This window comes from Anarhichas minor, unplaced genomic scaffold, assembly GCF_050575085.1.
Source record: "Anarhichas minor isolate MPS153535 unplaced genomic scaffold, ASM5057508v1 ptg000025l, whole genome shotgun sequence".
NCBI classification, from domain to species: Eukaryota; Metazoa; Chordata; class Actinopteri; order Perciformes; family Anarhichadidae; genus Anarhichas; species Anarhichas minor.
Window position 1 is genome coordinate 10,368,744 of NW_027466471.1, and position 144,179 is coordinate 10,512,922.

The 144,179-nt window shown below is 41.3% G+C and overlaps 7 protein-coding genes across 11 annotated transcripts; 3 read left to right on the forward strand and 4 right to left on the reverse strand.

Annotated features, from left to right (window-relative positions):
- The first annotated feature begins 28,317 nt into the window (after positions 1-28,317).
- On the forward strand, positions 28,318-33,966 carry bri3bp (bri3 binding protein). Its single transcript, XM_076099395.1, has 3 exons — positions 28,318-28,639; positions 29,860-29,962; positions 30,057-33,966. The coding sequence occupies exons 1-3, from the start codon at positions 28,463-28,465 to the stop codon at positions 30,473-30,475; spliced, it is 699 nt and encodes a 232-aa protein (XP_075955510.1). The 5' UTR covers positions 28,318-28,462; the 3' UTR covers positions 30,476-33,966.
- wdr31 (WD repeat domain 31) lies at positions 33,661-41,717 on the reverse strand. The gene is made up of 10 exons (XM_076099394.1): positions 41,455-41,717; positions 40,590-40,649; positions 39,825-39,957; positions 39,446-39,520; positions 39,205-39,349; positions 38,706-38,806; positions 38,442-38,509; positions 37,797-37,938; positions 36,344-36,506; positions 33,661-36,176 (listed from the first exon to the last, which is right to left on the reverse strand). Exons 2-10 carry the CDS (start codon positions 40,634-40,636, stop codon positions 35,992-35,994), a joined length of 1,059 nt encoding a protein of 352 aa, XP_075955509.1. The 5' UTR covers positions 40,637-40,649; positions 41,455-41,717; the 3' UTR covers positions 33,661-35,991.
- Positions 41,718-44,658: 2,941 nt separating this feature from the next.
- LOC142957287 (guanine nucleotide-binding protein G(q) subunit alpha) lies at positions 44,659-60,429 on the forward strand. The gene is made up of 7 exons (XM_076098987.1): positions 44,659-45,768; positions 53,416-53,600; positions 55,828-55,982; positions 56,109-56,237; positions 56,563-56,692; positions 57,483-57,636; positions 57,860-60,429. The coding sequence occupies exons 1-7, from the start codon at positions 45,633-45,635 to the stop codon at positions 58,048-58,050; spliced, it is 1,080 nt and encodes a 359-aa protein (XP_075955102.1). The 5' UTR covers positions 44,659-45,632; the 3' UTR covers positions 58,051-60,429.
- A 3,281-nt stretch (positions 60,430-63,710) lies between these two features.
- On the forward strand, positions 63,711-72,231 carry LOC142957533 (guanine nucleotide-binding protein subunit alpha-14-like). The gene is made up of 7 exons (XM_076099430.1): positions 63,711-64,195; positions 68,900-69,084; positions 69,253-69,407; positions 70,430-70,558; positions 70,667-70,796; positions 70,886-71,039; positions 71,386-72,231. Exons 1-7 carry the CDS (start codon positions 64,075-64,077, stop codon positions 71,574-71,576), a joined length of 1,065 nt encoding a protein of 354 aa, XP_075955545.1. The 5' UTR covers positions 63,711-64,074; the 3' UTR covers positions 71,577-72,231.
- Positions 72,232-72,293: 62 nt separating this feature from the next.
- Positions 72,294-107,080, reverse strand: vps13a (vacuolar protein sorting 13 homolog A). 5 transcript variants are annotated; one of them, XM_076099424.1, is made up of 76 exons: positions 106,902-107,078; positions 106,253-106,296; positions 106,101-106,143; positions 105,917-106,012; positions 105,334-105,435; positions 104,535-104,644; positions 104,295-104,354; positions 104,075-104,134; positions 103,768-103,848; positions 103,403-103,460; positions 102,567-102,694; positions 102,242-102,348; positions 101,940-102,111; positions 100,937-100,999; positions 100,211-100,343; positions 99,976-100,070; positions 99,138-99,280; positions 98,759-98,960; positions 98,550-98,664; positions 97,925-98,061; positions 97,637-97,769; positions 97,302-97,419; positions 97,010-97,154; positions 96,617-96,728; positions 96,304-96,461; positions 96,002-96,158; positions 95,763-95,842; positions 95,593-95,652; positions 95,113-95,311; positions 94,877-94,993; positions 94,622-94,725; positions 94,178-94,345; positions 93,014-93,321; positions 92,729-92,876; positions 92,307-92,478; positions 91,962-92,086; positions 91,685-91,854; positions 90,947-91,203; positions 90,490-90,674; positions 90,232-90,375; positions 89,157-89,366; positions 88,889-89,032; positions 88,465-88,566; positions 88,224-88,376; positions 87,881-88,139; positions 87,264-87,424; positions 86,952-87,055; positions 86,480-86,792; positions 86,169-86,305; positions 85,662-85,956; positions 85,130-85,234; positions 84,845-84,991; positions 84,491-84,622; positions 84,171-84,304; positions 83,253-83,321; positions 82,021-82,156; positions 81,702-81,759; positions 81,283-81,454; positions 80,528-80,681; positions 80,244-80,390; positions 79,993-80,074; positions 79,815-79,884; positions 79,413-79,527; positions 79,160-79,273; positions 78,754-78,899; positions 78,561-78,642; positions 78,363-78,476; positions 77,980-78,055; positions 77,336-77,499; positions 77,053-77,098; positions 76,723-76,846; positions 76,229-76,343; positions 74,141-74,226; positions 73,822-73,945; positions 73,617-73,691; positions 72,294-73,419 (listed from the first exon to the last, which is right to left on the reverse strand). In XM_076099424.1, the coding sequence occupies exons 1-76, from the start codon at positions 106,999-107,001 to the stop codon at positions 73,369-73,371; spliced, it is 9,825 nt and encodes a 3,274-aa protein (XP_075955539.1). In that variant the 5' UTR covers positions 107,002-107,078; the 3' UTR covers positions 72,294-73,368. The 5 variants fall into 5 exon arrangements, with proteins under 5 accessions (XP_075955539.1, XP_075955541.1, XP_075955540.1 ...); XM_076099426.1 differs by having other exon boundaries at positions 107,023-107,062; XM_076099425.1 differs by lacking the exon at positions 83,253-83,321.
- A 661-nt stretch (positions 107,081-107,741) lies between these two features.
- On the reverse strand, positions 107,742-108,998 carry LOC142957735 (C2 calcium-dependent domain-containing protein 4C). The gene has a single exon (XM_076099702.1). The coding sequence runs from the start codon at positions 108,996-108,998 to the stop codon at positions 107,742-107,744; it is 1,257 nt and encodes a 418-aa protein (XP_075955817.1).
- A 10,529-nt stretch (positions 108,999-119,527) lies between these two features.
- Positions 119,528-120,487, reverse strand: foxb2 (forkhead box B2). The gene has a single exon (XM_076099593.1). The coding sequence runs from the start codon at positions 120,485-120,487 to the stop codon at positions 119,528-119,530; it is 960 nt and encodes a 319-aa protein (XP_075955708.1).
- Positions 120,488-144,179: the final 23,692 nt, after the last annotated feature.

Consider the following 144,179-nt stretch of genomic DNA (forward strand, 5'->3'; position numbering starts at 1 on the left):
CCTAACTTTACTTTTAATGTTATAAAATAAAAAGAAATGCTCTCAACTCGTCCCAAAATGGTCCTTAATCGACACTAGAGTACTTGGGTCAACTCTTTTCTTTCACACCACTACTCTGCTCCTCCACTCTGCTCTTCAAATCTTTCTGTCCATCACATTCAAGACTGTTCAGGAAAATATTAAGCAGAGCACGATGGCAGTGCTGTTATCAGAAGCCTCGGGGTGGAGGTGTCAAAAAGCTCTTCTTCTCATTCGGTCACTTAATTGTGCATGTGGAACTATAATAAATGAGTATGCATTCATAAGCGCATGCATATATGTATACTGTATTTACACTCTGGGTGCAGTTGCATAAACATATGTGCATCTACAAGTGTTTGAGTGAGTCTCTTTCCCAGCACGTGCCCTATGTATGTGGCCGCGCTCTAATTCTCACAGGGACTCATATCATCATCATTACCCTGACAGCTGACAGTAAAATCCATATCAAATCCAAAACTCCATTTTCCTGTTTTTGTTCCTTTCTTTCATCACCCGACTCCCTTGTCTCCAATAAATGGAGGCTGCACCGTGACATGCCATTAGCTGTCCATGGATATATCATAAAAATGCAATGAAACACAGAGACAAAAAGTCAATAAGTGACAAACTCAGGGCCGCTGTGTATTTTCCGATTCCAGATACTTCAGGAATATCTTGCCCATGGCATTACCTTCCGTGCAACTGTCACAGTCTTTGTCTGACTCATGCGGCTTTTATTTATTCATGCCACAGACAACAATGCCTCATTTCTTCTCATCGTTTCCATCTTTCTTCTTCTACAGGGTCAACCTTTCTTTACCCCAATCTGTCCCTCTTTCTCACTCATTCCTTCATCCCTCTAACCTCACCCCTCCTTTCATTCTCAGTATAATGTCACCTCCTGGCTTTATGTCATTTGGTTCATTCTGCAGAGCAGGAGGGGGTGATGCTGTGCTTCAGTTTGATAAATGTATGTTTAGCAAACACTCTAATTATCTCAACCAGAGCAAATAGGATAGATAATTACACATCATACACAGAGGCTCTCTCTCTCTCATCCTCTTTGTCTTTCCTTCATTACCTCCCACTGCTTCTTCCATTCAGTTTCATCTCTCCTCTTCTTTCTCCGTCTTTCTCCAGCCCATTGTGTGTGGTATCTTTTTCTGAGAGCAACGTGATGTTTTTCCACTTGTAATTGACATTAATGAGGTTTCCCTTGACTGCGTCAGGCCTAGTGAATGATGTGTGTCTACGTCGCTGGACCAGAAACACAATGGAGTAGCTACTGAATATGATTTAATGTTGTATATGGCTTGTAGTAAACTAGCATAATAAAAAAGTGGGAGGGAAACACAGCAGTCCAGTCTCCACATATAGCTCACATAAAGTAGCTCCTACCGAAGTTGTATTTTTGAGGAGAGGCACATGTACCACATGGAGCTATAGTCCCTATAGAGCTACCTCGCATACACCTGCCACAGACACATAATGTAGCAATCACAGCTATTTTTACACTAAAGTACTTGTACTCTGTATAGTAAAAGCATATGTACAATGAGTAGCTATAAAAAATAAATAAAAAATCACATTTGTTGCCATGGCATTGGAAGTCAGTGTATTATCTCCAACAGCGACAGTGAGAGTTGCCAAGTGAAGGATGTGTGAAGTGCCTCCTTACTCTATTTGTTTTTCGTTATTATTTTCACACCCCTGGCGTATTATGAATCCTGCCGACAGTCACTGTCAGTGATACATGTAATGAAAGCCATGAATTAATATTGTGTGTCTGATTCCATCAAGGCGGTGACACGCTGAGGAAGGAGAGTTATGGAGTGTTGTTCATTGTCAGCATAACAGATATTAGTACAGATAAACTGAAATTTGTTTGACTGGCAGAGACATTATTGCTTGGTTACATCAATTTAAAATAACTTGCATGGAACCAACAGATTTGCTGGAACAAGAACTTAATATTGTCAGATATTTGGCTTTTGAATGAAACTGAAAAGCGATGATTATTTACTGATGTTACTGAGAGTTATATGAGGTATTTAAAAAGATTAGACTAATATAAAACCTTGCAAAAGCTGAGAGGGTTTGAAGACACTTTTAGTTGAGCAATTCACATAAACTAGGAAGTAAAACCTGTGTCACTCTATTATTTCACCTTTTGATACTAAAAGTATTGAGGCTATTGTTGTAGAAACCTGTGTCTTTGCTTCTATGGATTTATAAAACATGGTGACTCTGAGACATCGGTTGAATCTTTAAATATCCTGTAACATTCTGTTGTACAATTTATTTTCATGTTCAACTGGAGGATCTTGTGTGCAAATTAAACCCGCTGCCCACAATTAACTAATAGTGCACTTATAAGTGAAAGTGCACTTCTCATTAAAGCTATTGCCAACACCTCGTTATTGAACCAACCCCCTTATTGACAATCCCTCACTCTCACCGAGTATAACAATAACAGTCCATCAAGACTATTAATCTCAACATCAAAATGTTGACATGCATTAGTAAGAATTGACTGACAGACGGACAAAACGCCACGTCAAACCTCCCCCTATCACTTGAAGGGACAAGGCAATATTTCATTGATCCATAGGAGAGGAATTCCACTGCCTTGGGGTAAAACATGGCTCCAAATTAAATTCCACACTTATTCTCTCCCAGCGCTGCCTGAGGGTATCCCACGACCTCAGCAACGTGAAGGTCATTATCAGGAAGGGTTGGCCGGGAGGAAGGACATGAAGACAGGAGATGGAGAGGAGGGAATGTGGAAAGTGCGGTAAAAGGAATGAAAGAGGGATGAAAGGAAAAGAAGAGGGAGGAGAGAACAGAACGAGAACGAGAAAGAGAAAGACGGGGATCCGCAGATATAAAACTGGGAAGGAGTCCTGGATTAGACGTGAGAGAAAAGGAAACTCTCATTTGAGATACGCTCTACTCATAATCATCTCTTCTTGCAGATCTGTCATTTCTCAACAACATGTCTGGTTCTTTCTTCTCCACAGACAGGTAATCAACTCCTATCAGATCCAGACCTGCAGCTAAAGTACAGATCCAACATAGCTTCAAATATTTGAACTAGTCGAAGGTGTGTTTGATTTAGACTGTCAGAAATGTAAGCATCCTTTGAACGAGGACATACCACAAGATAAGAAAAATCGACTTAAATAAATCATGCTGTGCCTGTTATTCAAAATATATTTACCCATTGTTTGGCCATCTAATCCTTATAGGGTGAATTTGGGAATAGACAGATTTGTGCATGTAATAAATGATCATAAACTGCAACTACATAAACTGGACCTTGCCTCAAAACAAAACAAGCACCGAGAAACAAAAGATCTGGATAATAAAAAGCAGAGCAGCTAACAGCAAAGAGGAAAGACTGTGATAAATATCGGAAGTCAGATAACAGGTCTCCCTGCCGTGTGCAATGCACCCCACAAGACGGCTTCTATCATTTCCACAGACATGGTGCGTCTTTTATAATTCTGATTTCAAAAACCATGCAGTGTGAATAATTTCTCCAACAAGACGTCAACCTCTACCGCTAGATGAAGCTTTTAAGTCAAAGCACTGAAGACATAAACCTCCAAACATAAAACAGGTAATGAAGATGTACTTTTTGCCTGTATTCTTTGTTGTTCATCTTTCTTTCTCGTTTTAATCCCTTCTCATGATGGTGATCGTTTCCCTAATTAGACACTTTTAATATATGTCCCAGTGGGGGGGCCGTTTCCAGGGACACAGCCTAGGCTGCGGCGCGGCATGTGGCTAACTCTTACAGCTAAGACATCCCCAGGTGATTTTTCATTAACTGGTCATAAAGGAGGCTCAGTGTGGAGCCATTACAAGTGGCCTTAGATCTTCTCCACAGAGCACTCAGAGGTACTACCCAGAAAGAAAAGGAGAGCAAGACAAGGAGGGAAATGTGGAAGTAATATTCTGTATCTAAAGAACATTTAAATGTTTAAATTTTTATTTGCATTTTCTCTCCCAGGATAAAGAGTCCAAACCCTGTCCACTGCAGTGCTTGTCACAGCTAACCCTGCTGTTTGCCGAAGGAGTGCTGCAGACAGACATGTGCTACCTCTGTGTCACATGGTGCCGTCAGCCGTTTCTTTTCACCTTGAACTCGCCAGTTCCCCACCTGCGATTGCAGCCAATTATGTTTGTGTGAACACAAAACCAAGCTGGAGGTGCTGCCGCTGGGATTTGAAGCAAGTTACAGCCATTGTTAAACATTTAATCACTCTGTGTGTCCGCCATTAAAACGAAAGTACCACTGATCATTTGAACTTGCCGACCTTCGCCTCTCCAGATCCATACCGTAGCTACACCGTATTAGTACATGACAACGTGAAACACAGACATTATGTGGACCGAGTTTGGCACGGCTGTCAAGTTCTCTCGCACACCAAGGATTCTGAGGGAGCCAGGTCATCCATCAGCTCAATATACTGCAGCATGACAGGAAACTACACAGAGCCATTGTCGTGAAAAATGGCAAACGGCGCTATACGACAGATATATGAGGTAGAGACAATAACAGAGGTGAGCAGCGCCACAATCAGTGATGGATCTTTCTCAAGTTTTTAATGAGTCGCATCGCACTTCATTTGTGATATGCACAAAATGTGCGATCTGCATTATCGGAATGCATAAACAATGTAACACCAACAATAATATAAATGTATAAAGTTTTTCCAAAGTGCCGTACAAACTACTAGAGTGTAAAAGCAATAACTGTAACAAATGCTATGCTCTGCCAAAAGGTTTATTAGTTGCAGAGTTATATTACAACTCATTAGGACAGAAACAATGACATCCCTTACTATCCAGAAGGTTTTATGGCATTATCTTTCTACTATGCTGGCCGCAGCAGGGCGTCCCAGACGAAGCTAACCCTGACCTTTGACCTCACTACATAGGAACGCAAGGGAATCGCTGATGTAAAACATTTGCATGCTCACTTACTAATGCAGGTGTATGTGGTGATATTTCCACATGTGACACCTGTGTATTGCTTAGGCTCCGCTCCTCTTCTAATGGGGCAGAAGTTCTCAATCCTGCGCCTCTGTACCTGGAGTCCTGCTGGTTTTATGTCTTACCGGGTGCTTAATTGCATTCGCGGGGTGTCCGAGGTATAAATCACTACCCGATTAGACAGCAGGTATGAAAACCAGCAGGGCTCTGTGTCCTGACGGTGAGGACTGATGACTACTGGACCGAGGTGAGACCTAAGCACGGCTGTTTTCTACCTCATAACATAATTGCCTTACTTCTTTCCATCCTTTTTTTTATTAGTTAGACTTTAAAAATTGCCATCTGTGAAAAGAAAACAGCATTGCTCATAGATGTAAATGTTTAAAGGTCATTCAATACTGGTTAACATTTCCCTTTGTGTTTAAACAAGAAACAATGATTGTGGAAGGCGAGAAGAGAAATGTGATTAGTATGTAGCCAGGTTTCTGATAGACTGTTGTGCCAACCTTCCTAGTTTCTTGACTGCATAAACGTACTGCTGAAACGTTACTGTGACGTTACTGTAAGAAATGTATTAGCGGCATGTAACTGATTGAAAGATATGAAGATGACCAACTGAAACTGGTGATGTGGAGCATTACACCGACACTGTTCTGCCCTCTCTGATAAGTGCCGAATTACCCTTTAAACTCTGTCTTTCTAGAGAGCGGGACAGTTTACAATGTTAAGATCAGATCTGGAGACCTTTGCCTCAAGATTTAGATAACACTTCTAACCTTTGGAGTTAATCAGAGTAAACACCAGCTGGTACCCAGAAGGGTACTTGAAAATACAAATTGTGTATCTGGAATATTAAAATGCTGTAGAATACGCAGAAGCGGATCATTTACATAATTTTCTCCTAGAACATTTTGTCAATACCAGAGTCAGTAACTGCTCACCCTCACGTCCAGCTGCTTCTCTGTGTTTCTTCATTAACATGTGATTTATATGCAAGTAAACACCATCTTGTGTCACACTGGGAAAAGAAATCCAGCTTTCTCAATACAAACATTGTCTCTTTTTCAAATGTAGCACCATTGTTTATTATGTATTTAATGATATAAACTTCAAATGCGGAATACATAATGCTAGATTAGTGTTGTAATGTGAAAGTGTGAAGACAATGGTTTGAGAAATATTTCCAATTTGTTCACATTTCTATCTAATTTTGGACGAAATTATGAAACACACAGCCCTAGAATATTACAACGTCCTCCTTCGTTTCTATTCTCTCAATCAGTTCCATAAAGATATTCTATTTTACAACCTTTATAAAAGTTGATATTCAGGTCACTCATGGAAAGTTACCTTGAAGGAGTCAGTAGACTTTTAAATGACAATTTATTGAAACCTGCTTGTATCTGAGGTTTAGATAAGTGAGATGAGTCTCTATTGGGCATGCTTGTGCATCATTGTCTTAAGATTGACGCCCGGTGGTTATAGAAATACTCTGATTTTCACTATAACACTAAAGCGTTCAACATTAAATGTACGCATAATCATGAACATAGAAGAAAAAGTATGATCTCCTTTTGTTTTAGTTTGAGGAAATACTCATAAAAGTTTGATCATGAATAAAGAAAAGAGAAGAATTCTTTTGAGAAACAACTAAATTAAGTTTAGAGAAAAGAGTCACATCTGTTAATATACTGTATTATATTAGGACTATATTAGCATCAGTTCGAGGGGAAAAAAGTGGGCGAGAGAGGAACAGTAAAGATTGCGGCAAAAGGAAAAGGAACAAGGCAGAAGAATAAGAAAGTAATTATCACAAATTGTGACCTGTTTTCCCCAGCATCAATGAGCATTAGGAGGAAGAGGAATGGAAGAAAGGAAGCAGTCAAAGACAATTAACTGCTGGAAAACAGTACCCTCGGCATAGTGGGTCAGACGCTGCCGCTGCGATGGCCCATTTATGAAAGTAAAAACTTGGCTTGTAATGCTGTTTTGCTTCATCTTAGACTCCTCTGTTAAGTAGGTTTTAACGGCTTTGCAACAGAAACTTGGGGCGAGGATAAGAAAGAGTGAGACAAAGACAACTGCAGGGGATGCTGGGAGACAGAGGGAAACAGACTCACTTTAGCCAGCAGGGCCAGACGTTCTGTGGCTGATTTGAAAAACCGCCGTTTGCTGTTTTTTGTAGTGCTCCACTGTCTTCTTTTCTGTCTGAATGCAAACACACAACGTTCACACACATGTACACACACACATTGCAGTGAAGAAATGAGTAACAGAGCTTGATATTTCAGCCTAATTACTATCACAGAAATGAATAAATGACTATATTGATTGCTCTTTCTACCTCATATTGTCCTGGACTCGGGGTCTCTGTCGATTCTTTGTTGTGGAAGAGGGAATTGCGTTGAACAGTGGAGCCAACGCCTCCCTTCCTGGTTCTTTCTAAAACTGCCTTTTTAAACCATGCTCGGACATATTATAGGACCCGGAACCTGCACAGAGTACAGAAAGGTGAGATTATTGTGTTTATTTATATATAGTCCTTCTCCTCACTGTCCTGAGATGAATTGGTCAAAGACAACATCCAGGAGTGCTTACTTTCCCTCAAACCTGTTAGCTCTGTCCAAACCTCTACGACGATGCAAAAGGAATTTACGTAAACTTACAGTGAAGACATAGACTTTAGACACATGTAGCGTAGGTGTGACTTTGGCTTAGCGTCTTTAGTTCTGCCAGCATGTAAGTAGTGTTGGCTTCCACTGAAAATGACCCCTGCGCAGCATCAAATTTCATATGGAGACACTCATGTGTTGCTGCTATTAATAGCTGTATCCTCAACAATACACAAGAATGTCTGCATGTGTGAATGCCTGCTTTGGTAGCAACTCAAAAACACAGAAGAACGATGATTGTTTTGAAAAACAAATTTTAAATACCATGGCTGAGAAATCCCTGCAACTTAAGAAAACACTCACAAGCAATAATATATAACCACAAGCAAATGAAGAAAACATTTTCATAAATTTGACGACAATGATACAGTGTGCAGATTTATAAACATGATACAAATACAGAAAGCACAAGTAAACACAGAAATACAACAATCTGCAGGGCAACGCAAATGAGAAACACTGCAAATGAGAGGCTGTATTGTATATATAATGTGCAATACAGCCTCAGCAATAAAACAAATACACATCAAATGTTTGTCTTTATATTACTGAGTAATATTCTGAGCTGAAACAGACCAACATATCCCAGACTTGCAATCTGTAATTTCAAAGGCTAAATGGAGTGTTGGAAATGATTCATATCTCAAACATAATGGTTCAGTTTTGGGACACTACGTGCACACACACACACACACACACACACACACACACACACACACACACACACACAGCATAATAACTACATCAGTATAGTTAAGTCAATTTCAGTAGTACTTATTCTTAATTATGACTTGCTAGATTGAATATGATAGCCATGCTAAGTTACATTTTATTAAGAACATGAGTTATTTCAAATGGAATAGAATAGGATTCAGACTTTAAAACTGTAAAAGAAAAAGTCTGACTTGTCATGGATATTAAGAGACAAGCCTCTTGACTTTAGGAGCTCGACCCGTGTTAATAATTCTATTTAGTGTGTAAGAAATTTGCACACACACAACCACACGAAAACTGTACTGACCTGGTGTAGCGCATGTTTTGTGGTTCCGAGTGAAGCGCGCTGCAGTGATGCTAAATGGACTTTTCTTCACTCCTGAGGCCTTCTTCAGCAGCTCCAGGGCACCGCGTGGGTCATTATATGCACCAACAGGGGGCGCCACGTCTTTCACAGGGCTGAACCTAATGGAAGGAGATAAATAGGGAATGAGAACTGAAATAAAGAACATTGTACAATTTAACAATGAATTGCACTTTCTATTGATGAAACTGAGATCTCACACTGTTTTAAATAATCCATTTATTTTCTCTAACTAAATTATACCCATCTGGAACATCAAAACAAATCCAGCTGTGAATTGTTGCTACATCCACAGGAACAGAACATGACATCTCACATTCAGAGATACCAATCAGAGACAGAAACCGACCAAATGCAGCTTACCTGAAAAACTAACCTTGTGGTGCTTTATTGCTCATTACACAACAGAAAGCAAAATTGGGGGATGGATGAAGGGGCCATGTTTTTATCAAGTGTTTATCCTTAAGAGCCGTTGTAAGACATCTCAGTTTCAGCTAATCGTTGTCAGACTTAGCTAAACTTTGAGGCACATACGATTTTTTTTTTTTTAATTAAGCCTGAATTCAAGAGGGCAAACCCTTTCTTAATTCTTTCATATTTCAGTCAGGCCCAAAGTGGTGGACCAGCAGGCAGACAGACAGATAGACATTGCCATCTGGAGAGCAGTAGCGCTAGTCTGCTGCTTTGAACATCTCATTTGCATGCAGAAATTCGAAAAGCTGTCTCAGAAAATCTAAACACACTAAAGTGAACTGAGAGAAAACAGAAAAGACAAAAAAGAAAGAACAAGAAAAAAAGAAATGAATGAGAGAAAAGAAAAAAAGAGTAAAATGTCTACAGACAGAACAAAGTGGTGAGATGAGGAGAGGGGAAATGAGATAGGGTAAACAGCACCTCCAACGCAAATATAATGATGCACACGATCAGGTATGTAATGCTCTTTGACTATTTTGCTGATATCAGAGCTGATTCAGCGCTGCAACTTGCCAGCTTCACTTCCAGGGTACAAATGTGTTCATCTGATTACCTATTATAACAACACAGGCAATCAGTGGACCAAAGCAGGTAAGTTGCCTTTTCAGTCAGAATTACTGAAGGTAAACTGTGTTTCAATGTAACTCCAAATTTCTCTTCAGCCTCTTTCAACTGAGCCATTCAGCTGGTTGTTATGTAACTTGATAACTTCAGATATCAGCATGTCCACATTAACAATGTCCTGCCTACACACACACACACACACACACACACACACACACACACACACACACACGCGCACACACACACAAACACTCTGAGTCAGTTCAGAGGACATTCAAACTACAGGAATGATCTTAAATTTAACCTTTTTTTTTATGTAAACATGCCAATCATTGATTTGCACTTTCTACTTAAACAAAATGCAGCCTATGGAAAATTAGTTGTGGGGTAATGAAACTGGTGTTAGCAATGCACAGATGAATTATTGAGCTTTCAGTCGAAAAGGAGAAATGAGAAAAGAAGAACGAGCAGCGCAGCTGGGGGAGGAAACGGAGAGAAAAGAAGTAAATGACTGAGAGGACGAGTGTTTGGGTTAGAAATGGAGCGAGTGTTTGAAGAGAAGAATGAAAGAGGAGTAGGAGTTACAAGACATGCTGTTTCAAGGCCAAAGAAAACTGTGTTCATTCAAAGTCAAAGCTGGGGTTTGTGGCCATCTGTCAATCCAACGCTGCCCAAATGGCTTTGATGATGTCTTATTCATGGGCACACTTTTTTTCTCTCGAACTTAGAAACTGAGCTTTGTTTGCATTTCACATACAGTATGACAGGAAATGCCAAAGGTAGACTTTTGATCACAATGCCAAGAACCGACATGTAGTCCATGCAAGATGCCTCTGTGGGTACCTCCCTGATAGAACGTCTTGACATCTGTTAATGTGGATTAATGCTGCCACAGAGTGACGGAACAATAGAAGTAGTGTAAGTGCCCACATGTCCCTCTGGCACCAAACGAAACCCCATTTAAAACTGTTGAGATGAGTTCAGACTGGGGAGTCACATGAATTGGTAAAGAAAAGACAACACTTCGACAATCCAAGGAAATGTTGCAGCAAATTTTAAGGACCCCAATATTCCCGGGGTCAAGGCTGGGGCCTTACACACAAACATATTTTTGCTTTTTCTTACAGACTGAGGTGAATCCGTACCTGCCCTGCTCAAAACCAACAAATCCTTTTTCAATTTGAACTTAATATCGGGTGAATTGGCCAAAGTCTTTAACTACTTTATTATTTATTATTGTTTATTTGCTATAATTTATCTTTTAGTATTGTTTAATCCTCGCCTATTATATTTTATCTATTGATCTATTTTTATTCTTGTCATTATTTTTCTTTCCTCTGCATGGAGTTGTTTAAGGATTGTGTTGTTGAGATTTTATATAAAAGGTTGTGAATCACCAAGAGATAAGATGGCCTGGCAGGGACACAAGGGACTCAAGGATAAAACAACATAGGAGAGAAAAGGAAACAGTAGTAGAGGGGTGGAAATAGAAACAAAAGAGTCTTGTAACCTTAAAAATATCAAGAATAAAACAAGTAATAGAGTGAGAGATAACGGACAAATGGAAAGGAGCGAAACAGGGTGGGGGAGAAAGAGCAAGGAGAATAGAGGAAAAGGCATGTTTTCACAAAGTGTCGGATTGATGCTTTGATCTAACTAAAATGAAGGGAGTTTCTTTTTGTATGTCTGCCCTTCGGTTTTCTCGACAGCCGTTCATCCAATCAACCTCACACTTGGAGGGTGTATTGCTGAGGACCAAGAAAGTGCAGTGTTAAGTGCAAGCGCTTGAGAAATACGGGACACATCTATTAGTAGTGCGTTACGTACACACGGTGTAGTGTATTGAGAGGGGACCCCTATTAACTGTTACCCCGCTGAACGGCATGCTGGGTACAGCTAGCTCTCCGTCAATGTTTGTGTGAGCTCTTGCACCCAAAAGCAACTATTTCCCGGCGATTTATTGCTCGGGACTCAAAGAAACGTAGCGTCGAATGTGAAGTTGTTTGGATGAGCGGTTCTCAAGAAAGCTGCAAGCAGCATTACTAGAGGCCAAGCAATGAGCCCATTCCGAGCAGGAGTGTTTTCAACAGGCCCTGCACTAGTATTAGGAAATTGGGAAGTCAAAGGAGAAGAGAGAGAGAGAGACGAGAGCGGGGCTATCCAGCTGTTCCTCTTATCTTCCCCTCCCTCCTTCCTCCACTCCCTCCTTCCCTCGTTTCCTTTCCATCCATCTGCAGGGTAACGTGTCAGATGGAGCCGGACTCACGGGGAGACGAAGATCTAAGAAAACTGTCGCTCTAAGTTCTGCATGGGAGATGACTTGTGACACGTGCGCACACACTCGCAGAGTTTCTCGGTGGGTGTCAGTGACGGCATCACAGGGTCGACGCACTAACACAGCATGTGGCCAGGGAAATTAGGTCAGAGCAAACTGACACACACACACACACACGCACACACGCACAGAGATCAAATAAACCTAAGAATCTTGCATTAGTTGTTTACACCAGGAAACTACCAAGATGTTTTATGTTTCAAACATCATTAACGTAATTCCAGTGTGTGTGTGTATATAGATGAAAATGTGGATGTGTTCATTTGCATGCATGACAGCAGTACTTAAGAACCTGTCTGTCATGTCTATATGTGTCTGCAGGTGGAATTCTCGCACTCGTATGTCTGGATTTTTGGGCATACGCTGTCACATTGTGCATGTGTGGCAGGGTGATAATTAAAACATCAGTCAGAGAGATTCACAGGAGCGAAGTTGTGGGGCAGTGCCACGGGGGAGTTCAGCTATTCCTGAGACGTAAAACTACACATTTTCACATCCTTCATCTCTGCTCCTCTGAGCCTCTTAATAAACTCATCTTCACCCTCACATGAAGAAACCCTCCACTCCCAGCACATCAATTAAACAAGCAAAGCCTGGCTCAGTGTCGTGGATCTGTAACTTAATCTTAAATTTTCCATATTAAAATCCAGTCTCCTTCGAGAAATTGTAAATTGAATATATTTGCCTCCCATACATTATGTCTGAGGAGTCTTTTCAATATGATGTGATTGTTTTCTCTGTGCATAGTGCATTACGGAGAGTAACACCACAAAATCTATGGATCTAATTGAGTTTTTTCTTCGTCAGTTAAATCAATATTTGTGCATGATGATCTCCATCCCTGAATCAAGCCTGATCTGTATCACCACAGCACATGTGCTAAAGATGAATTACTTTTATGCGTAGCTATCCGTAAGCTTCACGAGGTTACAAAGCTACTTGTTACAGACAATACACGTTACTGCTGTCTCTTAAAGCTGCACTTATCTACATTCTTATTAACAATGAATCAAATTACCATGTGCAATGTGAGAGGTGAATTATTACCCGACAACAAAGCTTTCCTCATTGTTTTGTTTTATGGCCCACAACGTTACTGTTTGGTTCAGTGTCAGCGTTCTCATCGAACTTATAATTAAAACATCAGCGGCGAGCTGTTTGGAATATTGGATTTTCATTTATCAGTTAACCAGAAACATGTCGTCAAATGAATCCTGATGTGTTGTAAAATAGGCAACACTTTGCTAACAAGTTCGCCGTATGAACTTTATATGGACGTATGTCAGTGTTGTGTTTACAGCTTGTTGCTCTCTCAGGAAGTGACCAAATCATTCATGAATGCAGGTTTAAAAAAAGAAAAAAGCTTTGCCATATAAGCTACAGCATAAGAGGTTCCCTTTTCAGTTCAATGAACAGTCCGTGCTTAGAGCAGGTGACCACACAACTGAATACTAATTTTCGACAAATGCTAATATTTACAAGGGTAAATGTTATCATTGTTTATAGGTGATCTCAGTTGTACTTACTTAAAGTAGCAGGTCTACTTCCTGGAAATAGATCACTGTTGTCCTGAGTCCTTTACTGCTGATTGCATGCAGACATTAATTAAGGGCCCTACTTAAACGATCTACAGCGCATGATCTAAAGTGCATGGTGCAAGTGCATATAGGGCGTGTCCTGCTCCTTGTTAAATCTGACATAATCTGGGCACAAAGTAAGGTGGAAGGCGCAAAGGGTTTGTATTTAGTCTCTTAATTAATCATAGGTTTGTTTCAACGTAACATGGATTGTTGAATGGTAAATGGATTTGTACTTGGATATTGCTTTTTTTAGTCTTCCGACCACTCAAAGCACTTTAACACAACATGTCATTCACCCATTCACACCCATTCATACCCATTCATACATGGCAGTGGCTACTTTGGGGTTAAGTGTCTTGCCCAAAAAACACATCGACATGGACTAAACCAAGTGTTAAACCGAGTGTCATCTCCCATCCCCTTTAAAGCCAGGGGGTTTCTGTAGTGAAAATTATGTTTTTGAACAGCTAAAAACCAACAAATATGAATTGGAGTACAATATTTCATTAGATAAAAACAGGTTGTGAATTTCGGAAATTCTGCACCTATTTTCTTTTTCAATATTTAAAATTTTTTGGACAACGCTCTGGAGTTATATGCCAGTGGACGCTCTGCCTCTGCAGTCTCCGAATCCTCTGTCCCATCAACAACTCCATATACAGTATGAGCAAATGTACCGATAACCTACTTAACCGGTGTTGGCGCCACGGGGGGCATTTGGGTGCAAATAAGCTTTTGTGCCCCCACAAAACATAGAATATTATACAAAACATTAAATATGGTGAACACGTCCTCTGGAGACTGCATTACACACAGACTTGCAGCCGGGCACTTCCATTGAGGCGCTGCATAATGTTCTGAGACATCAGCCAAAACGCCGCCGTTCAAAACATCATTTGTGGACTTATCATGACACATTTTGTTAGAAGAATATGTGTGGAGGAAGCCTCTGAGTGTGTGACAGAGGAAAGGTGATGCAATTAGTCTGTTGCTGCCGGTTAGCGCTAAGCGTTGAGCAATAGAGCATGTCTGAGATTCTGATTTCCATCATATTTTGAATTGTCACCTGCTGACACTGTATTTAACTAAGGAGGAGTTCAGCTGCACGTGCTGTGTGTGTAACAATCAGTTAACAGTGTGTGAGTGTACGCTCGTTTTGAACACTCCTACGTCAGCACATTTTACTATCTCAATAATGCTTACCACTGTTCTACTTTGTTGTCCTTGTTTTTATTTTTTTTTGTTTATTTTTATATTCTGTGTATGTACGTTGACAGCAACGTAAAAACCGGAGTCAAACTCCTTGTATGCGTAGGCATACATGGCCAATAAAGCTGATTCTGATCCTGATGTGCCCAAATGCTGCCTCAAGATAGAAATGCGCAAACAATACGCCTGACCAAACCTCATTTTAAGACCAACACACCCATGGGAACACAGATGGGCGCAAGTATATTTGCTACTTGCGCCCATCCTTAAATCAAAACAATAGGAAGGTGAAAGCAAAAAACACCCAAGATGAAATGGACCCTGGTGGACAAACACAATGCTAAAGTTGCTTGAGAAAAAACCTGCTCCATAAGGTACAACACGATTCACCTGAAAATATATGCACAGGCTCACACACAAAGCACTAAAAGGCTTTACTGTGAACTATGTCCAGTTCTGCTTGCTTTGTACCTCAGTCTGAGAGAGGAAGGGGCACTTGACCTTTGGCAGGTTACCACTGGACTTGGCAGGCTTCTCAAACTGACTTCTGATGTAGTAATGGCCCGGACCAGGAACTCCCTGATGGGAAGCATAAATCAAGAAATGTTCAGTAAGTACAAGGTCATATTTGTAGTCAAATGCTTCGGTAATATCACTTTTCATGTAGCCGTATCACTTAGAAGACAAGGAGAGGGCATGAGGAAGTGAAAGAGACACTGAGAGGAGAAAAAGGACAGAGAGTTGCTTTGACTTCTCTCTGTTTGTGAGGTAAGTGAAGGGCACACAGAGGAGGTAAAGACTATTATGAAGATTCATTAACTAAATGAAAGACGCAGCAGAGAAAAATGAGGCAATGCCAGATGAGTGAGCAACTTGTAAAAACACAGACAAAGTACAGTAAGAAAAAAAATGTTTTCGCTGCAATTAAGTCATTTATGTTTAAAAAACAGACAGAGACTGGAAGAGAAACTAAACGCGTGTGGATGTGTGCTCTTTTTCCGCAGTAAAACAGCATGGATGTCTGTGGAGATTGTTAGCAGTTAGACCCACATCTTGAGGGGGAACAGTGGTGATTATCAGCACAATATGTCTTCTCCGTGCCTTACGACAGCTCAATCTTTACTCATGAACATTGACTACAATGTCTTCCTGCCAGAGACAAGTTCCTTGTCCTCAGAATTTGAAAAGTCACATACAGACACACAGTCTGCTTTCTTTAGGTCTTTTCAGACCAAACGCAAATAATTTATGCAAATAAATTGCACGCTAATTAAAAAAATTCAAACCCATCTGTCGTTATGAGCCGATGCACACAGAATCCGAAACGTTGGTTTTCTGCAGTGCAGGTTTTTTTTCCTCCGCTGTTTTGTTTTCTGCAGATTTCAGATGCCGGTTAAAAAAATTATTTAAAAAAACAAGCCAACCAATCAATAAAATAATTACTTTTGCTCATGCGATCAATATATTTTCAAGGATGCTAATGTAATGATTCTGTTCATAACGCCACACAACAAGGGAGATATTTATTGATTGATCCATTCGGTCACGCTAACTAGTGTCTCTAACGAACTAAGGAATGATCGCAAAGACAACGAACATATAAAGACAACCTCTGTGGAAGTATAGCAGTTGAACTTGCTTGTGATGGTGAGTAGCCTACAAAAGAGGGGCAAACATACTTTATTGTCAAGGTGACGTATGGAGAGAGAACCATTCATTACCAAGTGCATTAGTTAATGTTTTGCTGTGGCCATTATGTAATGGAAGCATATTAGTTCACTTCTTAACAAACCCACAGAGCTCCGGAGGTAGTGTGAGCTGACCGTTATCAACTGACCAATAAGCCTTGTAGTAAAGGCCATGTATCACACATAATAAACATACATACGTATAATACACATATACATATAATTCAGTCCAGTCATTTATGATGAAAACCATCGCAATGAAGCTCAGCATTTAAAGTCAACACAATAACATGCTTCTTTGGCCCCACCTAAAGGAAATGTGACCACATTTGATATTTTCTAAACAGTATTGTACTGTACTGGCAATAACGAGTGTGCAAATGTACTTGTTGGCCTGGTGGGAAAGGTTTGAATGTCCAAGGTTTGAATCGTCAATCAATATTCAGTATTTTCGTTCTTCGGTGTGACAAAGGTCTTAATGATGAAAAGTATAGCATCTGGAATAAAGACGCAGAGAACAAGGATACTTTTTTTCCAGCTGTGCCAGACCTGCTCGGAGTCAAAGACATTCAAGTTGTTGTGTTTTTTTCTGAAGCGTGAAGTTCTTTCTGTGTGACAAGTTGAACCTTCACACCTTGCCTCTGCCATTTATAAAATATTGTGTTACAGTTTCACTCTGGGGCCCTTGACTAGAAAAAAAAAAACCTCTCTCCTTTCATCAGCCATGAGAATTCATAAGGAAGCTCCATGCTTGGCTGATTGCACTCATTTAGAAAAATTATGAATACATAATGACCGTTATTTACAAAAAATACAGTGTTATGTATTATAACTGGAAGCAAAGAATCTGTCTCAGTTGTTTGCTCAGTTGTAATACCAGTTATTTATTTTCTTCTTTTCTGGAGGAGAAATACTGCTTCCCAGTTGCTAAACATAACAACTGCTGCAAACATTGCATCATCCATGATAATGTTAACATGGAATTCACTGAATGTTTAAGATGAACTGACAGTGAACTTCCTATTTACACGGTAATATCAGGCATTGCAGTGGTACGGCTTCATCTGTGTTGCTTTTGATTGCAGAGATACATGCGATAATGGTTCGTTAAAGTCGTTTGCTCAGTCGTTGCCTTTGCCGTGTCAGAATACGTGTTTAATGGGGGAAACCTACACACAGACTCTTAAACTCTATGGGACACCAGCAGCCCCGAGCCATTAGAGGCAGACTGTCTGCTGATCTCTAGGAACTAAAGGTATTTGTCCTGAGTGTCCCCACTGTGGGTAATGACCCATCTGGTCATTGTATGTGTGTGTGGGAGTACATGTGAGTTGAGGTGTCAGGTACTAATGATGACGTATGTAGGTGCAGCCATCACGGTAGGGGGCCCAAATACAGCATGGTGCACACATACAGGCACACACAGAAGGCCAAGTTGTTGATTCAAAATCACAGGATCATTTATAGTATGTCAGATCATGTTTTTTAGCAATTTTCATAGCCATTTATTATTTAACTAGGGGTAGAACGCAATGCAATAAAATGTCATGTATAATGAACTACGCATGATAACATAGACTGAAACTAAACTAAAAGAGACGAGAGGCCGCAGAGCAAAATGTTCAAGGAAAGAGAGGACGAGAAGAGAGAGAGAGAGGCGAAGGTGCCGGTCCTTGACAGAAGGGACACGTTCACCTCTCTCTCCACAAATCCAGTCCCACATTTTTAAGACTCTGCCTCACTCACTCTACCCCGCCAACCTGGAGAAATACGGCATCACAAAAAAGCATCGCTGGGCCAGTACACTCAAGTTCATATGCAGGTGAGTAACTCCCCTCCACTCAACGTGCTCCAGTCTATCATTGAGTATTTGTATGTGAGTGGCTGCCAGTCTGTGACTAAATCTTATGTTCTACTGCCCTCTACGGGTGAACAGATGATGGATTGTACTTAGAGACGGAGGAGGGGTTGAATCATTTCCTTCTCTTTAATCGACTGTACTTATATAAATCACGAATGAATCCAAAGTACTTACCTTGATCAGTTCTCAGTGTAAATCACTCTCTATCTCCAGCTATCGTGATTCATTCTCAATCTGCAGTTTTCAAATCCTATTGTGTTAAGAATTTATCTTAATCAAAGTGCAGTGAAGAGAGAGGACAAGCTGTTTAGCTGCCAAATGGAAATGATGTCTTCTTAAGCCATAAAATACTCCTGAAACGTGTCAAAGCCTTCAAATTGAAGAATGGGGGTTTTAGCGTGATTACAACAAATTTATACAATATGCTAAAATAGACAGGATTTGTAAACACCTGAGGGTTAAAGGTAACTGTGGGGTCATGCACACAAGCTACAGCGCTATGCAACACTGTGTTACACTGAGCTGTACTGAAAGTGAATATTGGACTGACATTGATCAGGTGGCCAGGAACCTGACTCCAAGTGAATGATACCGTTGCTGTTTAAGAAAGCAAATGTCCAAGAGGCACCATACAGTGCAATAGAGTACATCACCACCCTCCCCTGGATTTGCTAAAATGTTCTCTCTAACAGAGGGTCAGTGAAGAGACCACACCCTCACCCGGACTCCCAGAATTAGTATATGTATGTTGGATACCCTCAGAAAGACATGGCAAGATAAACAGGAGAAAGAAAACAATGCTTGGGGTGAAGTAAATGAGTATTATTAAGTTTGCAAACCGTGCAGACACTTCACAAGCAACACGTGGTAGGGGACACTCCCCAGGTGAGTCTACCCCTAATCCCCAAGAAGTCACTGTATACAGCCACTCAGTAATGGCAGATGTATGGAGCTTTATACCAATCTTTATTCAAGAGCGTGTTCTTTCAATTTGAGAACATGACGTATTGATTTCACTTCTGATTTTGTAAAGCTCTCCCTCAAAACACTCAAATAGCCGCCACTTGCGCTTGGATTTCTGCTCAGACTGTATGCTTGAACTCAGATATGTTGTTGCTCGCACAGATTTCATGAGCTCCAGCATCAGCCCTTCTCCTCACACTGCTTCCGTGTGCTTGTGAAACATCGGCTCTCAGATTTCTCCTCTGCTCAAGGGGTGTTTTTCTCTGCCCACTGTTTGGGCAGATCACATATCAACGAGGTTTCATTGAGTTACATTATGATGCGTTCAGGCTCTGTTCAGTAAAGATTTGTATTTAGCAAAAATAAATTATAACGTTATCATGATGTGTTCGATGTTTGATGAGGAGATGTTTTCATAGCAATATAAAATAGATATTAAAGAGGGAATTATGACCTGTTCAACTTCCTAAGACTAAGCAGTTTAGAATACATAATTAAAAGTTATATTTACTCCATTTATTTCTGCTGATGTAATCCATGACTCAAACCCGTGATACGATCTGAACCTGGAGTTGTGTGATCTGTTACACTCCTGCGAAATACAGAAGGCAAGGCTGGGTTCTTCCATATAGGAGAAAGAGGGTTATTTCAGTTCACAAATGTATGAGCACAGTCCCATAATCTCACAGATTGAAGTATAATTGAGTTGCATGAAGTATAATTGGGTTGCTTAGCACCATATCAACTTTAAGAAGGTGAGAATATGTCAATGTTGTGCTTACAGCTTGTTGCACTGCCCCCAAGTGCACAAAAAACAAACAATAATACAGGTTTAATTGCCACTTTTGGTCCCAGTGGCCCCTGTTCAGCAAGTTACATATAGGCTCACTTTAAAGGACTATGTCCCCCACAGGGGCAGAGCTTGATATTGATCTCAGTCCACTGAAGCTTTTATCTTTTACATTTCTCATTGGTGTAAGCTTAGCATGTAGAGCACCACATGGACACAAACACCCGGCAACACAAACACATACTCGCCTTCTTTTCTTCTTGCTTGGGCACCAGTTCGTGGCAGCGACGGATGTAAAGCTCAGCTCTGCTGCCTTTCTGCTCCTTTTGAAGGTTCACATTCTCACAGTGCATTTCTAGTTTTCTGAAACAGACAGAGACAAACAAATAGAAGAGATACAAACAAAGGGAGAGAGAGAGAAATGTTGTTAAAAAACATACAAAATAGAAAAGAATAGCGTAGGAGAAATGGGGAAATGCAATACACTGAATGAGGGGAGAAAAGGGAGGTGGAGGTGTGATGGAAAAGTAAATAGGAAGAGATAAACAAAGCAAAGGCAGATGGGAGATTAAATGAATGACTGGAGACAGAGGAGTGAGGAGGAGAAAAGAAAAAAGACTGAAACAACTGCTCTGTCAGCATTTTTTAATTATTCCAATAATAAGACGTCTGCCTACACCTCGGTGTAAACAGTATGAATGCTCACATGTCAACTTTTCCCCTCTATCACGTAGTCGATTCCTTTATGCATATCTGAGCTGGGTGTGTGCCCAGCAATGCAGAAGTGCTTAGTAGGTCACATCTTCTGTGGTCATCAATAGAGATGCTGTGTGAAAAACGTCAAACATATATAAGGTCCTGGCTGTAGGACCAAAGCAACATTTCACTTTGGTGGAACAGCTTCTCTGTAGGAGCTCAAGAGCAATGAGTTCATGTGATTAGATGCCTTGAAACATCCAATCAAACCAACCTTAATCCATGATTCAAAATGTGAAGTAATGAAGATGTTATATTTCTAGTACATGCATTAATCCATCAAGGTCAATTCTCAATATCTCAGAATCACAGCTGATGCTGCATGCTTGTTTAGTTAGCGCAGTTCCTAAGGTAATGCTAACTGCTGAAGTTCCTATAGAGAACTTAAATGTCCACCAACTATTGCTTTAACATGTTGCCACTGTTGTTCATATGCAACTAATGCTAAATACTCATTTAATACTGTACCATGATATGTAATACTTACATCTCAGGGTAATATTGTCCGGGACCCGGTCCCTCCTTCACCGTCATGTTGCCGAAGTGGACTCCTTTATACTTCTGTGCAGAACTCTTTTCTGACTACAGAAAGAGAAGGAATAAGTCAGAGGAGAGGCAGACACCAAGAGGGATGACGTGAGGAGTGGATGAAAGAAAGGATTGGCCAGGGAGAAAGAAAGAGAAAAAGATGATAGGAGGAGGAGAGAGAGTAAGAAGGAGATAACAAGAGGATAAATGGATGAACAAAAAAGGAGAAAACAGAATTGAAACATTCACACTTATCTGCTTACTCTTCCAGCCAGAGCTCATGAAGTTGGGGTTGAATGAAATATAAAGTTCAGCCAAATGCCAGAGTATGTCAGAGATATAGGGGAGACCCTCCGTCCCTTCTTATCTCTTCACAGTTTTACAGCTTGCTGCCTCTGCCTCCGGCCTTTCAGATAGGACCAGTCCACTCGGCAGCTCGACTACTGAGAGAGGCTGTGTCTGAAAATGAGTTGGCCAGGTGTCAGCAAACACATTTTGTAGATAATGTGTGAGATTTTCTCAAAAAATATAATGCAAGGGTGCTGCAAAAATAAGATTGCTGGGTTTTGAATCCCAATCCATCGTAGTTTAGTGTGCTCGCATGCTATTACTAGCTAAATAGCGCTGAATACAAAGTAGCTCCCATTCGTTTTCCAGGTATTTGGTCATTACCAAAATTGTTGGACAAATCGCAGGGAGAGGTCAAAATGATTCAATGTGATTCATAAAGAAAGCCTGGCACTGGAGTTTTTAACTGTGGGAGGTTTGACATTTTTAAAGACCAGACCTAACTATGAGATAACCGAATCCTTATTCTCACAATTTACTTAAATTCAAGTCTACAGTTTGTACTAAAATGAAACAGACACGTAAGAAAGAAAAGCTTCCCTCACTGCATAAAAAAAAATCAAAGCATTGAAAATGTTTCCCTTTCTTTTCTAACTATTCCTTGACCCAGCTGTCTGTGTCTATTCTGTGAGGCAGGTTATGCGAGGATTGGCAGGGAGTCTCAAAAAGTTTTTAACTCCATGTGGTGCCTGTCTCCTTATCTCAACTTCAACAGTGACTGGAGGACGAGATCTGACGCTCTGTCCCCCTGTGATCTTCCAGTCCAGTTTTGAGGAAGGGAGATAGGAAACAAGGATGTTCAAATGCTTAAAGTTAAAAAGAAAGACATAACTGTTCTGCATCGCACGCACACAGATACAAAGCACCGCGATGGTATCGCAGCTGGCATTGACTTCAGAGGCACAAATTGCATATTTCTGTCAAGGAGAGCTTCTAAAAGCAAAACAAAAACACAGCAAGTGGGTATAAACATATTCATTCAACTTTAATAAAATGGAATGGCAGGCTATTTATTATTTAAATGAGACTACATTTTCTGTCGGTATGGTCGTGTGTGGGCTGGACCCCGCAGGCTGAAATTGCTGGAGTGCTCTCTACAAACATGCACAACACAGCATGGGTTAGAATCTCATTCAGGATATGGAGAGGACGATCTTGCCCATGTTTCCATCTCACATCTTCGCCTCTGTGTAGAGACATGACCAATACTTGATTTCTGGGGCAGGGTATTTACAGACAAATAATGAAAGTATATTCATTTTATAGACTCTTCAAAAAAAACACTCAACGAGCGAATTTGGCAGAATTGTGTTCATCCGTCCAGTAGAGACGAAGAGAATAAATGGAAAGCAGTATACAGCTCCCCTCTCCAGTCTATCTGTTCCCTCTATTGAATAAAGGCAAAACAAACTGGTGGCAACCAAAGCATAACTCTTACAACCGACTTCGGTGTGGGAACCACTGATTGATTGGCCAGTTAGAAAGTGCTGCAATGCATATCTTTCAAAATGTCTCTTTCTAAACTGATTTGTGTGCTCTGTCTACATGCAAACACAGTTGCATTATGATCATCTGAGAAATATATAACTACACAGCCGGAACTAACAAAATATCACATGATGATGCTGGTTCTAAATTAGCCAAAGAGCATTATACTGCATTATGCACAGGTTATTGTCAGCAACAATATGGTGCCTTTACCAATGTATCGGCTAATAACTACTCCCTATTCCAGCATTTTAGTCTGTCTCTGATTCTGAGCACTAAGTAGTATCAGTCGATGCAGTAAAGTAACACAGACGTGAACCACAAGTTCAGGGTCAGTGGATGAAACAGATTAAGATGTTTTTGTTTTTCTCAATAACATTCAGACGGAAAAAACAAAGTTACGCTCTTTTGATTTCTGCCCAATGTCTTATGATTCAAAGGTTGCCCCGGCTACTTTGAAGTTACGTCCTCAGACAACCACTTGATTCTGTCTCCCCACACTTTTGAACTCAGTCGGAGCGCGGAGGCCAGGGGAAGTGTTTGAGTTTAAAGAAAAGAGTGTGTCAGATGGAAAGACCGAGGGAGGAAGACAGACAGAGATGGAGGTCGAACTTTCAAAGGGAGGGCAACAGAAGTTGAGACAGAAAAAAAAGGATGGAGGATGGATGCAATGCTGATAGCCCTAAATCACAGTGCGCCGCTGTGCCTGCGCCGGTGGGTTGACACAAGCTCGGCCAACACTCAAGGACGCTGTTGACTTCCTCTGGTCATTAACAGATGAAAAATAACTTAATTGAGAGCCAGACCAGCAGGCTTGTGCATTATTTTAAGTGAATATTGTAATATAGCTTGAAGAATAATTACTAATGGCTCTCTTTGTTGGCATGTAAAATGGATGAGTATCGGTGCGCTGTGGCTTTTATTTTTTTTAAGTGGAGCTGCATTCATTAGCTATGGAAATGGATTTTGAGCCAAGTGAATGGGGTTCAGCGGTGCATTAGATCTGCCTAGCACTAATGGACCTCGCCTCGCGGGCAAAGTAAGTACACTCAGACACACACTCGTACAGACTAATGAAAGCACACATGCGTGCAAATGAACACTTCACATTCTCTGATGGATGTTCATTCAAACTTCGATGTGTGTGTGTGTGTGTGCATGTATCTGTCCTTACAGCAGTGGATCGTATAGGCTGGCCCCAGGGTTGTGTCTCTGGGGGGGGGGGGGGGGGGGGCTGCTTGAGGAGCACACCCAGGGCGTCCTCCGTGTAGCCACAGGCCTGGCCCGAGGTAAGAATGGATGGGATATCTGACTGACGAACAAGCCGGAGACTTTTAGCCTGCAGCCACTGCGCGGAGAGTAAAAGCAAGAAATAGACAGGGAGAGAGGGGAGAGAAGTCGGGGTTTGTGATGGAAAGGATGCCCTGGCTTTCAAAGAAGCTGAGCACTGCCTGGGGCCAATAAAGTGTGAGTCTGAAGGAGGGACAAAAAGAGAAGGAGCAAGAGTAGGCAGAGGATACGAAAGAAAAAAAGAGGAAGGGAAAGGGTGGAAGAGAGAAGGAAAGACAGAAGAAGAGGTGCAGGAGTAGGAACAATACCTGCTGAGGGAACAGTCCTATAGTCAAAATGCATCAAAGCTATTCAACTAACTTTCTGGAAGTCTGGAAGTAAGGTGTGTGTGTGTGTGTGTGTGTGTGTGTGTGTGTGTGTGTGTGTGTGTGTGTGTGCGTGCGTGCGTGTGTGCGTGCGTGCTATTCAGATAATTACAGCTAGAATAGAAGCAGGAGAATGTGAGCATATTCTCTGTGGGGACTCTTTCATGATTGGTCAGGTCTGATGGTGAAAGTAACACACTAGATGAGATAAAAGCACCGAGCTCAGTGTTAACTCAAAGCAAGGGTGTACTTAGCATGTTTCACTGGTGCAGCTGGAGGCTACTGGACAGGCCACATTATCTAAAAATCATGCAAGGTATCTGGTGAGCTAAATGATCACATTGTTTGCTTGCTTTGTAAGTGCTTTGTCTTATACTCTCCAAGCACCTGAGACATTTGATGCTTTTGTTGTGCCAAATGTGGATTTACAAAGCTTCAAGGCGCTACTATTTGTTGAATTTGATGAATAGCAATGATGCCAGGAGTGCTTGAGAAAACCTCCTTGTGACTGGACACCAAACACAAAAGGGTAAGCAAAGTTCCAGGGGCTGATAATGAACAGAGGTAAAATGGAGACACTGTTGTCTTTAGGCTTTAGTCTGACTGTCAAGACTCTCTCTGTCTGGTGTCTTTTTGGTCCTCAATATCTCCATCATGATCGTGAACTTGTTGTGGACAAACGATCTACCTTTCCATTGCTTTGCCTCTTATATCCAAAGAATGTCCTTACTGAATGTGATACGTTTTCAGATGTTATAGCAAATACACCAGGTGGTGTTCTTTTTATAAGAACAATAGAAAAGTGACTGTTTGGACAACTGTCTAGGGCAGGGGTCTTCAACGTTTTTCAGGCCAAGGACCCCCAAACTGATAGAAAGATGGAGCAGGGACCCCCGACTATATATATATATATATTGTATAAAATTGTGTTTTATATTAAACTGGGCCTAGTGCCATGGATAAACATACCTCTTTATTGTGCATTCAATACTAAGCTATTCAAATAATACACAGGTTCATATATTCATGTTTTTATTTTAAACATGTGCAAGGTACAGTGAGTAGGGTGGCCGTGCCACTGCCATTTATAAACATACCTTGTCAGCTGATACCAATGCCAATATCAACATTGTCTGTCAATTGCATGATAATCATGCACACAAGCTATTCATGTGGAAACGAAAATGAGTGATGGCCTATTAGTGCCACTGCCATGCATAAACATACCTGTTATCTTGCATACAATACTGAACTAATAATAATGGACAGATTCATATTTGGGGAAAAAAAAAAAGAGGTCGCGGACCCCATGTTGAAGACCTCTGGTCTAGAGAAACTGTTTCCTTCAAAGTTTTTAAAATAGCAGCATCAAATTCCCGTTGATTGGTGTTGCGCGATCTGCAGATGGTGGATCTGCCAAAGATAGGGGCTGAGGTGCTGGCAAGGTGCTGTCTGCAGGTGTTGGCAGTCACAACGTTTGGAGGAGGCACTGTTATTCTTATATTTTGCTTCGCACAGATACAGCACACAGTGCTGAGGAGAGTTTTACATTTTACGGTATCTTTAATTTTTGTATGTGTTAAAATAAAATGTGTTAACTGTGTGTGCCGGTGTGTGTGTGTGTGTAGTGCTAATGGTACATGAGACACCTGGATAGCTGGGGGGTAGAGGGAAAAGGTGACTTCTCACCAGCACACGGCTCAATATAAGGCTGATAATACATGGGATAAAGCCTTTGATTGTTAAGAGTAGAGATATGCAAACCAACAGTACAAAAGTAAAGCGCCTGCACACCTAAGCTCAATGCCTTTCTTTTTTCTCTGCGGGTATTAGATGACTTTTTTATCCATGGTGGATCTTGCCCAGGTCAAAGTAAGAGAGACGTTTTCCTCATATACTGCATACAAGTCAACATATTGTGATGAAAAGCATAATAAGCTGGAGGGAGAAAATCTGTAGTAAGTTTACTTTGCCCAAATAACTCCGCCCACATGCCTACTATTTTCCTGCTATAAATAAATTATGTTACTAGTATTGGTTTTGCCCCCATATTTGGGAAATCCATCTAAAATTGATTTTCACCGACATCAAAATGTTTAACAATTAGAGTAGCGTATTTTTATATTAATCCCATCTATATATTTGAATGGTTAGTGTTGTCAAGGTGCAACAATAGCACACAGAAAAACGTATTTATCAAACTTTTAGCAGCACAGCTTGCTTGTTTCTCGAGTAAAAAACAACTGTAACTGCATTTGGCCACTCTCGTCACCACTCCTGTTGTCATTATTTACAGTCTTGACCTACTTTCCCCTGCACTATTACCCTGTCTCACAATGCAGTTAAGATACGGATAATGAGAACTCAGGGGTAAACCATCCAAGGAGCAAGTATACCTCTCTGGAGCGTCTTCATTTTAAACTTCCTGCCGTGTCTCATGAGCATGGCGTTTTGTCTGCCTAATGGTATTTGATTTGACAGATGTTTTTAATCCCCAAGAGGAGAACTTAGTCAGACAACAGGGCACCGAATAACTTAGCAGGAGCAATAACAACCATACACACAGTGGAGACAAATATAGCTTTTTATTAATGACAAGATATCTGTACCAGTAGTGGGCAACTTCTTACTGATGTGCTAAATTAGAGTAACATCTATACATCAGAACATGTCATAAAGATATTGATAATATTATAGTTCAAAACGTATGTGAAATATTATGTTTATCTATTTTGGTTAGCAGTTTAATTGCGTAGCTGTAGACACCGATAAAGGGAGACTGAATGCTGAGTAACATGTTTTTGTCCAAACATTATAGAGTTGATATGACTTTTTGTATTTATTCATTTTGTACTTGGTGTGCAAGAAACCAGAACACATCTTGGAGCTTTCATTAAGGCTAAATGCTGTATTGAGTAAAGAGAGTCAGGGAGACCAGTGAGACTACTTCACCACTGGGGGGCAGCAGCGAGCTTCAGATGAGACTATCCTGCCTCAAATTCGCATGAAGACAAACGATGCTTTTAAAGACAAACGGAAATTTGTAAACAGAGAGGTATGACACCTAGATACAAGTGTTTCAAAAGGCAAACAGATGGATAATGCATGTCATAAATATTAATTAATTTATTTGGTACTCTAAATACCAATTAGGATACTGATATCATGTTAATAATGCCACTGCAGCAACGAGTAGCTCAAACTGTCGTTTTTTTACTGATACAATAAAGCAGCAGTACTTCAACCGACTGCTCATCTCACATGAAATGCTAATTTCGGATACGGAAGGAGTAGTCCGTGAAGGCACCACGGGTTATCACCATTATCACAGCGGAGCGTCTCATCGCCTTCAAGGTGTCTCTCTGGGCAGCTAACTCGCAGTCTCACCTCGCGTTTGATTGAACCCTTTTTGATACACATTTCTGCTTAACATCTCGGGACTTTCGGCGCCATGAAGGGAATCAGGGTTTTCGTGGTTTTCTTGGTGCTTTCCGCGTCTCTGCTGAACACAGCCGAAGCGGCCAGGAGCAAGACGAGCAACCAGAACAGCTTCCGACGGGCAGCTAACGGCATCTACCAGACTCTGAGTGGTGTCTTCGGAGAGGACAACATCAGAGGGCTGTACAAGGTGAGTGTGGGACATGCGGATGTGAAGGTAACACAGCTCGTTTTGTTTCAGCGGCTCGTAGAAGCTAGCAGACGAGGCGGTTGTGTGGTCTGACTTTGGCGCCGTCCGGGGCCTGGCCAACAATTTCACGGATGCCATTTTGAAAAATTAGCCATTATCTCATATTTTATCCATCTGTAGAAGATGTCAGTTAATATAGCGTCAACGTGCACAGCGAAAGAAAATGCGTTTTTATTCAGCCACGCTTAAATTCCTTAATTTGTTGTGTATCCAATTTTTTCATTCATTGTTCCGAGTTCACCGGCAAGTGCATCAGACATCAGGAAGCCCCGTCGGCCCAGGACATTTGCACTTCCTCTTCACATTAGTAGAAAGCTGCTCTTGCTGGGTAAACTCATTACCCTGTACTCTGGCATTGGTTCAGATGCACTTCCTGTATTTTGAATCCTTATTTTATTTCCTGTATGGGGGCCGCCAGAGCAGACCACAGTGACCTATGTGAGGCTACGCACGTGACTAGTAACCGTCTCATTGCACAGAGCAGATGTTGGCTTTTATCGAAATTAATAAATAACCATTGACATATACCCGTGCGGATTTTAAAACGTATAATGAAAGCCTCGTGTCTCAGTTTGTCTGCTTTACTGATAACAACATGCAAACTGAGTGGCTGATAAGTTATGGAGGCGATCAGTTGCATACAATGCATCAAACTCCTCTTCTTGTGACTGGTCTACAAAGCCGAGGCTGACATAATCCTCACAGATGTAGTTTATCTTATTCTGTAGTTTGTCTGCGTTTGAACTGATGCCTTCCAAGTGACATTGAATAGACCAAATACAGGTGGAGCCTATATCTACGATGAGCTGTTAAAAAGGGCTATTTATGTTTTATTTATAGCCAACTAGGCCATAAACGGAGTCAGCGAGATACGCATGTAATGCTGTACATGTACATTGTTCAAAAGACTTTTAATCACAAGATTGAAAGCTGTTCTGTCGCTTCCCCAAATTTGTAATGTCAAGTTTTAATTCAGTCCATTCCATCTTGTAGGATTCAAAAGAAACACCACAACATAGGTAGCAGCTCGAGTAGATGATTGTTGTGCAACTCTACTGACTAAAGCTTCTACCACAGATCTTTTCATGCTTTGGTTTACTAAAAGTCTCGTCAATTACACAGTCTTACCCGTCTCTCTGCATTTCTGTTTGGTTCTGTAGTTTTTCTCCAAAACGACGGAGCGGTTTGTCCATGGAGTGGACTCGTTTCTCGACACCATCTGGAAGATCTGGTCAGATTTGCTGGATGTGATGGGCATCGAGTGTAAGTTTTTAAATGTGTCATGGCATTTCTAACAAAAGAGAGAAAGAGAGTGACTTATTGTAAGACTGCCTCCTCTTCTGTCTCCCCTCTGTAGCCTCAAACCTCAGCCACTACTTCAGCACCACGTCTCTCACCAACTCTCCGGCACGCGGCCTGCTCCTGGTGGCCGCTGTGCTTGTGGCCTACTGGTTCCTCTCCATGTTCCTGGGGGGGTTCTTCTACCTGCTGCACGCCGTGTTCGGGCGCTTCTTCTGGCTGGCCCGCGTCACGCTCCTCGTCCTGTCCTGCCTCTATATCCTGCAGAAGTTCGAGGGCGACCCCGAGCGCGTGGCGCTGCCGCTCTGCTTCATCATGGCGGTGTACTTCATGACGGGGCCCGTCGGAGCGTACTGGCGTCGGGGCAGTGGGTCCGGTTCACTGGAAGAGAAAATCGACCACCTGGACACTCAGATCAGGCTGCTGAACATCCGGCTGAGCCGCGTCATAGATGGCCTGGAGCGCACCGAGGACTAGTAGGTAGCGAGGGGGAGGAGTTATTGTTTCCTGTGCACATCTGCAGCAACACAACTACTGGGTATTTACAACGCTATTGTCAGATGGGGGACAAAACTAGTTTTGTAAAACAGTATTTTAACTGCTTGAGTTGATTTTAGTTACAGAATACCTAAAAAAACAAAAACAAAGGGAGTCCTCAGAGGTGTGGACCGTTGACAACCAAACATTTGATTTCCTTTGTCATGTTTGTCTCGAGGCTTTGATTGAAAGGCTTTTGCTACATTTGTGAGGAAGTTATCAGAGAGACGTCCGTGGTTTTCTAAATGCCGGCCTAGTTCTACACCTCAACTACGTTTTTGGGAAAAACTCCCAATTTGGGGTTTGAAGTTTTGGTGTTAGGATTAAGCATCGTCAATGCTTTTGCTAAATGAATAGTCATATTTTATGTTTTTTTTTTTTTTCTATCCTTGTGAATACCATGGGGGGTTACAGTTCTTACAAAGGTTTGTCCACAAACGGTTGTTCCCCTTTTTGAAACTATTGAAATGGGAAAGGGGCGGGGTGTGTGACGCAGGGGGGGGGGCCGATACAAACATTGTATTTCAATTATGTAAAAAAAAAAATCCTCAAGATGTTGTTCATAGTACGATTTATTTATTCCATTTTCCATCCGAGATGTTAGTCGTGTGGATCTAGTTTGTTTCACTAGGTCACCGTCCCGCAGTGGCAATAGTTCATCGGGACCTCTTTTTCATTCTGTGTGTTTGAGCAAATGCATCTGGGTGACTTACTCGAATGTGTGTGCAAATGCATTATTTTGTGTGTGTGTGAAATGAAAAGCACTGATTAAGAGAAAATGCAGACAGGCAGCAATATCTCAGGGACTCAACTAACCATATAGAATTGGAAAAGAGAAATCGAGTATATTAAAATCATGTCTTGGTCTCTTTGAGTCACTTAAGTTTTTTTCAGATATGGTTTGAGATCTGTCTCGGTAACTCGGTGCAGTTTGTGTTCTTGTATCATGTTGAAATTGCACAGTGGTCTATAAAGGCTTAAAGTGTGTCTTAATACATCTTCTGATGAGGACTTGAGTGTAAACGCGATCAATATCTCAACTCGATTACAGATTGAATTTGGTCGAGTGCCTTTTGAATCTGTGGCAAACATACAAGCGCACACTGTTCAACCCCGTCGCACCCTGCTCTGGACATTTGAAGCTGTACATTATTTTAGTTTTATGTTGGTATGTGGTCAGTGATACTTCCCAGTAACTGAATGAGATGTTTATGATTCATACAGTTTATCATGAAAGCTGTGCTCGGTGTGCATCACTGTAGCCTGTTACTTTTTTTCTTATTATTTCGGACAATTTTTGTTTTCTCTTCACATGCTGCATAAAAGACCATTTTTCGCCGCCATGCTTCTCTATGTTTAACACATCTTTTTTTTTTTTTTTTTAACTCTTCATATTCCCCTTGGCACAGCTTTTTGTCATTTAAATTGATAGAATCTGGACACTGTCAACAAATGTTTTTATACAAATGACCCTAATGCTGTGCACATTTGGGAGGGGGAACGTTACCTTTAGTGTCACAGTGAGAAAGATGGACTATGAAGTCAGTAATGTTGCAGAGTGGTTGAAATCATCAGAGGCTACTTATCTAGTTCATGACATTACTGAGGCCAAAGAACCAACCAGTATTTATACACTTAGACACTCACGTTAACAAAATCCTCAGCAGTATGTGTGAGATGCATTCATGCCCCAGAAGGTGTTGCGTCAACAAACAAACTAGTTCAATATTTGAATGCAGCTCGACTTAATGTGTATCAATTGATTGAAATGATATTTCCCCAAACAGCCAGTTCATCGCTGCAGCGACTCCCCCCCCCCCCCCCCACACACACACACACACACACACACACACACACATAGCTAGAGTAATCTGAACCTTCCTGCTTGACGTTCTTACTTTACATTACGTACGTGTTGTTAACTGCCTTGGTAGAGAACCCTTCTGAAATGTGCCGTGTGACAAGTTAGTCAGAAGTTAATTATATTAGTGAATTGTTATATAATGAGTCTTATTTTTCTGTATTACGGTCAACATTGTCACTGATGACTTTAGACCGAATCCTCACACATGCTCTGTTTCACATTACAAGACCGAACTGGACTCAAATCCCCCTGAATTCATCTCTGACATGTTTGGGGGAATCTTAGACTGGAAATGATTTAAAGCAGACTTGAAAGAGGAGCATGACGCCAGTGACCTGTGTATGTTTCACTAATGACAGAATATGTGCTTTATGAAGGTGTTGATTGAATAGTAGTCGTGTATGTTATTGAAGGACGGTTTCTACCCAGTTTCCAATTGGATCACGGCATTAACGTTGGAGTTAGAATTCAAAAAAGATTCAGGATTTTGAGGGAAACTGTGTCTTAAACTTGCACACACACGTTCTCTCACACAAACGTTTGTGAGGCAAAAACCAGCTTAAGAACACAAACTGTATACTTAAAGTTGCCACCAGCTAGGCATGTATGTACCACTTGTCATCACCACTCGGATGATGAAAGATGCCGGTGGATCTTTTTCTCAGCACCGGATTGAATGCTACATTCAGATTGTTGAAGGTGCTTGTTGATTGGCTAATAACTCCATAAATGTACTGTATCCTACTTGTTCCTATTATTCCATGTCGCCTGCTTTTTTATAACATGCTGTGCCGATAATGTATATGTTTTTGTCTAATTTAAGGCTATTATGTGCATCTTTTTTTAATTTCATCGATATATTTAGACCTTTTTTTTTGTATCTGAATATTTCTGTACTTCAGTGATGTGGCAAGCTGCTGGTGTCTGTGTGTGAATGTGTCTTTATCAAAACCTGGTGATGGATAAATGGCTCTTTTTTTTTTTTTTTTTTTTTTTTTTTTTGTCAGTGAAAATGAGGTCCCAATTTGAATAAATTAAGCACCACAGTATGACAAAGTCTTCTGCTTTCTGATTCAATAATGATATTGAGATGTGATATCCCTGCAATGTGTGAATGTGTTCCTTTGTTATGTTGTGATGATGAGAATTACTTCAGGATAAAACTCAGCAGTCAAATGTGTCACCAGTCTGTTTACAGCTACACCAGCATCACAGGAATCAGTTTGAACTAATACAAGTGTGGTTTGAGACGAAATATCCATTAGATTTAAATATTTCCTTTTTATTTGATGAATCACAATATTACATTTTATTTTGTAGAACTTGGTAAAAACTTTACGAGGACATTTCTGGCACTAGATGGCGCTGATACATCTTTGGTGTTCCTAAAAGCCCGTTCTGGAATAGATCCTCATTTCTAACAGTTTACTTGACAAAAACTAAATCTAACAAAATGTTTATCTTGAAGAGCCATAAAAGGAATGAAATGAGTCTCGGCTGTGCCATGAGTTTTGCTGTGTACACATTAATAAAAATAAAAAAAATACCTTAAATGCTTTTACATAAATGCACACTCTTGATATTAGCTGGTCCTCTTAACTTGAATTACAGATGACAAACAGTTGTGAAAATCTTGGGCAGGGGAAGTCCATTCTGTTAACAGATTGTCATGGTGCCCTTGAGCAAAACAATTAACCCCAAGGAGCTCCAGCAGCTAGAATAGAAAAGGTAAGTTGTACACAGCAGCTTTCAGGCGTGAACGTGTTTCTGCTAGATCTTTACATACTAATGATTTGTACTGGGACACACCTCTCTCGGAGTAAGTTATTTGGTTCATCTGTAGTACTCTACTGAATGAGATGAAGCAAGCATTCAAGTATGTAACAGGCATATTAGATTCAAGTCTGTGACCAAACAGCTCAGCTGACGAAAGGAGACGCAACCCAGATTTACTCCTCAGACATTATAAAATGATTTATTTATTGCTGAATTATATTGTATCTAACAGATAAAATCAACTGGATGTTTCCAGCGACAAATACCCAAACAGTAAATTCTCATGAAATGAAATGTCTGATGACCTTTGGTTCCCTACTGATGGTAGTGTTCCCTAAATTTTAGAAATAGAACGACAAAGCCACACATCACGGTTAACTGAGGTTCCACTCAAACCTACAATCTTTTGTTGCTGCGTCTCGTCTGCCTAGAAGTCAACAAACCAATTTAAACCTTCAGATTAATATCCACAAGTGCATCTGGAATCACCTGCGATTACATTAACGTGGAAACTGACTTTGATCCACATCCTAACCTGTCCGTTTTGTTCTATTTGAAGATAATTCTCTAAATGGAATTGGACGATACAGCAGCAACTGTCTTTGGTAGAGACGGTGAAATGATTACGATGCTAAAACTGAGAAAGTAATCAGTATTAAATGTACACGTATATAGATAATAGAGTAAGAGTGGTTTAACTCATCTTTGGACAATAATCCGTAAAGGTAGGAATGTGATGTGTGACTTCAGGCTGCCAATAGTAACATGAGCAGTTGCTGGCTAAACTACAGCTAATCCTAACAAAGAAGTTCAGCATCTGTGAGAAGCGCAGTAGCGACAGTATATTGAAAAAGTCGAACGCCTCAATCGATCTTAACTGGTGGCAGGTTTTATGTTTACGGGTCAAAGAGCAGCTTTCTTTTTGTATTTGCAATATATTCTAATCCCATTTGTTTATTCAAACAATACTTTATTAAAAGGGAATTACTCAGGTTTTTTTTTTTGCATAGTCATTTTCAAATTGAATGTAGTGAATATCGGCACCAACATCACCCTAGGCAGCTTCAGTTCAAAAATATCAGAATCCGTATCTTTAAAAACCATTATGAGATGAATTCTACCTAAAGAACAAAGCCAGTGTTAATACAGTGTTGTGTCGTAGATTCTCATTTGGTCTAACACAAAGGTTAAAGGTACAGAACAAACTAATCAACGGTTACGTTATCAACATACACGTATACTCCATTACTCTGGGTATAAAAATAACTTTACACAAACAAGACTGCAAGTCTGACTGCATCTACGACATTTTATCCAGGAAGAAAATACACACCTGACTAAATAGCTGACTTTCCTGCTCGAAGAGTGCTTCCACATTTTCAACACGGACTCCAGACGCATCAGCATGTCCTCCAAACATGTATTCAGCCCCACCACTAACAGTAATACAACATGTGCATGAAGCGTCTCGTCAGATCCACTGAGCCGAAGCAGCGTATTAAACAGAGCGATCCCCGGTTATTCTGGTTTGGTCCATGAAGGCAGCAATCAAAGCAGGATCATTTTGTTTAAAGTCGTTTAAGGGGCAATATGACTTCCAGACCAGTCTCCCAGAAGAGCAGCTGTGACGGGCTTCCAGGTGGCTTTGCTGGACAAAAGGTGCATCCTCCAAACATACAGTCTAGTAAAGCAAAAATGTCAATAGAAATGTGTAAAATAGTAAAAAAAAGAAAACAAAAGGACAGACATGACGTCCTAATCCAGTGATCCGCTCACTGAGTCAGCGTTACGAGTCACACCAGGCTCCTCCGGGCGGTCAGAAGCGTGCCACAACTTTTACGTCCATGCCACCGACTCCACCGGACTCTGCCCCGGATCCGTGGCCCAGCTGGATGTGATGGAGGCCGTTGTTGAAGCTGGCACACAGCAGATTGGTGGAGTCAGTGGGGGCCAGACCAAGCAGTGGACCAGCACCATCCAGAAACAACGTCCCTAAACAGACTGAACAGAGGATGGCGGAGGGAGGGTTGGATAAGAGTTCGCGTAAAAAAGACTACACACCCAAAACAATGACGGTAAATGTGCCTGTGTGTGTGTGTGTGTGTGTGTGTGTGTGTGTGTATTCGTCTTTCTGTAAATCAATGTTTCCATCCATTAGTGGGTGTTACCTGCTGTGTTCTGATCCCAGATCTTGACGGAGCTGTCATGGGAGGATGTAGCTACCTGAGCTGCGCCACCAGGAGGCGTAGGCAGAAACATACAGCAGGCGGCGGTCTGCATATGACCTCTGTACTCCACTACTTTACAGCCGGGCTGACGCAGGTCCCAGAGCTGATAACACAGACACAACTCCACTGAGAACAAATGGCAATGTCAGAAGCTTCATGACTATCAACATAAGACAGTGGATGAATCGGAGATTGCGCCATAACAAGTATCACCTTAGAATTTGTTGAAATCAACAATAATTATATTGTATTACAGTTATAATATTACTAAATTAACACAACTATTAAATACACATACGAATATACACTCAAAATGTTACAATCCTCAAAACAAAGAGGGAAAGATGACATCCACCCACCTTAAAATTCACAAGGATGTCTCGACATAAAATAAGATATTAATCAAATGCAAGATGATAAAACATTTCAAAGGCTCTGAATCTGAACAGTCACAATTAAAGGTAATCTTAAATTATCTGGCAGTAGTGTAATAAAACGTATCAATGCCTGACCAGCTATTCTCAAACAGCGGCCTCAGAGCGCCACCTAGTGGGCCGCGGTACCACCAACTGATCAGATTAAATTAAAAAAATGTTTTTGTTAATATACAATTTTATTATTTTTTTATTTTTAACTATCTTAAGCTTGTTATCTCAATGTACTCAATAAATCACATAAATAAAGGACGTCAAATGATAACTCATCACCACGCGTCATCAGGTAGAGACACACATGGGAGCTCGCTAACGTCTCCTCTGGGCAGAGACACTAAATGGATCGGTTGTTCAAACTAAAAAAGCAATGTGGAAGACAACCCTGTGCCAGTAAAAGCTCTAAAGCCTGTGGTGAGGAAATATGACCCTGAATACATTAAATTTAGATTCATAATGGCAGGCAGTGATGGGTAAGAGGCTCAATTATTATATTATATATTATTATTATCAAGCTGACAGTGGCATAACACATAATGACAGCCCACAGCCGTTGCTCTGAAGCATTTGATGTGCTTTACTGTTTACCAGACTGGACTGGACAACAGAACCACTGGTAATTACTCAAATAGGATTAACTTCATATTTGACTCGTCTCTTGCTACTTTTAGAAGACACAGATTAGACAGGAAACTGTTCTAGCTGGAGGCTCAAGCTGCAAGCTGGGGGGGGAGTCAAACTCACAAGGGAAACATTCAGAGACCATCTGCACAGGGGCAATGTGCAAGTGTGGTTTTGTTTGAGAGGAAATGGAAAAGAACTGGCATTAAGTGATTAGCCACCGCTCTCCCTGCTTTTTGAGCGCATGATGTATACGATAATAAAAATATTGTTTATTCCAGATGATGTTTGTCTTTACATCGACATCTCTACAACCACACAAACCCCTCCAGTGGTCTCACCGTGGCTTCGCAGCCCTGGCCTCCAGAGCCATTGCTACTGGACATCAAGTAGTTTCCGTTTGGAGAAACATCACAGTGGGTCTGGATGTATTGCTTGGCTGGAAAAGTATTGGTCACCTGCCACGCCCGGCTGTCCCACACCCTGTGCACATTCACAAAAACATCACTATAGAAATACACTAGTGCAAGCTTCTTTTTTTTTATCCGAAACGTAAATAGAAAGACAGCGGGTTTTTTTGGTATTGTTTTCTAACAAATACTGATTCAATTGAACGTGTGCCTATTATCTCATCATCTGATGATGATGACCGCATATACAGAAGAAGTTTTATGCTCCGTGTCTTGTTACAAACGTAGAGGTGGAATAAACGGTGTTCTAATTGGCTGCTGAAGGTGAAACTCATTTGAACCTTGTTGGGGTAGCAGAAGTCAATCCCTCAGCAGTAAGCATCTGTCTGTAAACAGTTGCATACGTTAATGTGTTTTTACACTCTATAACACCTATTTTGCTGTACGATTCCTATGAAGTACAGACCGGTCAGGATATTTCACGTTACCGACTGCAAACAAAGTGGATATCTAATGATTGCACATGGCACATGTGCATCTACAGTAAGAGAGTTGCAGTCGCAAATCTTTCTGTACCTTATGGTCTTATCCTCGGAGGTCTGGACTACAGAGGAGCTGCCTGGCACCCAGCACACATGAGTCACCTGGACAGAGAAGAAAGGACAGTGGAAAAGTGTAAAGCCTGAAGGGCATGAACTCAGACGTAACAGGCTGAATGGCTTATTGATTTGATTCTTTTTGTTATACGCTCAGGTGCACACCTAAGGCAATCTAGCGTGCTTGAAACAATTCTTGGTACAAGGTTGTGTGCACACAAAAGCACATACTGTTATTTCTCACCAGGTTTCTAGAAATGTTGTGTCTCTGTTCACATTTTGCAGATTCTATATCCCACAGGCACATCCAGTTGTCACGAGAACCGGTGCACAGCTTTCTCCCCTCTACAAATCACAATAAAAGCAGTTCCATATGATCAGTGCAGATCAGTAATCCTAAATCAATGACAATGTGCAGGCAAACGCCTCTAAAACACCAGGACTAGTTTAATATTTCACTTGAAAGTTAACATGAACTTGCATTGTTCTCGTTGCTAAACTGAGATAATAAACTTATAGTCCAGTCAAGTGAAAATATGCATCACCGCTTGCATTCAGGACATGTGGCAGATGGATATTTTACTTGCCGCTTGTAGGAGCATCTTGACTGACCGAGACATGAGATCAGTTCAAAGATATTCTCCTCTGCCTTCAACTCTTTCACATCTCAAATCCCATCTATACCCTGTGTGTGTGTGTGTGTGTGTGTGTGTGTGTGTGTGCGTGTGTGTGTGTGTGTGTACCAGGGCTGATGGCTAGTCCATTGACCACCAATTCATGCCCGCAAAACTCCTGAATAGGTTCGTCCCCCTGGTTTAGGTCCCACATCAGAACAGTCTTGTCCCGTGAGGCACTAAAGATCCATGTACTGCCTGGATAGCACAGCACCTGGCAGAATGAAGAGGACACATTGTGTGAGACGTGTGACAGCGCTGAGCAGCATCACACCTTCATCAGTTTGCACACGCACAGTATGAATGTTACCTTGGTAACCTCTCGGTTGTGACCCTGGAAGGACTGACACATCCGGCCTTGTTTCCAGTCATACACCACCACAGCCTACAGATGTGGACACACACACACACACACACATACATACACAAACAGTAATGTTTATTATTTATCTAATGTGGACAGGAAGGTGTGGGGATCTAAACACCAATGCTGTGATCCATGACACTCTTTGTACCATCTAATTGAAAATGTGAAGTATCTTTTTCTTGCGTTAGGCATTCTTATGATCTTTAAACTAGCAACCTGGTTAACTTATCAACTGAACCTGTCTAAAACCCATCAGCAAATTAATAATGTCATTAAAATGCTATTATTTTGGAGTAATCTGCTACTGCATAGAATAATTTACCTGGTCACTCCCACCAGAAACACACAAATCTGGGCTAAGATTGGTGACAGTGTTGATGGAGCCTTGATGGGCAGGTTCATACTGCATCACCTGACTGTCGAAGGTATTATCGGCCTTCTCCCCCTGAGACGCCCTGCACAGAAAACACCAACAGAAAAAAAATCACAAATGTAACATTTGCCAATTGTAGCCTGTAGTATATCTATCTCTGTATTATTCTCATATTATGTTCCTTTACAGGCTGCACTGTTAAAGCTCCTCTGCTTCAGATTAATGATTAAAATGAAACTATCCTCAATAAATGAATGTCACCGTATTTGTTGATGACACCTCCCATGTGGACGTACAACAAAGTAAACATACTAACGCTACATTGTATGTACTTAGTACTGGTATCTGCCACTTCCTACAAATGGGAGTAAACTCCACAGAGAAAAAAAATATTGTACCAAATATTTATTAAATTGTCCATTTTACATTCCATTTTTATGTCCCAGGGGCCGTCTCACTACTGTCCACAACCTATGTAGTCATTGCCTGACTTTAAAAAAAAATTGCATCTGAGAGTAGCTGCTGTGCACTGTATTGTGGAAAGTGATCAAAACCGAACCCAAAAGACCTTACCAGCATATACTGACATGTTTGATAGTACTTTGTTCTTATTTTTCTCTAGTGTGAACGGAGTACATTCTGAAATCCTGGCTCTAATTAGTACGTAGTACATACAAGGACACAGACACTGTGTCAGTAGCGTGCATGTCTCACCTGTAGAGGTCCGACCTCTTGCGAAACTTGCTTTGTAGTTTGCCCATGTCTGCCAGGAACCTGCAGCCACACCGACACACAGAGAGAAATATACTAACAAACCAGAACAGAGATCATTGTTGCATCCATAAATGTCTATCCTTGCCTTTAGTGAGCGGTGGGGACGATAACGGGGCAACAGATCAAGGCACTTTCCAAGCCTACAAATTCAAATTTCTTTTATCAGAGTTCAGTTCAAAAGCTGGGAAATTGTATCTCATAACAGCAAAATTACACACAAAGAAAGCAGCAGCACACTGACTGTTTCAAAGTGTATAAATGCGATTATATACACTGAGGTCATTGGCTGGAATCCTTACTATGTCAGATTGAAACCTCAATGCTTTGATTTAAGAAACTAAAGGGCTTCGCTTGCGGCAAATGTATCACTGTATATTTTGCTCTCCCTGACAATTGTTATTTAATACTATTTAAGCCTCACCTACATACATCATCCACACTTAAGTAGACAGCCTCTTACAGCGAAATATATTGCATAAGGGTTAGACAAGGTACAAAGTGAGATTAAAGCACACGTTCCCACGTAAACACTGCCTTCTCACACACGCGCACAGCTAAGCTCCTCCTTCGTTACCCTGGTGTACTCAAACAATCGACAGGAAGGAGAGGGCTCAAATCCTATTAGAGCCGCATCATTACTGTCACAAGGCATTAATCGCTCGAAAACACCTGCTATGGACTGCGCCGGCAATCATTATGTAGCAGCACCAATGATTTTAACCGAAACGTTAGTTACTTTATGGTGAAAACCAATGCATGACTCGTGGTACGCCTTTTCTGGGATAAGTGGATCAAGATATCTTACCTGTCACCGGCAGGTGTGGTCGCTGTGTGATGCTGAGGCTGTGGCTAGCTCGCTAGCATGCTAACTAATCTTTATCTGTCATGCCAAGATAATGTACTAGTAGCCCCAAAACGTGGTTATACACACGTTAAAATGTGGTAAAGTCGTTGTCGCAACGACGGAAAAGCATTTCCCCCAGACTGCCATAGTAGTGAGCTGTTCTAACTGCGTGGGAAACAACAGAGAAGTGGCTTTAAACTACCACAGACCCATCCCTCTCTCCGTAGCGACCATGGAGCGACGCTTTCTCGTATCTAGGCGAGGGCGAGGTCATGTGACACGGGGAGGGACGTAATCGAAAGCGTCATTTTACAAAATAAAAGTCAGATTTAACATTCGCGATATTTTGTTGCATTTCCGGAGACGTACCGTCCCCCATCTAGAATTCACTTGCATTCAATACATGTGCACACCTTTTCTGGAGACGTTTCCGAGGTGAATTGTAATTCATGTGCACACCACGCCATTGATTGTTTTTTTCTCCCTCCAATGGCTAATCTAATCTATGGCTGGATTAATCCTGCTGGGGGGCATCAGGCAAAAATGAGCTGCTGAGCTTTCCTGATATTGACCCCCTCTCACGGTGCATTAAAGCATTGGTGATTCAACACAAATATATTCACAAATATGCACTATATGTGAGCACAATACCGCCGGAAATAAAAAAAAATGATGCACAAAGAAAGCAACACCACACTGAATGTTTCAAAGTGTATAATTGCTATTAAATACACTAAGGTCATTGAAGTTAGGAAAATGTGGATAGATGGACCTATTACAAAACAGGGCCTCGACCAGGTAATAAAGTAGGACCTATTTTAAGGTTCTTGTCATCATCAGTTGATATTGTGCTTTAGTAAAGTATGTGCCATACCTTAAAGGGGAGTCTTGACTTTCAGTACGATTATGCACATGACAGGTTGAAATGTTACTGACCTGTGGCTGGGTGTCCCTCTACAGAGCTGGTTGGTTGACCGTCATTACGGGCACAGGTTGAATAACTCCCCAAGCTTGAAATCTGGGACGAATCAGCAGGTCCCTGGACAGCTAAAATTAATTCAACTATTTTACAGTTGTTCTTTTCATGTGCTTCATTGTAGCTCTGATTTTTATTAGATAAAGTCAGGAAAGATAAGACAGGCTTTGTTTTAATGAGCTGGATTTAAATAAATACATTACGAGCAATTAGGCACTGGGTCACTGGGATGTCACATTGAAAAGGTCTAAATAGGCCACTTAGTTAGGTTACAATCAGCTCTGTTACCTGTGAGATGTGAGATGACCTGAATTCTAACTTCTTGTTCGCAGCAAATGGTTTATGTGAGTATGACTACAGTGAAACTGTTGAATTAGTTTATGGCAAAATAATGTTGATTCTAACTGACGGTATTACAAAATACCGTCATAGTTAGAATCTTTTATGAAGCCGTTAAAAAGTCCTGAACTTAGCTCTGCAAATATCCATCTGCTAATTAAACAAAGACTTATGAATCCATTTGAATGTTTTAGATAATGTACGTACATGGAGTGTGGCTGTTTCCCAAAATAAGAAGCAAAACAGTATCCAGAAATGATTTGTATTGAGTCAGTATTACAGGTGGAACACAGCATGTTGCCCACCACGAAACAAACGTGGCAACACAAAAAAAATCTATCTGGTCGGACATAAATGTAGCATAATAAATCAATATCTACAATAAAAAAAGTGTGTATATTTACATGCAAGAGATTTGTATTTATGTAATCCCAGCCAATCTTTTCAGGTACACCCACACAATAAACAATGATCTTATTGTGTATATGTTACAAATATTGTGCGAAACCATGAGTAACACCAAGACTGTCCTGGCTCTTTCAGGCTCTAACAAACACCTGAGACAGCTGTCCTAGTAATAAAAACCTCATAACATAGAAACTACAATGGAGTGTATCATTTAAAAAAAAAATTCTCCAACACCTTTAGAAATCTGGCTAAAATAATAGTGAAATACTAGTTTTGCTTGGGTTAGGGTTACACAATAATATTAAGTCAACTTTACTTGCAAATGTGTCTTTTTTTCATGCAAAAGAAGAGTTGTTTTTACAAATACTTGTCTTGCTTGATCTATATAATAATATGGTGCAGAAAGCTGTCATAGTTCTTTAAGTAGATCAAGCAGGATATTTTTTATCAGTGAAGTTTTCAGGCAATCTTTGAACACAAGCCTTTCAACCAAAACCGACCTATAAAGCAGCTCAGCACTCATGCAGCCATAGCTCTAGACCTTAATCTGAATGGGATCCAAATGAGAAATTCAGTACGTTGCTTGGGACCCAGGCTCATTACTGCTCCCATTAGATCTGAGAAGTCCACTGTAGGCTCAAGACCCAGAGCCCCCAGACCCAAAACAAAACAGCTCACACAATAAAGTGTCGACTTATAACATGACTCGACTCACACCTTTCAATACTGACTATGATAGCCAAATGTTTGGTTGTGGAAAAGGCAGACGTAAAAAGCACACTGATTCACCGATAACACTAATGGCTCAGGCGAGAACAGAGGGGATGATCATAATGGAACAACTGTGGATACATGATATGGCCTCCAACATCCATCTATCCATCCATCCACTTATCATTTCATCAGTCTGTAAGTGTGTGGGCCTATTGTTAGAATAATGTGACTAACAAACTGCTGTGTAACTCTCCGGTTTGTTTAAAGGCGTATGGCACAGATGATCTAACAACTACACAGGGTGGATACAATGCAAAGGACACCTGTACGACACAATGGAATCCAACCGCTATACAAATGTATGGAACGTATAACATTAGGATCTATATCTTGAGGTCAATATCAATCCAAAACAATACCACCACAAAACAATGTCAATATATTCACATTTGCTGGACTGCATAGGCCTACAGGTGCTACTGTTTCCACTGCTTTGGTCATCATGCCATCATCACATCATCACATGTAGCCCAGACTATTGGGACTGTGACGACTCTTCCCAAGTCAGCACTAAACCTGACGTTAAGTGTCTATTACGCCCACGCCCACAGAGGTCTGTGTTCAGCTCCTCCATTCATGCACATGTTCTATTCCACAGGTTGGAGTATAAATACGTCTGTGGCGTTTGTTTGACGTGACACCCCCCCCTCCCCTCCTTGTCGATGGAAGACCGACGTCACCCCTGCCAGCGGAGGAGTGGATGGCCTCTGTAATACAAATACATGAAGAGAATTGAGGAAAAGGAGAAGATTGGCCGAGGGGAGAAGCAACAACGCGGCGCCTGTTCCTTTTCTTCTCACTCCCGCAGACGAGCCGTGGACGCGAACGCCTTTTAAGACGAACGGGAATATATATTCGGCTGCGACATCGACAGCTCCGGCTGAAATGCCATGTTATGTGTGGCTTTCTTGGCTTTTCTGAGCAGACAGAGAGAGAGATAACTGTACTGTATCCCAGCCTAGCGGATTGGAGTGAAAGTCCGCCATATTCCGCTTTACCACGCCCGGGAGTCGAGCCATTGGGAAATAAACGGACAGCTTTATTCATGGCTTTACCACGTTGCCATCACCCGCGGACGATAACGTGAACACAGGTGGGGGGGGTAGGGAGGGGGGGGGATTTGTTGCTTGACAAATAACAACACTGAAGGACTTTGAAGGGAGTGTGGCCGGACACGAATGGCAATGCTTGACGAGATCACACAGAGCAGTGCGGAAGATGCGTCTTAAAAGGATCTGTTGATTATATTGAGAAGGAAAAGCAGATTACACCAATTAGGATCGCACGGATATTCAACCCAAACCGCTTTGGACACTATTTTGAAGCTGTCAGGAAGGAAAGCGGACCGAAACTGGGGAGAGGAGGAAGGGGCGGGGGTGGGGGGGGGGGGGGGGGGGGTGGTCAATCATTTCTCCAAATATCTTCATTTTCCTTTCCACCACAACCCGTGCGCTGTTCGGGCTCATTATTAAAAGGCGTCCACGCGTTAATTCACTATAAGTGAGGCCTGTATGAAGACGTTATTTGGCATTCTCTGCTTTTTATTTTCTTCTTCTCACCCCGACGAATCTGAAATCTGAATGAATCAGTAAGAGAGAAGAGAGAAGTGTGCGTTTAAAAAAAAAAAAAAAAAGGAGCGAGAATGACCCTGGAATCCATAATGGCGTGTTGCCTCAGCGAGGAGGCGAAAGAAGCCAGACGGATCAACGACGAGATCGAGAGGCAGCTCCGCCGGGATAAGAGGGACGCCCGCCGGGAACTGAAACTGTTGCTTCTCGGTAAGCTCGCCGGGGAGGGAGAGGGACTGGGGCTGAGAGATGCACAGCCCAAATTCCTCACACCATAAATACCTTTGTATTTGCGGGGTTGGGGGTTGGGGGGGGGGGGGGGAGTAATAATGGGGCTTCCCACCTGAGTGAAGTTGGGGAGTGGATGGTTGAAATACCTCGCTGTTGTGAGTCGAGTGCACAGATTGGCAGGTTTAGCGGAGGGAGGAGATGCTGCCCCAGCCAGGCCTGTAGGGCTCCCAGTGTTACAACCGCCTGATTTGAATAACTGCGACCGGTTAGTGTCGAGGAAACTAAACGCTCACCAGTCACCATGGGGCCTCACCTCTTACCTCTCCAACGCATCCACCGACTGGCCTGACAGCAACCTGTGCAGGCAGACCCGGAGGGCCCATCCAGGTGGTGAGCTCGTGAGTGTGTCATACATCGGCTGGGCCAAAGTCTAGCGTTTTATTGGGAGCAATCAAAGCAGTATTGCAGCGCAACACCGAACCCTGGCAGTGATTTTATCACAGGTGTCAGTCTGTGGAGGTTGGAAGCATGTCGTCCTATCACGTATAGAGGCTGGTGTGGTGGTATGCTTATACATCCACCTTTTTATATACATTTGAATCATCAGTGACTTGAAATAGACTCCTAATCACAACATAACCAGTCACCTGGGCATTGTTACAGTGTGGGGCTGCGATACGGGGCGGTTGGTAATCCTGTCGAGAAGTATTTGTCATACTGGAAAATTTGAGGAAAACAAGTCATCTACTCACCATCACTCGTTAGATTGGCAAAAGTAAAGCCCATTAGTTGTGATGAGCGTGGTCGTGGAGAGCAGTGCCAGAACCCGTTCTTCCTGATCCAGCTCCCTCCTCTCTCAGTGCCTTAGACAATGCATAGAGGAGAAGTGTGGGAGCAGGCCGGGACTTAGGATCACGTCATCCAGACTATACTTTCTGAAGAAGGTTTTCGTCTGTTTGGGGATGTTTTAAGAGAGGTTGAAGGAGAAAGGTGTCTCCTTTGCCACCCTGTTAGTACAAAATGATGAAATTAATCTCCCTTAACAGGATTTGAAGGGGCTGACTGCCCCCCCCCCCCCCCTTATTAACGGGACAAATAATTGTGTTGTTGTTGTTTTCCTCTAATCTCTTTTAATACCCAACAATTCGCCTATTATGCAAACGCAGAAACAGCCGCTGACCCAAACCAAAGAGTGATGATGTGTAAGTCTGAGGACCTAACTGTACTCCTCATGAGTGTGATGTGAGGTATTTATTCAATGGTTAGTCACTAGTCTTGTGATTTGATGGCCTAAACCAAATGAACGATTGTGATTGATATTCAATATGTATTTTTTTTGTGTAGTAGCTGCTTGTCAGTGAGGTCCCAATCGATACAGTGTTATATTTCAGTGGTTTAGTAGCGTGCCTCTAATGACAGGAAGCTTACAATTAACGTCTCTGGGCATTGAGCTGCAGGGAATATACGATCCATTAAGTAGCAGCGTAAAAAGGTTCCAGTAATGGTGAACCATTTGTGTGACCTCACCAACGCGCTCGTGGCTGAGCTCACGAAACAATTATGGCTCAATCGACCTCATTAAATACGAGCTTATGCAGTGCTCTGAATTCACATTTGTGTTTTCACACACACACACACTCCGCCGCTCCTTCTACTAGTTAACCAGAGGAAGTTGTGCATGCTCCATATGGCTCCATATGGCTCCATTAGCTATCCGTGTTTTGTGGGTTTTCAAGCTCACTAATTGCTCAACGTCCTGTGGGATCTAGCGCAAAACTCGCCGTCAAGTTTAGAACTTTCTCAATTCTTCAAAATGTCCAACGCTTGTTTTTTTTTGTTTTTTACAAATCATCGTGGCTTTTTTCACTTATAGTCTTTCAAACACACAGATTGCTTTAAATCCACAGAGACCGGCTACATTGAAGCCCACACACCACAACAAATGAGCAAGTTAAAGAACATTGCAAGCGTTTTTAATCCATCCTCCTTGTGCATCTAATAGCCATTAAGGCGTTGTAAAATAATAATGGAGATGTTCTGAAATTGTCGCTCATTTAACCTGGGCAGATGACCAAGAATTCAAAACTAGGAACAGAGTGGAAGCAGCAGATAGTGTAATGCTTAGGAGCTGTCTGGCACACGTACACGTACGCACACACACACACACACACACACACACAAAGCCAGCTAATGAGTCAGAGACACTAAAGGATTCACTGAGATAGGTGACTCAGGAAAATTCCAGCTAAAATCGATGTCCGAATAAGGCGGGGCATCTCAGCAAGAACCAGCTGCTGAAATTGATCTCTTCCAGCATGAACATAAACGCATTCATTGTAAATTAAATCACTGTTATAATCCATTAGAACTGCTCGGACCTCTCAGTGTTTACAAGGAAAGAAAACACAGCTCAGTCTTTTTTATTCCCACCTGTTTGTGCTCAAAACGTCATGTTAAGGCACAAGGCATACAGCTTTTCCACACGATGTACTGTGCCAACGAATAACATTGATAATGTATCATTACTGTTGTTATTATTTGTGCCACCTGTGCTTTACTTAAAACGTTTAAATCATTTGGGAACAATAAGGCTAAAAGTTAACAAGAATTATTCCCAAAGCAGAAGAAACATGCTAGCTAAGATATAGTTGATTAAGTTAAGTGTACCTCAACAGCAGCCAGATCAGATCATAGCTGGTCCCAACACACAAAGTTACATTTTGTCAGAGTAAAGTGGAGCATAATAATAACATCAAGATCTGGACAACATCTTTGATTTTGACACATTTCTGTCCGAGTAATGAGACTGCTGCGGCGACAGACAATTAATCTGAGACCCTCCCGCGCGACACGACACGCCAGCAGGAGTCGAGTAGGTGTCGTCTGCATGTTTAGAATCGTCTTTAGGGCGGAAGTCGGCACAAGTGAACTCTCTTGTTGTCCAATCAAGGCTCATCGAGTGAGCCGCTCCTCTTCTGGAGGAGGAGTGGGCAATGCTTAGAGGGCACTTGACTAGTTGTTGAGATAAAGAAGAGCACTTCTCCTTCACTTGCCAAACCTTGTATACATGTGCAGGCGGGGGGGGGCATTTCGTTTAAAACAATGTTTATTTGGTCGGCAAGACATTATGAGGGGAACGATGGTCAGTTAGACATACCAGTAGAATGAGATTGTTTTCTGTTTCTCTTTGGTTTTTTTTGCTGAGAGTGAACTTGTCCTCTTTAGGCATGACATTAGGTCTGGAGACATGAAGGTGGAAGAAGGCTCCGTTGCATTAGCTGAGATTCCAAACATGTGCAGTCATGGGAAGTTCAAGATGAATGGAGAGGAGAGGACAGCAGCAGCTTAGCCTAGGAATGGCGACATAGCGGCTGGAGACCAGAATGAAATAGAGAATTCGTTTTTTGTTGTTTTATTGTTGCACATTAGCTACAAATTGCGTATATTTAGCTGCTGACCATCCTCCAGATGTATGATTTAAGAGGGGTTTTCTATCTTCCATGCTGCCAACCTTTCAGTTGGTTTTGTATAAAAGGACTTTCTGTAGATATAATGAATCATATCAAATATTGTGTCATCTTTATCGAGTTAAGTTCAGCTCATCTTATCGTTGTTACAAGAGACGTTATTGGAGCTCGTTTTGGTGAGCAATAGGAGATAAAGGCTGCTCTGACATCTAAAACTAGCTGTGATAACTATGATCAACCACTAAAGTCCCTTGATCCTGAAAGAGCACATGCACAGCGCAGGGTCTCCTAGGATGGAGGCTTATTATTATTTATTCAAAGGTATATTCTCAAAGTGAACTGAGATATTGTTTTATGCCCACGGAGGCCAAACCTGTTTAAATACCTTTGAACCTGTTTAACTACCTCTACTGTCACCTGTACTGAAGTAAGAAGGATTTTAGTCAATTAGTCCATCGATAGAAAATCAACCTTTTTTGGTTATCGTTGCCTTGGTCTCTCGTAAAGTTTAATGTAAGTTTCTCACCATTTTCTGACATGTTATAGTCAAAATGATTAATCAAGTAAATAACCTGCTTAGATTAATATAAATGGAAACGTATCTATAGTTCGTGCCCTTAATTTGTATTAGTCTGACACAACATGTTTACAGTCCGAAGGGTTAACATGGATAATTATCAGGCTCGTCTCCGTCTGCTAAATTGATTAAAAACTGCTCAATTACAAAAGTGGCACAGCCCAGCTCCGATCCTCAAGAGACCGTTGGACCTAGTTTCTGATGCCTGGCCCCCTTTACACACTCACACACGCTCACAGAACATAAAGTGAACAAAGTAGCTTTGTTGCCGAAACCTAGTAAAGTCGTTTTGTACGGTTTTTGCTATGTTTTGTTCGTTAACAGTTTAAAACTGCGACCATTTCGTCCGGAAGAAAATGGTTTTCCATCAAAACATAGTTGAGGGTGCACTTTAGCTGTATGGGGAAATCATTTTACAGGACACAGGGGGCACAGTTGGATAACTTTAAATCATTTCAGCACTACAACACATTTAAACTGCACGTTTTGACTCTCAAATCTTTTGCAAATCGTCTCTCAAAAAACGTTTGCAAAAGTGTCGATCTACTCAATCACCGTCAGCTGCTTTTATCGGACAAATGAAAGCTGTTGGTTCCTTTTCAAGGCTACGACTCAACAAAGTCCACCGCAACGTTTAACGAGCTTTTAATAAACACATGGTTGTAATTGTGAGAGGAAGCACTAAAGACGTCATATGATTCTTGTATGAATGCAGCCAAGTTAACAGTGCAGCTATACAAAGTGCAGAATTAAGGAGGAAAACTTACAATAGGATACACTTCCACTATAGCGGGTCAAAGTACATAGTAACGCAGTTAAATTCTGAACCTAGTATCTGTATTTTCAACAGTATAATCTGGGTCTTGCATGGCATTGACATGATATAAACGGCATCTTTTTCACACTTATGATTGTGTGTGTTTTTTTTAATCAAATTCATGTTTTGTCTTGAGATTTTCTCTCACGGGAGTGAGTTTCTTTGAGAAATTGAAAACCAAAACATGCTCCTCAGAGTCGAGAACAGAGTCGTCAACTTTCAATTTATGAAAGTGCAAAAACTCAAAATCATGTTCATGTCATTAAGATGGAGAGGAGCAAAATGAGTTGTTGGTAGCGTAATGTTCCGGCTTAATATCTACTATTCATCTAATTCATAATCAGGACCAAGCCGTGTGTGACCCCTTAAATGTTAGAAGAGGAAGCAGGTCCATGTATGTTGACAAAGGGTAAATCTGAGTAATACTGTGTTTTCTAGATCTGGATACTACCGACTGTAGTTAAAGACTAAAACATATGTGAAAGTGAACGTGGTACTATGGCCTCCCTCTGCTCTGTGTTCTCTCCTTGAGGCGATGCTTCGCTCTCAGTGGTGAATTCATTTCCTCTTCTTCACTCACGCATTTTTATTGTGATGATCAAGCATCGTATCGGCTGTTCTTGCATCCTTTGGTTTAATAAGTCAGCTGCAGGCGTCTCTGTGCAGAGCCAACAATGGTGCCGTGGTGTCTTGAGGCCAACGGAAAACATCCTTTCTGATTGGAGGAAGCTTCAATATGTGCTATGTTTGTTCTACCATCTGAAGTTTGGACAGCGTAGGTTGTGAATAGTTGGCCTCTCACAGTCAAGTTTGAAATGTCCAGAGTGTTACACGAGTGATTGAATGCACCGCACACAGACACAGAGCAGCCTGCCGTCTTTTTTTGTCCCTCCTTTGCTGCTACTGAGTTGGACTATGTTGACGAGTCCTGGGGCCAATCAGACACACTCACCTCAGACGTAATGTCGAGCCATTCATGCCGACCTCAGACACGGGGTTGATCCTGGGTCACTGCATTGGTTTGAAAGGTGACTCAGCAGCCTCCAATGGCCAGCCCACACTCATCCTCATACACTCATACGTCTCTTCTTCTTTCTCAATGTCTCGTTGGTGCTATAGAGAAGATTCATCCATCTATGGATGAATCCATGAGCCACTCGCATTCCTCTTCTTGTGTGAGGGCATCAGGTTTGAAGAGCCACGAGGAGATCGGAACTGTGCCACAGAAGAGCAACCCAGATCCTTTGTGCCATTCAAACCCAGAACCCACTGGCATTTAATTTAATTATTTTTTTTTGATTACTCACTGTTCCACTTTGTCTGTTTGAAGAATAGAATGTGTCTATTTTTAAGGTGGATGCCGTGAGGCATTAACTCTGGTGCAACACTATTTGTGGCAACAACTACTACTTGTCATTGAGGTTAATGTAATAGTTAATTATAGGTGAACAGAGTGTGTGGTTATAGAGCAGCTGGTGACAAGTCTCACCCACCCTTTGGTGCTACAAGGTGAGTATTTTAAAGTGCACCAAAGGATAACGCAACGGTTACATTGTGATCAATGTCGTATATTTAGCAACAGCTTTTGTGTACATGGTAGCATTTCCTCTCTGCTTCATGCACCGTACAACATTCATTTGTATTTTTTAGGATTAAGTGCTTGGCTCTAGAGCACTTCAAGTGTAACTCTGCTAACTCCTGTGTTGTTATTCCTGCCTTTTCCTGCTCATTCCAGGCCTCTAAATTGGCAACCCTACAACAGTACTCTGGAGGTTATAGTATGTCAGTGTTTAGTCTTTAGCGTGGTTCTTGTTAAGTGCTTGGCCCGTGTTGTGGGCGTACAGTAGAGAGGCTTATTTGGCTAAAATAGAGTTTATATTATACAATATAAAGGAGTTCAACGCTTCCAGACTTTTGTAACAGAAACTTTAGGTCACACTGAAATGCAAAACACACATACGCTCCTTCCTGCCAAAGTTATTCAAGAGTTGGTGGTGAGGTAAAGTTAGACCTTTCAGGTGGTCTGCCAAGACTCTCAATGAACCAAAGAGAAATTACACCCCCCAGCTCCTCACACCCAAATAGTCCCTGTCACCACGGAGAGCAGAGAGATGTTGTTCTTGGTCTGCCACCAGACCAAGCAAACAGGCTGAGAGGGAAGCAGCCAGCACATAGCATTAGATGTGTGGCTGACTGAGGGAGGGAGTACATACTGTACGACTATGTGCATGTGCTGTACATCTGTGTGTATTAATGTGTGTGCAAATGTTTCTCACCAGACAGGATGTTGTGTTACGAAAAGCCAAGATTCAGCTATGTTCCCCCTCAGGAAACGTCCTCGCATTTACATTTTTAAATGTTTTAGAATTACTTTCTTTCCAAAATTAAGCCAAATCTACATTTTGACTTAACTTTAAAGCTCTTTAATTCACATTTCTATATTAACAATGGCTCAAATGACTGTGTAATGTAAAAAGGGTTGTTCAACGTGATGAACCCAGAGAGAATTATCACTCAACTCTAATTAACTAACTAAATACTATTTTTGTGATAATCCAACTTTTGTCATGTTGTGGCGGTTTCTGTTTTGCTCATAGAGGTCCAGGAAAGTCAAAAATGACTGGATGTCCTTTTAAGGAACGTGAACACTGACACAAGACATTACATGTTTTGTCTGGTTAAAAAAAAAAGAAATCCTGTGCAAACCTACAGAATAATCAAACTCAGTGTATTTCTTCCCTTTTCCCTTTTGTTTTTCTTTTCAGGCACTGGGGAAAGTGGAAAGAGCACATTCATCAAACAGATGAGGATTATCCACGGCACCGGTTACTCTGACGAGGACAAAAGGAGTTTCACCAAACTGGTCTATCAGAACATCTTCACAGCAATCCAGGCCATGGTCAGAGCCTCAGAGACGCTCAAGGTCCCCTACAAATATGAGCACAACAAGGTAAATGAGATGCTTTCACCCAAGCCATTTCAAATTCCTCAACTGAAATGACGACGCTAGAAAAGTGGCCGCAGCGTGCTTGTATATTTTTAGAGTGCCGTCTATCTTATTTGGAACAGCCATCCTTAATCGTTTCCGGTCCTTTATGACACTTCCTGTGTCCTTTAAAGCACTCCAGCCCTCCATCGCACCCTGTGTGTGTATTTGTGTTTGCCTGTGTGTGTTTCACTGCACTCAAATTCATGAGTGCATATACAGTAACACAAATGCACAAGAGAGAACTAGCCTAAGCTACTCATCATTACTTCAGCAGGTCATTTCTTTTTTTTTCCCACCTTTTTCACCCTGGTAGAGTAATCATAGCTTTGGGAGCTGATACAGTAACCTCTCGCTCGCAGTTTATTCCCTGTGAGAGTGACAAATGAGAAGCGGTGGAGCATCATTACCTCTTCAACCCTTTTTTATTTATTTTTATAAATCAGTTCATGTGAGGTGACAGCTGACCACGCTGCTTCCGCTCCATCCTGCCTGGCCACTGTCCAGTCAGACGTTGCTTGCTGAAAGGTTTGGCAGAGATTTGGTTACGAGGGGTTGATGAATTATTTAGTAGATTTCAGTGTGATATCCTGAAGTCGGAGCATAATCCTGGGATAAGTATCAGGACCCAGTCAGAGTTTTATTGATAATGCACTGGAAAAAGGGAGGATAAAAATATAGTATTCAAGGTGATATTTGATGTTGTGGAACTCACATTTTATCAGCATTGCCATATCTATAAACATAAATCAACAGGTAGACCAGTCGCCATTGGCTCCAATTCATTTCATAACAAAAGCTAGTTGGTCTTCAGTTTTAAGTATTTGGGGATGTATTTGTACCTTATCGGCAGATTGCCGATGTCGCCACGTGTTGGTTGCGTTTCTACGACTGTATATCTGACTTTATGTTGACAGTTTTACTAACAACTTTTAGTCGCAACACCTTTTATCTTTTCAACGTTGAGATTTTGTGAAAGAACACTGAGGTTGACACCGTCAACGGTGAGATTTTAAAATGACACAACAACTTGTATTGAACTTGAGCAGGCGCTTTCTGAATCTGGGCTGTTGTGGTGGATCACCATTGTCCATGTTAGTCGCTGCTTCCTGTCCCACATGTGCACACAAAGAATGAAACTGAATGTGCTGTTTCAGCTCAGCCATTTCAACATTGTTTTACCCACTTTGAACACAATACAAACCCAGAAAATCCCTCAAATATGATGAGTAAACAATTATACTTCTTCATTAAGAAAATGAAAAATGACAGTTTGTCCTACATCTCGCTATACAGATATTCCAGTTTACCACCGGCTCCTTCATACTTTATAATCCAGTATCTGGACTAAACAAATGGCTGCTGTGGGGTTAGTGTGCTTACACATATAGATTTTGTACGAGACATTCAGTACTGAGAATACTATACAATAATAGTATTGTGCCACGAACGTACGGCAAACAACAACGTTTATGATAAAATCAAAGTTATGTTCTACAGCAGAACCACTGAATGCCTTTCAACATCCCTCTGCTCTCATATACATACGGCTAAAATGGGAAGTACTGTACCTCTGACAAAGGCGTTCACCGACATCGCAAAGGAAGTGAAAATGGAACTTTTCTATCATTGTTACACTGTCGGTCTGGGCACTTATAGTAAATGTCATGATTTGACTTGTAGGCTAATCTTAAAACCCATGAAAGTAGCATCTATTGGATACCTGTTTTGTCTTCTATGTCACCTTACTTTTATTATATTCTGTTATGTTACTACTTATAGTTAGTGCAGTATGCAAAAGAGGAGCAGTTTCACATGCAGGTACATGTTGATCTCTTGTCATGGGACACAGGGGAGCTTAATTAGGGAAGTGGGGCAGCGAAACTTTCCCCTTAACAGCCCCGATGGGATTGAGCTTCAGATATTAGGTCCATGTGGAGCCTGTGGGTGTAAAGTCATTTCTGGATATAGAATACGTGAGTGAGTGAGAAAAGCAACCAGCGATAATTAGGACTGCATAACCTGTATGTTGATTGTCTTACATCATGGGGGGGGGGGGGGGGGTGCTCCTACAATCACAAGGTTGTCTCGTCGATCCTTTAAAGTTAAGTATTACTTTTTGTATGGTGTCGGTAAATAAGATGTGTCTCAGTAAATCATGGCAGTTATTCTCTCTGTTTCTTCACTCCAGGGCAACGCAAACGTCGTGAGAGAGGTGGACGTAGAAAAGGTCTGCATGTTTGAGAATCCTTATGTAGACGCAATCAAGAGCTTATGGAACGACCCGGGCATCCAGGAGTGCTACGATCGAAGGAGGGAATACCAACTCTCAGACTCCACTAAATAGTGAGTAGACTGGTATAGATTGAACTTGAGGCTTATAAGAAGTCTCAGGCAAAGGGGTTGTATTTTGGATGCTTTCTGTGATGACAAATACTCACCCTGGTCCCTTTCCCCGCTCTGTGACTGTAGTTACATGAACGCGTTGGACCGGATCTCAGAGCCAGCCTACCTTCCCACCCAGCAGGATGTGTTGAGGGTTCGAGTCCCCACCACGGGCATCATTGAGTATCCGTTTGACCTGCAGAGTGTCATATTCAGGTGAGGAAAGAAATATATTCAGGATCAGAAAACATAAATAACGTTTTGAACATAACACAGACTGTATATATATAGACGGACGACGCTTCTCCACCTCCACCTCTATCTGCAGCTACACGACACACCCACTTTACCACACGCCCCCTGAGATAACTTCAGGGATTAACGTACTTATTTTAACCCAAACACGATGCTTTCCTATTCTAACCAAGTCATTTATGTGCCTCAACAACTCAAAATGTGTCGAGAAGAGATTCACACAGATTTGCAAGCCTTTGGCTCATAGTGACTGTTTTCTCTCTCCTGGGGGCTGCTGCCGTGACAGGATGGTGGATGTCGGAGGTCAGAGGTCGGAGAGGAGGAAGTGGATCCACTGCTTTGAGAACGTCACATCCATCATGTTCCTGGTGGCGCTCAGCGAGTACGACCAAGCTTTGGTGGAATCGGACAATGAGGTGAATGATACAAACATGCGCACACAAAACACTAAGTGATTCAATTTCAAAGTTTTTGTGATGCTTAGTTTCACACGGTCAAACCAACTTCATCCACTCAAACGCTTTATTATTTCATGCGATGTCCAAGATGAAAAGCTATTCCTTATTTAAAACAATGGAAATCAGACTCTCCTCCTGCCTGGCCGCGCTCCACCTTTTCTTTTTCCCTTGGAAAGCATTTGTAAATGATCAGCCAGCTGATTTGAATACCGCCTCTGGCCGCATCTCCTCCTTAAGAGGATATAGCATGTGTGTCAGTCTGTTAAAGTGTATTAATGAGCAGGTGTGAGTTCATATGTGTGTTGTCTGTATTTGCTTCCTTTGTCACCTGCAAACTGCAGAAAGAGGCGAAGACTGACCAGCTGCATGTGCTCTGTCTTTTGATGTAATTAGATTCGTTTTTATAATTACACAGGAGATATTCTGTTCAGCACTCTCAACACACTGCAGTGTCAGCGATGTGATATCTAAGGCTTTGCTTTCACAACGGTTGTTTTGTTCAATTAAACACGGGAATCAAGTGCAAGGGAGAAATTAAACTCTCGAAGACGATATGGCCGCCTCTCTCTCAGTGTTACTGCTCTCCCTCTGGTGCGGTAAAACGTTTATTAAAATCGGTACTTAATGAGTGTGAAAAACTGTGGTTTAATTAAGTGATTAACTCTCTCTCTCTCTCTCTGAGTGTCTTTCTCCCCCTCGCTTTACCTCTCCTCACCCACACATTCACACACTCTCTCTCTCTGTGTAGAACCGAATGGAGGAGAGCAAAGCTCTGTTTAGGACAATTATCACATACCCCTGGTTCCAAAACTCCTCAGTCATTCTCTTCCTCAACAAGAAGGACCTGTTGGAGGAGAAGATCATGTACTCTCATCTAGTGGACTACTTCCCAGAGTATGACGGTGAGTAACAGCAGCGTCGAGTCAGCTCTGTCCAGCTCAGATAATATATTCAGCTCAATATATTGGGTTTTGTGTATTTCAAAATGATGCATCCCTGTAGATTAAAATGCATTAGCCTGCAAGAGAATCAAATCCTGTCAAAAGTATTCTGAACTTATTGGTCCTCACTGTGATGAAAGAAAGTGGCAAGTGCATTCACGGAGCATCGTCTTCCCCTCTCCAGGCCCCCAGAGGGACGCCCAAGCAGGCCGAGAGTTTATCCTCAAGATGTTCGTGGACCTGAATCCAGACAGCGATAAGATCATCTACTCTCACTTCACCTGCGCCACTGACACAGAGAATATCCGCTTTGTCTTTGCCGCCGTCAAAGACACCATCCTGCAGCTCAACCTAAAGGAGTACAACCTGGTGTAGAGCGGAGCGGGGCTGCCAACAGGAGGCCCTCAGCACACACTGACGCAATCTGTGAAAAGATAGATCATATACACACATACACACATACACACACACACACGTGAAAAGATAATCAGAGGGAGAAAAAAACCCCGAATGGTTGCATAATACTAATTTATTTGCTATTTGTTGATCTCTTGGTCCTCAAGGGGTGAGCAAAGTAAATGTTATCTTGCTATTTAAGGAGTTGTTGAAATAAGAGGGGGGGGGGACGCTGTTGAATATGTACAGCAACAATGCTCTTTGAGGCTTTGCGCATTGTGAAGTTTTGGTTTTCTTGTTTAGCTTTGTGACAGAAAGAAAGAAACTACTTTGAGCACTTGAGTTTAGTCAGTCAGTGGGATACATCAGAGCTGGAACCAATGCAATGTGCTCCCTGCCGCCTGCCTTTTCATGAACAAGAAGAAAAAACAAGTTTTCGTACCCTTTTTTTTTTTTACCCTCCCTTCTTAACTGCCGGTTCATTCTGAAGCTCCGTCCTGGGTGTTGACCTGTCGGCTCAACAGGAGATGATGTAACAGATCTCTAATTGACAGCTGTCATTTTCATTTAAAGGACTGATTGGCAAGTCTCTGGTTAAATAGGTATAAACTGTGATATTTTTTTTTTATTATTTCATATTGATTGACTTAAATCATTATTGTTATTATTATTATTATTGCATTGACTTTGGTACCATCCGATGAGTAGGTCATGGAAGCACATTCTCTACATTTCTACAGAGTCTTAACAGGCACACGAGTTCTCCAGCAGCTTCGACCATGAAGTTGAGAAGTTTGAGAGGAACTGGCTCTTGAAATGCTTTCTGAGCTTTGAGCGAGCATGTGAGGAGGCGCCTCTGCTCTGTCATGACGTCGCTGGCTGCTTTACACAGACTGAAGGGAGTTGAGGAGGGGACAGTTTATGAGACCATGTTGTCAAACGGTGATGTTCAACTGTGCCACATTAACGCTTTTCATTACGGTGATGTGTATATTTATTGCCGATGCCAAAACAACCCAAGCACCGTACTCCACTTTGAGCTGTTTGCTGCTTCAATGAAACGAAAAGTGTTGCAAAAGAGCAGGGCTAATGAATGAAGACTTTACTGACTGACTTATTGATCAGCTCCTGCAAGTATTCAACCAAGTGAATGGTATGGTACCCCCCCCCCCCCCCCCCCAGTTGTCTTGACTGTTGTAGTTCAATGGCTGTGGAGAATAAATTTGGCTAATTCCTGTGTAAAAGGCCACAGTGTTGATGTTCAGTTTGTACCAGAGTAAGCCCTTCTTCTTTCTGATTGGCACCTCTCTTTGCACCTCGATTTGCAATTGCCTCATTCCATGTTCCATGTTACTTTAAGTATTTTTTTGCAACAATTCCCTAAAACATAAGCCTGTAATTTACATTTATTGAGGCATAGTGCAATTATAAATGCTATAATCACTGTACATACATCTCTCTCTCTATATATATATATATATATATATGGCAGAATCTTTGTTGGCTTTGTAATCATTACTTTTCTGGCAGATTGAATGTGCGTTATTGGAAATATGTATCGATGTAATTGTATTGTATGTCTAATGGCTAATTCATTTTTTGGAAGAAAAAAAAAATGTTATTTACATGTTTGTTTTTGTTTGCTTTTTTTTTTTTTAAGAGGAGAATGTAAGTTTTGTTTCTCAGCAACGAAACATTGTTCAGCGTCAGAACGACATAAAGAGGAATATCATTATCCAGAAACACATTAGTCGGTATGCCAGTACTTATAGTAGCCAGTTTGTTAAATTGACTTTTTATATGGAAGCACTGCAGACTGAATCCAATCTACAGGGCTAATTGTAATAGTTTAGTGTTTAACTGGCTTCAGGAACAGAGCACTCGTCATATAGGTGTAATCACATCACTCATTGATGCTTATTCTTTAATATTTAACTTAATCACACTGCGTCTCAATAAATATTTATTAACTTTGAGATTTCTTAGTGTACTGCAGCCCTTGTGATCCTGAGCACTCCCCACCCCACCACCTTAATACGCTTTATTTAACAAGCACAGCTAGAACAGGTGGATAGCAGGCAGGTTAAGTGTTGCTTTGGCTCAGATTTTGTATAAAAAAAAAATCTTAAGGATGTATTTATCTGATTGTTTGTGCTATTAGATGAGAATGCCATCACCCTCAACACCGCCCCAATAGAAACTCAGTATTGTAGTCTGTCAGAGTCAGCGTGTCCACAAAAGAAGACTCAACCATTTGGCCTAATTAGGATGGTGCATTCACAGGTGCTTTTATATTTCTGTTTTTCTTTCTTTGTTTCAATCTTGAATGCCACCATTTCATTAAAATGTACAGTATTATTTTAGACTTTATTTATGAAATGACAACATTACACAGAAAAAAACACAACAGTTCACATGTACATATTGCCTTATTGAATAAGCCGTGCCTCTGAAGTGACGCTAGTGCAGCCCATAATGTCCTATTGTGCAGCTGGAGGAGTGTTTGTTCTGGCTTGGTGGTCTCTCTTTGTTATTCTGTGCTATAAGAAGCCCTGAAGTGTAGCTAATATATAACAGCATTACAGGACATTATAAGAACATCACGAGTGAATTGAAATCTGAACATACCTTCTATTGATTTCACGATATGGTCGCATCAGATTCATGTCTTAAAATTCACGTCATAGTGCGTTGTCATGCATTAAACAGCCTGATGTGACTACGATGAAACCACATAGCATCAGGATGTGTACGTGCCACGATCTGGACTCTAATCCTCCACCAGCCACCTGTGGAGTGTTTGGCTGTACCAGCCACTTTGGCAGGCAACCAGCCCTCCCTCGGAGGTCCTGTTTTCAGATATTTCAGCTGGCCGGTGAAATTTCTTACAAGGATGATTGATTTTGGCAGTCAACAACCGCTTCAACAAGTTCATTTCCAGCCCAACTCACAGTGAGAATTGAGTAAATCTTAGCGATAACCACGTCTCAACAGCAGGGCCCAATAGGAAAAAACTAGGGGGCCAACTTTTCACACATTTCACTGAATGTTAAAAAAAAAAAAATGGTGTTAATGAGATTCTGCTTGTTGCCAGAGGAGATGTTTTGAAGATGGACTGTAGTTTCAACTTATCAGTGTTGATGGTCACTTGTTGTAGACTTGCATTAATCAGTAACTTGTGTCCCTGCTGTGATAAAGTGCTTATTTACACCGTCTCTGCTGCTTAAAGGGAAAATCCTTGTTTAAACAATTCACACTGCATTCAACCCGGTGAGCAGAAACCGCCTGGCACATGTTTGTGAGCTTCAAAGAGTAATAAAAAGATGAAAAAACAGACTAACTACTATTCGTGTTTTGGTTTAGCTTATTTACATCATAAGAAATACATTGTACTGGCATAAATACAAACGATAATTTGATAATTTTGACAGATAAATACGAGCCACAAAGGACTCTTTTCCGAGCCTGGTGAGTGACTCGTTCACATCATTATTCTGAGGGAGCACATGCCAGTTGTATTCAGGCTGGATTTTCCCTTTAAGAGACTCCAGCTGGTGTTGACAGTTTGAATCCTCTGCTGCTGTTCAAGTATCATGCGGTATGTTAATGAGCAGCGCAGTGTTACCTATACAGTATATTGTGGACTGCGTCGTGTAGAACTACATGGTTGAGTTTTGGAAACACAACTTTACATAAACTGCTCTTTCTCTCTCAGACGCTTCATCTGATTGCTTTCATTCCGAAGATATGACGTTTAGTGACTCATTGATGACACAGTGCTATTATAGTGATCTCCAATTATTATAGTGTAAAAATGTTTCTTGTTCCATAAACTGGCACTCCATCAACATGTTTCTGAATGAAACGCCATGTTTCTTTTCAAATGTGTGTCGACTGGTGATTTCAATGATACATATATAATTTCAGATATTCAGATATTTCTACAAAGTGGGCAATTTAATGCCTCTAAATCGATCTCATTCCTCCCCACCATACTACCGGCCAGATTCCTAAGTCAAGTTGTATTTGAACTATTATTACAAACCTCTGTCAAGCACTGCAAATGTAATTTAAGTGAACACATATTTGATTCTTGCAAAGTTGAATCATATCGACCAACGGTAAGTTAGAGGTTAATTTTCTCCTTTTTCTCCCTGTTATGAGTGTTTTAATATTTGACATGCTCAAAAAGAGAACAGAGACAACTGAATACTTTGAGAAAAATAGGAAAACATAGCTGGCAGGGAGCCAACTTTGTTTACCTCCTGGTTCAGCCAACAGACCCTCCCACCTGTTCCCGCTGATGATAACATGTTGAGTCTTTCTGTTGTGGTGAATGTTCTTGTTGCAAAGCAATCATGATGATTCAAAGTAGACTGGGCTTCTGTACGCATTGAGAACGTTGTTCCAAAATAAAAGGACACAAGTGTGGAGAAGCGGAGAGTAAATTGCGCACAAAAAAACCCTGAAGACTGCTTGTGGTTATTTGTCAAGGTTAGCTCTACAATTGTAATTAATTTATATATTTTAATGTGTGGATGAATGTAAAGCACTGGTTACACATTTACTGTTTATCATTCTCACATTCTTAGTGAATTATGATTTATGTTTGTTACTGATACTAATATAATCGAGGACTGCACACACACATATTTAAAAGATAAAAATGAGACACTGAGAGAATGAGATGTTTTTTTGTCTTAGTTTTGTGAAACACTTACAGTATTTTAAAGACGGTCTGAGGCAAACTTGGCTGTAATCATTCTCTTAAAAGAACGATTTCACATTAGAGTAACTGCTCACTTTATTTGTGGATTGAAGAACGAGACTGTAGTTTACTTCAGTTCCACAACCACTATTTGATGTAGTTTATTATTATATCATTATCGTGTACCCCTCTAGAAAAATGAGAAAGGAAAATCACCATATTATTCCTACAGAGTCATAGGCCTACATTGTATTTATTTGTATTAACTATGACCATATATCTTCTTTCTATCTTTGTGCTCTTTCATTTGATATTAACATGAATTTATTCATACATAGTTTGATCTCCCAGTTTGTTTTGTTTTTTTTGCCCCTCTTTTGCATTTTTTAATAATGATACTGAGCACTGATCTGTGACACTCACCTCATTGACTCTAACATCACTGCTTCCTCTCCTTTCTCTAACAAGATTAAAAGTGTTGAAAATACTAGCTTTTCTCATAAAGCCAGTATACAACTCAGACACCCATGCATTCACTCACAGTTGGCCTTCCTGACCCCTAGTGGTCGTTAGGAAACATGGCAGTGTCCGAGGATGCACCGAAGCAGCATCGAAACTATGGAGGAAGCTGCCCGCACTGAACTCATAGTGTTACGTCCGATGTGTAACATTTGCCAACAAAGCTATCTGCAGATGTCAGTCATGCCATCAGGGCCAGTTTATCCAAGCCAGGCCCACTGCTCCTACTTTTCTTGGCTTTTGCTGCATTCTTCGACTGAAGCATGAGTGAGTGCCCCTTCTCTACCATTCTTAGTTCTCATTATTCATCATGTCACAGCCAAGTCAACACCGCCGGCCCGCTGCGGATGTTAACGTCCCATGTATCCCTTTCTATTTGCAACCAGTGCCACGCCCTCCCGAGATAAAGTTCAACAAGTGTCCTCCTGCTTCAGATCAACCGCAGCACCTTATCAAAGCGGGTCAACGCCTTTTAGTCCTTAACATTTTTTTAAACTAAACTCTGGACTTTCCATTTATTTGAAGGATTCTCTGTTTGAACCGCGGGATATTCAACATTTTTCTTCCTCCATATTCTACTTTTGTCACTTAAGAGAAAGAAGAAGAAGAAGAAGAAGGCGCCACGTTTTAAAGATGCTCCGCGTCTATTCCCACTGACTTTGTGAAGCGAGTGAGTGGAGGAGACGGCGCGCGCGCACACCTTTGCGGGCCTTTGAAGCATTTTTAACGGTGACAGTAAAAAAGAGAAAAAAAGGGCTCATCGGTCAGTCTGAACGATGGCCGGGTGTTGCGTGTCGGCGGAGGACAAAGAGAACCAGAGGATCAACGAGGAGATCGAGAAGCAGCTGCGGAGAGACAAGAAGGACTCTCGCAGGGAGCTGAAGCTGCTGCTGTTAGGTGAGCATCACTGGCGGGGACCGGGGGTTCAAACCCGGAGGGTGACTTAGGGTTTAGAGGGGTAAAGTAGGCCTATAGCCTGAACATATGCTCCTAAGGGGATGAAACTCATAGCGCGTACCTACATTATTATCTGTTCTGCCCAAATGCCATGAAATACTTTTGCAAAGCTCTTTAAAATGTTCCTTTGAGTGAATACTTCGCTGCTTCCTGGCCACACCGTGCAGGTGTCACGGCAGGTGGGACAGCACTCAGCAGCCCTTCGACTGAACTCTATTTGAATTATAATAAGATGTTATGATTTAGGAATAAGCAGGCACTTTACAAGGGGCGTCCCTTCTCTGTCTTTTAAGATGTTTGATGGGTTGAATTGATGTACATTTCCTAGCTCCTCATTCTGGTCTCCGGATGTGGTGCAGCGCGCGCTGTCTGTCCCCGCGCGTTCAGGCTCGACCGCCATAGTCGTATAGCTATAGCGTTAATATTCAGTACCGTGGAGAATTTCCAAGCTTAAGTCATTTAGTCTACTGGACTCGTTCAGTTCTCAGCTGCCACGGACATCTTGAAAACAGTCACAGGCAGAGAGTTTAAGAGGAGTTTTAAAGTGTGCGAGTTTCCAGGAATGTCTACAGAAACTAAAACGAGCGCACTCATTTCCAGATAAGCGCCCTCAGAGAGCTGCGCGGTGGAGGATTCCTGTGTTTGCTCCATGGTGGACTGGAGACACGTGGGAGTTTTCTCATCCTCTGTTGGGATAAACTCCAGCCTCATCTGAGCATTAGCAGACAAAAGGGAGTAAAGAATATAACAGTGAGGGGAAATAGATGCCCAGGAGTCATTTATCAGTACAGCAGAGAGACAGTGTGAGTTCCAGGGGGACTTTTTAAACACTGTGGGGTCTTTCCTTTACTTCAGGTACACAGCTCACTTCCTGGTCTGAGTTCACTGACTTGCTCATGGACACTTTCAGCTGGCCGGTTGAGAAAGAGCTTGAGGCTTGACCCTTTCAGTGCTGTGATACCGTGTCCTATGTTCACTTTTTGAAGCTTTGGCAGCCCAGCGCGGCAGATCAGAGAATAGCCACATGGCATCTCAAAGAGCCTCCATGACCGTCAGCGCTCTGGACACAACCCGTTCTACTGCAGCAGTGCGGGAGCCCCTCAGGGGACCGGAGCCACTGTCAAGGTCTGGGTCAGTGGTGTGACAGAAAGCCATAACTAGCTGCTGCGGGCGCGCCTCATGCAAAAGTCATGCAAATCCAGCCCTGAGCAGGACATGAGCAGTGGGTCTGCCTCCACTGCTCTCCGAGAAAAAGGGCTACACACAATTTATTAGAATCCACATTTCATTTGCTTGAAAATCATTTTCCCGGCTCACTCGAACGGTAGATGGACCCACGAATCGCTGGTGGAGAACGATGTGAAAAAGGGGGTACGCATTAAACATTCAGCATGATGTGGATTGTGGTTCAGTGCATGCTGCTTCAAAACTAAGTTACTATAAGAGCTGCTGGGGAAGTTCTGAGAGATGTATGGGGAGGGGAAAAAACACGGGAACGAGTCAGTGGTCTGGTGAAACGGATGAACAGAGCTCTCGCCTCCTACTAGTTCAGAATGCAGCAGCTGTGAGCTTCTGATTGGTCTCTCCATTAGCTCCCTGTTTGATTTACAATGGATTAGAATATTTGACTGATCACCTCTAGAGCACGTCTGGGTCTGATTCACGCTACAGAGGAGAAATGTTGACTCATACAAGTCTGTCTGCAGCCTCAGAATCAGTGACTTTGTTTAACACTTCTTAAAGGTTCTCTATTCGACATTCAGAGCATTAGCAGCACGTTTCCCCTTCAGGTAAACACTGTTCGCTCCGTCAGCGCTGCTGCCGTTGTTTGCACTGTTAGCGCCGTTAGCTACGAGCCTTTTCAGCCGAGGTAGTCAAAATGCTTTAAAACCCATTTTTATATTTTGGCTGTTATATTGTCTGAGTTGCCTGAGTCATCTTTTGCTTTGTCTGTCAAAGCACTTTATAGACTTTAAAAGGGTGCTATATACATGAAGTTATTATTATTATTAACTGTCTGTTTAGCAGGAATTAGTCTATCACGTCACCAGAAAAAAGATGACTTTAGTCATCAAAGCTCAGGATTCAGTGGAACTATTGAAACCTTTCGACATTGAAAACACACTATTGCGTACCGTCTGAAACACACAATGTGCATCGTGTCTCTTTGGATCTTACCCTGTAGATTTTTTGGATATATAATATAGCAATTAGATGACAAAAGTATCAAGTCATGTGTAATCTACTGTGTGTACCCGGTCAGAGTGACTCAGAGCTCTCATTAGGACGGTCACAGTCAGGTCACAGTCAGGTCCCCGGAGAGGACGAGTGGGAGTGAAGGAAAGATCAACACGTTCTGCCTCTTCTGTCCATTCAGCAGCCGGACATGGAAGTCTGCAGCACGATGAGCACATGTCAACACCGCTCCACACAGTCCAATACACGAGTAGCTATTGGTCACTTGGTTCAGTGGATTGAGAGGAAAGGCTGCTTTTGCATGGATTCTTTGCAACCTCTTTAGTTTAGCGTGGCTATTATACAGCTGCTGTGCCTGAGAAGGAATATAGCCGACAGGAATATCTGAGAAACAGTCAAATGGAACGTAAATGTGTGAGATACTTTTAAATATAGCCCATGTCGAACGAGTACACTGACAAAATGCATGTTTATAAGCGGCATCAAACCAGAGGTTGTTTTTGTGTGATGGCTGCCACACGGTTCAAACAAACTGCAACTTTTTGGAGCGACTTCTTCTTTTGTGCCCCATGTTTTCCTCCAAAACCTCACTTAGTAGGTTTGTTTCATTATTTCTTTTGACCGAATTTCTATTGGTTTTCCTTTTTGCAGTCATTACGGAGGACACATCACATGTGAAAAACAAGTAACTAAACATATAGTGTTGGCATTGCTCAACACATCTACATCTAGCTATTAAGGTAATCACATGTTATAAAGGTAGATACCTTTACACTCACATAGTGGAATTCTATTAAAATTTCAAATATAATTTGATTGCAGATTATTATAAATAATTGTCCAACCTTCAACTTCATATAATTCTAATTATAACTTAATTAAAATGTCAGTTTCAGTTGCAAAAAAAAAAAGAAGAGATAACTACGAGAGTGTGACAGGAGTTCTTATTTCAGCAATCATTCACAGAGCCGGCGTCACAAGGAAGTGTGTGTCGGTGTGATTGTGTTTGTGGTAAATTCTGCATGTACAGTACATACGTGTGTGTGTGTGTGTGTGTGTGTGTGGAGACATCTGTGGTCAGCATCATCACCCACAGGTAAACTGTAAATCACCACACTGACATGCACACACATCTACACACAGATGTGCACAAAGACACACATAGAAGCAAATGAGCAGGTATTCATGTACTCATGTACACACACACACACACACACACATGTACCCCCACGACAAATCAAATGATCTTCATGAGGGAAATCAGTGGAGCCATTTAAACAGTACTTCATCTGTAAGCGATTCAGGACTCAATTAGTATGTGTTTTTGTACATTTTAGAGAGAACATTAAGAGAAGAAAGCCATACGTGATGGTCAACATTCACTGATCAGGTAAAACGGAGTGGCAGGCCAACAGATGCAAAGAGCTTCGAAATGTGTGCACAGCACTGGGTGCTTGTTGTATGTCTGTGTCTGTATGACCTTTTACAGCATACGTTAGTTGATGAATCAGTTGTTTGAATATAATGATTGATGATTCAACAATGGAACATCAGCTCCAAACAAAAAGAAAAGTCGGATGTTAGCGCCACTGAAATAACGACACCAAATGCAACATTAAAGACGGACATGTCACAAAAAGAATGAACTTCACGAGCTTACATGAATCCTACTCGACCCTTTGAGCAAGTAAAGCACAGCAGACCTGCAGGATCACGATTTGCTTCCATCTCAGTATTTACCTGCCTGTCTTGCCCCGAAAACCCACCCACCCCCACCCGTCATCTCCAAGAAACTTGACTTGTAAACAAGGTGCATTCAAATGCAGACAATTTGTCTAAGCCTTGTTTGCAAAGATGTAAAGACTCAAGTATTCATGAAGCCATGCAAAACAGCCAGGAAACCACAAGACTGCTGGTACCACTCAGAGTCCTCACAGAGCCTCCACACACTTTGCTGACAGGCAGGGATACAGATGCAGGTGTATAGCTTCACACACACACACACACGTCAACTTTCAATATTCAGGTCTGGCAACAAACACATTTGTTAAACAAATACATTCAGCATCATGTGGCCTGAAGGAGAAAACTGAGGAGGAACGTGACAGACAGAGAATGTGTGTGTGCGTGTGTGTGTGTGTGTGTGTGTGTGTGTGTGTGTGTGTGTTCAACATAGACAGTGAACATGTGAGGGAGTGCATTTATAATTTCTTGTCATTAAATGTAGAGGGCCGGCCTTTTACCTAGAGTGTCTCCGTTTGTTTGACTGTCAGAGGAAAGCCGGTTTGTGTCCAAACCCACGCCACTCTATTGCCCTGCGGCATATTTAAATACAAAGGAGACAACGCTATAGTATCTAACTCCAACCCGACTCCTCGTATCAAGTTGCACAGACAGAGATGAGTGTGAAAAGACATGACTGGAGTTGAGCCCGGCTGTATTCAACAGGTACCGGAGAGAGTGGAAAGAGTACCTTCATCAAACAAATGAGGATTATCCACGGAGGAGGATACACAGATGAGGACAAGAAGAGCTACGCCAAACTGGTCTACCAGAACATCTTCACCTCCATGCAGACCATGACCCGAGCCATGGAGGCGCTGAGCATCTCTTTCGCTGATGCCCAGAACCAGGTACCGTACAGACACTGTCGAACTGGGTTCCGCTCCTTTTCCTACCAGTGAGCTCTTATGTTTGGAGTTCATTTTGGCAAATGTTTGTCTTTGTCTGTCACGCCGCGTGCATGGAGTCCCTTTAAAGTGGGACGACCCACTCTCTGATCGTCTTGTGTGTCCATACAGAGCCATGCAAACTCGGTTCTGGAGGTGGAAGTGGATAAGGTGGAGGAGTTCCATGAAAGCCTCGCGGTGGCCATCAGGAGTCTGTGGGGCGATGCAGGGATACAGCAGTGCTACAACAGACGCAGAGAGTACCAGCTGTCCGACTCCACCAAATAGTGAGCATTGGACACGCGGTACAGATTGTAACTTGTTGCGATTCTACTCTCTACAGCTCTGTCATGTAGTTCCCACAGATGTTACAGAGTGTAGACAAAACATCAAGGTGAAGCCTCAACTCCACAGAATAAGGTCTAGAAATAATAAACTGGTCAGTTTGACACACACACACACACACACACACACACACACACACACACACACTCACCCCATGAATATATTATGCTTAACAACCTGCAGGAAATTGATTTTCAATTCAAAATTACACATAGGTTTGTTTTTTTACTACGCTGATTCCTAAAATATTTAAATCGAACTACTCGTAGCACCACATAAATAAGTAAAGGAATATGGGACTCTGTATTTCTCCACCAGATGTTTTGGGGAGAAGGCTTCGAGCATTTAGTTGTTAAATGTTGGCAGATAAAATGTATAAAAACCCACCCTCTTTATCTTGCTGTGTCAATCCGGCTGCCGCGTTCTGTTATTACAAAAAGAAACATTAATGAGCACAGAAGGCGTCCCTTCTGACCACACAGACGAGCACCTGCTCGTAGAGAAACACACATTAGCATAATTAAAGATCCTGTTTTTTTTTTTGTCACGCTACCGTCGATCCAGATAAAAGGAAAGAAAAAGAAAGGGAACCGTTTTTAGCCTGTGGTTGCTATTTTAAGCTATGCAAATGCCGCGTGTACTAAAATACACTGTATTTGTACTTCTCTACTGAAGCAAAACTCTTTTCCAATAGTTTCAACTTCCCCTCAATGTCTCACAAACCCACACTCACACAGTCAATACTTACTACGGTGACGATGTACAGATAACTGCATGCAATCCACATGTATGTGCATTCACTCCAATATACATATGATCACATCACTTTATTTTATGGGACGATGAATCAGGTTTCTCCTGTTATGTCGCTTCCTACCTGTTTCAATAGCTACGAAATTCCCCCACTCTATTATCCTCCTTTAGATTTCCTCTCCTTTTACTCATTTTCTCCCTTTTTTTCCAGCTATCTCACCGACCTGGATCGCATTTCTCAACCCTCTTACATACCCGACCTGCAGGACATCCTCAGAGTCCGAGTGCCGACCACGGGAATCATCGAATACCCCTTCGACATGGAGAATGTCATCTTCAGGTGAGATATAACATACCAGTGTAACAGGAAATGTCTTATGTTTGTCGCATTGGACCAGGAGGCATCACAGGGGATGTTGCATACCTTTTTGTGCTGTTGTTGCTGCAGGATGGTGGACGTGGGGGGCCAGAGGTCCGAGAGGAGGAAATGGATCCACTGCTTTGAGAACGTCACCTCCATCATCTTCCTGGTGGCGCTCAGCGAGTACGACCAGGTGCTGGCTGAGTGCGACAACGAGGTGAGAGTTCAGCTCAACAGCAGATCCTGTTCCAGACGTTGACCCTTTGTCATTTGTTGCCGCTTTACATGCTGCCATTTTCATTTCAGAACCGTATGGAGGAGAGCAAGGCTCTGTTCAAAACCATCATCACCTATCCCTGGTTCCAGCGCTCCTCCGTCATACTGTTCCTCAACAAGACCGACATCCTCAAGGAGAAGATCATGCACTCTCACGTAGCCACCTACTTCCCTGAATTCACAGGTTAGTTAGTTAGTTAGTGCTTGCGATGTACAACTCATTCGCCAGTTTAGTAGGAACAGCTAAATGCAGTCTGATACAACAGACCTGCATACTGAGAGGCATTTCTGTTTTGTCCACAGTCAGTAATTCGTTATTATCAATGAGGACAGGCTAAACGAGCCACTCTTTATAATTCAGTAAAGTTCAACTACATCCTCGTGCACTGAGAAACGTTCTCTGGACCAGCATGCCTTTTATTTTTGTCACATTTGGTCTCTCATCACTTTGTAAATGTTCAGAGAAGCTCGACTATTTTTTTATTTATTTACTGAAAACGTATTGAAATAATATCAAACCTGAATTGCAGGACCTCAGCAGGATACGACATCTGCTCAAGAATTCATCCTGAAAATGTACCAAGAACAAAACCCGGACAAGGACAAGCAGCTGTACCCTCACTTTACCTGCGCCACGGACACAGAAAACATCCGCTTCGTCTTCGTGGCCGTCAAAGACACCATCCTCAGACACAACCTGAAGGAGTTCAATCTGGTGTGAAAGGGAGGACAGACATGAGGAGAGCCAAGATAGGAGAATTACTTAACACACAACATTACAGGGCTTGTTTCTTGGCTGGCTAAACAGAGAACAATTAGATCCACTGAAAAGATTTATAGTTTCTTTAATCCAAAGATTTAAATATTTTTCATTTTTTTTGTGCCTGTAAAAATCCAGCCAAAGAGAATACTAACAGACCGCTTTCCGTAGTTATAGTGTCTGAAATGCGGATTTTGTGTGTTTTGTATATTCCAGCCTTTTAGAAATGTGCTGTAAGAAAATGATACTTTGCAGTAGAAGTAAGAATGTGAAAGTTAGTGGGAAGTAATGTCGTTGACCTATTGTGTGGGCTACTTATATTACTTTTAAAAATACAGTTATCAGAAATAGGATCCAAGTATACAATTTCTGCTCATGCAATAGCTGCAAGAATGCCTTTAGTCGTGAGTTTGGCGTTTTAATATTGTCTCGATGGTTTTTTTTTCCTCACACTGAGCAACGTGTCTGCTTTTGCCTGCAAGTGCCTTATTTACTCGGGACAGTCAGTTAGATGTAAATAATCCAAGTTGTGCTTTCGAAAACTCAACTGTTTATTCTCTGGAGAAATGGAAGTTATATTTATGGTTATTTTCAATAAAGAATTATAGTTACTTAATTAAGAGTGCATTTTGTGTGCTTGAGATTTTCTGGGTACAAGAGATACACAAGAGAAACACATTTTATTATTATTATTTATTTATTTTTCAAACAGTGGGGGAAACACATGAAGCCACTGCAGTGAACACTCTGCTCATAAATGACAAACATTACTGGCAACATAAATATTAAGTCTTATTAAAACTGCTATGCACCCAAAACCAAAACATATACATCAGCGTAAACAGCAGCTGTTAATTTGCATTCATTTCTTTGAAATATACTTTTCTCTGCATAAATCATCAACATAGTTAACAGAGTTGGCATTGCATAAGTGTAGTATAAAAACCTAAAAATCACAAGATGACAATCTGTAACGCCGTAATACAGACTATTGTGTTAGATGTTATATACAGATATACTTCATTAGATCAATATACAGCTCGATAGTACGGTATAAAAATAGCATGCGGCTCTAAATCACACACTGAACAGTCTTCATCTAACAGAAATGTATTTAACAAAAGAGCAGAAATAGACATTACGTGAGAGCAAAAGGAAACAGGTTTGAAAACAGCACATTTTAAATCATGTGTGACAGAGGCCTATCAAAACAATTGAATTAGTTTCCCTTTTATATAATCCAGTAAAAACAACAGTGAACAACATTAAATGTGCGACAACGACGGGTGATTTGGCCTCACTGTTATTCAAGCTTCTACAGCAAAACACAACTTGGAATATGTTCAATAATCAAAATGAGTGACTTAATGTGTATTTGATGGAGTCTGGCTAAAGGTTGTGTTATGGTTTCATTAAAGAGATCATCAGAAATCAACTGTGTGTGAAAAGAGAAGACAGTGAGGCGATGTTTGGTTCAGTGTATTCTAAGCTTCTGTGGTAAATGAATGGAAGTCAGCCGTCCATTTCTAGCACTTCCGTAAGCATGCGCGCACACACACACACGCACACACACACAGTCTTTCATCCCAGACACACACCAACAGTCACCATACAGCATCGTTTACCACGACTCACACGTGGAGGTTAACCAAAGTGGCATGCAGTAAAGAACAAAGGCACTGACACACACACACAGACTTTGTGTGCGTTTTATTTTGTTAAATTATGATCATTTCTCGCTCTTCTTGATGAGTCAGTATTTGGGTAAACTGTCTCTTGCATCGTCCAATCTGGCAAGAACCCACTGAAAACAAATAGGAACCAAAGTTAGAACTCATTTCTGTGACTAGTATTTCAACTGATGACACAAGGAAACTAGTTTGAATATAAATAGACAATCAGGCATTTCTTAAACACATGAACAATAAAAAAATGAATCTATATATAGAATAAATAAAATAGGAGCATCTTTTTGCAGCATAGTCCAAATGGTCCACTCACCTTGGCTAACTCAGCATTTTTGAAGTTTATGATCTTCCCAAACTCCTTGGCATGGAAGACAGACTTCACTCTCTCCTGCAGAACACAACGTAACGTGTTTAGTGCAACAATCTGCTAAATTATTGTTGAAACCTGTAAATCTGTTGATCAACAAGTCTCCTGAGGGGACAAAGTAAACTTCAGTTGTGAGAGTTTGCCATTGTACCTTGGCCTCGATGCGAAGTCGCCGGTCCTCTACAATCATTGGATCCTTGGTGAACTCTTCAAACAGATACTGCCATTCACAGGTCAGCTGGCCAAATGTGCCTTTGGTCACGAAAAATATTCCCCTGGAAAGGAAACCACAGCAAGGTTAGGCAAAGCGACAAACATGTCCTTTGAAGACTCCGGAGTAAAACCACACAATAATGAGGATTTACTGATTACACACGTTCACGAGTGTTTGAGAACACGGTAGGAAAACCAAACGTAATGCTCACACACAAAAGGAGAAAGTAGCCGAATCGGATGTTAACAACACTCACCTCTTGGTGATCATGAGGAAGTCGGACTCATTGACCTTGGCATGAGCGAAGTACCTGTACTTGGCAAAACGTCCATTCTCAATTTTCTGAAGAAATTAGAGGAAGAAAGTGAGTGAATATTTAAACAAACAGCAAGAATAAAAAAAAAAAAAAAAAGCAACTAGCAGGATACCAATATGTATATGTTCCATGACAATTTACATACACAAAAAAACATTTTCCAACAACGGCACACTGTAAATATGTATCGGCTACAATGGCCGTCTGGACAAAGAGTGAAAATGGGATGATGGGATGAAAGAAAGACAAAGATAATGGCAGGCAGGAGTTTAAAGTGTGAACACTTTATTGAGAAGAAGAGGGCAGTGAATGACAGAATGATAAAATGATAAAGAAAGACAAATCTCTATGATTATGAGTTTTCTCTGACAGTGAATGAATGAATGAATGTCTAAAAAAACAAGACGAAATGTTTCCTTAGTGGCTTGTGAGAAAAAGATGAAAGAAAAGTGATGGAGTTAGATATTAAAATATAAAGACACATCAAGTCAACAAGCAACTAAAATATATGAAATACATAGAAACACTTAAATTACTCTTTGGTTCGTTTAAATCTTTCACACGTGAACTACAACTCTGGCACAGACTAAAGACAAAGCACTGACGCTACACTTCTGCTAGTTTTCCTCATCACCCTCATCCTCTGAGTGAGTTCTTTGCCATTCACTGAAGGCCAACCTCCTCTGTGGACACGACAAGAGAGAGAAGAGTCAGGGTCAGAGCAGAGAGAACAGCGTTTCTACCCAGACAGCTACGTAGCGTCACATCGTCAAATAAAGACGGATCAAAACCACTCACACCAAGTTGAGTGTGTTTGGCCTCGTCTCTCCTCCGTCAAAGAATTATTCTGCTGCAAACATACATTATATCTTCTTTATATATTTATCTCAAGACCAGTTCAATTTGCTTCCTTCCATTTGCTTTGCTGTCTAGAGTTTCCCACCCAAAGTATAAAGTAAATTCAATTAACTCACAATCTATTTGAAGCCTATGTAACGAACTACAACAGAAACATAAAACACAAGCATGAAATGTGACATCTCGTGATTGGTAGTTTGCTTGTGTGATTGGTTCCTAATTATGAGACTACTCTATCACGAACACATCGACACACACGAACTTAGCCCGAGTCTGAGGCTGGTGATTCAGACGGGTGACAAATTAAAGGGAAAACCTAAATGACACGAAGGGACGAACATGAGGGGCTACAGAATGGTTTGATGAGCATGAGAATGACGTGAATCACGTGCTATAGTCTTCGCAGTCACCAGCTCTCGACCAAACCGATGTCTTTGTTGGACAGCGCTCTGCGCGGCCGTGCTCAAAGCGCCAGATGAGGGAACAACACTCCAGTAGAATCCAGACATTTTTAGACTCTTTACATGAGGAGCATCAAAGCTGTGCTGGAGGCTCGCTGTGGCCCGGCACCTCGGTGGGACACTTTAATTTGTCACCTATCTGTAAATCTTCACTATGAACCAAACAGTGTAGCGCTGACCTGACACTCGCGATCAGAAACTTCCACCCACTCCATCCAGAATAACTGCTATGTCAGCAAAAGTAAGACCAACAAATGAAACAGAACTTAAACACTCGTCTCATGTTTTCTTTGGAACTAAAGGGGTTCTGAAACTTCTCTCTGGTTTTACTTTTGATGCAAATGTGTTATTTTATGTTGTTGCAGCCACGGAGGTGAATTAATCAGTCTCAGGATCTGTTAACAGTAAAGGCCAATACAATGGATAAAACAAGTTTAAAGATAGTTAGAATAAAGCAGACTAAACTAGATGGTTTAAAAAAATAAATAAATCCTATAATAACTCTATGTCCATATGCCTGTATGTACGCTCACACAACTCTACGAGCAAAACTGGGCAAATAATTTAGAGTGCATAAACAATATTGTTTTAAAGCGTATGTTACTTTAAGTTTTCTTCATCTCTGTTAAATACAGCAGCGCATTAACCGGCTGTTATTTGCCCAGCCCTGACTGTGGAGTCGATAATGTAGAGACTTTTTTTGTCCTACCTGGAGCATCTGACTTCCGAGGCCCTCCCTCTCCTTATATGGTCGTATGACACCATCTTCGTGGATGAAGCGAGGAGGACGCAGAGAGGCGACGTCTTGTGAAGTCTCCGCTGCCCTGAAAACGAGACAAGACACGCAAATGTATTTTGAGACACAGCTTTTCTCACACACACACACACACACTCACACTCTCTCTCACACACACACACACACACACACACACACACACACACACACACACACACACACACACACACACACACAGTACAGCTGTGGCACTCAAACATTCACAAGTACACAGACCTAAAGAGCTTCTTCCATGACCCAGTGACCAGCTCTAATAACAACCACTGTGCTACTCTACTTCTTACTTACACTTTGCAAGTTTAAATACTTTTGGTGTTTAACACCCCTGTGATTCCACCACAGATCCACATTAATTGTTTGCTTTAACAAATACACACTGGTGCTGTAAACACATGTGTGGCACAAACCTCTTGATCCCTTGGAAAGTACTGCTGGCCATGTCAATAATGCCTCCTGTAGGTCTGGCTACTGCGCCAACCAGACCTTTCCCAATACCTTTAAAAAAGCCTGCTGCACCCTCCTTCTGGGCTCCTGCAAAAGAAACAACAACGCATCATCACATTTGTGAAAACCGATGAAAACCAGAGCTGGTACGCTGTTCCACAAACGTGACAGAATGCACAGTTACATAGTACCAATATTTAGACTTTATGCCACTATTTCGGCCTTTCATATTTCGTATCAGCATGTGCCAAACGTTATCACTTAAATCTGTATGAGGGTCCAAATCAGCATACCTTTAATAGGTTTGGTAACAATCCCTGTGATCCCACTGACAAAACCCTGAAAAGAGAATGCAACAATATTAACAAGTAGCAGCAATTCATTCATTACGGCAGACTTCCTGTTGGCAGACCCTCTTTCAGGCCAGTGGCAAAGCTACATTATTATTATTACTAGTTAATCTATTAAATGATTGAATGACAATTGCAACAGAAAGGTAATTAGTTTAAATTCGTGCACTTAAAAACGTGTCAAAAGTTATATTTTCTGCTGATTAACACAAGTTTGAGTACGTACAGACACTAATCCCTTTCCGCCCCTGGTCAGCCCCTCTCTCAGGCTGGTGGGTTGCTTGTTCATCGTCTCTCGTCTCTTCTGCTGGAATTCCTCGTCCATCGTTATGGCAGCAACACCCTTCGCCATGGCTCCTGTGATCCTAGAGGCGGCACCTGCTATACCCCCTGGATGGCACATACGAGACTGTAAAGTTACTTCATTATATCTCCTTTTTCTTCTTTAAAGTCTTTGGTGAGAGAACCCGTGCTCTTCTCTGCCGCTTCATCTTCTGTCCATACGGCAGGCAAAAGGTAATTTAAATTCGTGTAGCGCATTTCATTACAAGAAAACTGGATGTGCTTATTAAATAAAACACAAAAGAGAAAAGAACAAACACTGAAACACCACCCACCCTCCAAAAAGACATCCTGCAGACACACACAATAACTAATCATCAGAAAAGTGTTTACTTTTGAATGTAGATCTAGTTGTATGAGATTCAGGCTTTATATTTGCTGGAATAACAATGTTATGAATATGGCATTTATCGTTAAAAGGAGCAATAACGTGTTAATATATTTGTATGCCACAGAGATATTAGTCACGTTTCTCCTCACGGGATCAGACATCTTTTTTAAAGATAGTATTTTAAGCCCTGTACTTACCGACAGCTCCTCCCACCAGAGCCTTCACCCCAAGAGCCATTCCTTCAACGAACTCCTCGGGCCCCTGGATGGCTCCCTGGGAAACAACAGATAACAGTTCAACAGGAAGACGACATAAAGACACTCTGTACCGGCTGTACTGTTGGGGCTTTAGGCAGGCACACGTCAACCTAGTGCTGATATGTCTCCACATAACACATCTTGAATATTCCATTGGTTTTTAATAGCTGTTCACAATCTCTGGAGTCCTACAATAAATTCATACTCAAGATAGAGTATGATGTAAATGTTCACCCTAAATAATGAGCGCAATGTTGTTGTTTTTTAATGCCACAACATTGTTTGATTGTTAGCACTCATCAGTACTTTTATTACATTCCTACCTGATAAGGCTCATAGAAGAATGCTTCCACTCCCTCCGACAGTCCTCTAATCAGTCCATAAGGATTTCCAAGCACATCCAGGCCCAGCACCAGCACATACATCTGTTTGATAGCCTGAAATAAAAGTAAATATGAATTACACATGAACAATCTTCCGCAGTTTCTGAGTAACCGTGGCTTTGCCATTGTGCACGTTACCTGCTTGGAATAATGCCTGATGACCTGCCATTGGAGCTGCTGGGTGGTACAAAACTGGAAGGTCAACTCGAAGTAGGCCAGCCTGAAACCAAGGACAGGATCGGTGAGGTAGCAGGGATTCACCCAACAAGAAATGAATGCTACTGTGTGTGATTTATGCGTCGCCTATCTGGGCCGTCACATGCGTTCGTACTTAAAGACGACATCCTGCACATCAGTGAGCGTGGCGCCGATGCTCTTCAGCAGCAGGTTGAGGGACTGGACGGGAATGAGTTCTTTATCTCGCTTCTCCTTCAGGCCGTCGTCTCCTCCCGTACTCAGAGAGAAACTCAGATGAAGCTGCAACATAAAAACAACATGACTGAGCGTGGCTGTTTCTGGTGTTAAAACTCACAACAGAAATGTGCTTTGCAGCTGCGTCTAGATTCTGATGCTGTTTTATTCATGTTTTTTTCCTTTTCAACACTAAACACGTTGATTTTCAGCACTTGTGTTGTTGTTGCAGAGATGTTGGACATAATTAAGAAATGTGATGCTGAGTATCTGTTCATCATTTCATCGATATAACATGACCTAAATACACACTGTAGTGTACGAACCTTGATGGGGGAAATGTGGAAGTACTCATAGAGGCTGATAGGAGAGGTGTCAGCAGCAGAGGCATGGTTTAGTTCTGTCTTTATGTACTCTATGTCCTTCTCAAACAGTTCCACCTGAAGAAACAGCCACAGAAGCACAAAAGTCAGAATGGACGACTCCTCAAGTCGATCAAGATTATATTAAGTACCACAGATTCTGAACAAATCACAGGGTATGTCACAGTAACCGTGTTTGGATACGTGAGTTACTGACCTCCTGTTCTGAGCTCATGATGCTGGCATTCTCAGGTGTGAACAGCTCCAGGATGGCGTACAGGAAGCCCAGATCGAGCTTCAGGTCCATCTCTTGAATCAACACCTTAAAGTACCTGAGGAAGACAGACACTCCCGTGACCACTTTGCAGGAAAACTCAGAATACTGTTGAACATATACAGGAATGTGGCTACATTTTAAAGGATTTTAAATATAAAATGGTTTTCAGGGCAATATGATTGCTGGGATTATATCAGAAACAAAGTATACATTAAAAATCAATTACCAGATGGACAACAGAGCACAAATACAGTACAGCGCATTACAACTAACAGAAACAGTGGTGGGGCACTGGAGGAAGTGACAGTAAAGTGAGAGAAGAATCAAAGGAAAAACAGTTACTTGATGCGAGAGATGTCGGAGTGTCCTGCTGTTCTGGTGACGATGCTGATGTCAGTTAGAGGTTTGGGTTCTGTAGGAACAAGAAAAAAAAAGAAAAATCGTATTCCAGAATGAAACGCGGCATATAAACCGAAAATAATGTTGACTTAAACATGACACACAGAGTGGATTAACAGACCTGCATCCATGGTGATAGATTTTGGCAGTTTTACAGGGTAAAAAACATAGGGGAAGATGGCTCCCGGCAGTTGATTCTGGATCTGTAGATAGAAAGCATGTATACCTAAAGCTAGTAAACAGAAGAAAGTGAACTAAGGACATTCATGAACAAATGCTGAGGAAGGCAATTGGGTGACTTTTAATACTGCAACACACGACATGGATATACTGGATCTTTGAGGAATTTGTGTATATTTGACTTCTTTTCACCTGAATGCGGTGGATTTGGACACGGTAGGCACTCTGTCGTGGCGATACGCTGTACTCCACCTTCACCCCAGGCAGGAAGTGCCTCCTGAGAGGAGCATCACACGGCTGCAGCATCCTCATGTCCATGCCATTGGGAGTAAAGGACACCTGGAGGACAATTACAAACACCACACAATTGAATAGATCTGCAACTAATGATTTTGTGTTTATTTTTTCAAATTTTATCAAACGCGTCTTCCCAGTTCATCTCAGAATATCAAAATATACAGTATTTAGTCTCGAACCTGGCAGCTGTTTTCCAGGTCGACGATGGCGTGGTCTACGGGTCCAGATTCAGCGTACGCTTTGAAGCTTCTCTCCAGCATCTCAGCTTCTTTAGAGCTCAGAGTCTTCCACCGACTCTTCTTCTTTGGCTTTAATTCCCACACCACATCAGAGCTGTGACAAGAAAGGAGAAACAAGGGATTGTCAAATCACTGCCTGGTATTTAACAGCAGGATTAAACAGGAGTGGGCTGGCATCACGCGAATACTTATGCATCTTACTGCAGTATTCAGAGAACACGATTTATAGGTAAACGGCTCGGTTGCTACTATGTTATTCTACAAGAAGAAACATTTAACACAGCACCCTCTTCTCATATAAGTGCGACTTCAATTTATCTGACGTTGAGGAAATGTTAACTGTTTAATTTCTAATTTTGCTAACTTTGTCTCTCACTCACTGATGTGATGTGTAAAGAACAATAACTGCATCTCGTTTGTATAAAATTAAGATCATCAAGCAAGCACGTCTGAGCCTCGAAAGTATCTGATGCCGGATGTTTTTGGACAATCTCAACTGCATATCAGAGAACAGTATGTTGCCTTGTAATACTATTCACACACAACATCACCATCTATGCCACAACACATACACATTTTGATGTAGTAAATCGGCAGTGAGCCATGGTCATATAACATGAACCTGGCCATGTTTTCTGCTTTTTATTACATGTGTGTGTATGTGTACACATGTGTATGTTGTGCTGGTCGGCTACCTTGTGATCCCAATAAAAGAGACCTCCTGGCCGCTGCTGTTGTTGACCAGAGACACACCCACGTTCTGTAATGAGAGGATGATTTCCTGTTCGGCCAGCTGCGCCTTCTCGCTCTCACAGAGTATCTTGTAGATACGTCGCTCCTCGGTGAACAGCACGACGCGCTGGAGCCCTTTAGATAGACAAAAAAACAAAAGCATAGTAGTAGTAAGCATATTCCTAAAGCTGGTTGAAGTTACGTGATTCATTATTCAATTCATATTTTGACAGTTCTAGCCAACGTGTACATGGCAACATACACCGACAATAAACAGGATATTGTGAGGATCGTTTGAAGTGAAAACTAGACCGTGTAAAGCAAACCTACAGAATGCATTTAAGGGGTCTGGGTATTGTTTTTCAAGCTCCTTGTGCTTTACCTTCATAAAAGGAGATGACAAACAGTTTTCCCTCACTGCTCATGTCCTCACGCAGGTCCTGAAGATAGAGACAAACACGCATACCGTTTAAACAAACATAATGTCTCCTCTAACAATTGTGTTCACATCTAAAACACCACGACAGTTAAACTGTGCTTACGTTTAATATTATTACATGCAAAAGATTATTTGGCCCTAAAAGAAGCAGAAACATGGATGAACTAGACCAACTCTGAGGTGTCTGTGAGTAAACCAACATAATGTACAACTATTGTATTATTCCTCAACCACAGAAAGGATTGTGTCTCAGGCACAGTACCTCCTCAGTCTTCAGCTTCCCACTGTAAGTACCACACTTCCAGCAAAGCTCTCGGGACCCGGTGGGTTCAGTCCAGGTGTAGTGCACAGCTTTCCCAGCCTCCAGCTCCTCCTGCTCCGCCTCCTTCTTCTGAGAGCTGCACACACATGACACACACATGACACACACATGACACACACACACATGACACACACACACATGACACACACACACACAGTATATATCAGTAACATTCCTCATCACTGCTAAAAGAAATAATCAGGAAACAATATTCCACTGATTTGAGATGACAGGAAGCAAATAACGCAAGACGACGCTGCAGTAAAACAGAAGACAATATAACAGAGCCCAGCAACCAAGAGTATATACCGCCACGACAACCATCCAATCCAAAGTACCTGTTCGACAGAATACACAAACAATTCCCATCTACCGACAAGAAGAGGACAGAACGACGGCCACTGGAGAGAGAAGGTTTAAATGTGCATGTTCACCCTGATACAGAGCTCGATTCGGACGAGACAAAGCAGACATAAGAAAATGAAATAAGCCATAAATCTGCAGATGGAGAATCAGAGAATACTAGTCAAGCAACAGAACTACTGGAAGAAGCAGGAGGTGTGATTCCACTGGCAGAATCCCATCCCGTCAGCAGCAAGTAAAGATGATTTAGCACTTGATAGGAGAGCAAAGGAACATAGTAATACATGTGTAAATGGGTTTAGATGTCTAACCTGCTCCTTCTACTGAACCAATGGTCCTTAAATCAGTGTAAAATCCCAGCAGAGCATAAACATTTCTTAAGTATATTGCCAGCACAATAATGTCTTGTGATATAATATTTTAACAAGTCTTATTTCTCATTGGTGAGGAGCAGATTACACAGACAAACCTGAATCCATTTTCTTCCACTAATCTTTACCTGCACTCTTGATCTGACCACACTCTGCACTTAAGTGTGATGTCACAGTGAAGTGAATAATGTTACACCAATTCATATTTACATACTGCAGTATTTGTGTGTTTTGTGCCCTCTTGCCCGCCCCCGAAAATTGTTGAAGAGGTATTTGCATCTTTCTTGATTTTTGGACGTGTTTTCATGCCATACTTAATTCTTCCTCTTCTCCCTCCCACATTTGGCTTTAGCTATCCGTTAAACTAGCTATCTAAGGCCGTTCTTTATCCGAGTTCAGAGTGTGTCAGAAGAGTTTTCCCTTTTCATATTTTTCTACCTGTCCTCCTCCATTGAGAAGGAGAGGTCGAGTAGCTTGTCAGCCACCCACGAGGATTCTGTCCGGGCGCTGCATGACCCACAACACAAAAACATAAATTGCTATCAGCAAAAAACAAACACTGTTAGTTATCATTAACTTAACTGTTTAAGGCTGCTGCAACAAGAGGAAAGAGTATCGTCATTCAGAAACATGCAAAAAACAAATCAATGAACAGCAAATGTAAACATTGTGCATGAAGAAATGTTCCTTTGGGGGTGAAATCTAAACCTGATGTTTACAAAGGTAGTAATATGAAAAACACAGAGGCTGAATGAATAGGCATGGCACAGCTGGCACAACATCCTACTATGATCTTTGAGAGATTTTCTCTTTACACTTGAGGCATCGTCTCATCTTAAGGCGAGAGCGCCACATCCGCAACTTAACTGGAAGGAAACTTGGAGCACCATGAAAGCACATTTACAGACAACACTTACAACAAAGAAGCACTGACATATCATGAAATAAAGCAGTGGGAGATGTTATGCACCCGTCACTGTAAATAACAAGTATACCAAGCAAATAGATTTTCTAACAAAGGTTTGTTTAAGTCTTGAATTTATCTTCACCAACATAAAGTATTTAGTGCCAGTCCATCTTCAGCACATACTTGAAATGCATCTCACTCACTCTTCTCCTGCATCTCAATCACTTCTTTATTGAGCCCCCCACCTAACTTGAATTATTCATATCTGTGATTGATTAAGACCCGCTGTGTCACATGTTTGATGACAAGCTTAATCTATCATGTTTAATATCTAACTTATATCCTTTTTCCTCCCCAGTCTGAGCCGATTCACAAATACATGCTACCCAGTAAGTATTTAGTTTCAACACAACACCGTCCTTCTAACGGTGCTCCTCCTGATCTCTCACCTCTGATAGAAGTGCAGAGTCTGGTCATTTGTGTGGTTGATAATGAGGAAAGGGGCGGCACCGTCGTGGTACTCAGAGAATCGGATTGTGGCCGAGTGCTCTGACAAGTTCACATCTACAGCCATCCCACCCACCTGCAGAAGAAAAACAAAGAACGGTCTACATGCTGGTATATAGTATAAAGGTTTCCTAAATGCTCTGGAGGCCAATGCGAGTACATTTGATCAGCACTAGACATAATTAAACATCTCTTAATATAGTGCATCTCGGAATTAATCATTTAACATGAAGCGACTACACGTATCTTTGTTTGCACTTACAGAATTGTCCAGATGCAGCAATAAGCAGTTTTCTGGTCGTGTGAAGTCAATAGTCCGAGGAGGCAACAAACAGCCTTCTACTTTGATCTTCAGCTGCTTGGTGTCATTCCCAGGCCAGAAGGGAATGGCTGACTAAATGTGGAATAAAACAAAACATTCAATAACAATGTACAGTATGGGTTGCATCTGAAAATGTTAAAAAGTAAGTCCTTCAGTATTTGAAAATCCCAACAAGTACATCTGTAATAGTAACGTATTTTCCTAATCCAGACATTGTGAATTTCAGCAGAATCCTAGAGTGAACCACATGTGCAGGGAAACACAGATGCAAACGACAACGGGTTGGGCTTTGACCTGTCCTGGCTGAGCCTCTGTCCAGTTGTCGTCCTCCTCTTCACATATGAAGACGCTGTGCTTGGTTCTGTTGACCAGCATGTAAAACGGCACGAAGGTCACGATGCGGGTCAGACTGAAACTGCTCGCGTCAATCTTCACACCAACCTGATATCAGACAGATGTTGCACACATACAAACATGACGATTATCTTCAATAACCAAACCTGCCTACTTTACATACTAAAGTCATCTAAAATCATACACATGCATGTGTGAATATCAGCCAAAGAAGCAAAATCTCACCAAGTAATCTCTATATCGGCCTTTGCATTTGACATCTCCGTAGCTACCAACTGTATCCAGGGAGAAATCATCAGAGAGTTCACTTTCTGAGATCATAAGACGGACCTGAGCGATGAAAAGAAAGGCATCAAACTCATATACACGAAGAAATGACAGCCAGAGGTCATGGATCGGCTCAATGTTCCTTAGAATGAAAGGTTGTCCATGGCTAACTTACTTAGTTTCCTAGTTTAATGATAGTGATAGCATTTATTTAGCTAACTCATTAAATGCTTTAATTGAAAACAAAAAATGTCTCCAGTTTCCCTTTGATGTTCCTCTCCAGTGACGCTTTAAATGCAGAGGAATTTCTTTCACACTTATGTTAAGACAAATGTATATTTGTGAATGTTATTGTAATGTCGGAGATATGGAGGTATCATTTCTCAATTCTCACCATAAAGCTGCATAATTATTAATGAACTAAATAAAAAGAATCCAGATAAAACATCAAATCAACTCTCTTCTTCTAATTAATTTGAAACCCTCTCACCTTATTGTTTTTCAGGAAGTAACGAGGCTTGAAGGAGAAGAGCAGAGGCATGTCGTAGTCCAGGGCGTGTTTACGGTGGATATCATCAGCCTTGTACTGCAGCAACCTGCCCGTCTTGTTCACCATCCAATATGGTGAGTGGATGGCAACCACCGTTTGCCCCAGGTCATATTTGACATGCACGGCTATATCCAACTCGGCCCTCTTGCTCTCCGTGTCTTCACCGTCGTCTTCGTCACTCTCTCGCAGCGACTGGAACACTATGAAGGTGATCTCTTCCTTGTCACTGTGAAAACTGTATGACAGGATAACTTGTTTATTTCAAGCAGAATGTTATTGCAGAATGCGTTATTTTAGATTTACCTTTTATATAATAAAGATGTTTAATAAATATACATCTCTTCCTCTGGCACAATGGACAAATATACTCACAAAGTGTAGACATCAAGAACACAATGACAACGGGAAAGCAAAACATCAAAACAATGAATCAAACGGAAGTCAAACCTGTACTCAGCAGACCAGTCCTGAGCCAAGTAGTTCAGTAGGCAGAGATCGAGTCGTGATTGGTCGATGACTGCAGTGTGAAGCTGGGCTGAGTGTCCTGCGTCCAAAGTGGCCTCAGGGGCAGAGACTCCGCTGTCCTGTTGAGCAGCAGGCAGAGAGGGACATCGAGTTCAAAAGCAAGATAATTGGCCAATAAAGCACAGCATCAAATAAGATCAATTGTGTAAAAATAAAAATAAAAAATGGACTGTACAGGTGGGGAAATGTCCAGGTTTGGTCCTTTTCAGTGGTGACAACCAGATACATCGTACCTTCAGTTGGTAAGAGATGGGGTAAGGCAGCAGGTTGCGTAGCAGGATGGAAGGCCACAGGTGAAGCACAAAGGGAACATCAAAGTTCTCCCCAACACCTCCGGTGTGTTTGAATGTCACATCATCTCTTAATGGCACCATGTTGACCATCAGTACACCACCCTGATCTCCACGTCGACGGCAGGTCTGCTGGAGGCGTGTCTCAGGCTGCTCGTTGCTGAATTCTTCATAGCTGAAACCCTCCGAGCACTCAAACTGCTCACCCTGGTCGTCAGTATCGTCCTCCGTTACCGGCTGGAGGCTCAGTTCAGACCTGAGGGGGGCAGCAGAGACCACGTGTGTGTGAAGGAGTGTGTACTATGTGCCTCTCTTAGTCATGCTCTCCCTTTGCGATCTTGTGCAGAGAGAAAATGAGACAAAACAAAAGAGACTTTATGAATCTGTGCAGGATTGTTCATGTGTTTTCCCTCACCTATACGAGTCCAGAGGCACACAGAACTCTTCAGTAGGGAGAGCTGTACCCAGACATGTTGATCCTTCCAAAACTTTGAATGGGATTGAGAAATGATTGATGATCTGCAGGACATGAGAGAAAAAAATTAAAACATTTTTGAGTGATCTGCAAGACACTTGATATACAGTTATTGCAATACATATTTAATTAGCTTAAATGATGAAGTTCCCTAAAGACTGTACCTTGAAGGGAAAGTGTACTTTTGTCATGAAATATTTTAAAATAAAGGATAAAAATGACTAAACTTGTACAACAGGATAAGTGTAGTACCTGGAAAGGGGAGCGGATCTTGATGTACTTGCTGCCCTCCACGGAGTAAATCTGACAGACCAGGAAACGAGTTACTCCCGAGTCATTGTGCATTACATTGTACATTCCTCCGCCCACCTTGATCAGGGGGATCACACCGGCTGAGGCGTGGCCCATCGGAGCTGGAGAGAGCAGAGGAAGTAAGAGCAGTTCATTTAACCTGAAAGTATTATATTTTGACATTTTTCTGGGATAGTTTTTTGATAATATAGTTTGATGCAAAAATAAATACAGGAGAGGGAGAGGGGATTGATGACGACACTTGTCAGAGACGATAATCACCAGTTTATTTCTTCTATAAATACACACAAAATCAATTAGGTCATAATTTAAAAATAAAATCACCGTTTATCGTTTACATTTTGTACTTTAACTTAATTGATAGGTTAAGTTGACTGCCCAGTTTTAACATTGTTTGTGTCAGTGTTTCCTAGATCTAAAGACAGATAAACACAAAGTGTAGGCTTTGTGTAAAACTAAACCCTGTTGGCAGTAATGTGTATTAGTGATATTGCAACAACTAACGATTCATTTTTGCACATGTGCACATACATAATGGTGTATACAGGTCAACTTACTAGGCTCTATGTAGTAGTCCTTTCCACTCAAGGAGATCATGGCTGAGAACTGGTCGGAGTCTGCTTTGGTGGAATAGTCCATCCCGACGGTTACTCCGTCCTGCAGCGTCACACTGCCGTTGGTGCTCTGCTGGCCGATGGGACAAAACATCTCACTGTGGCGGACGGACACTGGCAGGCCGAGGCGGTTTTTCACTATAAACGGAGCTTCATCCTTCTGGAAAGAGTCCGCTGTCTGTTTGGCAGCCTCTGCAAACGCCTGGGGAGAGGCAGGAACAGGAACATTATAGATGACCACCTGTTCTTAGACTTCCTGTTAAAATGTTTACAGCTCTTCTCTTACCGTGCCCAGGTTACTAAGCATGGCCAGGCCACACTTGGAGAGGGTGATGTTGAGCTGGTCATTACTGCTGATGACGATGACCGTCTTATAGTCTGGGACATGGTAATCCACTTCATCTGACAAACCTGTGTAAATCACTGACTTCTTCTTCATCTGATTATAGGATAGAGAAAAGTTATATGCATGCATGTCTGAGTATATACAGTATGAATACAGTATGTGTGTTTATTTATATCAGTACCTTCAGTTCCAGTCTCCATGATCGAAAGCCATCTCTTGTCTCATCTTCCAAGGGCTCCAGCAGCGGTTCCCACACTCCCATCATCTCATTGTAATAGTGAACCTAAAAGTAAAACGCAATACAAAACACAAGAAAATCTCAGTAACCTCTCCGAGCACATGAGCACCATAGCAAGTGGTAATATGTTTGAGGTATTGTGTTAGATTACCATCAATAGGTCTATGTAAAGCATAAAGAATAGATAATCTTAAAGGGTATTGTGCATTCCTCATATTTGAGTGGACCAAACAATATCAAAAGCAAAGAAAACTGCAAAAGTCAAAGATAGTTCTAGGGCAATTTTACAGTGACATGTTAATGTAAGAATTAGAATAAGGTCCGAGGATCAAGTTGAGGAAATAAATACAGTGCGTATGTGCTATACCTCCAGGTTCAGCTCGCTGTGTAAGTTAATGAGTGTGGACCAGTTTTTGACATCTCCATGGAAGGAGGACTTGGCCAGAAGCATGGGGATAGTGCGGTGTCCCACTCCAGCCTCCAGAGTCAGACAGACAGATTTGATGGTCACCTGCAGGGATGGACAGCCAATGAAATGACACAAAATGCTCTTATACATCAAACCTGTAGTCTGTGTATCGACTGAAATACTGCAAAACAGATCATAGGTTTGTAGTATAAACATGGCCACATACCTGTAATGACTCTCCCTGTGGTATCAGTGGGGGCTGTGACTCTGGGTCTTCATCCCCCTCCTCTTCTAGGAACCAAAGTTTGAGCTCCTTCCAGCCCCGTTTCTCCCACAGGTCCACGGGAACAGGACTATCCAGCTCCTCAGGGGTCTCCGCTGTGGGAGTCAGTGCAGACTGGATGGTCATCACCGTGTTGATGATTATTGGAGATACCTAGGCAGAGAGTCAGGTCGCAGAGACAACTGTTTTATACCAAGTTCACAGTTCATAGTTAAATTTTAAAGTTTCTAATTATACACAATAGTAAACTTTCATTGCTTTAAAATTTTGCATTCACTTGATGCTATAATTTCCATTGACGGCGGCTGATACACATCTATATGACAGAAGCTGACATGCGTTGCCTAGCTGTCACAATTATTAGAAAACATGCCCCTCTGATAAGCTCTATGCTTCTCATAAAACAATACTGACCAGTGAGAGAACTCCTACATGAAGGGTGTCATGATCATCGTTTTCTGTATATGTAAGATGGTGTACCCAGAAATACTGACTATTGCTCTTTTAATTGAATAGATGCATACAAAGCAGTACATTAAAAAAAAGAGTTGATCTCCCATTTAAGGAAAGGATCAATTCACTGCATGGACATTAACACAGACATGAGCTGAGAAGGAATCGTGACAAGGAAACGTTTGGCTCATTTATCCTCTGTGTGGGTTTCTCCTCACGACTAACTGTAGGGGGCAGAGTATCTAAAGCATGGTTTCAGCATTGTTTCTGTCCATTCACGATGTTAGAAAATCAGATGTGCAGAAACGGGGGAAAAAAACAACGCAAAGGAGCGTGTCTGATGGTGTGACGTCACTTGCGGATGCATCAAGTATAAATCAAGCTTTACACTACAGTTTAAAAGGTAAAACAGGCCATTAGTTGCTAATAGCAAGGCATTTATTATCATCGACGTCTAGATGGAACAACTTAATCCCTGGAGAAACATTTGTATTGGAAGAAAATGCCTTTCATAGATGAAATTCCTGGATTCAGATTGTGTAACGATGATTAAACAAAAAACTACCTTCAATGTGAGAGCGTTGATGGAGACCTCCATAGCCTGAGGGGAGGTTGGGGACTGAGTGCTCTGGAAGAACACCTGACACGGCTGCAGCACTGTGGTCACATTTTTTTCCCTCTTCTCTCTTAAGAAGGGACAGGCCACTACCTACAATAACAGCAACAATTCAAAGAAACTTGTTTAATTTTTGCATGCAAGACATCTTTTTCACTATTTAAACAATCTGTTTTTTCAGGGTGGCATTGCAATGACGATACAAACCTTGAGGTCCTTGATAACAGCAGTCATCTGTGATCCCTCTGCACCACTTTTCATCACTAGTTCACACTGCGTGGTCATCACCAGGGCCGGGGCGTCAGCACGCGTCAAGTCAGCCACAAACACAATCTCCGGGTTACGCACCAGAACATTCATCTCCGTCTTTGACACCACAGCTGGAGCTACAGCTGACCGCGGCAGAGAGTCAGAGGAAAACATCAGTTCAGGTCGTAAGGCAACAGGGTACAAATAACGTCAGATTAATTCCATTCTTTATAACTTACAGTTAGTATATGACTCATTATGGTACCACACACACAAAATACATGATCCAAAAGAGAAACGGTCATAATTTGTTCCACATGCCCTCCTCCCCCTGGCTGTGTCTGATTAAGAGAACTTGCAGATGGTTTTATTTTGCTGAATCAAAAATCCCTTTAAATTGATATGGTTAACTCACTGGACTCTTTAGATGTGGTAGAGGAGTTAATGTTCCTTTTCTCTCCCGCTCCACTGCTGCTCTTGGTTGGAGTTTTTTGATCAAAACCCTGCTGGGTGGCCTTGAGAAAGATATCTGCCACCGTGAGAAGGAACTCCATGCTGGCACACAGGTACACATCCTGCACCACGGTGTCCAAAGTGGTGCCATCACGGCCCTGACGGTAGTTCACCTCCACCATCATGTTCTGTTCTGCACCAGGACGCATTGCAATCATCCTGGAGAAGACGAAGGAAAGGGGTTAAAGTAATTATTACTGGATGGATGTGGAGGAGTGGACAGAGTGAGAATATAAATGATGGTCAGACACAAAGAAGTACATAAAAGAAGGACTGAGAGAGTAAAGAATGAGTAGTGATTACAATATTATCTCCAGCAGAGGAGCAGATAAATAAAACATTAAATGTAATTTGCCCTACATGCTATTTTTAGGCATGAAAATGACGTGTTAGTTTTCTACATCTACCAGTCTGTCAGTAAGATCACACTCACACTATATGACAGAAGTGTTATAAAGCATCTGAGGACAGACAACAAGAATATGTCATCATTAAGCTCGGGTATATTGTAATGGAAGAAAGCATACTGTACACTTTTGGTGTGTAAAATTTGAATTAAACAAATATTTGATGTCAGCTTGAGTTGTGTATATATACTGATAAACATGTGCATGAGAGTGTGTGTGCGCGTCCCGAGTACCTCGGGGTGACCATCTGGATTCTGGTTCTCTTGTCGTCTAGAAGGCAGGCCGCCAGTCGGACTGAGGCCTTCATGGAGCTGTCGGAGAACATGTGGACGGAGGTGGAGATGGTGCCCAGAGTAAACTCTGCCAACTTCAGCTGCTCATCGTGGGAATCCAACAGCTGGATCTAGATAATGACATACACACCGTGTTAGACTGCGTTTTGTAGAATGATGACAGACAGGTTTCATTTCACACATCATTTGTGTCTGTGTGCGTGTGTATATGCATTACCTCACTCCCATTAGGGCTGTACAAGACGAGTGTCATTGAGTCAAACTTGAAGTCTACTTTGAGAGTGTTCTTCAACTTGCTGCTTTTGTGGGGCTCCACAACAGCAGCCGTCACTACCGTGTTACCTACAAAGTTACACAGCACAAACCACGTTAGAAAGGTTCATTAGTTCTTGGTTAAAATTGATTTCATAAGCTTTCTAGGATTTGGTCCTTGTCCTAGAATGCCTGTAGATGCCTCTCTTTCACTTATCAAGCTCTAAGCTAGTCAATTTTAAGATTGTGCCTTATTTTTAGAACTACTTTACACACATGAACATCAACACGCATAACCACAACGCCTTACTGCTGGCTGGTCCAGTGGTTCCAGATCCCTGGGACTCTTTGTTAGACACAGAGTCAGAGGAACGGTCAGTGGTGGGTGGAGGAGCTGGAGGGGGAAGAGCATCAGAACTCTCCGACAGGTTCTCACTAAGAGTCCTCAGGACCACCGTCATGTCATCCTGGCTGAGGATCAGCTGTTGTGAGCAGAAAGAGGATTTGATAATAAGATGCTAGGGAAAACATTTTTTGATTAAGATCTTGGAATCAGATATTAAAAAAAAAAAAAAAAAAAAGTCATAAAACAGTATATCCTAATCTATAGGCCTGTTCATTATTAATCCAATTTTCAAAATGCACAAATAAAAATCTACGTAGTCTATAAGAAACACTACATTTGCTGTAAACTAGTAATTCCTTCCCATGCAACCATACAGCACTACTTACACTCATGGGCTTAAGATGAGCAGTGATCTCTATGTCAGGTATGCTGTGGTACCAGTTGGACGAAAGATTTCTTTGGATTTCCAAATCCAGGCAGACTGGCATCAACAGCTGGGTCTCTCCCTGAAAACCTTCATCTACGTATGTGGTCCTGGAAAAAGCAACAACACACAAGTAATGAGAGAAGTTATCCCGAGAATATGATATTTCTTTTACTGCTCTGCAAAAAAATCTTCTTTCAGCAAATAGTCATTTAATCATAATTTATTCAGATGACTGGTCTCTGACCTGTACATCCTGAGGTCAGTCAGTCTCACAATCATTTGATCCACAACAGGCGGGATCTTTGCATCACTTTTAAAGGGCTGCTTGGCAAAGCGGTTCTTGACAGACAGCAGACCAAGGTCAGCTACAATGACATTCGAGGAAGAGGAGGACTGGGGCAGGAAGATGATGGGTGCTTTGAAGTCGACGTTCAGAGCGATCCGAGTGCTCCGCTCGGCCAGCTCCTTCACACCTGATGCTGCCTTTCCTGCAGCTTGGACTGTCACCTCAGCCAGGGCCTCTTTAGCCTCCTGGAAGTTATTGATGAAAGCCTGGGAGGATAAAAAGGGGATGGACAATAAAAGAATGTGGGAGAGAAATTAAAAGAAGTTTGGGTTGGAATGCAGAAATAATTGGGTACAAGGAAAAATTAGCATACAGTATTATATGCATCATTAGTTTTAAGTGAGTTAGAAAGTTGTTATTGCATAATTATCTTACAAAAGAAATCTTGAGACTCATATTAATGAAATAATTATCCTGGCAAATACATAAATCTGAAAGTGGGGTCCTACCATCGGTATCCCACACATATTAACTGATTGGGACAAGACCAACTGTTCAAAGTCTTGGATTGTTTGCCCAACCCCGTGCCCCTTGATCGCCATCTTTGGTGCGTCTCCTGTTGAAGGTAGGTTTACCAAATACCAGGCTGACTTTGTCATATTTGCATCGTATATTGTTACATTGGAAGGGTGCTAACCCTCCTGGCACAACTTCTTGGTTAAAAGATTGAATGACTTTCCTCCACATAGAAAGAAAATTAAGCACACAGTCAGAAGATCTGTTAAAAGGTTTCACAGAACTTGGGACCCCTTACTCTCCTATATTAACTCCCCAACGAAGTATTTGTTTTGTTTTGCTTCATCTGTCAAGCAAGGAAGTGTATTCTCCTCCTGGGACGTGTGGGAGGGTGGGAAAGAGGGCGGATTATTCTGGGATGATGAGTGCATTTTGTGCCGTCTGTTTCTATGGTTGTTTATGAGTTGAAACCGTTAAAAAATGTCAGAAAAATGACAGACTTCTTATTCACAGTTAGTATCTGTACTGTCTGTATCAAGTCTGTTGCATAAACACATTTATATATTAAAAAAGGCTTGAATTGTTCCAGGGATATGTGATACTTACCAGCATGGAGGAGACAAACTTGTTGAGGAAGATGACCTGGATGCATCCCACAGTCAGCGTGACAGAGGTGTCAACTTTAGACATGTCCAGATAGGCATCTCCCTCTGTTGCGTCTGTATAGTTTACCATGTGGAAATCAAACACTTCCTTATCTGCGATAGACACAGCCTAAGAAATAAATGAGACAAGGAGAATTAAAGAGCTATTGGGAAACACAAATTATTATTCTTATTATCCTGAGTGACTTGTGCTCGGTGCTCAACATTTATGAATGCCAGAAACAAGTCGTTAAAAGCACAGGAAGTGACAAAGTATACATGTAGACTTAAATACATAGAATTTAATTATTATAGAACAAAAAGACAAGTTAAGAGCACATTAAGTTCATTGATAGATTAGCATAGAGCATTCACATTTTGAAGAAAGACCACTTGCTGATTGTACCTTCTTGTAAAGCGCATCTTTGTCACAGTCTAGGATCACAATGTTCTTCAGGTTTGCCAGAACCTCCATCTCCTTTTTCCTCATCAGAACCTCAGAAACCAGACCTGGATGGTTGAGAAAGAGAGAGAAAGCATTTATTTTGCATTTCCCCATTAATGGCATACTTTCATGCAATGCATGCATGGAGGACCAAATCAGAAATGTTGCATTACAAGACAAATTGAGCAAGAGATGTCACTCACAACCCTTACATACCTTCGATACGAATCTCTGAGATCCTGGTTTTCTGTCCTCGAATAAAAACCTTCAGACAGCGGAGATCAGCTCTGATATGCAGATTTACCATATTGGCAAACTTTGAACTCTTTGTGCCTATGAGAAAAAAGTGCAGAGAAAGAAAAGGTGAGTAATGCAAGACGACCACAGGCGAATGATGGCTTTGCAATGTAAGGTTGAATGAAACTCTGAAAGGGTTTAGTAGAACAGATTACTTTTTTTCCTGGTTACAGTAGCTTCCTCCTTCTTCTCCCCCTCCCTCTCTGCTTCGGCCTCCTCCTCCTCCAGGATGGTGGGCAGCTCTTCCTGCCCTCCCTCCTTCTTAGTGGATGGAGGAAGGAGGTTGTTGAGGAAGTTCATGGTGTTAAGTAGAGCCTCCGTGTGGAGATGGACATCCAGGGAGGAGACGGCCACCTGATGGGGAATGCATTGTCAAAAACTAAAATATTAGTGGAAAAGAACAATAATATGGCATCTTTGCTTTTTGTTTTGCATCAAGTACCATTGTTTTTGTTCTTATACTGGCTTGTATTTACGCTGTCTTGGAAATACAAAAATTTAAAATGTACTTTGCTTTATCTTCCAGCAGCGAATAGTTGATAGGGAAACCTGCTACAAATGTATTCCAATACAGCGGATATAATAATATAGAAGCATCTACATTTGAATTACTAGTGAATTCACATTTTCCTCACCTTAATGAATTGCTCTGTATTGTTGTGTTGAGACTTGAACTCCGGGCCATTCTTATCAGCCTAGAAAAGACATACAATCCTCAATCAGAAAGCCATTTACCACCATTTGCAAAATAATCATTCAGGATACTGACAGATCTGAAAGTTTCAACATATACTATCACACATACTTTAATATACTCCAGGGTAAGAAGGTCCACTTCCGTGTTGTCTAGAGTGGTGATCAGCTGAACCTGCTTCTCTTCGGAATCTATACGAGGTTGAGATAAATAAAACATGACTGCTGTCGATACTCGTCTGACTTTCTTTTCACAAATGCTTATTAGAATGTTTGTAATCACTAAATGTTAGTAAAATTGAGTTATGAATAATGTCTCAAGAACTGCGAGTCCTGCAAGCATCTACTGACCCATGTATTCAGGGCACTTGAGGCAGATCTCCTTTAGGTAGGTGTAAGATGTCATGTCAAAGGTGCGTAGGTTCAGTTCAGTGCCCAGAGCTTCTATGTCCAAGTGGAGCACTGTGACCTCCTGATCCCCGGACAGACGACACAACTGAACAGAAAACTAGATGAACGAAGAGGACATAGAGAAAGAGAACATACAGAGGGACAAAGGGAAAAACGGATTACAATAATGGAAAGACAGTTCGAGAAATGAAACGGCATCACAGACTCGGCTTGTCCCCTATTTCAACAAGACCTCTCTGTACCTCGCTGATTTCAAACTTCATGGTGAATTCTGTCATGTTCTTCTGAGTTTCTGACTCTTTTCTTTTGTAGCTCAGCGGCATGGGATTATCTGGGAAGAATGACGCATGATCGCCAATGGGAGAGCTGGGAGCATCGTAGAACAAGTCTTCCGCTGACCCTAAGAGGTGACAGAAATACACACGATGACCCATCTGTTATACTGTCGTGTTACAGCGTGTTACAAGGTATACAGCGTGATGATTATGCATGTGTGGCTGTGCGATGGGTGCAGAGAGAGGAGGATATGGCTAGAGAATGTGCAGCGAATCTTACCCAATGAGGTGACGCTGATGGTCTCACATGACTCAAACATGAGAGAGGCGCGCTGGTCAGCTAAGTTCAGAGGTCTTCTGGGAGTGAGCTGTGGGGTGAAGGACTGCTTCGGCTGAGGAGGAAACAACACCAAAACATGAGATTTATCAGCAAGAAAAGTTAAATCTGTTATAATTAAAGTACATTGTACTCATCAATTGATAAATTGATTTATTTCTCCATTCTCTAATCTCTACTAAGAACAACAACAACAACAACAACAACAGCAAACTGTAGAAGAAACTGCAGGAAAAATATTCTCGCTGGATTTTGGTTATTTAGTTTTATTTCCTCTCGGTCATTTATCCGATCCAAACAAAATGTGAACATTATGAACCATCCTGCTGGTCTTACCTTTGTAGTGGAGGATGAAGCACCGCCGTGTGCAGCAGGTCTGCTCTCAGGCAGCGGGATACTTTCTACCAGCTGCTGAACATTTCGGAATTTCACATCAGAAATACGGAGAGAGAGCAGGGGGAGCTGTCCGGACATCTTATACCTGGAAGACATGTGCAAAAATGGGAACACAATAGACACACACCCAAACATATGACCTTTAACTTTAGTGTGCATCGCATCTTACATCCTGACAACATGGAATACTAAATAACAAGATGTATGGGGTTAAAAAAGACAACAAACTTACTTTGCCATGCGGGAGTCTTTGATGACCATCGCTCTGCTGAAAACCATTTTTAGATCTACTGGCTCTAGAATGTGGAGCGGTGACTGTCTTTGCTTACGGGCCATTTTCCAGTCGCCATCTATCACACAAAGTAAATGTTTTACATTTACTTTTATTCCACACACACGAAGACACAAAAAAACATCTTAAAAGCTTTGAGAAAATATATTTTCGATATCTATGTATTATTTCAAAGACAAAGTATCGCTGATAAGGCTACAAGACTTACCCAGTTTTCTCTCTATAAATGATGTTGTACTGTATAATGTATTGCAGTATCTAAAAAGTGTGTGTACCTGGCTTGCTATAAAGAAACTGCAGGCTGCTAAGCTGTATGTCAAAGCTGTCGTATGCTCTGGACATGATGTCCTCAATGTTACTGGAGTAAGCTGACAGCTGAGGCAGGTGCTTCTTGCTTTGACTGGACATCTGAAAAGACAACAAAATTAAAATGTTAAAACTTTGTAACTCTAAAGCCTTCAAATCAAGCCTTTGGACAACAGCTCAAAAGGCTCATTTACTTATACTACATGGCCTAAAGTAGGATTTTGACACAATTTGTGTCAAGATTTGTACTCTCTGACCTTAAAATGCCCAAGGTCCAACAGCAGGATGTTCTGAGTGCCGTCGAAAAATCCAGTCTGAGGAATGATGACATAGGAGGCCATCAGGTTCACCTTCAGATCGAGGACCTTCTGCGTTTCGATCACATACATTAAACCTATAAAAAAAAGTAATTTACTCATCAATCGCAGCCAAAACACACAAACAAAACAATAGATCAGCTTTGTTATCTAATACAGAAGACCTTAATGATGTGAGGATTCCTATTATCTAATTAATGATGATGATAGAAAAGAAAGCTTGATAAAGTTCAGCATCATGTTTGTAATAAGCAAATTATGATCATAGATCTATCATAAGCACCGATTTAGTTATTGGATGAATTTAGTTCATGAATTACATGTCCGGAATTACATGAGCTGCAGTGAATAATGCCATCGTAAGAGACAAAATGAGCTTCAAACTTCAGCAAACAATCTCAGGGAACAATCAGTCTCGAGAACATAAACAGGAAGACCACAATCCAACTGAATCAGTGGCTCAGGCATGCAGGCTGTGAAACATTTGCCCACCAGAGGGTTGGGACCAGGACTGGAATTAACCCCCGATATACAGCAAATGGTTGTAAATGTATGTGCAACTGACCGGTGGCTGTGCGGTCTCTGAACTGCTCCAGTTTCATGAGGGTTGCGTTGGTGAGCTCATCCAGCTGCAGGTCGTCAGGAGGCAGGAAGAACGCTGACATGCTGTTCACCGTTATCTACAGGGACACACGAACAGAGAATCCATTTGATATGTAACCCCCCCACCCTTCATGTTTTATTCATGGTCATACACCGACGGACACCACTTACAGCATCATAGATGATTTCCAAGGGCTGTGATTCCACATGAAGGCGTTGGTTAGCGCTCTCATCCAGCGGGTTGGTCTCAAACAGGATGCAGAGCAGCGGGGTCCCGGCTCCCGTGGCTGCCTTCCTTGATGACAGCAGGGTTGGTGCAGGCCGCTCACTGGCCAGGCCGGTGACTTCAAACAGACTAAGCTCAGCTGTGACTCTGATAAAAAGAGGAAGAGACTAAATGTCAGTGACACCCATGCCAGGATCCTAAATATGAGCTGTACTGTAAGTATTGGGGTTCAAAAGACCAAAAGTAAAACCACAAACTGCTTCTACTGGTCATTATAGTGGGTTATTTAAAAAAAGATTGCAAAAACAAATAGTTATGACGAACTTGATGGCTTGTGCTCCCGGTCTCTGTGTGAGTGTGGACTTGAGCTCTCCCACAGTCAGCCTGATGATCTCATTCTTGTCTTTGTTGTCTTTGATGGCCACAGTCAGCCTCTCCATGTGGAAATTGACCTTCATGTCCTCAAACTATAACGAAATGACAACATAGTACATAATCACAGTATCTGATACAGTATTTGCATTTTGTTTTTGGTAATATTGTGTAAAAGGAATATTTCCACCCCAAAATGACCATTTGTCTTGCAATTACTCTCCCCGTGTTACCTTAAATTCTTGCAGAAAATAGAAATCTCTTTTTCTCGCATGTCAAAACATCGGTTTACAAATTCTCACACTACTTGTGCGGTATAATTCAAGTGTCATTTATCCTGTTTTATTCTCACTACTTTTCCAAACACATGCGTCTTAGTTAAAACCTTACTATTTAAAACACTTCTGCATTAACTGTCTCAGCCTTGTGCAGGCGCAGTACAGGTCTGTGCGAGTCCGGACGGGTAAGAAATGTTTTAAATAGAAAGGTTTCAGTGAAAATGTACGTGTTTGGGAAGTAGCGAGTATACAACTGGATAAAAGAGACTCGGATTATACTACATGTGTGAGAGTCTGTAAATGGATGTTTTGATATAGTTTTGTTGTTGTTAAGCGCAGCCGGCATTTACTTCAGTTCATTAAGAATTTCCTTTGTTTTAGTTCAAGTTTTCAAGGTGAATTCAAGGCGACGTGGGGTGAGTAAGTGATCTACAAATGATCTTTTTGGAGGTGAAGTATTCCTTTAAGCGGGATGGAGAGCCTAAAGCAAGAGTTGTTGACAGGTGACTCACAGTCTTTGGCAGGTTGGGATTAGCAGCTGTGTCACTGTATCCGATGGCAGTGTAGAGTTTGGCTTTCTCAGCGGTGGTTAACAGGTCATCAAAGCCTGAAACAGAGTGACAGGGCAAGAGGGAATAGAAAGAATGTGAGCATTAGCTAACACCATCAACTATTTCGCTTTGGTTCCATTAGCCACATGTGCATATTATCTTTTATTCACATGTCTTGCGGTTTTCTACATCCTACCTCCAGTCTTGACCTCTTTTGTTTCTGCATCAGCCTCTCCTCCCCAACTCCACATCCAGCCCAACCAGCCCTGTGACTCCTCCTCCTCCATCTTAAGCCCTGGACGGTAAATGCGTAGGCCTGCCTTGCTTGCCTGGGGAAGTTTAAAAAAAAAAAAACAGTTTTCTCTATTCAGTTTGTGTCAATACATAGATAAATCAAGGAAGCACATATTCTCTGCATTATGCGTCATGTGAAATTAATCCAAACAAAATATTATTTTGTTGGCCACCAATATGTTTTATTTTTAAATTGTAAGAGAAATACTCTATTGTAAAATTGCTAGTCATAGCAAAGTGCTGTGCAGGAAATTATGTAACAATTTCTTACCAGCTGTCAAGTTAAAGGACTAGACCGCTGCAGCTCAACCACTAGATGCAACTGCTGATAACGGATACCACTGTCTGTAATATGTGGTATATTGATGGAAACATACAGTGCATTTCTGAAAAGGAATTGTACTCTGTATCATTTCTTTTTCTATTTCTTCTTAAATTCATTAGCATGAATGGAATGAATAAGTATTAAATAGTTTTTTAAGTAGCATACTTGAGACATGAGGATTAAAAGGACATTTGAACACAGAATGAGTTACATAGCTACAGTGCTGCAGTGACCACGGTTTACGCTGGAGATAACAGTACAAAGTGAAGATGCCCGCCATACAGTAGGTGAGACAGAGCTTACCTCCACCTCAGCCTGCTGTCTGGCCAATGTGATGTTAAAAATATCCAAGGTCTTCTCAGGCTCCTGAGAATAGACACCAGACAAGCTGATTAGAGCTTTCAGCAGATTCTTGCTATGCAGGAATGCATCAGTTACTAAATGTCCATTACTAATCACAGGAAAGGAAAAGATGATGCTTCCAGAACAGAGAAGTGGCAGAGGAAAAGACATTTAGATTTAATGTTGTATTTCTTCTGAGGCACTTCAATCAATCCCTTTATAGGCACTGGATACGTGGGCAATTATGGCTGGAGTAAAGCATCACTGAAAGGATATTGAGAAGGTAATATCTTTGTAATTAACTACTTGCATATTATATTACATTCACATTTCCTATAGGCAATGAATTGTGGCCTCTGTAGTTAAGTACTGTGGGTATTTGCCAGTGTACAATCGAGCAGCATCAGCAGGTCTGCTTTAGTGAGGCAAAAGTTACACAAAAAAGGACCGGAACTATCAAATCACAATTATATTGCGGACAGATTGGCTGAGATGTTAAATAAAAAAGTAAGGAATACTTTTAACCTTCCTACCCTTCCTTAACTACACTCAAATCCTCAAATAGACCGTAATGGCATGGCAGATACAGGATCTGTCAAAGCATTTGTGAACAAATCAAAAATATGTAAAACATAATGGATGTGTGGGTGAGGCATTACCAACAGAATTAAAAATAATGTTGGTATATGAAAGCAATGTAACCATTTTATCTATTTGAACAAATTTCCCCTTGCGGGATTATTAAAGTATCTATCTATCTATTTTAAATCAATGCATCGTAATACAGGAGAGGAAGTCAGATGAGGAGACATTTGTTCTAATATTTAAAGACCTAAATTTATCAAGAACCTGGCGACATTCTCCTAATATCATAGGAAGCTCGTCAGTGGTTCAAATATTAGGATCTTAAGAGATAAACGGGGACACTACACATCTCCGTCCTCTCGGTTCCGCCCTGTCCCACCTCTAGTGCCTTGAGCAGCTCCTCGCTGGGTTTCTTGTTGGTGATTTTGGTCTTGTAGAGCTCTCGGTAATATTTCACCGTCTGCCGGTGACTGCGAATGTGCTGCCATGACCACATGTGGAGACGAGGCTTCACATCCACTTCCAGGATGCCTGTGATCACGTACCTCCACCTGCAAGGCATGAACACAGAAGCATACAGTCAAACCCACACTCTGAAATATTAAGGATAAACACATGCAAGGTTGGTAAAATATCAAACATCATAGCAATTCTTAATCAAATTACAAAGTGTTTTCTGACCAAATGCGGGCATTCTTGTTAACGTGGACCATGGGTCTGTACTTCCTGTACGGCAGATTCCGAGACATCATATCCACTGAGCCCAGCAGCTCCAGGATGCTAATGTACTGGAAAGAGAGGAAGTAAGCAATTACTCACTGGCAAAGAGGACTGGCAGGAGTGCAGTTAAGATCGCTGAACAACCGCTTTAACTATTTCCTTTTCAATTTTCGATTAAATTCTCCCACCGTGGTTGTCTTTTACTTCTCTGTTTCTTTTCCTCCATCTTCCCAAAAACAACTTTGTTTCCACCGGTAAATAAACAAGTTTATAAAACAACACCTACCTGGGGTCTGTTGAGTTCAAAGGCCACCTCACTGAGATTGACCATAAGGTCCACTTTGGGTGAAGAGAAGTCCACATCCGACTTGGGATTCATCCGCAGTTTAGCGCCGGCTGAGATGGGACGAAAAACTGTGGACCGGCAACAAGGAATGGATCATTTAAAGCTAGGGTTGGTAAATTTCTTCAAAAACATTTTTTGTTATATTTGTTGAAATTCTCATTGCATCCAGACAGCAATCAATAAATAAAATGCTCTAAAAAAAAGAAAAAGAAGAAAAGAATGTGTATCTGTGATTACCTCAGGACTGTACTGAGCTAATGAAATGATTGGACAGGTTACCTGCTGCTAGCTACTTTCATTGGTGAAGAGATGGAAAAACTGTGCTGGGTTTTTCGGTTGAACAATTTAAGAAGTTCTAGCCTACTCTCTCTCAAGACTACCAACCCTAGATTTAAAACTTTAAAATTGTTAACCTTTACAGTATGAACCTTGGGGTTGTACATGGCTTTATGTTACTTTGTATTGGTAAATATACAGTATATACACATTTCTGGGATGTGAAAATTGTGAATATATTTTGTGTAACAAGGTTAGCCCTTCAAAAATCTGTGAGCTTGTGCCTCAAAACAAAAATCTGTTAAAATGTGCTAAAAATCTGTTACAATGTGTTGTTGGTGACGGTGCACCAAGCTGTGTGATTCACACATTTCTTTTCCAGGCGCTGCACTGTCAGAGCAAAAATGTGGCTTTTTTCATCAGGCAGTCTAGACAACAAGTCCTTAAGTTATACAAAAAGTATAAAACATGTGAATTAAGGATAACAGTAAGACACTCACTGAAGTCGTGGCTGACAGAAAGGGAGTTGTGGATATCCACGCTGCTCTGGAGACATTGCTACAAAACAAACAGAGGGAGAGGGCCTTCATTTACATTTTACCCGCTTTCTTTACTCAACATTTTCTTAACCTCTGAACATATTTCATCTCTTTTTGTTACTGCTTTAACAACATGCGGGAGTAGACAATCACAACGCCACATTTAAAAACATTGTAGGCATTAGGCTTATTGGAGAAAGAGTCACTGTGGATGAGATGAATGGTTAGCAAAATATTCATTGATCTCAGAAGCATTTGCAGAAGACTTGGAAAAAAAGATAAAAGAAAAAAGCAGAATTAAATACTGTAATAATAGGGAGACTCACCAAGGCCTCATCTGGACTGTGATTGGAGAAGAGTAAAGAGTTGACATTCCAGTAGGCAAACAAGTTGTCTAGTTGAACCAACTGAGAGAAAGAAGAAAACACAAAGCAATTAGAGAAGTGCAGATGCTTACCATGATGACGTAACTTCACTAACAGTGTGCCATCAGTTCGAAAATAGAACTGGTTCCTTGAACAACGGCCGACAAATCGAACCAACTGGCTCAAATTGCCCAAAAAGCTTTCAAAAGGTAATGAAAAATGACAATGAATGTATCGGTTATAAAGTGCAGGTATGGCTGATGGTTACCTTGAAGAAGAGCCGGGAATTCTCATCCAAAAGTCTTGGATTCCATTTCTCATCACACGTCTGGAAAGATAAAACAAGCAGTGAAATATAGAGAGTTCATGAGATTACATTAAATGTATTTGTATACATATGTTATTAAATGATGTTTGAGTTTGATCTATAAATTTGCTGAATGTAACATAGAATATAATGCGACAGGAGGGACATTGCGACGCATTACCTGAAGACTGAGGTTTTTAAGTGACACTCCAAATGACAAGGGACAATTTGGATTAGTGACCTGTGGAAAACAAACAAGAGAAATCAAATAAGAGCTAGCCTGGTTAAGGTTGTATGTACTCTGCATGATCAATGCTGTCTTGGTCCCTGCGTTTTTTCAGTTTGTTTAATTTACAAACACAAAATTGAGATTATGCTGTACATACACACACCCTTGAGGTAACTCAGCCTGAATACTCACATCATCTTCATAGCGTACGTGGATGTTAGAGATCTTGACCTGCAGGTTTTTAATGACCTGAGTGACAAGCTTCTCCACAAAGGTGTCCTGCTTTTCCACATTGGGATCCTCTGTCAAACACAGACCAATATGATACACATGAGACCAGGGGCCTGTACTTCCAAGCAAGCTCAACGTACCCTGGGTATCTTTTGGTTATCTGGCTTAACTAACTCGAACAACTCGAAGAGAAAACTATAATATTAGACAAATATTAGAAGAAAAGGATTTATTTCAGACTAAAAGTAACACTGTTTCTGCAACACATTAATTCAACGGAAAACACACATTATAGTCTGATCTATCTTGCTCTAGATGGGGCATTGATATTATAAATCTTAGCACAAGTTACCATAGTGGTCTAGCCCGGTAAGGGTACAGGCCCCAGATCTGATCCTGCAGCTCTCCTAAAGCTTTACTCAAGGACTAAGTTTTGACCTCTCCCTGATAACAGGGGGGAGCAAAATTGTAAATCGTCCTTTGCATTCTTTTACATCGCTTTTAAACAAAACATTCCATCTTAAGAAGGCAACATCTTTACATTTTTTTCATCAACAGATATTAATTTGATTGTTTTTCCCTCTTCCTCGGTTCCTCAGTCTTTCAGCTTGACTAAGAATGTCTCTAAACCTCAGGTCACACACACACACACACACACACACACACACACACACACACACACACACACACACACACACACACACACACACACACACACACACACACACACACACACACACACACACACACACACACACACCTTTCTCTGCAGCCTTCAGCTTTGTCTCCTCTATCCGCTGTAGCTCCCTCTGACGAGCCTCCTGAAGCTGCTTTTCCTCCTTTACTGCATCATACTTTATACCTGGAAAGAATGGGGTCAATAAAAATGATGACTTGTGTGCACATCTCTGGACACAATAAAACATAGAGAGGGTTAAGTTGGAGTTTCCTGTTAGTCCTGACAAGTACTTTAGAGTCATGAATAAGTGAAAGACCTTCTGTGTCCGACTACCGTGCTGCACTGTGTTGTGTCTGCTAATCAAAAGGGTTACTCATTAGACTGAACTTGATATTAATGATATTTTAAATGCATGATGCGGGATTTCACTACAATAAAAGTCATTAAAATGCAAAGATGTTGTAATGTGTTTTTGAGTTTTAAATATCTAAAATGTAAACAGTGGAACCTAATCATCAACCCTGACATACAGCACGTTAATATCCTTCAGGCACTTTGTGCGTCTGCTGAAATGGTGGGAATCAACAGCATACGTGTTGTCATGATGAGTGCTTCAATCTCATAATTTTGTATGTATTTAGCTGGGCACAGATGATGATCTTACTTGCTGTTGGGACTATGAGCAGATAGACGCCATCCAGAGTCGCCTCTACTGACTGAGTGTAGAGGTTCTTCCATGGTATCTTTAGCTGCAGCTGTCCTGATGACAGAAACACAAATCTGTATCAAAGGAAAGGTGGCAAATAAGGAGAGTAGATGGCGGATAGGGAGAGTAACTACATTCTCACCTATATGACCGGCTCTCACTTTAAAAGGAATGTCGAGTTGACTCTGCAACAAAATAACAGTCAATCAATGCGACACAAATCCATCATTAATGCCAGAATGTCATGACGAGACTCATATTGCTCACTTACTGAAGCATTAATTTGCAACTTACCAAGGCATTTTCCTTTATCTCGAGATTTCTAAGAACAGCATCACCTGCGATGACACGAACATGTGTTTACTGATCGTTGCGATGTACATTTTGACAGGCCAAACAGATTAGTATTGTGTTATGAGACTCGTGGAAAAACAGTCAAATGTACAGAGGAGCTCGTTGGCCTTTGTCTATTGATTTAATTCAACATAAGTTATGTTTTATTAAAGCCACACACGTTCACGCTGTGGTTCGGCTAGTTAAGTAGCTAGTTGCTACACGTTGGTACATGGTTAGCAGTGGCTCTGAAACCGCTCTTCTAATCCTCTCACTGGTCTGGTGCCCGATAACTTGTGGCTCTGTGGCCGTGTGAAAGGGTGTAACCCCGAACTGCTCACTTATCTGAAACTCACATCATTATACTGAGCAAACAATCTTGCAGCGGGAAATAAGGCACACGTAGTCGGTCAGACATTAACAATGCTGACTGAACTATCTATGAACTCGTATTTGGCTGCACTGTGTTGCTCACACTGGACTAAATAAACTGGCACTGACAGCTGGGGGAGCCTCTCTTACGCGACTGGTGGCTAACGTCTGTTAGCGTTAGCTAGTTAGCTTGGCGAGCGACCCGATCCACTAAAATGACAAACACAAATTCAGTTACCTCCCCATATGCCGAGCTTTAGCTGTGAGCTGTCAAGGTTGACAACGTAGTCCCCTAAAAATCGGTTGAGGACATCTACCACCAAGCTTTCGAAGACCATTTTGGCGTTTCTTTCATCTACCTGTCACCATGTTTACATCCTGAGGGTTCGTTAGCCTCAACGTCAGATTAGGACGCTCTGCGGTGGGCGGGGGCTTTGACGCCATACGATTAGTTACTTCCGGGAAAATGAATCTACTCCTGCAACCAACTCTTGATGGCTAAGTAGTAGAACCGAGGCTAAGTAGATTGCGTGCTTTTTATTACATGTCGTAAAAATTATACTGGCAAAATACCATATCCACAAATTCAATTTATTTACTCAGGAATGAAACCAAACAGTACATTGACACAGTTTACAAACAGTATGAAAGTTTACATTTAGTATTTTTTTCAAATCAGTAGGCCTACTTAAGGCTATTTACAGAAAGAAGACTAGAAAAAAGTCTAATTTGACATGCAGATCCCAAACTATTATGATAAGTATGGTTTTGTCTGAGAACAAGGAAACCTAATAGAAACATGCTGCAAATCACACTGCAATTAGGTTGGTGGTGGGATACCAAAAATACAATAACATTTGTTAACACCTGATAACTAAAATTGTATAATGTCTAAATATTGTTGCTTAGTATTTTCACCATCTGGGACATTTTTACATAGCAGCGGCAAATGCTCATATAGCCAAAACAAACTACATTAATGTCCCTCTCTTCAACTTTTTTCTTTTATATTGTAATAGTTATCACATATCTTCTGCTGTCTTCCCACCAGACTACACAAAATGGGTTATTCCTCTACCTATTTTTTAAGAGACAGTAACTGACACAGTGGTTTGGTGGTCGCTCCAATCACTGTCGCTCTCCTCAATGTTCCAGCTGCAGGTTTATACACCACTTTTAACCTGAGTTGCAGTTCCAGCAGATCCTCCCTACTGAGCTCTGTAAAGAAGAAATCCTCATTAAACACAGGGCTGCGGCAGTTCCTGATAGTGGCGCTCTCCTGTTGCTGAAGCTTCCCTGGGGTCAGACACAGATTTACTGCACAGTTCAGGGTGTGTCGGTCAGTATCATTGCATAAACCTTCCACAGACACCACACAGACTCTGACTGTGGAAAGGGAGAGAAAGGTGTTGGTGGAGAATGTGCTGTGCTCAGCGAAGAGGCGCACCTTACCACGGCCGTGCAAAGGAAGGACATGCTCATGCTGAAGTACCTCCTGGCACCACAGAACATCCAACGGGGAGAGGACAGGTGGGGCTAAGGTGACTGAACTTTCCTTTAAGCTTGGAGGGCTACTGGCCGAGTTTGTTAAACTTAAACCCCCCCTCCTCCACCTGCCTCTGTCCACCCTTCTGTCATTTAATGAAGGACAGGATATTGCTCCTTTAAGACGGCTACTGCCTGGTGGGAAGTAGAGGGAGGATTTAGCACTATAAGGTGAACTGAGGGGAGAGGAGTCACTGGAAGAAGGTGTTTCACTTCCTGTGCTTCCTGTCTCTGACAGGCTCTTGGATGAAAACAGAGGTAAAACCCCAGACAAAGTTTTCTTGGGCAGGTTTGTCACCTTTGCTAGCCTGGGTGCTGCAGTAGGAAGACTTCTATCAAACATGTAAACAGGGCACTTTGAGTGGAACAGAGACTCTTTCCTTCGAGTGTTGGGGCTCTCATATATTCCAGCCAGGCCATACCCCTCTGCAGAGAATGGCAACGGTTTCTTTGTAGCTTTCCAAGCCATCGATGCATCACCATTTTTCGTCTTCACGTCCTTTGTCTTTGCATGTGCAGTGTTTGAGAAGGTGCGGCTCTTGGGCATCTGGTACTGACGGTGCAGGTTAGGTGACGCTGTCTCTGCTTCCAGCAGCGGGCTTCTCTTGCAAAGCCTGGGGGGCAGGCAGAACTCTGGGATCGTGTCTGGGGTGAGGATGATGTTGTGCAGATGGTGAGAGAGACTGGCCTTAGAAGACAGAAAGATATCCTCCTCACTCTTCCCCAGGTAACGACTCAGCTCCAGAGGAATGCTCTCCATGCTCTCCCTGATCTTCTCAAACACCCACATAGTTGTTTTCTGATGATTTAATACAATGTGATGTCTTTGAAGAGTCCAAACTTTTTTCCTTTGGCAACAAGAATACAAAATACAATTTAGATAAATCAAGCAAACAATGCATGAAACAGAACACACTTTTCAGAACTATAAAAAGAGGAAGTTAAAGTTGCTGGCAATTGGCGAAATTACAAATATTTGTTTCCTCACCTGCTTCGATGTGTCCGCCTCTGAGGAAAGAACTGAGTGTGGCGAATGTTTCAAAGACAGATTTTAAAGGGGAGTGTGTGTGTGTGGGGGGGCTACGTCAGTGATCTGCCGCCCCCGGCTGCATCAGAAAATAGGCTGTACATGTATATACACACACAACAACACACAGTGTATACAGTCACTCTGTGTTGGACACTGGGTGGGTTGGGTGGCAATTAGAATCGGGTGCATCGGTGTGCATGTAGTTGTGCTACAAGGATGTGATGTCAGCTTTTCAGCTGATGTAATTTACATCAACACTGAAATGTGCCTATTGTACTGTATATTAAGGAAGCCAGTCACAAAGCATTATCTGCTATGCTCTCAACTCCACTGTAGCGTGCAGCACACATTTAAAATACAATTCAAATATATACAAATAATAACTTTCCTACTACATCAAATACATTTTAATACCTCAGCTCAAATATTTAGATATCTTGAGTTTTAATATTCATTATACACAACTGTTAGATTATGTATGTACGACCCCGTATACTCTCCTCTACTCATTAAATTCAACTTAAAACGCACAGCAAAATATGGAGGTGGGTCATGTTGTGGTCATGATGACGTCAGTACAACCTGCCTTTGAGAGCGCTGACCTCTTGTTCAAAGGCGATTCAAAGACAGGAGCATCCGGACCAACAGAGAGTACCCACCTCCTCAAAGACCCACTGACCTTTAAACAGCCACACACATAACTGACCTGATGTGTATTATGGGCAACATATTCATTTCAAAGAATTCAACACTTGTTTTCACGTAATCAAGGTAACATTTTGTGATTTTGCATTGATCCTTTACAGGAAAAGCTAACTGAATATCAGTTCGACCAATACTGTTTATAGTTATTTACTTTTTAGTATGTCAAACATCACAGATGTATGTGGCTTCTCTACTCTCCGCAGAAGGAAAGATGACCTCAAGGTGTTTTTGTTTGTGGTCACTGTACTTTTTGCCAGAATTATAGGCTTACATAACATACTGTCCAGCACATATTAGTTTGACAGCTTTTTTTGATTAAATAAACTTGTAACAGTAAACGCAACCTCAGCACATGAATTACTGAACAGAGAGCTTATTCTGTATCTGCAGGATGAATTCATTATCCTCAGTCATCCAAGACATTTCCAGGGTGCAAATGATCCAGTTTCTGTCTTTTTATTGGCACTGATGGAACTCTTGAAGTTCTACATATTAAAATCAATGCTTTTTTTTTTACATGAATTATGTCGTTTCTTTAGCCTCTCTGCCATGATATGACTTTCTTTCTTTTGAAAATGGGTTTCTAATAAATACCAAGTCTATTTTAGTCTAGTCTAGATTATTCAGTTTTTGGATTCTTCATACCTCTTTGGAAATATTTCATCTAATCCATAAAACATGTGTTGTTTATATCTAAGAATATCTATCGTTGTAGCTATATATTTTTTTTAAACATCACCATGTGAGAGAACTGCATTAATTTCATGTTTTGTCCACAGATGCAATCAGGTTGCAGAACTAGAAGGCCCTTTGAACAACGTGAGTTGTTCAACCACAAGAGGGCGTACATGGATTAGATTTACTCTCGCGCAACCTCTGACGTCTGTTTGTCTCGGTCAAGGCATAAGTGGGATTTAATTGATATTTATCGTATACAGTATTAACATTATAACATCTATAAAAAATATTTAAATTTGTTTAAGTCTGCACACATAATACACATTCATACTCAATACACCTGCCCCTTGCTTCATTTAAATGATCTTATTATTCTAATTAAACAGTAAAGTAAGTGAGAAGCACCTCTGCTCGTGTGCCTGCCGGTTTGCAGCATGCAGCGTGCGTGACAGAGAAAGAAATATGATGATGATGAATACAGTCGGGAGGAGTCAAGGGCCTCCAGAGCACCCAGGGGTCAAGAGGCTTTTTGTGATAGTGAAGATCGACTTTATTACGCTAATAAAAACCCAGAGTGCTCTCTGTAACGGAGAGATAAATGATTGGGAGTCAGAGGAGGACCTTTGCCTTTAACCGCTGTCACAGTTGCAATTAACGCTAACGGGAGGACAGTGCATTGTTGCCAAATGTTCTACCGCTGTCAAGTGCATTAGTGTTAAAACCTTTTTGTCCTGGACCTCTAGATTTTTTAAATAATAATTCTTTTTTTTTTGTGGGCTTCATTTTGTTAATTCATTGAGTAGAACAAGATGTTAACTAATTATCCGAAATGCTGTAAAGGTCTTATCGAATAAAACCCCTTAGGGTTAATTTGTGAACACCTTTGCAGGGCTCAAAGGTGAGAGTCTCCCTCTCTCTCTCTCTCTGGATATATATATATATATATACAGTATATATCCCAAACCAAAGCAAAACAGCCGGTTTGTTAGAAAGCACACTTCGCTTCTGCATTTTATAATTGATGTAGGCCTATTACAGGCTGTAACTTCATCCCGCTAACCACCTGCCCAGAGCTACAAGTGACCTATAGCCTTCCTTCATCACAAAGAAGGTACAATGGAAACTTCAACTCTGTTTTTGTGGAAGTTGACTCGTTCAAATGTGCTCAGTTAGAGGAACTACTCCTGTGTGCTCGTGGTGATTCAGTTCAGTGTAGTGAATGAGGAGAGACCTGTTGATCTGATGATCACGGATCAATCAAGCAAGTCTTTGTTGATTCTATGTGATTAGTCTTTGTTTAAAGCATCTTTAGCTCCAATTTCTAATGATAATGTAACCAAACAGGTCCTGTCCAGATCCAACAGTTTTGTAAGCCAAACCTTTGTTATAAAGTTTTCTGTAACACTGCCAATTATTATTTTTTGACTTCTGACATTCTGACATTGTGAGATGAGATTTATTCCAAGTACAAACTCTGAGCAAAGTTGATGACACACTTTGCTAATTTCTGTTTCACTTTAATCTCTATTATTGCGGAGTCAAATGAGCCTATATGGGCAAAGCACTTAACCTCTTATGAAACTGCTGAAGTTTTTTGGCCGGATAACTTCTTTGTCTGAACTCCTAAGAGAAAGTGGGCAAGTTAAAAAGGGGAAAGAGTGGGAAGGAGGCCAGAATGGCTGAACCAGTGACCTGTTTTGAATCGACAATAAAATGTAATAATGGCTAATAAGGTGTAATAATTTGGGCCAATAAAGATAGATGGCAGATTGGAGATGATATGAGCTGCGCCAGAAGACCTTACTTCGAGGACAGCGCAGAGACAAAACACTTTAGCCAGAGGAGGCAGATAAAATTTGACCCCAGATTAGTGATTCATTGTCTAATTATTAAGGAGAAAGAGGATGACAGGGAGGGGGGGGGGGGGGGGCTGCCAAAGATAAATGGGTGAAGAATGGTAGGGGAGAGGGGGAAACTGTTTCGGAGAATATATGGAAAAGACTGTTCCAAAACAGGAACAAATTGTAAAAATAAATAGAAAAATATTCAGAAATCCATTTGCATCCTCTATGGCAGTAGAGTGATAGAAAGTAAGAGGGACAAAGGGAAAAAAGTGTAACCACAGAAAGAGAATGAGGTCCATTATGGAGAAAAGACAGAGAAGAAGAGTTATAGTAATGTGCCGTGGTCCACAGTGACCTGTCGTTAGGACTCACTCCCTTGACAACTTCTCTCTGTCTCCAGGCCCGATGCCAATATGCTAATCCCCCTCAGATGGCCTTTTCATTGGCTGATGCTGACTTTCGTCCACTCGTGCCAGATGACCTCTCGTCCCACTATTAAAGACCACAGCAGTGAATATGGCAAGGAGACCATTACCGAGATAAGAGCGGATGTAGCCGTATGCCGGCTGCCTGCTTGCACTGAATCACGTGTACTGTTAAAATAAGTTATTACATGTACCACAATTGTGCCATGCTCCATTACAGTAAGTGTACAAACACCGTATGTGCACATCAGGTGAAATGTAATATGATAAATGATAAATATTAGTATGAGTGTGCTTACCACTGGACTGGGTGCCCTTGAGCAAAAGCGCTTAACCCCCAACTCCTCAGGTGGAGCTGCTCAGTGGCCAACAGATTATTTGTGTGAATGTGTGTGTGTGATTGTGTGAGTTTGATCAAAGGGCTCCTGCAAAGTATTTAAAATTAAAGATGCAAGCAGTAATGAGCGGGTACTGGCGGAATGCCGGTTGTCACGAGTGCACTTCTTTGACCATCTCACACTGCGCTGATGAGTTACCTTTGTCCACTACGTGACATAATAATCCATCTTGTCAGGCTTCAAGTAATGCGTTTGTGTCCAGTATAGCCAGAGCACGGACCAGTCAGCGCCCTGTGAGGAGCTTCAGGCAGCTACAGATGTGGCTTAGGTGTGTGTGAGACGACACAGAGAGACAACCGTTCTAATTGATGCCATATACACATGAGATATTTTGGGATTAATGGACTAAATAAGGAGTATGGATATGATAGTTTTAGAGGAATTTAAAATTGCAAAACTACACATTTGGAATTGAGCATTATTCCTCATCCTGATTGATGACAGCAGAAGTGGAATCACATATTGTCTCAGAGTAGATTTAAGAAGTTGATTAAGGTAAATTAAACAAACTGTTTTGACTGTGGGCCATATACAGAAAAATATGAGCAGTCGCAGTCAAACAATAGTGAGTGCGTAGTTTTCAACCAGTTCTTCCCATACTGCAAGAACATCAGTGTTTCTAGAGCAAAACATGTGCCATAGAAAATGAAGTCTGTCAAAGTTACTACTAAACAGTTTCACCTTTAAACTCCAATACAGTGCTCACTTAAAATATTATGATGTTATGTGTACATATGAAAAATAAGTGCAAAGTGGGTAGGACCATAAATATTCTGTGTAACAAACTACACGTCTTTAAATCAAACAAACTGTACGTGACTTCATTAAACTGTGAATGAAATTAAATGTGGTATTTGTTCACGCAAACGAGAAACTATTTGTGAGATGGAATATAAATTGCAGACAAATTGATTAACAAAGAGTCAAATTTCAAAACGCAAAACCATTTAAATTGTTTATAACATATTGATAATTTAAAGACGGAATAATAGGATTATTATTTAGCACATCTAATTGTCCTTGTGTAACACTTTTGCTAATGGTTTTCTCTTAATTATCACAATCTCTCCATTATGTGTTATGTATTATGTATTTACCTGTTGATTACATATTCAGTGAAATAAGTCTATAATCATCGAACAATTCAGCCTCAGTAAATGACATCATTGCTGCAGCAGGTGAAAGAAGAAGAAATATGGGAAAAAATATGAATCTGCACGTATTGGATTGTTTTACATGTAAACTTACACATGACTGTAACAGATTTTCTATATCCACATGGCCAACAGAGTTAAAAATATATATAAATATATGTTTGTATAACACATAATAACACAGAAAACAACTTGGACATCTAAACCCAGATGATATTTTGCTTGTGGACAAACAGAGAAACAAACAGGAACTTAAATCCCGTCTTCATTTTAGCTCTTCCCATTACAAAATGTGAGTCAACAATATAGTGTGTTTATTGTCTAGGTTTAACTTAAAAACACTACAATGTATTATTTTGTATGAAAGAATTTGGGTTCCTACGATAAAAATGAGAAGTAAAAGAAAGGAACGCACACTTGATTGGAGCTTGTGTCGTTACAATTTCCTGATTGACGCAGAATCCAACAACCAGTCCAAAAAAATGTGAGTCGCTGTACTCATTCAACACTGCGTCATGTTGTATTTATTGTCACTGTCTCTTTCAAATCAAATCAATTTACGGAATTTGGTAAATTGTTTCTCATAGGTCTCTGTCTGCCTGTCTGTCTGCTTGTCTGTCTGTCTGCTTGTCTGTCTGCCTGTCTGTCTGTCTACAGGTCCTCATGTACAAATCTCTTCAGACTGCATTAGGAGGTCAGAAATGATCCTGTACTCTGTGACAAAAAGAATATTAGTTTCATTAGTTCTGTAAGAGGAAGTGGAGACCTATACTGACCTTGTGTAGTTGTACAGTTCTCTCTCACACTGTCCTTCCTTCCCTCCTTTCCTTCTCTTCTTGCCTCATCTGCATTCTTTGTCTTTGTCGCACTCTTTACTTTTTCTCTTTGCTTATTTTTACCCACCTTTCATTGTCATTTCTCATTGTTGCGGTTAGAAAAGGGAGGAAGCCTGAGCCAATTTCCAGTAGTGAGAGTTTTTCTAATGTGCTCCCTTCACCGTACTCTGATTTTGCAAATAATTCAACAATTTTATGCATTTTAACTTTTAATAATGAGGGCTGTATGAAGGTCATTTGATACAGAGAGATTTCTGTTCTCTCTAAAATGATTTAACAAAGTTAATAGTTGCTGTAATTAAGTTTTATGCCTCCATTTATTGTTGAAATGGTTCCACTGAACAAGGAATCCTCATACGGCAATTATAGATTGAAAGAAATTAGAACAAATGTCTGTTATCTGATGTTGCCAATACGTTGAATAAAAGACCACGATCTGAAACAAAGAATAATATTTAAGTTTGAGTTGTTAATGTTCGTGCGTGTGAATGTGTATGTGTGCCAGTGTGCTTGAGTTAGTGCGAACAGCAGATCGGATCAATGAATTAAGCTGCTCATTATGATGGCCTGCTCTTGCTGGTCATTAAGAAAAACGCATGTAGAATTTGCCACCCTGGCCCCTATGAAGTGTGGGTAATTACCACTAATGTATCATCGCCTATTCAAGACCGTAACGTTTCGTTTCTGAGGGCTGACAGTGAAACACCTCTGACCTAAATGTTTTATTCATTCATAAGACTCCTATTATTCATTTAAGCTCATATTTCACATGATTAACTGTTTTTCCATATTAATGCCCTCGACACTTTTATCACTGTGTTTCATACGGTGTAATATTATATTTGTGTTGTTCAAATGAAATATCATCATATCCTCCTAAATCTAGGGTTGGTGTAAGGGACGCACGGGGTCAGCCTGTTAGAAAAACAAATCCAACTTACAAACTTACTCATTTTACAGGCTGTTGCACAGACTACTAAGTTACTTAACTTTATCCTTGTCCAAAGTCATCAATGTTTTCAACATTATTAATTTAGTATTGCATGCTTGGAAAGTATTACGCAAGAAACCAACATAGAGTTTAGAAACTCATTTTAAATTGCCTGATTCTCTGACTCTTTGAGTGCATTGTGTTATATTTGAACTCGTTCTAATATAAACTGCTGTGTTGATGTTAATAGTCTACAAAAGGAAATCTGCAGTTGTTACATTAACAGGTTTTTAAATATTTTGAGAGGAGTTACCATCAAATCAAACTGGATTTTTTTTATATTTGCTGATTAGTTCACGTTATTTTAAAACCTCAACATTATTTGAAAAAAAAATAAACAGTTAGGTACAGAGTATACATATACATGCTTCTATTGCAATCCAACAGTGTGACTTTTGAGTGACACACTGAAACAACCCTCTGTACTTGTCATATTTTCCTTTATTTACTGTAATCACTCTAATATGTTTGACACAGTTTGATGACATTAAGCCTCTGATTCAAATTAAACCTGGAAAAAAACTGATCACTTTTATCTCAAAGGAAAGAGAAGCTTTAGTGAGCTGGCTTTTTTTCTTCTGAGCTAAATTGTTTGTATAATCAATTAATAATGAATCAATAATATCGTTACCTTTAAGTTGGATATTTTTTGTGAAAAAATAATTAAATCAAAAGGTTGTTCAGACTAAGTCCGGGTGATGATGGTACAAATAACTTCCAAGTGCAGCTGTTTCTCCTAAGAAAATTCAATTCAACTATTTTGTAGAAACACATTGCTACAGATTGAATTTCATTTCCACATATCAGGCAAAATGTTAATATTGACACACCTCAGAAACACACAACCAGATATAGGATGAGATCTTACACAGTAATGGCGCCTGCACATCAACATGCCAACAAAAATAAGAGCATCTAAGACATATCTTTATTTCCCAACTTGTCCCGCAGACTGAAAATCATTTAACATATGCTGTTAAATGCTTTGACACACCCAGCACAGTGTCTACCCTGATAAAAAAAAGCTTATAAATAAGCTGCACATATACCTCCTATTAGCCTGTGCATAAACACATGTGCACATTAGCAGACCTCATGTGATATTATGATTCCAGAGGCTTCTAACTACGGTGTTGTGAGGACAGAGGATCATGGAGGGTAATAATGGCTGCATTATTACTCCTCTTATTGTGTCTTAATTAGTGGCATTTAATTATGCACTAATGCAGTGAGGGCTATTAAAGACATTGAGGCCTGCTGATCAGGGAATTAAAGCAACACACGCACACACCTACAGGCAGAGCGCACACTTTTCACATAGACACTGGCATGCCATTGAAATTTCAGTTCCCTTTAACTAGAGATCAGAGACACCCTGCAGAGAAAGTGTGGGTGAAAATGTGTGTGCAGTAGATATGAGAAAGTGATAGACGAGAGGAGATAGCCTTTGGAGATCAAGGTGCAATATAGGGAAAAACTACAGAAATATAGAACAGGTTGAAATAAGAAGATGATTTGGGAGAAGATATGAGTAATGAGTATTATATGTATTCTGCTCGTTAGCAATGACATCAAAATAGGTTTTAATTCGTCACTCCCACGCCTCTCCTGCGCTGGTGCATCTCAATTATTTGTTCAGAGGCTGGTTTCACAATAGTGTCGGCTTTGGGAGCCTTTGGGATGCAAAACAGGGAACAGGAGGTTGAATATAAGTCATTTTCAGTGGGCTGAACCTGGTGTTTTGTGCTGCTGGAGAGGAGAAGCTTCAAAGCTGCGTTTAAACAGAGCAAAAAAAAGAGCAAAACTTGATCCGATCACCCTGCCTGCTTTTGAAGATGTGACGCTGCAGCCCAGTCATATCAATCTTATGAAGATCATACACGTATATCAGCACATATTCCCATTCCAGATGTGATTCATGTCATGATGCTCTCACTGTCCTGATTTAGTGCACATAATGATGAAGTATGGAAGATGATAGCTTGACTTAAATCTAAACATTTCTCTGAGCAAAGGTTTTGCTCAGGCAAAGTTTGTTTTTCACAGATTTTCTTTTAATATTTTTTTTCCAAATGTATCTCTTGAATTTAGGGGACTCACATCATGTTGAAATGATGAACATTTTCACCAACCTCCTGCTAAATTGTTCCCCAACAATTGTTCCCCTGAGATCAATCAGAGTTAAGACGTTTGACTTTGTTTGGGTGAGTCGGGTCATAATGTTGAAAGGGACTTTCATGTCATGTTTTTGACTCAGTAAAAATGGCCAAATTACTGCATGGTCCCTGGTTCCCCATACTGTTACAAATATTTTAAATTTAAAAACATAGGGGTCTAAATAGGGATCTGTTGTATTTGAAAACTGCTGGTATAAAATAAAGGAAATAAACTTAGGCATCCATAATGTGTTTCAGAGAGCAACTGGTGGCAAGTATGTGCAGTTATTATTTCTTGTTGTAGACGGTGATATGATCACTAATTAATAACAGGAAGCAATTATTTCACACCCTAAAATCAACGAGATGGATTCGTAAATTAATACATTTGAAAAAGTGTGATTTTTACATCGCAGTAAATTAATCTCACCGTAATCTTATATATAAGAATATATAAGTTTAATGGAATGTGTCTCATTTTTCCCTTCAATTGTGGTCCAAACAGTGACAGCGAGGACATTTAACGAGTATATAAATAACTACAACAACAAAGAAGATTCAGTTTTAAGTTCTTTATGAATATTCTCAGATAAATAGTGTTATAATACAAGCATAACATTTTCAATCCACTGCAAAGTAACACACAAAAAAGTGCAACAGGCCTGATTAAAAAACACGAAGGCCTATTTGTCTTTAGTTAATAGGCCTGCCATAGATTAAGAATAAATAGAATAAGAGCAAAAAATATATAAACAGAGTTCGTGGTTTGCATTTGGGAATAATTGTAGACTGTTGTCTCCTAAATCAAAGCTTTTCTTTGGGTTCAGCGTATCTACTTGTCTGATTGTATTTATCAGTGCCACATTACAGTATGTGGTAAATGCCCTCACAAATTGTGCAAATAAATTATGATTTCAATCAACATGGGTCTAATGAAAAATTCATTACACAGCACAATGTTAACTAGTTTTTACAACTCTTCTACAGCGGCACCTAACTTAAACCATGATGCTGCTGATTTGCCTTTTCTGTCTTACTTTATGCAATAACAATGTCCTTCTTGTTTGCGTTACTTTTCAAAAATGACCCGCAATTTACCCGGTTAGGACAGCAGGAGAGCCGGGTGTAGAGGGTTGCCTTTCCCTTCCAGCAGATCGCTTTTCTCCATCACTGAGACCGATGAGCAGAGCTGGGGCGGGCCGGACTGCAGCCCCGTCAAACTGGGCACGGGACCCAGGGATGGTGTGGGTTTTATTGGCACAGGAACGGCGGGCAGGGTTTGCCCGTTGGCATTGTGGTACAGGCCCTTTGCTGACACGCCGAAGGGCGCGTACTCGGATGATGCAGGTACGTGCACGCCACTCATGGACTCCGACAACATCCCGACGTGGGGCCACATGGAGTTGACAACACTGCTGAGCTGCGGGGGCACCGGGTAACCCAGGTGGTGCATGACCGAGGTGAGTGGGAGCCCGCTGGCCATCACACCCTTGTAGTCCCGTCCTATAATGTTCTCGATGGCGAATGGGTGTTTAAAGCCGCCGGACTGTGCGCATGTAATGCCCCCGTAACCCTGAAAGGGAGGGAGCCGACCCACGGCGCTTGCCGGCCCGGCTGAGAGGTCATGGTGGCCGGGTGCTGTGCCCAGCTTGCTGCCCGGGTGGTGGTGGTGATGGTGAAAGTAATGCATCATCGGGGAGCTCTTGCAGGCCATATGCTCAGCCCGCAGCACCTTGAAGCGCTTCCGTCTCCGCAGGAAGCTGCCGTTCTCAAACATGTCCCCGCAGTCCGGGTGCAGAGCCCAAAAGCTGCCTTTCCCGGGCTGATCAGGCCGCCGAGGGATCTTGATGAAGCAGTCGTTAAAAGAGAGGTTGTGTCGCAGGGAATTCTGCCATCGTTGGGTATTCTCTCGATAGTACGGAAAGCGGTCCATGATGAACTTGTAAATGTCACTTAGAGGCAGCATCTTTTCGGATGAGTTCTGGATAGCCATGGCTGTCAGTGATATGTAGGAATATGGGGGCTTCTGGTCGCTGTAAGAGTTCTTCCCCGGACGAGGCATGACTGGTTACTGTTTTATAGAAGTTTGAATTGTTAAATGAAACCACCTTTAAAGTTATATTTTGAAGAATATATTTCAAGGAGCTATCTTGACAGATTTCATATCAGTCTCCATCTGACGGATCTGTTCCAAAGTTCTGAGCCATCAGATTAGAAGCTGGTAAATTTTCTTTCAGTAATACAGTGTTGGCTATAAAGGCCCGCAGACGTCAGGTTAGATCCGTGAGAAGCTCCTGCATCCCAAGAAGATTTCTTCTGGCTTTTCTGTGTCAAAATATGCACTTGGCGTTGTGCGTAAAAGTCAGTCTCTGTGCGCAAAAGTTAAGAGGTCCTCTTAGTTTCCGCGGCGGTTGAACGATGTGAGGGGCCACTTGGCTCCGCTGTCTGTGTGTGGCGTGTGCTCCTCTCCTCTTGTGCGATGCTTCCACTCACCGAGTGCCGCTTTTGTAAGACCCCCGCAGGTCGTTGGCTCTGTTATCTGTTATTCAGACACTTAGGGGACACGTCAGGGGAGAGCAGAGGGCTGTGTGTGCGCGCGCGCGCGCGCGTGTGTGTGTGTGTGTGTGTGTGGACTGGAGAGAGAGCGAGAGAGAGAGAGAGAGAGAGAGAGAGACAGACACGGGGGCAAAGAGATGAATAAAAATGAGGGGTGGGTGGTGCGTTCAAGACACTTCTTATCTCCTGTTTGCCAATCAAAGCTTCCTGCGTAATGTACACAGGGACTAGAAAATAACCAGAGTGACTGATTTGAATCACTGACCTGTCTTTAAAGGGGCCATGCTTCTCAATGTCTCCATCCCCAGTTCTCTGACTGCTGGTGACCCGACCTATGACCTCTCTGGTAAAAAAAACAGCAGTCAGTCAGTTTGTAAGTTGTGCATATGCTGTACTGGTATGGTGTTGGAGGGCTCCATTGCTTTGCATATAACGATTTCTATGTCATAAACATTTCAGAAAGCATACATTAATTAATATAAATCAAAATGTCTGTGCTGAGATAACATGATTGAAATAAGACAGCGAATGTTGATTTGAATCGCCCACTAGCACACGTTTTCACTTGAGGAAGTAAATAGTAAAGAATGGAATGTATAAATACAACCTCTTTGCAAAATTTGCTCGATTGCACTTTCAGACTTTGCAAACAATAAATCATGTCTTCCTTTGCGCACAATCATCAGTGCGCTACTCTTCTGCTCTCAACTACACACATGTGCAGACACACAAACACGCGCAGACAGCATGAGGAGAGAGAGAGAGAGGGGAGGCTGTTGTTGATTAATTGCTGAGAGGGGAGTCCGGCGGCTGTCTGTCTGTTCAAACACTCTCCGGTGAATCCTACAAGGATGTAAACAAACTTCATCCCCTGCTCTGAATTCTGCTCAGCGGAGAACAACAAAAGCTGCTTCCCTTCCCGTGTAATTTTTAGCCAGGTGTCATGACTGGGTCCTTGACGGCTCCTGTCTTCCCCGGTGCCCCGGTGGGGCCCCGAATACATTACAATAATTAAGCCTATCGTGATTTAGCCTCCTAGGAGAGAAGTCCAACAATGTAATTAAGGGCAAGCTCGCTGTATTAGGTATGAATATTCAAAACTGTGTCAATTAATTAGCCGGTGTATCTCTCCCGTTATGTCTCAGTCCTTCAAGCCCACTCAAAAGGTCAACTGTGTCGACGGAGAGCATATTTTAAAGACATCATGTAATTGCAAGGACAATCGCCTTTTTAGCGCCACTTCGCCTGACAAAGAGGGAACATTTATATATCCATCTCTACATAAAGAAAGTTGTCGTTGTGCTTGTGTTTTTGTTTTTTTTGCTTTTGTTTTGTTTGCAAAATTGTTTTTCTGGCACCTGAAAAATGAGTTTTAAAACTCTAAGGCCCTCAGAGGCCAACGCGGGTAAAAGCATCCTCTTTAAACGCCCGGGAAAGATCAATATTAAATCTGTTTTCACAAAGGGGGCCGTTAAATAGACACCGTGGCTGATCTGCATAACAAAATTAATTAGGTAGTCTACAGCAGTCTTCGCCTGCACGCAACTCCTGGACAAATAACTAGTTGTAAAGCACACCTTCTGGGCATATGGAACATATGCTGGAATTATCCTTAATTGACTAATTACATAAATTACTCATTAAGTTTACAGCACATCAATTATAAAAGATGTATCAATTAATTTTGCATAAATTACAAGCGGCACGCTGCACGAAGAGGGCGGCGGGGGGAATGAGGGTCGGCAGGAGGGGGTCCACTCAAAGGTGGAGCGTTTATATGTGTGTGCGTGCGTGTGAGTGACGGTCGTCTGTTTGTTTCCTGTCTCTAATAATTATTTGTTCAGCTTAAGGGCAAAGATATTCTTTCTCTGTCTACCATTTGCAAAAGGAAAGTGTTGGGGTAATGGCAATTATACTAATAATAATAATCTTAAAGACCTCTCTCCAAGTCATAAGGGGCTCATCGTCGCGAAGAGAGCCATTAAAATCAATTAGCGAGGCCTATTGTTTTCAATGGAAAATTAAACCAGTTTAGGACTATGGTGCAAACGCTGTAAGCCTCACATATGTAATGGGAAATTATTTAGAGGCAAAATACGACAGATCTTTCCGTTTCCCCATAAAAGAGCGAGCAAGGAGGAACATTAATGGATCAAAGCTGCAGTATGTCTGCCTGTTGCCTTCTAGAGTTATTTCAGTCAGCTAAGGTATTACTATCATTATTCATCACGGTGGCAAACTTTGTATTTAAAGCTTTCAGTCTCAAACTCTCTCACCTCAAACGTCCAGAACAACAATAAGAAAACTGTCACCAGAATAATTCTTATGAGCTTTGTATTTGTTTCTTTCTTTACCTCAAACAACGACTATACTTTCACATTGCATACCAGCGTCTGAATTAATAAATATTGAACATCTCAAAATAATCTATGCATGTCTGGTCATAACATATTGTTATGGTAATGTGAAAGCGGTGGAAAAAATATCAGGAAAGTCTAACAATTAAATCCAAATCAGTAATCAGCAACTGCAGTTTGTGTATTGTTATGTTGAACTGCACTGAATTGTAAAGTGTTTCTTTAATTTTGTCAAAATACTAAGGGTACAAATACCTTTTCAGGAAATTTCATACACAGATGTGAATAGAATCATTTTAATTATTATAGCACTTTTGCATTCTTAATTTTGACTTTGCATTGATAGCAGTAGCATTTCCTAACTGTGAGCGGGACACTTTCAACATCTATAGTTGAAAATGACAACAAATAATAAACCTGGAAATCAAATGTGCATTATTTAAAAAACACATACAATTACACACATCTTGTTATTTTCTTTATTAATTTGAAAGTTTTTGTAGTCATTTAGGCACTGAAAAAAAAACACACTAACGCCACTGCAGACAGATTTTACAGGCGAGACCTGAGCATCAACGGTATGCTTTATGAACCTGTGGGCTGGACAGGGATTATTACTTCAGTCCTGCTTGCTCCTCTGCTCTCTTTCTCTCTGTCTGTGTTTCCCAACATTACCGTAATGCTTCCCATTACACCCACACACACACACACACACACACACTCACACACACATCACCAACAAGCAAAATACTGGATCCAACTTATCAGCATACGTTGTTTAAAAAAAAAAAAATCAGAGCAATTCTAGCTTTCACACCATAAGTCACACGTCCTTCCTTGAGGATGGCTACGACCTGTAAAGCTGTCAATTTGATTTGTTGTGAGTCATCTTAAAGGGACATGAAGGGTCAGAGGCTGTAGTTTCCCCTTCCATACCTTTTCTGGCCCACTAACTGGTGTATATGTCTTTCATTACCTGTGTTCTCACTGAATACAGCCCTCACTAATTAGAAGGATTTGTAGCATATACTTACTACATGCTGATAAACCAACTAACTGAACTTCACTGAGGTGACCTCTCATATGCCTATTCATACTAAGTCCCTCTTATCTTATGTTGGCCACAATAGCAAACCTGGAGCAGATTTCCTTGTAAAGTTTTAATAAACATGTGTCCATATGGCTCCTCTGCTTTCACAGACTGTTATTCTTACTGTGGGAAAGGGTTATCCACTATAGCCCTGATACAACACAGTGACCTACTGACGTCTGTTCCCTCCCATCAGCTGTCAGTTGCTGTTAGCTCCTTTATTCACAGCAACCACTCATCAAGATGAGAATCCATAAAGAAATAAAGAAGCTCACTTCACTTCTTAAAAAGAAAACATTTTTTAGTTATTATATATATAGATATTTATAGATATATATTTCTGGAAATCTGAACCAGAAATGCAATAACGCAGCCTCCATTACTGTAAGACCACAGTATCACTGCTTTCACCACAAATGGGAAATCCCAACATCTTTTGTCTACTGCAGTAATACAAGTGAACTAAAAAGCCATTGACAGGAACAGTGAAAGTGCGCACACACACACACACACACACACACACACACACACACACACACACAGTTATACAAATGCATGAGTTTTAGGCCTTTTATAAAAAAATGTATCTTTATCTTTACTGACTTTGTGATTAACATCCTACTTCTGTTATTTTTTTCAGGGCCCATGTGTATACTAGGAGTCAGTCTAAAACTTGCATAGTTCCCTTTTGGTAGTCAAGGCCGACAAATGACAAGATAAGGCTGTATTACCAACGTGGCAAGGCAAGCTACCGTCCAGGTGGCCCGAGAGCTCCAGGTTCATGTCGGTAGGTTTTGGAAATTTGATACTGTAACCAGTGGCGGCTGGTGGAAAATGTTCTAGGTATAGGGATGTGAAACATCCAATCAATTTCAGCAAACATCCCAGAATGATTTAATGCAAACAAAAATGAAGGTATCAAACACGCGTTACTACTTTGCAGTTAAATATTTAACATTTATTCCAACATGAAAAAAGCAGTAAATAACACTTAAACAAACACATCAGGACATCTCATTTTTGTCCCCCTCACAAGCAATTCAGTATAATATAATAATATATATATATATATCATATAATAATATTCTGTATAATATAATAATATATATATCATATAATAATATTCACTATAATATAAAACACACAGATATATATATATATATATATAATTATTTATTTATAAATTTCTCAGACAGGTGCTTCTTATCCCTTAGACCGCTGTGCTCGTTGAAAATAACATGGAGTCTGGCGTAATAGTCTGCTACAAAATTCACCAGGCTTTTGCTTGCATGATGTTATTTGTGTCGTGTTGATTCTCGGCGGGAAAGCAATTGTCAAAGCTGTAACCAGTACGGTAATCATGTCTCTATATGCAGCGTTCTCAGCGTGATCCCAGTTGGTTTGTACCTGTCTGGCATTTCCTTGACAGGCTGCTCGAACCTTGGCATAGTTGGCTGGGCCAAGTTTCTTCATGAGGAGGCGTCTGAGTTCTCCTTCAGTGGGGCTAAACTCACGGCAGAATACGATAAGTTCAGCACCAAACTTTGTGCCTGATACTTCGGGGTCTGGCAGATGTGCCAGTGCGTCGGTCATGTCTCTGTCAGTCCAGGGTCTGTGGACTATCATTGCTCCATTTGGACCTGACACTTGGACCATCGGGAATGAGAGTTCAAGTCTGTCCTCGTCGTCGTCTGTTCTTGGTCCTCGTCCACTTCTGGTGTCACAGGAGTGGTTGTAGGAACCTCTCACTGCGTCTCCAGTTGCGTCCCAGGTCCTCATGTGACTTGTCTGGGCTGCCTAGTTGGGACATGGCGTGTGCGGCCTGCTGCATGAGGTTGGCAACGGAGGAGATCGTGCTTGTGAGGTTGCTGGCAGGAGTGCTGGTTGGAGATGGGTTGAAGTCAGGCTGTCTTGGTGTGGGCGGGCCTTGCTGTGCTGCTGGACCGGGTGGAGGGGCCACATATGGTGGAGGACATGCGTAGAGTTCAGGATCCACCCTGTGCAATGAGGGATAGAGAGAAGAAGATTTCTGAGAAGCTTTATCTGCCTCTTTCTCATTTGGTTTATCTACTTTAGACATCGTTTTACACAATTTCTTTCTTTCCCTACTTTCAGATTCATCCTTTCACATTTTCAAACTTCTATTGTGACTTTCTATCATTTCCGTAACTTTTTAAATCTGATCTATGCTAAATGATCCTCCTTGAGGAAACCCACATTCGTTAACCCATTCATTCAGATGCTGACAACTCATTTCACCAAACTTTTTCTTCATGAAAATGACATTAGGCCCTTCAGGTGGAGGAACCCGGTTACTTCCCTGTGCACCCATTTTGAGGCACAGTCAGCGTACACTTATACTTTAAACACAGTCGTCACCGTGAGTCTTTGGATTTGTTTAGGGCACAATCAAAGTTAAGCCGTTACCTGGACAGATTTATCCTTACAGATTCAAAAAGTCTAATCTTTTTCTTTCCAGTCTCCTTACGGATTCTTTGTCTTAGGTTAAAGGACTTCAATGTTTAATCTCTACCTGTAAGATATTCAACCTTTAAGGTATTTAACGTGACTATCAAACACTCACCCTTTTCTCCCCGTCCTCCTTTACTCAGCAATATTCTTCAAACACTCCTAAAAGTAGTATCCTATATTACCGTATCTACCCAACGTTTCACGAACAACAGCATTTATATGAGATGTCAACAAACATCCACACATGCCTGTTAAATGCTAATATTAATATTGACAAAAATATTCTATTTCCTAAATCAGTGCACTTTTAAATCCCAATTTGACATTAATTAAACAAAAAACCCCAAAACAAACAAAACAATCCTTCAGAGTCAATCTTCCAAATTTCAGTATCTCACCGGATGTTTAGAAGTCTATCTGGACTCAATCAGGTCCTTTAGGATCCCAGTGAAGATGATCAGGAACCACTGAACGGTCCTCTCCAGAATTTGTGGAGGCACAGAGGCAGGAGAAGCCTCCTGGATGATCGGTCCCCGTCCGCAGTCGGTTCCCGATGATCTTTCAAGGGATCTTGTTCGTGACGCCAAGTTTGTGGTGGAAAAACTATTCAATAGTACCGAGTGAGTCCTATAATACTGAAACAAGAAACATTGAGAGAAGGAGTTGTTAAAGTATTTATTCTCTGCGCAGCGAAGGCTTCACCGTCATACTGACTGCAACACAGTCCGCAGAGGATGAGCCAAGAGTTCAGTTTGTCTCCTGCTCTTAAGCATCTCAGCACACAGCAGGGGGGGAACATCAGGTATTTACATTACAACAATTGATCAGCAGTTTCACGCTCCCCATTGACCCCTCCAGTCATCCCCTCCCTCTTCTGAGCCTCATCACACAGAGACATGTGTCTTTGTTACCTTTGATTATCTCTGGGAATCTTCACACCTAAACATTCTCTGCTTAAACTGCAACCCCCATTTGGTTACTTCCCCTTATCAAAGCAAAGGCAGAGATAACCTATATGGTCCTGTTATCACTCTCCTCAGTACACAATCATATGTCACATATAGTTTTGTTAGTGAGTAAGGCACATAAACTAAATCACAGTAGTAATGTTCTAGCACAACCACATTTCCTATCATACATTGTGTCTGCATTTCATGGGAAAGGGAAGAAGACAGCATGGCAGACTTGGAACATTTGTGATGAAGTTTCTGAAACCTTCACCAATCTCAGCCAGCATCCAACATCAATTAGTGACCTGGACCTGCAACAGTTCGAGAGATTTGTTGTCCTCATGTACGATAGATCAAGCGCAGTTACTGGTGTGGATGAAGCAAGACTGGATCTCTTTGCCCACAAACAAAGAACTTGATTCCACCAACTCAGGCAGCCCTGAGAGAACATGCAAAGCGTGCTGCTTACCAGGCTGGGATCATCTGGGGCCAGACAACTATCTCCATGCCAGACATCGGCAGTCTTACTGATTGGGGGTGGATACAGAAAGAAGAGAAATGAGAGGTATGTTGGTCGACGTTACCCCACCATCGCAGCCAGTTGTCAGGAACTGGCCAAGTGTTCCTGTAAGAAAAGTTGCCATGGGAGGTGCAAGTGCTTTCAGTTCGGACTTCCTCTGCAGCTGCATATGTGAGCAGTAGCAGTTGGAAGATGGATGTGCCCGTTGACCGTACCTTTGTGCGGAGTTACTGCAGACATTCGATACCCCCTGAACAGTGACATTGACATTAATGCACCTAAATTTGGAGCTACATATTAGTTTGAGGCTAAAAGTCCTCAGCAATTGTAAGTAAAATTGCATTTAAAGAACTGAAAAATGATAAAAACTTAAAAAGAATGTTCATGTTACAATTGGTAATAATCACTTTATGGCAACTGCAAAATTGTTGATTTTCATATCAGTTCAGTATCTAGTGCTGTAAGATGATTAGTTTCCATCCAGATTGACTAGTCTAGCAATGTTTCATATGTTATGTATAGTTATAATCTCCATAAAGAATCTCAACTACTTTCCAACGGTGCTGATATATCCTAGCAACTAGTCTTATAATGTTGTACATGTGAATTTAGCTGCTTTGATTTTGTGTTTAGAATAATATTGTAGATCTTATATGAAAATGTAGCATCTTTTACAATGTTTAAAATGTGAAGTACAGTTGTGTAATTTATTGAAAGAGTTACAACTTTCTTACCGTCCATGCTGACTAGACTAGTCTGGGAATGTGCTATAAGTTACACGTTTATCTTTAATATCAAATGTGTTATTGTTAGATGAATTAAGTGTCCAGTGCCATACAGTTTGTTTTGTCCAGTTTGATATCATATTCTTGTAATGTTCAATTTGAACATAGTTGAAGGAAATGATTTTAATAAAAGAGTTGAATTATTAATTGACACTTATATTCGTTAATTTTTCCACTAAATGTCCAATGACATCAGCACATTCATTATTCTAGTGTTATAGTTGTGGGTAATTATTAAAGCATCTTTTATTACCTACAAATAGAGACCAAGATCATTCAAATCGGAGAAATGTGAGAAATGTAAGTAAGTTTGGCAAACAGTTAATATACAAACAGTGGTTCCTAACAATGGCTCCAGATCCCTGACTAGATTAAGGATCTGGAGCCCCTAACCCTAACCACTCTTTGTATATTAACTGTTTGCCAAACTCACTTACAAGTAATTAGTGGAGGAAAAATTATTCAGATCCTTCACTACAGTAGAAGTACTAATACCATACTGATGAAACAATCCACGACGAGTAAAAGTCCTGCATTCGAAACCTTAGTCAAGTATGTTATAATCAGCAAGATGTACTTAAAGTACCAAAAGTAGAAGTACCCTTGCAGTAAATAACCCCACGCCCCTAGGGTTCATTCTGTACACACGACATCATTGCACTTCTGTCCATCCTGGGAGAGGGATCCCTCTTCTGTTGCTTTCCCACAGGTTTCTTCCTCTTTTCTCCCCGTTAAAGGGGTTTTTGGGGAGTTTTTCCTGTTTCGATGCGAGGGTTCTGGGACAGAGGATGTCGTATGTGTACAGATTGTACAGCCCTTTGAGGCAAATTTTTTAATTCGGAATTTTGGGCAAAAATAAATATACAAAAATAAAATAAATTTAATTAAATTTAATTGAACGTGTGTTTTAATTATGTCATTATGTCATTTTAATTATGTTATGTTGTTGTTGAAAATTCTAAGTTGTACTACGGTCATGTTTAATATTTTAATGTGTAAAAATACATTTTGATGTATAAATTCAGGGACAATCACTGATGAGTTCTCATTTGCACCCAACAGCCTGAAAATATACAGTAAATTGGCTCAACTGATTTGACATGTTGGCTCAAATATAGTGTCTATAGTCTGTTGGTCATCTAAAGAGAATAATTAAATTAAAAACACCTGAACATTACTTTCTGCAACATTTTGTTGGTTTAGTACGAGTCTAAAGTGGCTTGACAACTTAAGGCAAGAAGGTTCATTTAATGTCGCAGCACCTTTCAAACACCTGCAATTCAAGGTTTTATGGCAAGGAAATGCATTAGAAAGGTTAATATATCCATCGTCCAGCAGCAGAAGTGAGCAGAGGGCTGTAAAGACCCGCTGACGACATCATCAACTGTCTGAAGAGACCTGAAGCCCCGCCCACGCTGCTGCACAGAGCGCCAACGCTTGTATAGTATTAATTATCATTAATGTTATTTATTTATTCAGATGCATCGATACCGAAACATATTTCTGATATCAGTCCAAAACTGACTCAAATAGCTAAATCAGCTATCGGTGACGTCATGCAGATCCGGTATTGGATACCAATATTTAAATAAATAACAATTCACTACATTTATATCTATGTATTTATTTGTCTAATTTTGTTTTTCAAAGTTAGGAAAGCAATGTTTAACTCAAGCCTGATTTTGCCTTAGACATAAAATAATGATCATAGGAACTTCCACACAGTGAGGCATACAGTTAATTAATAACACTGGTATCAGATCGGTACTCGGTATCGGCCGATACACCAAACCCAGGTTTCATTATCGGTATAGGGACGGAAAAAGTCTATAGATAAGTCTCAGATGAATATCTGCTTCTGCGATCTCGACTGTGCTTTCTGGTCTAGCTCGCTTATCTTAGACAAGAATTACATCGCCAGTCAAACCAAACCATTAAATGGTACAGGGTGCTACATATGCATGTGAATCACAGAGTAATTACACAGTTAAACCGTCATAGTGTGAATTCAAGTTTCAATGACGAGCGTTATCGACCGTTACTCATGCAAATATGCGATCGAGATGTCGCAATTAATGCTTTCTATTTGCCAATCCCTGATATTGCTACAACATGTTGGAATAGGTAACGTAACGTTAGCAGCACCGGAGCTAACCGCTAATGTATGGAGGTTTCATTGAGTTACATTATGAGGCGATCAAGTAATGCTTTCAGTAAAAATCAGTACTGACAAAAGGTAAATTATAACGTTATCATGATGTGTTCAAATGAATCTTGTATATTGTAGTTTTTGGCGAGAAAAGATGAAAGAGTAATCGCATGTGTAATTTCCTAACACAAGCAGCTGATAATGCATAAATAATACTACTAATGCCAAGTTTTTTTTGTCACTAAAAATACAAATGCAAATAACCACTAAAGATTGGCTATACAAGAGAAGAAGGATACCATTACGAATTTGTGGCCGTTTACTTTGACTTTGGGTTGAAATGGTTTTTCATGGTGGTGGTGAAAAAACTAATCTGGAGCCTTGGGTATCACCTGCTATAACTAAACAACAACAAAGTCTGCATCGGCAGATACGGCTCAATTTCCGCACAAATTGCCTATATTACATGTGTAGTATTTAAGTTTTTATTTCATTTTATGTATGTTTTTCGACGTTTCCTCGTGGCCCCGTAGCAAATGCTTTGCAGCCTGGTGCCGGTCCACAGCCCGGTGACTGGAGACCACTGGTGTAGATGACTCTTGGCGGCCTCGGCTCTCCATGGCTCCTGCCACTAACACTAAATGTATTTATAATATCGCAAAATATCTACGCTCACAGCACAATTAGGCGCAACTTGCCGTAGAACCTGAAAAAAAGAATAAGGAAGTGAGAACACTGCAAAAGCAACTACTTCTGTTTGTTGTACACTCTGAACTACAATATTTTGTGTTATGGGAAATGTCTTTGTTTTATGTGATATGTCATTTTGCTTCACGAAATGTCAGTGTTTTCTGAAATGCCATTGTGTTTTGTGAAATTCTTTGTTTTTTCACACATAAAATGTTGCTTAAATTTAAAAAATATCACAAAAAAACATATCACTGAGTAAATTGTAAGGATTATTACAAAAGACTACAGAATGGGGCAGATGTACAGTCAATCCTTGTCTCTGTTCTTGGTACATTTTGGACGGGACATGCTAAAGATTTTCTAGCATGGTAAACTGCAGGTCCTGTGTTTATTATCAACAGGTTGTGACCCTGTCTTATAAAGGGGACCTTTTTAAAAACTTTTGTAATTTTCAGTTTAAATTATGGTGCAGTTCCAAAATGAAGTTGTGTTCAATCTAATTATACCAATGAAACATGGAAACCCAGGGGCCAGGTAGCATGTGATGCACAGAGGGTGGTGAGTGGGGCGTCAGTATAGGGGCCCAACAAATGTTTGCTGGTTAATTTTGGCCATGCACATGATAAATAATTATCAGAATGCACCTAAATGTTAGGCAGCATACAGTAAGAGGAATGCGGTATATAAGACAGACAGACAGACAGACAGACAGACAGATAGATACAATATAATATAAGATAAATCCAGTGGCACCCTGACCCAATGATAAATATCTTGTCCATTTTAAATATTAAAGTTTCAGAGTAGGCTTCCTGTGTGTGTGTGTGTGTGTGTGTGTGTGTGTGTGTGTGTGTGTGTGTGTGTGTGTGTGTGTGACAGAGAGAGAAAGAGAGAAAGAGAGAGAGAGCGCTTCCGTCTCTGTGTGTTCTCTATTTTCTCAGGTTGTTACTAACAGGTCATCTTTCAGATTAATTAAAGAGCTTCCTGTCACACACACACACACGCAGGCAGGCACGCACGCACACACACACACACACACACACACACACACACACACACACACACACACACACACACACTCACTCACAATCCAGAAAGGCATTGCAGTGTCCTTTGATTCTGGCAGCTGTTGTGATCACATTGCGGCAAAAATAGAAACACGTGGGGAAATTGCGGCACACCAAAAATAAGTACATATTTTTCTGTTCACCTAAAGAGCTGAAATCAACACAGACACTGGCAGTGAACATGTGCTGTCCGTGGTGCTGGAGAGCCACTATCGATCATTCACTACGTGTTTTTCGTTGGTGGACTGGACGCTGAGTGTAGCCTATATGTACGGTATAGCATAGGTGTGTTTGTGTGTGTGGATGTGTAGGGGACGGTTGGGGGGGCTCCCTACCGCAGGGAGCGCGGTTGAATCACCGAGCGCGCCTCCGTCGGATCTCCTCTTCCTGCCGTCACACCCACTGCTCGGTGCTGTGGGTTCACCCCGTAGAGAAGGGGAGGACTGACGGCACACTCAGCAGCACAGAGTGCTGCAGTGCGAGCGCAGCGGGGGACTCGGAAGCGGAGAGAGAAAAAAAAAAAACACACGCGCTAACACGCACGCACGCATCAGCAGCATTATTGCCGAAACTTGGTCTATGGAGAGATCTGCAGCGACGCCGTAGCGACGCAGGCCGACATGGAAGAGTATCTGCGGTGGGTCCAGAGCAGACTCGGGGTGAGTTGAGAGCCTTCAGTGCCGTTAACACCAGGTTGTGGGTGTAATGAATAAGACCATGACGGGGAGGCTAACACTGCTGTGCTACAGGCTGCGTTCCTGTTGCTGAAAAAGCGCACGGCAAAAGCCTCTCACGTCCCTTCGGTCCCCCAAGCACCTGTAGATCGACAATATGACAGTACAGGCGAGAGGAAGGCGTGTTTGGCCCCATACAATAAGCTCGTTGTGTTTACAGGAACAGCAGTGTGTGAATTTGAATGAGGGGGAGGCATGACATCAACAAGTTTAGCCAGAGGCTGCCCTTCCTTCCCTGCTATCTGGTTGCTCTGCAGATACTGACTCATGATTTGCATTTGATCCAGGACAGAATATAGTTCACACATAAAAAAAAGCCTCATGCAAATACTAAACAACGTCATTTATATAGACTAAATGACTGTGGAGCCTTCGGGGCATACATATTAGCATATTGTGATAGATTGTAGATATGGGGTTTTGGTCTTTTTACATTTTCTACACAGTCTTGGCTAGTGTACATTTAGACTGTCAGGGGAGCCCATCAGGGATCCTTTCATGGATGATGTACATGCCTTGAGGCCATACTGCTGTGAAAGTGTTCTCTCTATATGCTTGTTCAAAAGACATGGCCATATTATCAGTTGCCGTGCATGTCCATGGTGGTATCTTTCAAAGGTCTTGAGCTGTGAATATATTTATTCTGAACTACTCCAAAGAGTATCTGTGAACACTCAGTGCCCAGTTGATATTGGCACTGCTGCACTTTAGGCATTTATATTATATTGGCTGAGTTAAATCAAAAAGTTATATAGTGACTTATTAATAGTAATAATTTTGCTGTTTTGGTTTTTCAGTCAATTTGGTGTTGTTTTTCATGTATTACGAAGGGGATAGGAAAGCTCAAACACATACACACACCAATGTTTTGATGCTTTTAATGGTTTTATGTGAAGTACTTTGAATTGCCTTGTTGTTGAAATGTGCTAAACAAATAAACTTGCCTTGCCTTACATACACCCACAATTAGATGTGGCAAATATTAACTCACGTGATTTACTGATGATTTTATAAGATTCCTCCTTTTTTTCAAAGTTAAAATCCCAACCTACTGCACATGGTTGACAAAACAATCTCAACTTTAAGGTGCTCAATATGAAATTCAGAGCATATCTAGTTCCCTCCGCATTGGCTCTCAACATGGCGGCGGCTGAGGTGGTGGCTAGAAGCTAACAGTGCTAATAGCACAAACAGTGCAGACAGAGCTAACAGTGTTTACCTGAGGGGGAACAAGAGGCCGGGTGCTAAGCTTCCTCGGCGACGGCTTGGGTTGGGACGTCGTTATCAGCTGTAACTGTCGTATGAGCGCAGTGCGGAGCGACAGCCACATGCACTAAAAAGGCCCGGCTATGTCAACAAAGCATGAAGACGCTCGGATTACAACACACACAGAGGGAGAGTAACTTCACTCTCTATATCTCTACATAGATAACAGTTATTTGCTGCTACATCATGCTTTGAATATCATTTAGAGAACCTTTACGGTCCATGTAGCAGCTGTTCTGGAGCTTTTGATCATAGCATTTATTCTTGACATTTCAAACAACAGTTGACAAAACAGTCTAGGAGGTTTCGATCATATCACACGATGTTCATCAGCAGATAACGATTGTGTATGTGCAATCGCTCACAGGGCGTTACATATATTGCCTACGCATGTTAAAGTCCAAACTATACACTTCCTGGCCATTGGTGATGACATATCGGTGATGGTGTTCATAAAAGCTGATTTAGCAATAAATGATTGTAAAACATCCTTCTGGAGTTGGGAAATTCTATAATAGCATTTAATGAACATGAAAAATATGTTTTTTAGTTAAAGGGATACGGGAGAAAATATGTTTATCTACACCAAATGCTGTTACCACATTTCATACGCGGTTGAAATAATTCTTTAAATTAATTATATTTTCAGCCATGCTACAGTATTGACAATATGCAGTTTATTCATCTAAACAAGTGTCTGTCGGCACAATACAAACGTGCATATGAACAGCCTGTCTGAAATTGAATTCAAAGAGGATAAGAGCTTTTATCTGGGATGTACTTTACACAAACTTAGGGGAAAGCTAAAGAGAAGATCAAAGAAGCAAATCCGCAGATCAGAGCACAGCAGGGCAATTGAGTGATAAGGAGGGCAACTGATGAGTGTCATGGAGGTTGCAGATGAAGTGTAACACATGCCATGATTATCAAACATTTCTCTCTCATGCACACACACACACACACACACACACACACACTCGTGCACACAGACACACTTTGTCTTTCAGCTCTCCAATATACACTTTGATGATTCTCTATTTTGCTGACCACTGTCTGTCATCCTCCCTCTCTCTCTACTCTCTGTGTGGCCACCGTCCAGAACATCCATACCTCTAATTGGCTTGGCTCTTAATGCTACTGAACCTATCTTTCTTTCTCACTCAGTTTTTCTCCGTATTGCTCCGCAGCTCTCCCTCCTTCACCCTCCCATCATTTGGCATTGACATGTGCTGAGTGGACTTCCACCATCTGCCCTTCTCAGTCTGCACATTAATACACACTCACACACACACACCTGAAAATATATTTTAGAACCACTTTGATTATGGCTTAGCTTTCATTTTATTACCAAAATTATATAATTTCAGAAGTGTTAAAAAGAATAGGTCATTTTCAAACCCTGTTTATCACAATAAATGCTTCGTAAAACAACAAATAATAGTTTTTCCTTCTTTTTTCTAATACAAATAGTGTAAATTATACTGCAAGGCACACATTAGCTGTAATGAGAAATTCACAAAGAATGTAAATGTGTGTATAGGCGTGTCGCAATTTCCTGGTAGTGACGATAACCGTGATATTTTAAAATGAAATATTTACATCACGTTGATGACAGTTGGCAGAGAGAATGTGTTTCAGCAAATTCAGCGCATCCTATATCATTTTATGGTTACAGACTCTCTACACCTCCAGACTTGTATTTTGAGTGTAATTTATTTGCCAAAAAAGAAGACAAAACGCACAATGATCAAAGTTAAATATGAATTTGATGATAATTGTGTAGTGAAAATCTAATATCGTGAGAGCCCTATGTGTGTACGTATATGATGTTAATAGGCTCTGTGGCTGACACAGCTAGAATAACTTGTCATTCTCAGGCCAGGTCCTTTCTGTGTGTTTCTGTATTCTGCCTGGGTTAACAGGGTTTCTGCTTCACTTCAGTTCAGATGAAAACGAAACTCCAACAGATATGATTATGTATATGATATGATCGAGATGTCTGTGTATGATGGACTGGTGACTTGTTCTCAGTGTTTCCTTGACTTCAATCTAATGTGCTTGGTAAGGCTCCGGTTGCTCCACACCATGTAAACACTTACTGTTTCTGAATGTATTCAAAGGTTGTATTTAAAAGCCCCACAGATTTAATGCTTGGAGCAATTACTGTAAGTGAGTAAATTGCCTCATGTTCGACTAATATTTGGCTTAAAATACAAATTGAGGCAGCAGGGCATCTATAGGAGATTCATAATATATTCCAAACCTGGCCTACCGAGAGGAGAGGAGAGGAGAGGAGAGGAGAGGAGAGGAGAGGAGAGGAGAGGAGAGGACTTGAATGTGTTGGGAAAGGAGGATAGAGCTCAGAGGGAGAGCACTCAGATTGGAGGATATCAGATGGCCGATGCATGCTCTGCTCGTGCACACACACACACACACACACACACACACACACAAACACACACCTATGTCCTCGCACTGCAGTAGAACAGACACTGAGTGGCCTTTTCTCCTGCTAATGCATGGCTTCCTTTCTCTGGCTATCTAGTATTGATTTATTCTCCTTCTCTCTCTCTCATATGAAGGGAATGGCTGCAGTCCTCCCCCCTCTCCTTTTCTCTCCCTCTCACACCCCTTCTCCTCTTTCCTCTTCACAGTATTTTCTCTCTCCCTTTCCACTTCTTTGCCTCTCATCTTCACCGACTGTTATCTAATTTCTTCCTCCTTCTTTCTTCTCCCTATCACATTTTTCACCTGTCGATCCACCATTTCTTCCTGTTCCTTGTCTGACTTATCGGTATGCTGCACATAGTCCCTATATGTCAGCCGCCTTTTTCAAGTGCTGTCTAAAACCAATTTGACGGAAGTGGTAATATAAAACCCTTTTACAACGAGTCTGTAGAAATGGATCCGCGGGACCACCGGGACAAATATTTAGTCCTAAACTGCTCAAACTGAGATAGACATTGAGATAGATTATTCTTGCATTTTTACTCATTTGATCATAGATGTCATTTTCAGCATTATTATATGTTATATGTTGTAGTATAATGCGCATATGTTTACATACTTATTTATGTTTTCTTATCATTTCTCTATGTTATATCTTTCTATTCTAGAATGGGAGCAGTAACCCAATTTACCTCCGAGGATCAATAAAGCATTTTGATTCTGATATTTATTTTAAGTGTCCTTTCCAGAGAGAGGGGTGTTCATCCCGAAGCTTGCCACTGTATTTATATCTTACACCTTAAAGAAGAGCGCTTCATTGAGCTGTGAGTGCGACTACGAACAGAGTTCACTCTGTCACGGATTGGGACGGTGTAGGGGCCGGATAGGAATTGGACCGGAGTCTAATCAGCAGTCTCTGACCTATCTAACTTCCCTTCCCTCTCTGTGCTTTGGTCTCTCATTTCTTCTCCCCTCATTTCATTTATCCATCTGGCCCTATGGATCTGGTGAGTCCTAATAAACGGAAACAAGACACCAACTCCATTCCGTATGCATTATTAGCTGTGGTTTATGTTCTGTCTCCAGCATTAAGCTCCCTTAAATCATCTCCATTATATATTTGCCATGTCAACAAAGCAAGAGCTAGGAAAGCGGGATTACTAAATGAAATACAAGTTGCAGTCAATGGGGCTCAAAAGACCAATGCTTTGAATATTTTACACATTTACATTACAGTTGAACCATTTTCCAAAGCACACCATGCATTTTGTAGACTGGCAGCCATTCACTTTCATTAATAATGTAAATATTGTTTAGTCGTCTTTGTTTTTAGATCCAAAGCATCTCAAGGAATTGGCTTGTAACTAACTCACAATGCATTGTCGTTCGATAACGTCTAGTCAGCTGCAGATTTTCCACAAGGGAAAGCTGTTTAGTCACCGGCAAACCAAGTGTACAACTTGTATAGTTCAGGGAAGTGATAGCAGCATACTGGACCATTCCTAAGTAACTCTGCTGAATCATGTTAAGAGGGTATATCAAACTGTGTATAGAGATGCCACTTCAAAATACCCACTCGGACAGTCCTGATGGACTTCTATCTAAGTTATTTTGTCAAGGCCACTAAGCCAGTGTATCTGTCAGCCAAGGTTGGAAGATGCTCAGAGGATACACAACTGAACTTGTAAACATAAGGTTGCCAGTTTGCGCAAAAATCGAGTTAGGAAACACGAATAATCAAGGCTTCCTGGCGGTCTTTGTTTTTGTAAAATTGCCCCTCTACTGCTCCAACCCCCTCTCCCATCAGAGCATACAAGCCCATTAAGATGAGTTCCAGATAGACAGGATTTTCATTGTATCCACATTTTGCTTCTTGATTAATGGTGCAGGCTTGTACTAGTGGTGAGTCAGCTTATCTGTTTAAGATAAAACATTACAGATTGTCACAGAACACCCAGTGCAAGTGCATAATGGGGATGGCTCAGTGTGATTTCGATCCCAATTACCAGAAATGATTGCACTGTTTTCTTTCACTTTCAGTAGGTGTAATGAATGAGGATGCATGTCTTTAAGAGGAAGCCTTATAGTTTATATTAGGGTGTTTGGATTTATTTTTCTCACAAAGCAAAATGTTGAATGTCCAGAGACCTGATTTTTGGATGTGTGCCCCCATGTAAGTAACTCTGTAAATACTTGTATTTAAATACCAATGCAGGAATGCCATCTTAAAATGTAATACCAAGAGTCCCAGTCAATAAATGAGGGGAGAAACTTAATTTTATGCCTTTTCACCCGGAGATGAATGCTTAATCTCTGTAATGGATCTGTCATTAATGTCCACTTAACCTAAATGAGGAGTGTTTGCCTGCATTGTTTAGTGAAATGAATGGAAGTCATCACTTCTCTGATACAGTGTGTTACTGTGAGTTAGCAGTGAAAATGTTTCTCTTGCTAATTTAGGCCGTTGCCTCGCTGTTAAAACTGATTTTGCCTCTAGTCTAGTGCACATTAAGTATTATCCTCTTTCAAGCATGAGCTAAACCTTACAGCACCATTTCATTACTAATGCATATTGTTGGTTTCAAAATGCTGCAGTCATCTAACACAGTCATGCTGGCTCAAGGAGTTTCAAGTGATACAGTTACATCAGCTATCAAATCAAATAATGATGTACAATGCTGTTTTCCTGCTTCCTTTGTTAGATGTTGTAAAACAAATAGATAAAGTATCACTGAAAGATGTCGTGTCAGGCATATTTAGTAATGAAGAAGCCCACAAAACCTTTGTATGTTTGTGTGTGTGTGTGTGTGTGTGGGTGTGTTTACAGGCAGAAGCATTAGAAGATCCCATCCACGCTGTTTTAGGCGGACCGGAGCCAGATGTTGACACTGTGGCCGCAACACTGTGCATAGCACTACACCTCAGCCAGGTAATATGAATTCTGTCTGTTTGTGTGGATGTCTTTTATACTTAAAAACATGTGAAAACCAAACATTTTCCTGATGGGTTAAGTTAAAATATTCAAGTTTAAAGGCCACATAGGCACCTGAAAGTTGAGCCAACTCTACTTATCCATTCTTATCCCAAGTTTGATCCACTCTCCTTTTGTTTCACTGTAAACATAAAGATATTTTCACAACAGTGGTCACACATATTTTAAGTATTCTCAGGATTCCTAAAGGTATACTATGCAGCGTTCCGCTGAAAAACAAGCTTTAGACTCATACAAAAGTAATCCCTCTCAATTAGGTTTGAGCGATATGACAAATTTATCGTTCAACACAATATTGGTTGGCCACAATAACAGAACGATATTCAATTATGCAATGCCTGTTATGAATTTTGCTTTTCTCCCCTTCTCTTGTTCTCTGGCTTTCTCTATGCTGTAGTGTTAGCGTATCAAAAGAAGTAACAATATGTTAGTATGAGTCTGTTTTTGTGTTATTGTGGTAATATAAAGGTAATTTATGGTGCAGTTAGATTGCTGCTAGGCTGCCCCATTACTACAGATGAGCACGAGAGAGTAAACAGTTTATGACAGCAGTGAAGGCTAAACGCCAACAAACTGAAGCAGAATATTTTGTAAGATAAATACATGTTTGAAATGTAAACATCTATCTATTGTTAATAATTCTGACTTTTGGAGTAAAGACTGACATAATTACAGACATTGCTCGCATTGTGTGTGTGTGAGAGAGAGGGGGGGGGGGGGGGGGGGGGGGGGGGGGGGGGGGGGGGAATTGGAAGACAGTGGACTTTTGTATGCAATTGTTTTGTACATTTTTAATAATAATCATTGTACTGTCAACGTTATGAATAAAGCTTAGAACTATTTGGTACCAGCAGAAATGATTCGAGAACTAATGCTGGACATATGTCGGCGACACTCCTGACACAGAACAACGCTGCCAACACTAGAGTGTAGAGTGTGCGCGGACAACAGCTGGAGGGTCTCCTCCTGCCTGCCTATAGGCTTGTCTTTTTGGTCTAAGGTTAGCCCCGCTACGGTTACCAGGGAGCAGCAAGCAACTGAGGTGCACAAACCGGGCGGTTAGTTCAAATACTGACTTAGCTTTTTTATCGAGAGCCAAACACAAGCAGAGCAAAGAGGCCACGGTGGAGTTTGAAAGTTGTGTTCAGAACCAGTAAGCGAGAATTGCTGCATAGTATACCTTTACTCATGAAGATATGATCATCAAAGCATGATTTAATTCATATTGTAAAATGATGTTTGGTGCAGCGTTGCAACAATCTCATAAAATACTGCATTTCTATTTTCAATTTTTATTTAATCAAATAAAACGTAGGCCTATTGATTCAAAGTCTGTTTTTAGTTCAGTTTTAAACGTGTGGTTTGATTTATTGTGTGCTCCAGAAGGAAACGTCCGGTGGAGTGTGCGTGCCTGTGCTGAGCCGCCGGCAATGTGACGCTGTGTTGCCCGGGGAGACGATGAGGTATCTGCAGAGGGTGAAAATCTGTGAGAGCTCGCTGCTGTGGAGAGAGGATGTGGACCTCGTGAAGCTTCATCACACCGGAAAATTCTCACTCACACTACTGAGAGATGGACTGCTAGATAGGTAAACATTCACATATGCACTCACATCATGTCAAGGTACAAAACCAGGTCAGTGTGTAGATAACTTCAGCTCATCTTAACTGTTTTATGGATAGACGGCAGTAAAGAAATTAAAATCTTGAACCTGAAAGAGGGTTCAGTGAATTTAGAAAGTTTTATGTTTCAATGAGCCAACACTGATTAATGTGTGTACACACTGAAGCACACACAAAGACCACTAATATATCCAGACACAGTGGGCTTCTCGCTCAGAAGTCTGTATTTATGGAGGCAAAAAGGAGATTGAGAGTATGTTTGGGTTTGTATTTCATCACTCATGACCCATTGGGAGTTGTATTTATGCAAATGCCTCACAATCGTCGCTCCTTCCCCTGCAGCCATCTATATCTCCTTCACCACCATCTTCTCACTCTCCTAGCTCTGAGTACCACACCTTGGAGTCCAGCATCCTGCGAGTGGTCCATCAAGACATGCAGCAGGACGCAGGGGATGATGGGGCATCGTCTGCGGCGACAACAGTCGCCGGGGAGATTCTTCAAGAGGCAGCGGAGCACATCGGAGCAGCGCTGGGGGAGACTCTTGGAGGTGAGGGAGGCGCAGGTGCCCCCCCAGGGGGAGTAATGGGGCGATGAAGGAGGACACACACAAATCCCCTGACATGACTCGCTTAACACCCACCGGGAGAGATGGAGAAAGAGAGAGATGAGGGGTGGTGAGTGCGAGTAAGGACGAGTGCTGAAAGACACACAGAGTCCCGTGGTATGACTCTTCTTTATGTAAGTTAGTTTAGTCTGTTATGTTGTTTTTGTTTTATCAGGTAGTCATATTTCTTCCACTAAAGTAAGAAAAGTTGTTACAAGAAATCAAAGAGATATCAGTAAATGTTTTACATGAATAGAAGGCAAGCCGATAACAGAGAAAACAGTAAAAGGTAGATAGTGGCAGAGAACAAAACTCTGTGTGTGCGTGTGTGTGCGTGTGTGTGTGCGTGTTGTTAAGTCAGCTACAAACAGGCACTCAAGTTGTCACTCAAGATGTTAAGCAGCTGTGTAAAGGTTGGGCAGGAGACATGCCAGATCTCTGTTCAATAACGCTCTGCTGCTTTTCTTCTTTGCTGTCTCTCACAGTGATTTACAGAAAGACGGACAGACAGAGAATAGTCCTAGATGGATGGAGTGAGAAATGATTAGAGCAGGAGAGTGACGTATAGTCCAGTTCTCGTATTTCTTTGTGAGAGCTCTTCAGACAGTCCATTATTAGGTTCATTGATTCCTAAAGAGGCCAGTAGCTTAGCTCAAACCCTGATCCTCATAAATTCTGTCTGACGAGAAATGTTACCAAAGGATAAGTGCAATTGTTTTATTGCAATGTGCTATGTATAGTTGTACTGTACATTTTGACTATGATGAGACCAATGGGGAATATTTGGTGGAGGATGAATAGCACACAATTTTAAATATTTGAACAACAAGTACCTCACATGATCGAACTAACTAAATAAAGCAAAGGCTCAAGAAAAATGTCTGGCTAACGACCAAACTGTGCTGTGCTGATTACTTGCATTACAATGGAAGTTAAGACATGTAGATTAGGTTCTAATCAAATATGGATCATAATTGGTCATGTTGTTATTGAACCGAGACTGAACGTATATGAACTATGAACAAGAGCCAGAGTGTGTATCCTGGACACACCCATATGTATTTGTGTGCTTGTGTGTCTACAGAGGCCTTGCGGCTGCAAAGTGAAGCTTTGTGGGTCAAACATGGCCGACAGTCAGCACAACTGGAGGAGCTCATGAGATCCTTGGAGCAATGCAGTGATGTCACTGCTGGTCAACGTGATGCGACGAGGCGACAAGGTAAAACAGGCAGAGTAAACAATCAACAACAATCAACACAGTGCAAAAAGTAATTCAAATTTACAATAAAATATAAAATACAGTGCACAAAGAAACAGATAACAGTACTATAAACAAGTAAAGTGTAAGTGTAATGTAAAGTGCCAGGTGTATTTAAATAAAGAAACAGAAGGGATGTGCAGGGGAGTGTACCGGAAGGAAATTGTCCTGGGGATGACAGAGTCAACCCTTC

Bases quoted from the DNA above. Each gene is read 5' to 3' on its own strand.
- LOC142957533 (XM_076099430.1), top strand. From the start codon at position 64,075: ATGGCCGGGTGTTGCGTGTCGGCGGAGGACAAAGAGAACCAGAGGATC. The intron at 69,085-69,252 runs GTACCGTACAGA...GTGTCCATACAG, and splicing joins TCGCTGATGCCCAGAACCAG to AGCCATGCAAACTCGGTTCT. The intron at 71,040-71,385 runs GTTAGTTAGTTA...CCTGAATTGCAG, and splicing joins CTACTTCCCTGAATTCACAG to GACCTCAGCAGGATACGACA.
- LOC142957287 (XM_076098987.1), top strand. From the start codon at position 45,633: ATGACCCTGGAATCCATAATGGCGTGTTGCCTCAGCGAGGAGGCGAAA. The intron at 53,601-55,827 runs GTAAATGAGATG...TCTTCACTCCAG, and splicing joins ACAAATATGAGCACAACAAG to GGCAACGCAAACGTCGTGAG. The intron at 56,693-57,482 runs GTGAATGATACA...CTCTCTGTGTAG, and splicing joins TGGTGGAATCGGACAATGAG to AACCGAATGGAGGAGAGCAA.
- bri3bp (XM_076099395.1), top strand. From the start codon at position 28,463: ATGAAGGGAATCAGGGTTTTCGTGGTTTTCTTGGTGCTTTCCGCGTCT. The intron at 28,640-29,859 runs GTGAGTGTGGGA...TTGGTTCTGTAG, and splicing joins ACATCAGAGGGCTGTACAAG to TTTTTCTCCAAAACGACGGA. The intron at 29,963-30,056 runs GTAAGTTTTTAA...TCCCCTCTGTAG, and splicing joins GGATGTGATGGGCATCGAGT to CCTCAAACCTCAGCCACTAC.
- LOC142957735 (XM_076099702.1), bottom strand. From the start codon at position 108,998: ATGTGGGTGTTTGAGAAGATCAGGGAGAGCATGGAGAGCATTCCTCTG.
- foxb2 (XM_076099593.1), bottom strand. From the start codon at position 120,487: ATGCCTCGTCCGGGGAAGAACTCTTACAGCGACCAGAAGCCCCCATAT.
- vps13a (XM_076099424.1), bottom strand. From the start codon at position 107,001: ATGGTCTTCGAAAGCTTGGTGGTAGATGTCCTCAACCGATTTTTAGGG. The intron at 95,312-95,592 runs GTGAGGAAAATG...ATTCCCCATCAG, and splicing joins ATACAGAGCAATTCATTAAG to GTGGCCGTCTCCTCCCTGGA. The intron at 86,793-86,951 runs GTGAGGGAAAAC...TGCCCCCCTCAG, and splicing joins GTGCCTCTGGACTCGTATAG to GTCTGAACTGAGCCTCCAGC.
- wdr31 (XM_076099394.1), bottom strand. From the start codon at position 40,636: ATGGGCAAACTACAAAGCAAGTTTCGCAAGAGGTCGGACCTCTACAG. The intron at 39,521-39,824 runs GTAAATTATTCT...CCACATCTGTAG, and splicing joins TTTCTGGTGGGAGTGACCAG to GCTGTGGTGGTGTATGACTG. The intron at 36,177-36,343 runs GTAACACCCACT...TCCTCTGTTCAG, and splicing joins CTGGGATCAGAACACAGCAG to TCTGTTTAGGGACGTTGTTT.